The 117,981-nt window shown below is 38.8% G+C and overlaps 2 protein-coding genes and 1 long non-coding RNA gene across 8 annotated transcripts; all 3 read right to left on the bottom strand.

Annotated features, from left to right (window-relative positions):
* Positions 1-4,911: 4,911 nt before the first annotated feature.
* LOC148870503 (uncharacterized) lies at positions 4,912-5,707 on the bottom strand. The gene is made up of 2 exons (XR_016106864.1): positions 5,312-5,707; positions 4,912-5,232 (listed from the first exon to the last, which is right to left on the bottom strand). It is a non-coding gene; the product is annotated as an uncharacterized LOC148870503 (long non-coding RNA).
* A 16,712-nt stretch (positions 5,708-22,419) lies between these two features.
* Positions 22,420-50,646, bottom strand: LOC148870502 (alpha-soluble NSF attachment protein-like). Its single transcript, XM_088967653.1, has 9 exons — positions 50,100-50,646; positions 48,967-49,016; positions 48,814-48,886; positions 46,768-46,847; positions 32,305-32,456; positions 28,280-28,439; positions 28,155-28,202; positions 24,605-24,685; positions 22,420-22,753 (listed from the first exon to the last, which is right to left on the bottom strand). Exons 1-9 carry the CDS (start codon positions 50,242-50,244, stop codon positions 22,673-22,675), a joined length of 870 nt encoding a protein of 289 aa, XP_088823779.1. The 5' UTR covers positions 50,245-50,646; the 3' UTR covers positions 22,420-22,672.
* A 5,578-nt stretch (positions 50,647-56,224) lies between these two features.
* LOC148870501 (uncharacterized) lies at positions 56,225-106,394 on the bottom strand. Of its 6 annotated transcripts, XR_016107222.1 has the most exons (9): positions 105,996-106,394; positions 90,287-90,423; positions 86,376-86,436; positions 86,095-86,260; positions 84,838-85,055; positions 73,964-74,052; positions 67,935-68,091; positions 66,571-66,784; positions 56,225-56,613 (listed from the first exon to the last, which is right to left on the bottom strand). XR_016107222.1 is itself a non-coding variant. In XM_088969708.1 (7 exons), the coding sequence occupies exons 1-6, from the start codon at positions 106,045-106,047 to the stop codon at positions 67,976-67,978; spliced, it is 621 nt and encodes a 206-aa protein (XP_088825834.1). In that variant the 5' UTR covers positions 106,048-106,394; the 3' UTR covers positions 56,225-56,613; positions 67,935-67,975. The 6 variants fall into 6 exon arrangements, 3 of the variants coding, with proteins under 3 accessions (XP_088825834.1, XP_088825835.1, XP_088825836.1); XR_016107221.1 differs by lacking the exon at positions 66,571-66,784; XR_016107220.1 differs by lacking the exon at positions 84,838-85,055.
* Positions 106,395-117,981: the final 11,587 nt, after the last annotated feature.

Raw genomic sequence — 117,981 nt, 5'->3', positions numbered from 1 at the left:
TTTTGTTTAAACTTTTCATTTTTTATAGGTGAATCTGGTCTTTTTCTATTAGATGTTGACCTTAGGCCTTGAGGATGTTGGCCCTATATTTTGGCTTATTGGTATATTTCAACCCTTAAATATGTTGCTATAAGCAGGAAGCTGTTGTTTGGGGGTGTTAGGTTTATTTTGTCCATTATATAGGATTGATAGCAGAGCTTTAGAGGGGAGGCAGGGATTGGAATTGTCCTTGTGGACAGAGGGAGAGGTGTTTGTAGTTTGTGATAATTGAGGAGACTCCACATCGGATTTTATGATTAAAGATTCCCTTTTACAGATCTTGCACCGTATACAACGATAATCCCTTTGTTGCACAGGTAATTCCTATAATTTCATAACTTGTGCTTCTTTTGCATTCGCCTTGGCTTGTTTATTGATTGCTCGTCTACGTTTCTTGATTCTTGATATATAGCGTCCATGGTTCAGCAATAACCATCCCCCTAATAGATGGCCAATCACTAATGTGGAGCTCAAATCTCAATTTGTTTACAGCTCTCACAAGTCACAACCACCGGTGCAACAAACCAACATGATTTTAATGAACTAAAATCAACTTGTGCAATGTTGGTGTGCAAGAAAACAAAGAACAAAATTACTAAGTATACCTATATAATCAAGATGATGTAGACTAGCTAGTTCACAAAGTGTAGGCCTTTTTTTTTCTGCTTGACTTGTGATTAGAAGACCCATACCTCTTTACATATTTAGTTTTTCATGTTCCCTAACCTATTCAAATAAAAGTGGTTTTATCTTTTCTGTTTCTATTATAATAGAAAGGAGACATGGGAAGCAATTGGTCCTCTCACCTCAGCGTTTGCATGAACTAAAATCTTTCTTCCCCCTTCCGACATGTGGTTCATTTCTTTTTTAATTTAAAAAATATGAAATATTCCACAGTAAAATCCCCTCTCTCTCTTTCTTCCAAACCCCAATAATTTATGGTTAGAAAAGTTCCCTTTCTTATATTATTATCCTAGTCTCTTCTTAACTCTCTCAGTGCAACTCTAGATTGCACATCATAGTGTAATTATGGAACATACATACATATAACACATATGACATAAAATACACAATGTACATATAGACATGGGGTAAATATATTATGGAAATTTGAGCAAGCTTAAGTTAGGTTGGTAGGCCTAGATTACCTGGGGTTTCAATCCATGTTTAACCCAAGTTTAGGTCTAGTCTTAAGTATTCAAGCCCAGGCCCAACTCAGGGCTTGAAAGTATAAGCTCAACCAATGCAAAATTTTGTTTTGGGTTGGGCTGGACCCAAGTTGGTCTTGCCCAAGTTTTAGCCCTACATATTTCTTTCTTAATCCCACCTCCTTAACTCCTTAAGTGTATATCATTACAAACCTCTTACACACAACACAATGGTTGAAAAGCTCTTCTCCCAAATGTCCTTGCAATTTTCTCTTTAATATCCCTTGATTAACTTATAGTAGTCATCTACAGTATATCAAGTGAAATCTCTCTTTTCTTTCATTATTTTTAATGGGAAATCAGATATCAAAGCGAGTAGCATTAATTACACAAAACTCGTAGTAGGATTCTTAGCACATTTTTGGATTATGATCTGTCATAAAAAGAAGGCTTCTATTACAATTATGGATCTAAGGTAAAAGTATAGGTAAGGAAGTGCTTTTCCATCTTTAACATTACAATACAATGATCTATATGACATTTTAATTTATAACTTTTTCCTTAAAATCATCTTTTATAGTCTTCCACATTTTTGTTAGTTGCTATACTCTTGAAAATCTCTTTCTATAGCTTCTTACCGGATTTCTGTTAAAACTCAATGCATTCACAGGTTATTACATTAGTTCCTTCAAATGGTGCAATTTCTATCCATTAGAATGTCTGGGAGTTTTTTTAAAACCAAAACAAAACCATTCATGTGATCAGACCACATAAGGATAGAACTCTTATAAACTTTACTGATGGGTGATACAAAACCACTTAAGCATACAAAACTCACTGAAATGATGTCTCAAAATCAATAATTTTTTTTTATACGCAAATCAAAATGTATATATTAACTAAAAGCATAGAAGTTCAAGTTATTTACAACAAGTTCTCGGTGGAGGCCTGATTTAAGTATTAAGCCTTGATAACCTACCGTTTCTCTTTCAACTATTAAAATGATACACACATATCTTGTTTTTGTAAATTAAGTAAATAACTAAACACCCCTTCAATTTTTTAAATTAATTAATGGATGTTTAATGCATTCTTTGGCTTGTTCCATAGAGAGGCTTTGCCTGGGGATGTTTTTATTTTCTTGGGTTACCACTATGTTGGGACTTGGGAGCAATATCTTGATCAAATTCCAAGTCAAATTGAAGAGAAAGACATCAGCCATCCATGGAAGATTTCTCAATGGGTTTTCCTGATTATGAATTTAGGGTTTTGCATAGGTTTGTATATTCTATTTGAAATTCTTAACATTTTTATGTAAGGATTCTTGTGTAAGCAGAAAAATGTTAAAAGGGCCTTTCTCTTAGAAAGAACAGGGCTATGGCCTACGGGGAGGCAGAACTGTTTTTTCAAAAAAGAATATCTATTCAGTTTGACTCTGTTTTATTTTATTTTGTTTTTTGGAATTATACTGTAATCTCTTTAATATATATATATATATATATATATATATATATATATATATATATATATATATATATATATATATATATATATATATATTTTTTTTTTTCAAAGCCGAAGTCTGCAACCTCTTTAATGTATTAGGGGATACTTTGTTTGTCTTTACTTTTAAACGAGTCACATAAAACTTTTTTTGTGTTTTGCATCCATCCTTGGCTATGTTTGGTTTGAAAGAAAATGCAGGGAATGGAAGGAAAAAGGTAGAGAAACGTTTATAAACCTTGTATAGGTTTTCTTGTCTTTTCCTACCTTTTCTTTCAAACCAAACATAGCCTTATAGTTATTTTTTTTCCATTTTATATTAATGGTTTCATAGGATCTGTGATCTTGCTTCCACATAACACAGTAAGCTCTATATTGTGTAAATTATTTGGTCCAATACATGCATCTTCCTTTTTGCTAAGAAAATGAAACGTCCTCATCGGTTGTGTAGGTGCTAGATGCCTGCCCATTGAAGCCTATAGCTACTATAAGTCTATGATTGCCCGAAGTGACTCAATCCAATGCTTCCCACATAGGGTTGGAATTGGATGTAGGTCCTTGTAAAGAAAATAAAAAAATATAGTCTCCTTTCCGGCCGGCCGGCCGGTTACTGTCATGTACATGTAATCACACAAACAGATGATGTAGTTGGATTTTGCCGTTTTTCTGATCTCCGTGACCGTGAGTTTCGCCTCTATCACCACGTCCTTGGAGCATATTGCACTAAACAGTATAGAACGATGCTAGTAGCCAGCCTTGGCCACAAGTCCCTAAAAAGGCTTCCATCACCAATCTACTCACAGTACTGGTCTTTGCGTGGGTGATAATGATATAGTCCTTTTCGGTTCACTATATGTTTTGATGCAGTCCGCATATCTCCTAGGCTTTTGTGCTTAGTCGTACACTAACCAATGATAGATAATTCATCAAAAAAATCAAAAAATCTATTTGGGAATACGTAGAAAGCCGTATGGTGTTGGACTTTGATTCGGGACTCCAGGATGGCATTCCCCGAGTGCGGCAATGAAGCTCGATTGCTACAATTAATATTTGTTGGACCACCAACACCAATCCACCATGGCTCGACCATTTGGCCGGGGTCGCATGGTCGAACACGATTACGACCCCGGCCTCCCTGGACGACACGGGATGATGGCCGATGGGAAAGTAGTGTATATGTCGATAGTATTTTGATAAATACACAAAGGGATAACGGGCTGAACTACAGTCACACATAGTGTATATGTACGCCCATGCTTTTCTCCTATAGGTATAGGCCAAAGCTAGCCCAACTAAATGAGGACAGCCCATAAGATCATTCAATTTTACAAGTAGTCCAAAGAGGAGAAACGAATGTGGCCTTTTTCTTTTCTTTATAGGAGGTAGGAGGTAGGAGGAAGGAAGAAATAATAATTATAATTTTTTTTTTTTAACTTTTCTTTATAGGAGGAAGGAACTGGAAGAAATAAAACATAATTATAATCACTTCATGGGAACTTCTCAGTTCTCCAGATAGATAGCTTCACCTCCTATGACTGTTGATTACGTTGTATTTGATTTGTCTGGTATCATTTACTATGTCCATCTATTTCTGAGGTCATGTCTTCACCTCCTTTTATCTTCTATTGTACAGGTTGAAACTTCAAATTGCTACCAGTGTTTTAGTACAGCTTTATGTTCTGTCCCGATTGAACTTAACCACGAGAGAATTAATGAGGAGGGAGGAGCCCAGGTCCCAGTAGAGTGAGGGAGAGATCTAACTTAGAGTAAGGACTAGAGACTGAGAAGAGATAGATTGTTTCGTCTCTCTTCCCCTCCCCCTCTCCTCTTTCTTTGTCCGAGCACGGATCTGCTGCTGAAGCACGACAAGGGAGTATTTCTGGGGATTTTCAGAGTTTGGAGAGCGAGTTCGGAGGTGCCACCGAACGACCCCGAAACACCGAAAAGCAAAAAATTCGGTGTTTGGAGGTTGATTCAGTGCTACTGCTACCCAACACGACCTAAATTAAACAGCATCAACAAGGGTCGGTGGTCAGCCTGTTTGAAACCCGGACCTTGATAAAAGGCCCTGGCTGCCTATACCTGCAGGTCCCAGTAAGGGAAGTCGCGCATTTAACTCACCCAGCTACTGCGCTGCTTTACCCTGCGCGTGTCGGTGAAGGAGAGAGAGAGCTTCTTATCGTATTATACTATTATTACGTACGATGGCAAACACGTAGGATTATGAGCAAGTGACTGAACGGTATTAGTACCAGTGAGTAGGATACCTTCTTATCCTCCTAATTCCTACAATATAATGTGGTCCAACCCATCGAACCAGCCTGGATGTTCATTCGTGTATGATTCTACACTGCAATATATGCAAAAATAAAGCATGCTTATTCCTAAAATTCCTGACGACTGTTCCCCACAAACTTCTGGTGCGAAAGATTTTTGATGAGCGGCACAATCACAGATAAGCGAGAGTGAGCATGCATACGGTGGAGGAATCTGGCGCTGCTGACCGGGCTGACGTTCACGGAGTCATTACTTGAAAACATTTCTGCAATTTGGGAAACAGTGGCAAAGGATAAAAGAGGGGAAAAAAGGGAAGAAATTCTAAATGAAGAGTTCAGCTTTACCTCCAACCAGAAATACACACCGATCCAAGGTCGAGCGCACAATCCCCCAGAAACAATCAATGAAACCAGTCTTGGGTCGTAATTAAGGCAGAGTGGGCATGATGGAAAAGAGGGGCACATGAAGAACTAAGCTAAACTAACCTGCAGAGAAGGTAAGACGTAAAGAGATTGTAGTGCTTCGTTAGTAATGCACGTGCCCTGCTTCTCCATCTTGCACTTCATACACCCTGACTCTGAGCGTCCATTGCCATACATACATTTGCAATTTGCAACCATGAAACACCACTTCCAGAGGACAAACAGGCTCTTGAGCTCCGCCTACTTATAAAGAGCAAATTTGGAACACCCGTCTCAGTTTTCACCTACCCTTTCTCCATCCTTCTTTTTAATTAACATGAATGGAAAAAAGAGCGTCTTAGATTGGGAGACATGAAAAGCTGTCAGGTGGGTATATATGGGACCCCACTAGTTTAGTATTTGCAACCAAACAGCTTTTCACAACTAGCGGCCGGCATAGGATCATTTCATTACAGAATTACTTAAGTACCCACTGAGAGGTGTTCATTTCTAACATACAGATCTTAGAGTAGAGACATTGGAGTACTTGTAATATATATGATCATAACTAGCTAATGGGTGTTGCAGATGCAGGGTCTGAGATTGAATGGGACATTGCATGCATCAGGAGGCTGGAGCTGGACTTTGGCATGGGGGACTTTTGACTGTGTTAATGTACCATTGCCACACAAGTAGGTCTCAACTGGGGATGTAAACAAGCCAATCTTAGCTAGCGGATCTAAGCCTTGTCCAACTCAAATTGAAACTAAAAATTAAACTGGTACTGGTTGTTGTCCTGTCCTTAGGCTCGAGATCGGCTGAGGCTGGAAAGAGGCCAAGGTGCCAGTTCAGACTTAACTTCCTCCATCTACATCGTTACCAGCAGGCCAATAGCAATCTGCCACTCCATTCTGTCCTTTTGGGAGTGCTTATTTGAAAAAAAAATTAAGTATTTATTCTAATAAACTGATAAAAATCACTTATTTCAAATATAAGTAATATAAGCATTTTTAAAATGAAGTAGGGGCCAAAAAGGAAATATACACTTATTAAATAATAAGCATTAATTTTAAAAAAATTAAACCCAAATTTTAGACATGAATAAACATTTATTTGTCAAATAAACACTTATCGGCCTGGTGTGATCCCTGCCTAAAGTAAGTATTTATTAGAACAATTAAGCACTCCTAAACTTACCCTTAAAATTAGTCATTTTTTCTCTATGCATGCATGATTTGACGGATAGTTATTGGTTGGTGCAGAAATCTGGCACACACCATCTAAAAAAAAGCTCTGGCTTTTAATTTTGAAATGGGGAAGGACAACCTGGCGTGCATGGCAGATTGCGCTATTGGTCAATGAGGATGTGAATTAATTCAGTGTGTACCGACTACCGAGCTCAGTCTCGTCTTGCTTGCTTGGCTCTCACATTTAATTACAAGGTTCAATTCAAACTTCATCTGAGCCCACCTAAAAATTTTTCCCATCAAGTATCAACACTCAACAGTCAACACAAAGATTGAGGGGCCCACGTCTGAACAGCATGCATCCAACAGGAACAGGACGCGTCATCAGATATGTTGCAAGTTTACTTTCAGGAATAATACTCCACCACCTTTACCTTTACGCACGCCCTGAAGCTTTGCGTTAAGGTCTTGGGGGTAATGGTGCAAATTAGATGGGATCGGATCAGAGAATTCAACCTGGTTTTAGAAAGCGATCACTCCATATATACGAGTATACGCTCTTAATAATGCATGCGCAGTTTAGACCGATGGAGGCTCTGGTTCGGATAACAAGCTTGAAAATTAAGTAAAGGTTCAGCTCATGCAATGCAAGACAGGCTGGTGCACGACACCAACTGCTTTTACTCACTTATTAAAAGCCCTAGCCACGAGCCCACGATGCACGCAACGCAACCAACAGCCCAAATCGAATCATAAGGTGGTTCCCACCATGCTGATTCCATCCCGACAGATACCACAATGGTCCCTTTTTGAACTTGTAAAGAAACTTTATGACCAGTGAATTAATGCTATTTAGTACCAAGCAGGCAAGCACTATGATCCGATTAATTGAGAATCCAAGAATGATCATTAAAGGACGAAGTTTATTTATTTATTTGTTTTCAGCCTCTTTTATTTCCATCATATATATATATATATATTCATGAATTGCATAATTATCCAAAGAATCTCCAACATTAATATTAATTCATGCACGTTACAGTTAACACGCAAACACAACTCAAAAGCTTGTTATTTAGCTAGCCTCGGCTTTGATTCTCGTTAGTTGTAAGTGGGGCTAGCTTTCTCCTTACTCTAAACAATAACATAGAGTAATATTGTACATATAAAATTTGTTTGTTGAGTTAATGGGATTTTCCGTCGAGGTACGTAGGCAATCATTTTCATGGGGTGAACATTAATTATTACTGAGCAGTAGGTAAGGGGGCCTTTCTTTCCTTTTCCCAATATAACTGTCGTATAAGTAAGTGATGAATCAGTTGGATTTGGATGATCGGTCCCAATTGCATGTTCATTGTTCCCGAATATGTACGTAATAGAATTGATCAAATGGTTTAAGCTAGGTCCAATCACTTCTGCTATCTATTATGCTAAAATCAATTTTTCTAAATTGATGTCATTGAATTGTGGGGGTGTTTCTGTTGCAAGAAAAAGAGCACATATATAAAGATTTTGGAATAAGATTTTGCACCTCCAGAAAGGACGGGTGTTTTTTTTTTTTTATATTAATAGTAAGTAGAAACTGATTACAATACGTAATAGGAAAAAGAAAGATAAGATAGAAGACTCACCAACCAATGGTTAACAATAAGGCTTGAGAGAATTGTGGGTTGCATGGGCTTTAGTAGGATAAACCCAACCTCCACTACTACATGATGTGCTGAGACTGAGTACATGTTCATGATGCCATTGGACGTGGTGTCCATGTCTCTAACACCTCCCTCAAGGTGAATTTAGGGGCTACAACATTCAACTTTTCATGTAACCACCCAACATGGATAGAGGATAATGGCTTAGCCATGCATCTAGTCAGCAGCTTGATCAGATCATATCTGGAAGAAAGGAAAAGAAATGCAAGCTGTCCCGTACATACAAATTCTATACAAAATGAATGTCAATTTCTATGTGTTTTTTGCTGCCAGCAATCTACTTGAACTCGGTTGTTGTTTTTTGTGGGTGTAAGGGGAGAGTTCTTCAACTGCTCCACGGGCATCCAATTTCCCAAGGCTTGGGTGGTAGATTTGAAGGTTCTTATTCTTGGCTTGGGGAAATCCTACCAATATTTGGGTTAAGTCAGTCTTTAACAAGCGACTTCAAGATAGGACATTAGAAGTTTGGGTTTATTTATTGGTAAGTTGAGGCAACATTTGGGGTAGAGTGAGATTTTGGATTGTGGGGGTGTTGGTTCCCATAGTGTGTTTCCCAAGGTTGGCCCCTCACATGGCTACTATGATGATTAGGTCGAGGGCTCGAGGTATTGAAGGGAAGGGGTTCCTAAAGAGGCCAGTCCTTGTTCATGGGTTGGGTCGGGCTGGGCTTTGCTTTTATATGAATAAAACATCTTTGAGCTTGAGCCCATGGACCAAGAAGTTGGGAAAGAAGATTTTTTTTTTTATATTTATTAAATAATAAAATTGACTTTATTCTTAATGTAGGTGTACTTGGTAGGCCTAAGATCGCGTGGCATCGGCTAGATGGAGTTTTGGCTGCACATCTCTAACTACGTCCAAGGTAAGGACACTTACTCTCTTGCATTCAGAATTCTAAGAGAACTCTCCTTAGCTATTAAGGACTAAGCTCTGAGCCCTCATCTCAAGCCTGGTCGGACTCATTTTTTGGCATTTGGCTAATTTGATCGTTGGAGTATTTGCCCTTGGGATAATACCTGGGGCCTCTGATGTGTACTATTCTCTTGCTTATAGGTCGGATCTATTGGCCTTGGACACTAGCGAAATTTCCTTGTTGTCTGCAACCCCATCTTTGGCAGCAACAATTCTATTAAATGGTCTCAAAACCCCAAAATACTAAAAAATCTCACTATTACTTGAAAAAAAAGAGAAGAAGAACAAAGAAAAAACATATAATATGTTTTTTATTATATAAATTTTATTAAGTCGGGCTTAGACATAAATCAGGTTTTTTTGAAAAAGCTTGAGTCTGCCACAAAAAAATAAATGGGCTTAGTATTTTAGACCCGAGCCCACGGGCCTAAAATCTTGTCCATGCTCGACCACTGAATTGGCCAGGTAGGGCCAACCCATATAGCTACCCGGCCCATGAACAGGTATACATATCTTTTCATTTATGTGTTTACTATGTTTCATTAATAAAATATATATATATATACATTTTTATGTACTATACTAGAGCAAAGCACAAAATGGGTAATCATTAATTGGAAGTCTGCCGTTTTGCCCATTCAATTCAGTTGTTTTTGGTTATTGATTTTCCTTCTTTTATTAAAAAGTACATTAAATATCATATTATTTACTCGTACAGAAGTTGATTACTCCCATAAATTTGTTCGACAATTTTGCTGTCTGAGTAAATAGCACATTAAATGCTATTATTTATACTTACTTTCAATCTTTTGTCCTATGATCAGATTCTGCAACTCCAGCTCTTGTTTCATATGTTGTTGTATAGATGTATTATATTAGAAGGGGACAACTTTTTTATTGGTTCTTCCCATTCCCGTAATAAGGTTTGCAAAGGGGTGAGGAGTGACAAGATCTTTGTTTGGCCCCACTCTCATTAGGGGTGGATTTGAGCCGAGCCAAATTGAATAGTATAAGGTTTGAGCTCGGTTCGAATTAGAATTTTGAGTTCAAGTTTGGCTTGAGTAAAAAATTCGTAAGCTTGAATTTGATTTTGAAAAAAAAAATTATAAAAATAAAAAATTATATATAAAAATATTTTTTATTGATATTTAGAAAATTAAGAATTATAATATCTTTATTACGACTCATTTCTTAGTTGAACCTATGAGCAAATTCGGCTGAAACCGAGTCGAGCCAAACTTTTCACGAATCGATCTCGAATAGCTTGTTGCCACCCATAACTCTGATCTAGGGACTAAAATTTGTTAGCAGAATTGTCCACACAGGGATATCTGAGTATTTTGTGTTTTATCTATCTATAGACATGTAGGTTTCTCTAATGGGTTAAATTAGTATTGTGTAGCTCTTCTATTCTTAAGAAATTAAGAAAGAAAGATAAGTTTGCAATTTTTTGTTGAGAATATAGTGAATTGAGAGGTGATGATCAGTTCGAACATTAATCCAGGCTGAGTAACTAGATCGAATTCACATGCACTGCGCATTTTCATTACTATTTCTTAGGAGTACATCTTTGGACGTGATGAAATTGTCAAACCATGTTAAAATTTATATTTTTATCGTTTTGTTACTCTGGTTGTTGGTTTTACATCTTTTCTATGAAAACTATATATGATTTAATGTTTAAATTTCGAAAAAAAAAAACAAAAACAAAAATATTAGGATGAAGACGCTTATTATTCATGCTGTACCATTGCTTATCATAAAATATGAACTATCATATGTCATAATCATAGATGTTTTTCTCAGAAATGACAAATTTGCCTTGAAAACAGAGCCACCAAACCAGACATGTTGTTAGCCCTTGGTTTCCTAGGGTCTTCAAAAGCTAATGCCTTTATCAAATTATGGGTCCTGTCTTCTCAAACATAGCTAGCTGTAATTAAGAAGCTTTACAATTAAGTCAAGAGAAATTAATTAATTAAGCTGGCGAAAGGACCAAAAGACAGCTTCGTTAAGATTATCAAATACTTCAAAGGTCCAAGTGAAGTTAATCCGGATTGAAAAAAAAAAAAAGAAAAAAGAAAAGAAATTAAATAGGTGTTTTGCAAAATGTTTTTGTTTTCATGTATTTTTGAAAGGTAAAATGAATGCCATGGGATGGAAAGAAATGATACAAAGCTTTGACCAATAAAAAAGTCAAAATGAGTTAGATAACGATGGGTATTTAAACAACTACAGTCAATTGATTAACTTGTGAGAAATGAAAGATCCGGTCTTAGTAGTTCTGTGGGGTCAATCCGGTCCAAGGTTTTTTCATATAAACAGCCTTGTATCTTACCCTAGAAATAATTTTATATCTTGTATTTTGTTTTTAAAGGCCAATAAGGGAATGTATGAGAAAGAGGGGAGTTAGAATAATGGGTGAATTAATTTAGGGGTTAGGGTTTTGATGAGAGTCTGTAACTAAGAGTGTCAATGGATCGGTTTTGAATTAGATCCAGTCCAAACCAAAATCAATTTGGATAGATTGGACAGATCAACAAGACATATTGAATTGTACCAATCCAGATTTAATGGCCCAAAGTATTTATTGGATTGGATTGGACCTGATCCATCTATAATGAATTTATATTGAATTGGATTGGATTGAGTCAATATCCGGTCTACTGATATAAAATAGTAATATAGGTGTCAATAAACTGGGTTTGGGTTGAAACCAATCTAAATTAAAACGATTTTGAACAGTCGTTTAGACATTAAATTGGACCGATTCAAAATATTCATTGAAATAGATTGGACCTGATCCATCTATAGTAATTTCACATTATACGGGATCAGATTGAATCAAATCTGGTCCAATTGAGACCCCTAGCTATAATAGTAAATCTCCACTACTCTTGAATAGTGGATTTCTTATACTCTAATGCCCATAGAGGTAAATCGTAAGCCAGACGATGTAAATGTTAGCGTGATATTTGTTAGAACTTAGAAGCATAACATTATATCCTAGGACGTGGATGAAAGAGAAAGGGAATGCACAGTAGACAGTATGCATGCATTCTAATTTTATATTCTGAGGAGAGCAAAATTTTGCTTGATTGCCATAATGACTTTATGCCGCATGAATGGTAAGCATGAGGCTGGCCATAAAAGCAGTAAAGCAGAGTATAAGTAGATCTGTTGTGGGTGTGGACTGTGGAGCACGCACGCTTGCTTTGGAGCTTCATGCGTTAATTCCTCTTCTTAATTAATTGCTTTCCTTTAATTTCTTTTTCTTGTAATCTTGTTATATTGTTGATGGTGCATGTAGGGATTGAGGAGAAGCTCATCATTGTTGTGGCTTGTGAGTTGTGAGTTGTGAAGGTCGTTAATTATATTCTTTCCTTATATACCTACTAGGATCTACTTTCGTTTTTCAAGTCCACTTCTCATGATTCTTCGATCTCTCATTGTCTTGACTCTTGAGACATATATAAACTACTGCATCTCAAATGTCCTAGCTAGAATGTCTGTCTCGCTAAACATACAGAATAATAATCAAAATGATTATTAATCCTGTGAAACGTTGCACACGTTAAGTCATAAGTGGCCTGTGACTGTGATGTGAATCCATTCAAATCGCAGTTTAATTCTGAAAGCAGAACTGGGTATCCTTTCAGCCCCAGCCCCAGGTTGCATTATTTTTTTGTTCTTTTTCTTGTGTCCAGATCGAATCGAACCTTATATCTAGTGCCTTGGTAGTGGATCATCCATCTCTAATTTCTACAAGGTGGTGAGATACTGATTATTCATTAGGATCCCCCGTCCTAATTCTGTCTGTGCTTGCGTGTGAGAGATACTGTTGTGATGGAGATCTCACCTCAAAATGAGTGGATATCCAGCTCCACCACGGTTGTGGAAATCTTACCTGCCGATCGAAGCATAAAGGATATGCAGACAATGTAATACCTTCTTTTGTCTTTTGTTAGATAGAAAGATAACAAGCAGTTCGTTGCATTCAAAATTCAAATTAGTTGTTTCTTTCTTTTCTTGCATTTCCTTTTTTTTTTTTTTTTTATGAGACAAATTCAACACAAGTCCAAATGTTCAATCTATCACTTCGGTCGAACCCATATTTCCAACTCACTTTTCCTATCCGCCCTGAATTGCAGCCATACATCTCACACTTTATAATAGAAATGTGTGACTACAATTCATGGCAGGTAGAGTGTGGGTAGAGAATAGTGGGCAGGAAACCCCTTTTGTCTGACATAACCATCCAGAGTAGTTGATTCGTCAATTAATCAAACAGAAGAAAGAAAAACGAATGAATTACTTTTGGGATTTAGAGAAAGGAAAATAGAAAAAGAAAAAGAAAAAAAAAATCTAAGAGATGTTTTACAAATGTGAATGTTTTTGTTTAAAAATTTATTAGCATGGAGCCCATGAGTTGCAGGGGCTAATGAGAAGATAAAGAAGTCTTTACATAAACAATTTTATTTAGCTAGGGGTTTGAAAATCATCTTCTTATTTTGCAAAAAGAAATATATATAAAAGAATAACCATACTATTGGTTACTTAAGTTATTTATTTAATAGATTTTGTTAGAAAAAGAAAAAAAAATTATCTTTATTAAAATAAAAAATATTGAAAATTTAAAAAAAATAAAGCCCATACAACCCCTCTCTTTCTCTTTTCTAACATGAGGCCATACCAGGTCCCACATAACCCCCTCTATCCCCCCTCTCTTTCTCTCCCCTCAATTATGACACCAGGTCCCACATAACCCCCCCCCCTCTCTCTCTCTCTTCATTTTGATTAAAAATAACATAAAAATCATAAAAACGAAGTTAAAAATACCTTAAGGAATGTTGTTAGTATATTATTAAAAGTACATAAAATAATGAAAAAGTATAAAACCAAAATATAAATTAATTTATTAATCTGATTTCACTTGAGTATATAAAACCAAAATATAAGTTAAAAATCTGATTTCACTTGAGTATAAAACCAAAATATAATCTGATTTCATAAAAATTTCAAACTACGCCATAATTAGATATGAGATCGATTCTTCTGGGGTATAGAATTGCACTGAAACACTGGAATCTACATACTTTTCCAGTTTTCCACGCCCTTTCAACATTGACTTTGGCCTCCAATCTGATTTAGACTTAGCGCAATGTTCCATTTTATTCGGTGAGGGAAGTACCGAATGGTGGCTCGATTGGCACGTAACTGGATAAGCCCCAGACGAGATGTGGTTTCAGCCTCGCTTCTAACGGGTCAAATCTACTTTGAAAAAAAGTGTAATGTTGATAGATAAAATAGTGCGGTATTATACGTGAAAATTGAAAATTTTCAGCCTTGCATATGGGGACAAATGCAAGTAATCAATTCAAAATTTCCATTGACTGTATTTGGATGCAATGTAAATCAAGAATTAATGTAAAATTTATGTTAATTTGCTTTTGTATATATTTGATAAACAAGTATAATCATTATTGATGTAAAACTACAATTCAGTTTTGTATGCGTTTGGATGAAATGTAGTTTTATGTCGATGATATATATAAAACCTCATCACATTTAAAGTTTTACATCGACAATCGATATAAAACTGCATCAATTTTATCGATATAAAACTTAAATCACTTTTTATATTGATTTCAAAATACAACGGTTAAGTATATTTAAGGTTCAGTGTAAAACGTGATCAGTATATTTTTATACGGATAACGTTTTACACCTCTTCCAAACGCAGCCATCGGAACAAGCATGTAGACCCACCTAAAATCTAATCAATAGTCCAAACCGAAAATAAACAATAACAAATAAATAAGAGGGTCGATACTCAAACTCTCGTCTTTGTTACGCTTCCTCTTTATCAGTTTTCAGATTTTATGTCAAATGCCACGCTACGAACCTTGAATTTTAACCTGTAAAATATTTAAGAACTTTATTTTATTTTGCCCATTGCTAAAATAACTACGCAAGGTGGTGATTGTGGCCCATTGACTTACTAATGTCATTTATTTTGAATAAATAATGTTTTCGTTCATTACAAATTTACATTAAAGTGTCTAAGAAAAAGTACCATGCATGAATGTTTTAAAAAAGAAAAAGAAAAAACTCTTATCATCATCAATTCATCATCAGTAGAGGTCCAGAATCCAGAAAAAAGAATAGCAATTAAGGGTCGTGTTGTTGATAGCTTTAGAGCTTTAGTGGTCAGTGAGCTGGTAATCCACAGAGACACAATAGAAAAAGGAGAGACAAGTACAACCACGGGTGTGTAGGAAAAGATGCCATTGGCTTCCTCTCAGTAAAGTATAAACGCTTTTGCTCAAAACACGATCTCTTAAAATGATGAGGAAGATTATGCTTAGTGACATTTAATTAAGGATTTGTAATATCGTGGATCAACTTGTCAACCTGAAGAAATCACTATTGTTTTCTTTTCTTTTTTCCTTGTCATGGACTCTACAATCAGGATTAGACTCTTATCTTTTAATTCTTAAGAGGAATATTTTAATTTTTATCTTTTAAGATGAATATTTTAACTTTAAAAGAAAATTGATTCTTCATTTTCTCTTATCTCTTAAAGGATAATCATACAACTTTTTATTTTCTAATGATCTCTCTAAAAAGACAAATAAAAAATCTCATATGTGGAGTTAAAGTAGATATTTGGTTATTTTCAAAATTCAAAATTTAGAATTTAGAACAATATTCTCTACATTCAAAATTTAGAGGAAAAAAAAAAATCACTAATCCTAATATACCTCTTAATGTAATTATTGCACTTCCAAATATCAGACTTCAAAGCAAATGATAAAGCCCTCAGGTTCAATGCATTCTTGGCCTATCATGGCTTGACCCACAATTATTCTACGTTTATTATTGTTTTGGGGAAAATAATGAAATGGGTATTATTTCTTTTTTGATATTTTATTGATTCTCTATTTCATAAATTTTTATTGATTTATAAGGATTGAAACGGTGAGAGATGGAAAAAGCTATTAAAATACAATGAGGGATTATATCATAGGTGAAGGTTTAAAGTTTAAACCATAAATTTTCCCTTCCAATTTGTTGCTAATACTACAAAATACACTTCTACCATAAAATTTGCATTTATATTGTACCAACATACCACTCAGGATGAGAGATGATGATCCTTCTGTTCTGAATATAGGTTTTACATGGATGTATTCAGGTTAATAGTTTTCCAACTCCCCAACCAATCTTAATTATCCATTCAATTGCCATCTGCGAGACCGAATGCACTTGATGTATTTCAAATATGGTGAAGAGTTATAGGTCCTTATCAAGTTATGGTGACAGGTCTCATCACATATTCCTTTGATGTGAAACCATATTAGTGTGAGAGATTGAATTGACATAAATGAAATAGCTAGTGAATATTTTCCTTGTGGTTGCCAGATGGTTTTCATCAATCGTCTCACTGGCGTTAACATTTGAAAATCCAGGAAAACAACAACAAAAAAACTAAATCCTAATATTTTTTTTAAGTACTCTGGGCAAGTCATTGAACTTCGAATTAATTTAGTGGTCTAAACTATTGCTTTCGTGGGCATAGGAGATCGATCTCCAATCGACCAGAACTCATGGATATGGCATAAAGCACCACTGAAGTGATCAGTGACAACTGACAAACTAGACTGCTTGATATCTTACCTAATAAAAAAAGGACAGAAGTTACTGCACAATGGTATCTTCTCCTTTTCAGCTCAAATGGAGTCTACAGATAAAAGCTACCTGGCTGGGACTACTGGGTTGTCACCATAAGGAGACATAACAGTCCTATTTGTCCCGTCATGTCGAAAATACAAACTGGAATTGTATTAGCTTAAGAATAAAAAATAAAAAATAAAAAAAAAACCAGAATTGTGTTGTCTGATTGTTAAGTCTGCATTTAGAAATTAGAAATGAATGAATTGATTTCGTGGTAACAAGAAGACAATACAACGCCAGTAAATTTGTTCAATTATCTGTGCACGGATGACACAAATTGGGAAATACAAAGTCACTAGCAAATCCATGAATGCTAGAACATTGTTTCTCAACAAAACAAGGAAAATAAAAAGACGAAAACATACACCAAATATCTCAGCATGAAAAGATTTATTCCTTCCGTTTCACATTGAAATAAACAGAAATAATCTAAAATAAAATCTCTATTTTTTTCTCAATTATTTTATCTCCCTAGAACATGCGATTCAGCGAGGATTATGTAATCCATGAGCTCACCATCATAACAAGTACCGCAAATTAAAGCAATTCTGTAAAGTTCATCAAATCAGAAAAACAACACGGACTGTTCACACAAGTGGGCTTGTGGTTTCAGAGGCGTTTTGGTTGGGGACTTACGTAAAGCTGCGTTTAGTTCGACAAACATTAGTACTGGAGAAAAATAGTAAACACTGTGTGACCAAACTTTGGATTACTTTGAGTGTCTCATAAAGTAAAGAAATGACAGACTATGGCCCTCTTCCGTAGGATTTGATTCTGAAGTTGAAGTGTTATATCTCAAATAGAGCCATTACTAAGTAAATGTAAATGTACGTGTCTAGTTCCAACTTCCAACTGAACTTGATCGCAGGTATCAAGAGGACCACTCACCGACATTCCTTGATGACAAAAGGTTGCAGAAGTCCTTCCTTGCGGTTTCAGAATAATTTATAATTGGATAGTGATGCCCAATTGTTCATGTAAGGGAAAGCTTCACAGCTAAAAGCCATAGAAGATGGAAATTAAGAAGCCATTCTTATAATTAACCAAATATCCAGACCCATTAATCAATTGATTCAGTTCGTACTATTCTTAGTCAGGGCTCGGGACACAACAGATGTTGGTTCAGTTTTCGGGTGTTAACGGATCAAATTTGAATCCGATCAGGCAATATTTAAATTCGAATCTGATTAAAAAAAATTCAACATCCGAATTCAATTCGATATTCAATGGATATTGAAAATTAATATTTGAATTTGAATTTGATTAAATATTTGAATATTCGATTTGAATTTGATTAATTATATATTATATATAAGAATTAAATAATCAATCAAATTCGGATATTTATCGAATCGAATCAGGTCATATTCAAATTTAAATCCGATTAATTATTCGATATGAATAGAATATCTTAATTCGACCGATTAGACATTCAAATTATTTGAATTTGATTCGATTATATCGAATATCAAATTCAAAATCAGATTTTCAAATACCATTGACACCCCCAATCCAATTGCCTTTCACAATCTATTCCAAAGCCTATATGGATGTGGTATTGCCGGTCTCCACTTCTTCTCTTCTAACCCTTTCGAAGTTACCTTGTCAATGAGGCCTACTCTTGGGGCCCCCTTGATTTTGTACGTGGGAAGTGATGCAAATGATACGTGACTGCCTGCCTGGTTCAGTCTAGGTCCATTAATGTATAACGTTCCAAATGGGGAAATGAACACTCAAATCACTGGTCTTTCCTTCTGGGTGGGTAATGCCTTCTGATTCTGAAATATGGAATCAAACAAACCACAAGCAACTATCTATAATATTTCATGGGCATGCAGCTATGGCCGACCCAATCTGAGAAGCCAGACTAGGCAAAATCTAATCAGACCAATACGGAGGCTGGCACGAGTTCAGTATCTTTACCTGTCCAAGAAATAGAACAAAGACAAGGAAAAGGATCACTTTTTGGTCTGCTCAGTGCCTCAGTGGCACTTCAACCAGATTTGGCGATTATTTTGTGATTCAACGATCTCGTCCGACTGCTCCCTTTAACTGGAACCAGTTTGTCTTGAAAAATTTCCTTATCCATTACTTTAGAAACCTTGAATCGTTCACTTTTCTGTTTGTATTCTTCCAATCATATTTCTTCTCCATTCAGAATGATTCCGCTTTGCTAAAAAATGATTTTTTAGATGAATGTTCAATAAAAAATTAGAAATGATCATTATAACGAGTATTTATAAATATCAATGAGATGAATGATCTATCAAATCCATTATTCCATGTTTATATAAAAAATGATTTTTGATTTTTGGTTTTACAGAAATAAAATATCTAAAAACATTAATTATTCTAGTAATGAAAATGTATGAATTTGCATTTAATATGTATCTTAGAAATTGTAATAAATTTAATATTTTTAAGCCAATACTATATATATATATATATATTATTAATTAATATTTTCTTTGTAATAAATTACAACAGATTTATTATTTACAGAAATAAAAAATATTTTAGAATTTAGGATTTAATTGACTTATTCTCATGAATCTGATATACTTTTCAGATTAACTATATATTTTTATAATTATTAATTAATAATTTAATTTTAATAAATAATAAATATTAATGGTTCTATACATGTAATAATTTGTGTGAAAATCTATATAGTAGGTGTCTTTTTTGGTAAGAATATAGTATGTGTGATGTGTCTTGGACACTTGGTTGATGCAATATAAGTAAATTGTACAAAATCTATGTATCTTGCTATAGATTGTAACATTTTTTTTATTTAAATTATGAAAGTATGCTTTTAGGGGGTGTTCTTTATTCTGATTTTGAGGGGGGAAAGTTGGTCAATGGGATTTTGGTTCTCATTGACTAAGAATCCCATGCTTTTTTTTCAGATTTATGTGGATACCAGGAAAAGTTTATTTTCCTGTGTATCATTTACCCGGGTAAGTGATACCCATCTCTTAGGTGGGTAAATAAATTTCCCACCTAGGGGGAAGTTGTCAACACTTGAATGGGGCAAAAATGTCATTTTTTAATAATGGATTTTTATGGCTAAAATGGTCATTACCTTATTTACATGAGAAATAAAAGAACATAGATAAATGCACTTGCCCGGGCAAGTGTTTCCTGAGAAACATTTATCCAAATAACTACATTTACCTGAATAAGTAACTTATCGAAAAGCGAACATGGCTTTAGTATATTAATATCTTATTTATGGTTATTTCAATTTGTGGGAATTTCCTTTTTGTTGGTAAGAATTTCCCTAATGTATATAAATGTATCCATATCTTTTCACTATATCTATGCACATCCAAAACCTATCACAAATTGCAATATGCATCTACTTCCAAGTTACTGATATAATACATTGATGATACCATTATTTGAAACCTTGGAAGTCTTTATTGGCACAGCCATACAAGATTACTCCACATGGCTAAAATAGCTCATATAGGTAAGCTCTTTTTGGACAGGTTAGCTGAGTGGTTTATTGGTTAATTGATTTAAGAACAGAGGCTGGCTGGATTGGGAAACCTGAAATCCACTTTGATCTATTCCTATTGAGTTGGGTTTAGGTCAGCTTTAACGGTGGGTTTTGGGCTATGTTGTAATCTTTCTACTTCTTTGAGGGAGAGTTAAGAGAATTTACCTCTCCCCGCTTATGTATTTATTCTTTTTTTTAATGAAATGATTATGTTATTGATAAAAAATGGTGTGTTGGGTCAGGTTAGATCTAGTTGGGATCTGCTTGGGAGGGGGCAAGCTTTGATTGAGCTGCTTTGGAAAAGCCACTAAAAGAAGCTTCAGCTTGGCTGAAAGACAGTTATGGGATGTTCAAGTGGGGCCTACCTCATAAAGCCAGATGCTACTACCTCAAAGAATTGGGATCTGCTCCTCATAGAGTGCACCTCACAGCCACATCTCACCCTGTACCAGGAACATCTCCCCATGAATAATAAGTATGTGAGATGTTCCCGATGTACAGCCAGAACATGATGTGAGGTTGGTGTGAGGCTTGCTGTGAGGATCAGATCTGGACTCTACCTCAAAGCCCCCCAAATGAGCACTAAGGGCCTGTTTCTGAGGCTTGAATAGCTTTGGAGAAGCCATTGAAAGAAGCTTCAGCAGAAAGCCTTGTTTTTTGGCTTTCTGACAGCCATTTGGGACTCTCCCGGTTTTCACCAAAAAATGGCTTGTAGGCTCTCAGGGTGGGGTCCACTTTAAAAAGCTGGATGCTGTATGAAGGCCTTCCCAAACAAGCACTAAAAGAAGCTTAAGCAGAAAGCCATATTCCTAGGAGTGAGATAGCTATTTTGTGCTTGCTGGTCCTCGTAAAGCCAGAAACAACTGCACTAAAGGCCTCCCAAACTGGCACTTTACCTAACTTGCAAAGGGTTCAGATAATGCCGAACCTAACCTATTGACATCACTGCATAGTTTCTGTTTTTTTTTCCACATTGTTCCAGCTATTATGATGTTGCCGGCCTAGTTATTAAGAGTTACGATGTGTTATGTGAGTTTCTCTCTATTGTTAGAACAGAAAACACATTTTTTATTGTTCAAATAAAAGCTGAACTGAAACTTTGTTGTGAACCTTCATAAATCTTTAAACAAAAAAATTTTCCTAAATACGCAAGCGACGGATTTTCAATGAAATATTCACAAAATTTTAGGTGACATAATGACGTTGAGACATTTTTTCTAAATTCATTACCTTCAAGTAAGAGAATGGATACTATTCAGTATTCGTGGGTTGATAGGTTCAATACTTGAATTAATTCATTTGGTTGGGGTTGAGGTAAAATCCAAATGGAACCTAACATGTTGGCATCATCCCTGCACATAGGTATCAATACGCACTCCACGATAGAATCCATGTTGTCTGACCGGAGTACCTGGTCTATATTCTGGGTTCCACCACGCACCAACTTATGCAGTGCAGATTTGGGTTTTGATTTTTTAACAATCAGTGGTAATGTAGCTTGTTGACATGGGGAAGAAGAAAATTAAGACCAAATAAAATAAGAAAGAACAGAGAAATTCAAATTCATTAAATAATAACTTCAGTCCCCCAGAAAGAGGATCCAGTTGAAATAAAGGAAATGGTCATAATCAAACTCAAGAAGCATCTGGTGTGACACTATGACTCTTGTTTTTAAGTATTTTGCCACTTCGCTGAGTTTGCTCTCCTGGAGAAAGTGAGAAACCAATACCATCCACAATGAAAAAATAACTTGAAGAACGAGGTCAAACCGGCTTCAGTAACATAATGATCCACTGGGAATAAAGACCCCAATTCACAATTCAAGCCAGTCAAATTTTATTCTCTCAAAGATATAGCATTAACATTTAACAAAAGAGACAACTAAATGACCATCATGGGGGAAGAGAAAAATACTAGTTTATGCACACAACTCCCACGCAATCAGTCTTCACTTAAAATTCAAAACCAACAAATAGTACAAATCGGGACTAAAGACCCCAATTCACAATTCAAGCCAGTCAAATTTTATTATCTCAAAGATATAGCATTAACAAAACGGACAACTAAATAGCCATCTTGAGGGAAGAGAAAAATACTAGTTTATGCACACAACTCCCACGCAAACAGTTTCCACTTAAAATTCAAAACCAACAAATAGTACAAATCAGTACTGTTTAGGCCGCAATAAAATCTGCCTAACCATTAACCAATTAAGGGATACAAACCCAAAACTAGAGAGTAGGTAAGATGGAATTCAAGTGAGGTCATCCTCTTCTAGCTCCTTTGCCTTCAGTGATTGCTTCACTCTCAACAGAATCGTGGTTTTCCAAGCATCCTAATTAGCAATATGCAGAAATGGAAAGTTCAGAACAGGATGCAGTGGTTGAAAGTCCACACCAAAAAAAAAAAACACTGACAAGGTATCCACACTGATATGAGCAGAGCAGAATGGTAGAACAGGATTAATGTAGACAACCACATACAATTGGGACTTGGGACTAAGGCTTAGTTGGGTTGAATTGTTTGGTAGTACTAGTTGAGTTGAATTGAGCTTTAGTGAACTACATAGGGGTCCAATTAAATGAAGAGAGAAAGGCTGTTTAAAAATAGGGATATATCAAAAAGAATAAAAGAAATACATGGCAATATTTCAGCAACTTGTAGTGTTTCAAGCAATTTGAATACCACGAAAGCCTAAATCTGTTTACAAAGTTCTAGCCCCGGAAAAAAAGGGACGTGCTAACCTCAATCTCTTGCAGCTGAGGACAAACAGATGGGTAATCTATAGGCTCATAACTTTCAAATTTATTGAAATGGTTTAAAATTTTATGCATACTCTGGATTGAGATACAGACAATGAACCTGCTGCAGACAATGGACTACCGCAAGGAATGGGCATTGACTGGCTTAGTCCATTGTCTGCAGCAGATTCATTGCTGGAACTGCTGTTGTTTAAACTTATGTCAACAGACATTGAACACCTGCCAGCCTCCATTAAAAATCAATGCTGGCGGTTTGAAGACCTAGGCCAGCGTTTTTGGACCACCAGCACAGAGCTTCTTTGAAGAATGAAAATGAGCAACATAGGGCACAATTATATGATGTTTTATTATATTATATTTATTGAATATACTATTATCAATTTGATGAAATTATTAGACATTTTGAACTTCTTCATGTTATTAATTTTATTTTTAATTTACAATCATTAAAATTCCATTTCTATTTAGAAGTTCTCAGCTCTTTTCTTCATTTGCACAACTGCCTACTCAATTCAGCAATTAGTTTTAAATAGTTGCTAATTACTTCCTTTAAATTTTCTTTTTATATTTTCTCTACGCAACCAAATGCAAAAGCTTTTCTAGTTTCTATTGTTATTTTTTCTTTTTCAAATTTGTGTTATTGATATGGGGCCCACATGGTTCATTTGTGTTTTGTTGGTGTCGTCTTACATATTTGCACTATATAATGAGTATTGTATGTATACCTATATTATTATTTTCGTTGATGAAAAAATAATAGAATTGAAATTTGTAACCAAGCAGGTTAAAATTTTATTCTCATTCTTGCCAAAAAAAGAATTCCTTTTTTTTTTGGAAAAAAGCATTTCATTTGTATCAAAATTTTCTCATTTTGCGCATTTCTACCCATTTTTGTCCATTTTAGAATTTTATTATTGGAATGAATGAGCAAGAATGAGAGTTGAACCAAACATGGCCTAAGTTTTTATTATTATTATTATTATTTTGATAATTAACATGGCTTAAGCTGTTTCCTTTGGGTAATTGCTCATCTGGCTCCCTCTCCAATAATCGAGAATAGTTTCCAAGAAGAATGCCCCTAGCAACTTATTGCATTAGAAATCCTTTCTTTTGCTACTTGCATTAAAGATCCTAGAAACATAATATGGAATAAGGTCCACAGAACAAAAGAACTACACAATTTGATAATAGAACATCTCCTCCCAATTTCTAATTTTTATCAAGGTCATGATGAATATAACATGCTGGGTATAAATCCATTTTTAATGCAATAAAGTTCTGTTGTTACTAATAAAAAAAATAAATGAATATGACATGCTGGAATAACTTGGACCAATAGAGACAAATGCAAAGATATGCTATTACCCAGAGTGCATTCAACTATCTTCTACCAGAAACTCGAAATAGTCACTAAAGAAATATACCAGTTTGGTCATGCTATCAAATTCCTTGACAACATCAGTGAATTTCTCAACATCTTCCTCATCGATGGCGGCAGCCAGGTCCTGCCATAATCATGAAAAATCACCAAATCCAACATGACTTTTATTAGTCTCAAAGCTAGAATTTACTCAATTTAGACAAGATCAACAGGTAACCATGTAACAGTTTCTAATTCACCATTTCTCTCTAGAGGAAACTGGAAAGAAACAAAATTAAATTAAAAAAGATAAAGCAAGAAGACTAAGAACAGAAAATCAACATACAGTACGAAAAATAAGAATGCAACATAGACCGGAGAAGGCTAAAAAATAAGACAAGGTCACAGAATAAGTATATAACGATAGATCAGCACCAAAATACAACTGATCACTAATAACCATACTCTCGCCTAGTGAATGTGAAGAGTTGGCCACCTGAATATTCAGGAAAACAAGGTGCTCAAAGGCTAAGACATGAATATGGATAAGCATTGGCTCAGGCTGAGAAAGTCCAGTACAGACCAAATATATACATAGGAACTGCTACCAAAACTAAAGTAGCATCATCCAAGCAATCAGGGCATGCAAGGAAAAAAGACAAAAAACAAGCCCTTTTATTTATCAAAGTGTCCCTGGTGCATTGTCCTTTTCTGCAGATGCATTGACAAAAAGTCCACAGTAGTGATATATATGAAGTAACCCTGTATGCAAAAGGACATCTGTATATAGCCACATATACAACCTATACTATACATTCTTTACTGAGATATAATTTATAGAAAAAGGTTCACTAGTTGGGTCAAGTAGGGAGCTTCCCTACATGAACCCACTTATTTCTTCCATGTCGAAGGGTCTTTTGGCCAATCAAGACCTCAGACTTGAGACCCACTGCACTGGGCATATGTTCAATCCCATAGTTCATCAGTCATATGCCCCAACTTGTATTGGAGGTTCTCACAATAAAGTCTACCTATAAATGTGGTCTCATTTTGCACATGTGGAAAAGTGTTTTGGGCTGATTTTTTTCCCCACAAATAGAGGGTAACTCTCAGAAACTCATTTTTAAGCTCCAAATTAATTTGCCACATGTAAGATTGCTTGATTGTTTAAGGAAGTTCACTATATGATCTGACTAACAGACTCACTCCCATGTTTTATAAAAATAAAATGTTTGTATCTGTATATGGGTATACATGTGCGTATTGAAAAGTAAAATATCCATTGTATTGATTTGAGGGAGAGGACTCCTTCAAAATATATCTATACAAAAAGAGAGCTAAGTACTAAGCCCAGGTATAGGTAATATGCACATCTAGCTTAATGAAGCGAAAAAATCTTTATCTGCCATAATCTGATGCCATTGGTTACAGAAATGAGAAAATCTAAAGTTATGAAACTGTGGACCTTGGACCAAAACTTGTCTCATCATAATATGTAGCATGTAAATATACAAGCATATGAGAATTTGAAGTATGTCTTAAGGCTCTCAAAAATTGAGCTTAAAGAAAAAAAAAATCTCAAAATACACACTTGTCTTACAAGTTTGGGTAGGCAGCCCAAACCTGAAGTGCAAGTCTGAATCAACCCCATCATTCTGCCCCAGTGCCCATTCCTAGGCCACTAGACATAAACCTCAGAAAGCAGGAATACCTGTTGAGTCCATTCAAGTGAATTTTCAGTCACTTTAATCTCCACTGGGTTGACTATCAAAAAAACCTCTACAAGGTTTAACTCAAGGGAATTACTTAAGTTGTGTATAGCTATGCCTTATTATCCATTGGTTCCAGACAGATTTGCTCCTCAAAGAATGCCCATCATATGCAGCTTGATATAATTGATTTATGATGGATCCAAGGCCAATTACCAGGAAACTGGGCCTAAATTCTAAAACTCATATAATAATTGTTACAGGTTTGGAATAAAAACATAAGGCCCTACAACAATTTGAGTTACATACAAAGTACATGAAATTATAAATTTAGGTCAAGAGACAAGGACACATCCTCTTAACAATATAAATCAAATGATTAAATACAGAAAATTATCAACTTTAACACCCTTACTGATAAAGAAGTAGAGATGTAGATCCATCTTTTTGGTGTTAGATACAATTAAATGATTAAATATTTGAATCTGATTAATATAATTATCACAATCTAAAGGTATCTAAATGCACCCCATGTCGGGCATCCAGTATTATTGGGACAGGACCACAACCAAGGGTTGTAACCACGGACTTGGAGGTCCAGACCTGAGTAGACATGGAGCTGATCTATTACCACCCCTAGCTACCAGCGGCCCATAAAACCACCAAAGATCAATCTCTTGAGGGGAAAAAACCAGAATGCTGTTAAATCATCTTTGACAATCTCTTCTTCCCAGGTTCTGTAGAATCATGGTTTAATGGTTCATTGATTCATCCTATACAGCCATTTCAACTCAGTCATCTCCTTCTGACATCAAGTACCTTTTAACTTATTCTATTTCTATTTCCTCAACCTTCAGTGAAATAAATGCATTTTTATAGATATTGTTTTTTATCGATAAATAAATACCATTTCTGTTTGTCAGAAAACCAAATTCACCAGCCTTCCCAGTCAACAATTCTTACTAAGTTTTGGCCAGATTTATCCCTCCCAACCATCATCCTGAGTTTCCTGCCCCTCTCCCCCCACCTTTTTCCCTATGGTGCCTCCACTTAAGGTTTCCTGTTTCAGCTGCTTTAAATTTAATATGGCATCTACATGATTCCTATTGACAGCTTGAACAGTTCTACCTCTTTGGTGTAACAAAGATAAACATTGGGATTCACCCTCCAAGGTTTTATGTAACAAGGATCAATGTTTTAAAATGTGGAGGCATGACACAAGGCATTCCACTACCTAGAGGCATGAGGCGTAAGCCTCCCGAGGACAAGGAGGCATAAGCCTCCTTAAGAGGAGGGCGATGAGGGGGGGAGGAAGAATAAGAGGAAGAAGAATCTCATTTTTCTTTATTTTTAATAAAAATCTTTTATATTAAGAAGAATGAAGATGCACAGTACTAGTTGAAAGAAGGATCTCATTTTTCTTTCCCCTTATCTTTTCTTCTCTTCCATTTCCTTTTTTTCTTTCTTTTTCTCTTTTTTTTTTTCTCTTTCATTCTTTTTCTTTCCTTCCCTTTCTTTTCCTTTCCTTTCCTTTCCTTTTTTTTTTTCTTTTTCCCTTTTCTTTCTGTCTTTTTATATGAGGTGTGCATGAGGCACATGAGGAGTATGCCTCTAGCACGCCTCATGAAAAAACGTGTATGAGGCACATGCCTCTTGCACCTGAGGCATACACCTCAGAGCGTTTTGGGGGCACCTCCAGGCGTACGCCTCCCATGCCTTTTAAAACACTGACAAGGATAAACATCCTTCCAAAGAAATGACTTGAATCCAACTGCCATGTTAGTTGTTGCCTTGTTGATTGCTTTATTCTTTTCGTCATTTTGAACGAAGACAAAATTACACTAGTATTAAGAAAAATAAGAGGATGAAAAAGAAGCAGTGCTAGATCAGAGAGCCATGACTTACAGCTAAAAACTTGTATTCACGTGTTCCAGAAAAAGTTGGGTCCATTTCCTGCACAAGCAACTGTATTATTGAGTCCACACAACTCTACTTTAACTTCAAGATGTTGAAATTTAGAAAACATAGACCTCGTATCGCTCCAATGAGTTGTTTATTGCAACAACATCGCCCTTACAAAGTTGGCAAAGCCCAGCATTCAGGAGATAACCCTTAACGCTGTATTTCAGAAGATTATTGTTCATTGACTGTCGTGCTATTTCTTCATAAATAGCAATGGCTTTGTTATAACTGGAGGAGTGCAAACATAATGTAAGATTCCAAAGTAATAATATGACTTAGCGTCACAGAAAATTAAGTCAATACATTTCATATAAACATCAGAAGTCAATACAACATAACTTCAGGTAAAAGAGGTACTAGTGTAAATCCATATTGATGCATAGCAACAGAAGAGCATACATCATAAGTCAATACATTTCATATAAACAGCAGACAAGTTTCTACGGGTTTTTAAGAAGTTCTCAGTGGATGATATAATTAAGGGCTGGGATTCAGTAGCAAACCCTTCAAGATCCAGTTCAGCAATTCAGGAGAGTTGGACAGTTTCTACACAACAAAGTATAAAGATGAACTTCAATGGCAGCTAACTTGGCAACCCGGAGCCTTCGGGTGTGGGAGTCGTCTTTAGAGATAGGGAAGGAAAAATCTTGGCTCTTTTTTCGGGGACTATAGGACTGTGTGATTCGTTAAGAGCTGAGATGCTAGCTTTGCTGCAAGGATTAAGACTTGCTATACAGATGGGGCTACACCAGATTGAAGTGGAAAGGGATTCAAGGTTAGTAATAGATTGGATGAAAGCTGGAAATTTGGGAATCTGGAATCACAGGCAAGCTATGAGAAAAATTTGGTGTCTTACAAAGGAAATTGAAGCAGATTTTAAATGGGTTAGAAGAACAGTCAATGGCCTGGCTGATGCTTTAGCCAAACAGGGATCAAACAAGAGTAAACTTTTCTGGGCCGTATTGTAACCGTGAATCTGTTTTTGGGATCAGAATTCCAGCTATGGAATCGTAATTTTACGATTTAATGAATGAAAGTTACTATTTCCCATCAATAAATAAATAAATAAAAACATCAGACAAGTTGTTTTCCAGGGGAACTCCAGATCGAGAATGTAAACAAAATTTCTTTCTACAACCAATTTTTAGTTTGAAATAAGCATATGCATAGAGGCTACAAAAGATAATAAAGCTCAAAATGAAATATCATACATGCACCTTCATCAACAAATCATTGTCAGTTTTTTTTTTATCAGTAACAACAAGATTTATATTAAGGATTTAAAATGTAAGTACATGAGGTACAAAATGTACAAACAAATCATTGTCAGTTGATGCCTTGATGGAAATCCAATGCCTGAAATGTATAGCATTCATTGATAATGGCATGCATTTGAATGCCAATTGTAAGCCGTAGAGAGAGGAAACAAAGGGAAGGGGAGATGAAACAGCGGAAGGCTAGGCACATCTTTGGGGGGGGGGGGGGGTGTTTGTCCTTGGCTATCCAGGCATCACTGCCTGATGAAATGGTAAAGTTACCAGCATATTTCTATATCTCATCTCAGGTACAAAGTGGGAAAAAGAGATAGGATTAAGTTCTGGACAGGTGTTTGGTGGGGTGACTCTACCTTGGCCACTTCCTTCCCTCGCCTTTTCAGCCTTACCCTTAACCAAGAAGCTCACATCTCCCATGTTCAAACCTTAGATGACCTTTGAGAGACTTAGAACTCAATGAAGTTAATAGATTTCTGCACACTCAGAGAAGTGTACCTATCCCCAAAATACCCCTGATCTTCAAGTCTGGACCCTTCACCCAACTGGTAAGTTTTCAACCAAGTCTTGCTTCAGGGCTCTAATTGAGGAAGAACAAACAACTGAGCAGTTCAACTTCAAGAGAACTTGGTGCTCTCATATTCCTTCGAGAGTTTGCTTTTTTGTGTGGGAAGCTAGTCTGAAGAGGATCAGTACTTATGACCTTCTCCAGAAAAAGAACCATGGAGATTATTATTTATCCCCACATGTTTGCTTCTTTTGTTTAAAAGCTGGGGAATCATCCAACCACATACTGCTACACTGTGAGGAAACAAAGAAATTTTGGAATTTCTTCCTCACCCTTTTTAATTACAGTTGGACCTTCCCAGAGCATGTGGTAGATTGTCTCAGACAATGGACAGGAAGAGGCTTAAGTAAAAGAGGGAAGACATTGTGGCAACCAGTAGCTCATGCTGTCCTTTGGAGCATATGGGAAGAGAGAAATAATCGTCTTTTCAACAACAGAATAAAAAACCATGAGGAACCCATGTCCATCATTTCTCATGGATGCTTCCTCTGGACTTCCAGTGCAGAGTACTTTAAAGGAGTCTCCATCTCTGATCTTCAAAGGAATGCCACAAACTTCCTAAGTTCTAAGCATTTGTATTTCATCCCCCCCCCCCCCCCCCCGTATCTGCAGATCTGTTGATGAAGGGGAGATAACCTTGTATTTTGATGGAAGCGCCTTCCAGGTGCAGCAGGAATTGGAGGTATTTTTAGAAGAAGAGATGGTACAATCAATTGGGCCTTTAGTGGCCGATTGGGATAGCCTCTTCAACAAAGGCTGAAGTCATGGCAGCCTTAACTGGAATCAGGATTGCAAGAGATCTGGGTTATTTGAATATCACCATCAAAGGAGATTCTGCAAATACTATCAAGTGGTTAGCTGATCCTAACGGAGATTCCTGGGCTTCAGCTCACTTCTTGGATGAAGCAAGAGTCATCCTTTCCAACTTGGACCACAGTTGGGTTGGGTCCCTAGGGAGCTAAACTCTGCTGCTGATGGTCTTGCAAAGGCTGGTTGTTCACAGGGATTAAATGTTTGGTGATAGTTTTCTCCCTGTACAACTCTTTGGGTTTGTAGTTTCTGTGTACATCTCCTCATGTACTCCTCTCCCTTTGAATAAAGTTACTATCTTTTCAAAAAATATATATATTTCAAAGTCTCTCCATTGAATAAATACATTTGGGATCAACAATTACATACAGTGTTTTTTTTTTTGAAAGTGGTAAATTCTATTTCTGGCTATAGAGGCACCTGGCAGAGTATGAAGTTAAAAGCTCAGGCTCTAGGTTTTCCTGGTTGGGGCTTCACAATTAAATGGAAGTACAAGAGTTTGGTGATAGAGGGGCCTTGACTCTGTTTATTCCAGGGTGGTTAAAGTAGTCTCGAGGGGCTTTGAGGCAGCTTTCACTCTCTGTTTGAACCTTGAACAGAAACAAGAGTTTGGTGGTTGAGGTCAGAATGCAAGATAATAAAACAAAGGATTGACCGTGCTATGAGTTCACTCGTTTCTCTTAAACGGAAGTACCAGTTGGGACAAGTTTTTTTTTTGGAAGGGTGAAGAAGTTGGGACAAGTTATAGAATGACATATTTGGATGAAGTAATTCAAACAAAATATGAATCCATTATTGGCAGGAAGAGAAGATATTAGCAATTATCTCCAGGAGATACAATTTTTTTTATCAGTAAATGGTAATGATTTTATTCATAATAAAACCAATATGTAGGGTATGTTACTTATCAGGTATATTACTGTAGTATATTTCTATCTATCCGTTCTTTACATTAGAGCTAGTAAGTGCTGGCTCTATCCTTCTTTTGTTTATATCCAAGGCATTAAGTTGCAGGTCTTCTCTCTAGTCATTGTAATGGTTTTCAGTTTTTATATTATTAATGAAATTTTACTTTTTCCTATTTAAAAATATCATAATCCATGGATCTATACAGATGATGATAATATAATATTCTAAAGTATGCATCATGAAAATAATAGCCCCATCAAGCATTTTTTGATCGCATGATACGGTTTGTATAACTAAAGGGGTTGAAGCCCAATCTGCCTTGATAGGCAGGATGGTAGGACCCTTCCCCAGATGTATACTCATTGTACACAGGCTTGTACTTGCTTATCACAATTTTTGAATGAAATACAAAAAGTTTTTCTTATGCATCAAGGAAATGTAGTTACTTTTATTGTGGTCTAAACAAATCAAAAGAGTACTGATACTATCTAACTCTATGTATAAAAAAATAATATTTAGCAGATGGTGGCTTTACTCTTCTAGCTGAGCAGAAAATTGTGCAACTTTTAGTCTGCATTGATTTGCAGCAGATGACGACTCTTCACTTTGGAAAAATTCAGCAGAGCGGTCAAAGAAAATAATAGCTTGCTCAAAGTTTTGTTCAAGTTCATATAGCTCTGCAATTTCCTACACATGCAAATGTAAACCTAGACCATTAGCTACCTGGCAAATATAAGTGCATCATATACAAGAATATGACAGAATGCATGAGATTTGGGGAAAGAAAAGAAAATAGGAGATACAATTTTAGAATTTGCAATAGTTTATGATATGGCAATAATAAACACATACTTTAAAAAGAAAGATGACATTTGCAATAGTTTATGATATGGCAATAATAAACGCATACTTTAAAAAGAAAGATGAACATCCAATAACATTAATTCAAGTTAAATAGACTTTTCCTTGTTACCAGAACAGAATGCATGATGTGCAAAGACTACAAAGTTATTCTAGGAAAAAGCTTAACCACACAACATAGACTAACAATAGTAGAAATGCACATTAAAAGATGAAAAAGAGAAGAAAATGGGTTTCCGATAATTAGGTGGGTAAATCTAAAAGTCGAAAAACATGCACAAAAAAGTAATAAAAGAGGTTTAGCAGAATAAGGAAAATCATAAAGAAATGAAGAAACTTGGTGGTGGAATAAAGAGATTCACAATATATCAAAGCAAGACGGACATGTTATAAAAATTAACAAAAGACCAAAAGTATAGAAAGGTTGGAAAAATATATAAACACAAAAAAAAAGAAGTTAAAAAAAGTGAGTAAAGCCAAATTTAAGGCTTATAACAATTTCTATCATAAACTAAGTATTAAAGAAGGAGAAAATGGAATAGGTAAACTTGCAAATATAAGAGAAGGAAAAAAGTAGAGATCAAAATCGTGTTAGATACATTGAAGAGGGTTATCAAGGTGTCTTGATAAACAATGAAGAAATCAAGTAAAGATAGAAAAGTTATTTTAAAAAATTACTAAATGAAGAACATATAGAGGGTGCTAGTGGGGGAGGGGTTAATAAATAACAACTATAGCGCGTAGAAAAAGTCATGAGGGATTTCTTGCGGGAGTCGGGGGAAGGGAGGAAGGATCATGTGGTTAGGTGGGAAATAGTGTAGGAGGAAGGAGCAGGGGGGTTTGGCATTAGGCAATCTAACGAAGAAAAATACAGCATTATTAGGCAAATGGATGTGGAGGTGGCCTCTAGAAAGGGAGAGACTTTGGCATAAAGTTGTAAGGAGTGTGCATGGTGTTGCAAACAATGGCTGGGATGCTGGTGTATCTCGGCGGGCAACGTTGAAATCTCCATGGAAGGCTATTCATAGTATTCTTCCCGTTTTCCTGAACCTGATCAGGTATGATGCTTGTACTGGAGATAGGGTTTTGTTTTGGGAGGATGTTTGGATTGGTGACTTTGCCCTCAAGGACCTCTTTCCCTCCTTGTATTCCATCTTGTGTTTTAAAAATGAGCCAATTCAAAGGTTTGTATCCTCCTCTTTTTCTTCTGGTATAAACTGGAATCTGGGTTTTAGAAGAGATTTGAGAGATTCTGAGCTTGACCAGGTTGCTTTGCTCCTTATCCTTAAAACTATTGATCCTGTTTGCTTGGACCCTCCTTCTGTAGATTCCCGTATTTGGAAGCCTTTGCCCTCGGGATCCTTTTCTTGTGCTCCTCTCCGTTGCCTCAACCTTTTCATAGCAAGGAAGTTTGGTCCAAACCTGTCCCTCCTAAAGTGGGAGCCCTTTGATGGGAAGTCTCCCTTGGGAAAATCAACACTCAGCATGTTTTGCAAAAAAGAAGACCTAGTCTTTGTATCTCTCCTAACTGGTGCACCCTATGAAGAAAGTTTCTACCATATGCTAATCACTTGCCCTTTTGTTGTAGGACTTTGGGAAAAGCTATTTGATTTTTTTGGGTGCAGGTGGACAGAACTGGAGCAGATTTGCAATTTTTTTGATCCTACAACTTTCAGGTGGCCAAAGAGAAGAGGAAGAGTTTTGTGGAGGTGTGCTAGAGTTGCTTTGGTGTGAACTGTGTGAGAGGAACGAAATGCTAGAATCTTTAATGACAAGGAGAGGGATCAGACATGTGTGTTAGAATAGAAAGTATCTTATGTATAGCCATAAGCTGGGTAAAATCCTTGACCTGTTCTCATCCTACACTTTTGATGATATAAGGAGGAATTGGGAACAACTAGCTAAAAGTTCTGCAGTCAGAAGCAAGCCGGTGGTGGATTGGAAGCCTCCTGATGCAGGCTTCATTAAATTAAATTTTGATGGCAGTAGTTTGGGCAACCCGGGCCACCTGGAATAGGGGGAGTCTTTAGAAATGATGAGGGTCAGATTGTAGCTCTATTTTCCGGTCCTATAGGGTTGGGAGATTCAGTAGATGCAGAACTCCAAGCTGTGACACAAGGAGCAGAAATTGCAAAAGAGTTGGCAGTGGAGCATTTAATGATTGAAGGTGACTCCAAATTGGTTGTTGGATGGCTAAAAGAACCAGAGATGGCAGCCTGGCTGTACAGGGGGGCTTTGAGAAGATTTAAGTGGCTAACATCAAATATTTCAGTCACAGTTCAATGGGAAAGAAGATCGGCAAATGGGCTGGCAGACTTCCTAGCTAAACAAGGAATACATAGGAATAAGCTCTTTTGGGCTCAATTGTAAGCTTTATGATGTAGTTTGGAAGCTGCACCCCGCGCCTCTTTGTGGGGAATTGTATGATGCATACTTAGTTCTTTAATTAATAAAATTATCATTATCTATCAAAAAAAGATACGAAAAAGTACAGATAGGCCCAATGCAGATTTCTGAATTCCACTGCAGAACTATAAACATTCAAAATGTCAAAAACCCACACTATACACCAATGCCCACCCGTGAATTGGCATCAATTCCGAGCTGGCACCCACCCCAACTGTACTTTGGGCCTAAAAATTCTGACCCTGAGCTGAACCGTCATTCTCCCAAAAAAATAATAACTATACCATTATAAAGTTAATAGATACTGTAGAGAAGATGGGCCTAATGGCCCATAGACTGTATATCCTTTTTTATCTTTTATGTTCTTTGCTATAATGGGCCTTAATCTGGGTTTTATTCTTTCTTATGTTATGTCTTTAATTTTCTGCCCAACTAGGGCCTTCTCTGTAAATTACCAAAGTTTAACTTAATGAAATAGAATTAAGGGAGTAAGAGAAGAGATTATGTTTGAAAATCTCTCTCTTCGAACCCAAATTGCCGCCACCTTCTTCTTCTTCTTCTCTCCTCTTGAACTCTGATTTCTGCTACTTTCTTTTGAATTTTTGCAACTTTCTAAACAGTCATTTCTTCTCAAAAGGCTGTTTTTCTTCTTGGTATCAGAGCAGGCTCGTTTTTCCCTTTTTTTCACCTTTTTTCCAATACCTAGTGTGTATGGAGAACTGAATCGTATGAATAGTTAAAGAAACCTATTTCAGGCCAGTTGTTAGTGGTTTCTGGAGAGAAGGGGACTGGTTTTGCCGTCCTCTTGACAGATTCAAGTGTGTTGCCTGAAACCCTAATTTTCTAGAGAAATCTAATTGCAGGCCCCACAGGGAGTTTGACCTAGGCGCTCAGTGACTGAAGGCTTTCTCATTCTCCTTCTTGTAGATCAAATCAAGTGGATTGGTGTTCTGTGAAGTCTACAAGGAGCGGCTGAGTTTTCTCTGTTTCTCCCAACTTCCGGGTGTGATGTAGGTTACTAGTACGGCTACATAGAGGTTGGCTCACAACACAGTTTTTGTTCTATCTTCATTTGTTGTTATTCAAAGTTGTTTGAAGTCATTTTTGAAGTATTTAAGAAGATGAATTCCTTAGACTTTGAAAACAAGCATGTTACTGGTACAGGTGCATAGAGGTTGGCTCACAACATAGTTTTTGTTCTATCTTCATTTGTTGTTATTAGAAGTTGTTTGAAGTCATTTTTGAAGTATTTAAGAAGATGAACTCCGCAGACTTTGAAAACAAGCATGTTGCTGAATCTGGACAGGTTCCGAGAGCCTCTGTAGACTCTCTACTGGCTGTGACCACAGTCAAGCTGGATGGAACTAATTATTTGGCTTGGCCACAATCAGTAAAGATTCATATTTGTAGTAGAGGCAAGTGGGGTTTTATCTCCGGGAGCAAAAAGGCTCATCCGGAAGATGATCCATCATGCAAAAAGTGGATGCAAGAAAATTATACTGTTATTGGATTGGCTTGTTAACTCAATGCAACCACAGATTAGCCAATACCATTTGTGGATGAATTCAGCAAAGGAAATTTGGGATAGTGTTGCTGAAACCTATTTCCAAAAATTAAATGTGGTAAGGGTTTACAAGTTGAGAAGTGATGTGAAGAATTTGAGACAGGGGGAGAAACCATTAATTGTATACTTCTCAACACTGAAGTCTTTATGGCAGGAAATAGATTTGATGGAAGTTGTAGCCTGGGACACCACTAACGATGCTGAGACCTACAGAAAACTGGTTGAGAGAAACAAGGTGTTTGAGTTCTTGGCAGGGCTAAATCCAGAGTACGACATTACAAAGCAAAATATTTTATCCAAGGATAGTGTCTCACTGTCTCAAGCATATGCCTTGGTAAGTGGTGAAGAAAGCAGAAGACTTGTCTAGGTCCAAGGGGCTGATCTAAATGATCAATTTGCTAATATGAGAGTGAAACCCAAGGGGTTTGCAGGGACTCCAAGTAGCTCAGAGAAGAAAGAGATTATCTGTGAGTACTATAAAAAGCCAAAACATACTAAAGACAAGTGCTGGAAATTGCATCCTGAGCTCCTACCACTTCAGTTTCAGAAGAAGTCTGATAATATAAAGGCAGGGAGTGTTAATGTTGCTACTGGTCCAGATAGTGACAGATACCAAACTGAAGAGATGACGGCTAGTGAGCAGTTAGCATCTATGAAGGCAAAATATGAGAAGTTTGGGAGGATGATCAGTCACCTAGAGGGTGTGACCTCTTCTTCCAACCCTCCAAGAAATTCAACCTCTTCTGCATTTGCTCATTCAGGTATACGGGCTTCTGCCAATCATGCAACCATTTCAGGTAATCGTAGGATCCCTTGGATTATTGATTCTGGTGCTTCTGGTCATATGACCAGCCTTTCTACTTTGTTTGTTTTATATGATTTACTTCCTAGACGTGGCAAAATCACCCTAGCCGATGGCTCTCTTGCCCCTATCTCCGGCAAGGGAACCATCAAGGCTACAGACTCCTTGGTTCTTCCTTCTGCTCTTCATGTACCCAGGCTAAATACAAACTTGTTATCTGTAAGTAGCCAAACGAAGTCATTAAACTGCTATGTAACCTTCTTCCCTTCCTACTGTGTTTTTCAGGATTTGGTGTCTCAGAATGTGATTGGGAGTGGCCGTGAGGCGAATGGAATATATCTGTTGGATACTCCTGAACAGTGCCATGAACAACCTGGTCCATCAGTCGAGTCATGTTATGTCATTTTCGTTTGGGTCATCTTTCTTTTTATGCATTGTCATTTATTTCCAGAACTGTTTAAGGGAATTAGTTTGTCCAGTCTTCATTGTGAGTCTTGTGAACTGTCAAAACATTGTAGAAACAATTATCCTCTGATTAATAGAAGATCTTCTTCTCCTTTTAATATTGTGCACTCTGATGTGTGGGGCCTTACCACTTACCTTCTATGGATGGTTACAAATATTTTATTTTGTTCATTGATGGCTTTTCTCGGTTCACTTGGATATTTTTGATGAAGTTCCCAGACTTGTGAGGCAATTCCACGAATTTGTCCTAACCCAGTTTGATACCAGAATTAAAATTTTCAGATCTGACAATGCAAAATAATATTTTGAGAAAAACCTGACCTGCTATCTCACTGATTTAGGGGTTATTTATCAAAACTCCTGTGTTAGAACCCCAGAACAGAATGGAGTTGCTGAAAGAAAAAATAGACATATTCTTGAAGTTGCAAGAAGTATTCTATTTGCCTCACATGTCCCTACAAAATTTTGGGGTGATGTTAGTTCTCACTGCTACCTACCTTATAAATCGTATGCTATCCAGGGTTTTAGGGTTTAAGTCTCCCTTCAGTCTTCTTCATCCGGACAAAGATCTTTTTCCTATTCCTCTTCATGTCTTTGGCTGCACTTGTTATGTACATATCCCAAGTGTTTAGAGTCATAAGTTTGAACCAAAAGCCCACAAGTGTGTCTTCCTTGGTTATTCCCCCACACAGAAGGGTTACTGTTGTTTTGATCCGAAGACTGGCACTCGGTATGTCTCAATGGATGTCACATTTGATGAGCTTTCTTCCTTTTATGGTTCTTCTCTGGAGAGACATTGTCCAAAGGGGGAGGATTTGTCACAGGTGTTTGTCCTTCCTCTTCCTATCCTAGTTGAATCTTTTGCTGAGTCTCTTCCTCCTTCAAATGAGTCAAGGGAGGATCAGTCACTTCACTGTCATTCCAGTGTTCCTATTCCTCCTCCTTTACCTCCTCGCCCTCTTTTTAATCCCAGGTTGTGTCAATGCAAAGAACCAGAAATGAGTTGATTGTTTCCCCTACAACACATGAGCATCGTGCACTTCTAGTTACAGATGAGACAACAGGTATTGTTACAGCCCCTTTGGAGCCATCATTCCCAGACCTTGATATCCCCATTGCTATTAGGAAAGGAAAAAGGAAGTACTGCACATTGCATTTCCAAACACATTTCTTATAGTTTTGCTCTCTCCTTCATATTTTGCCTACCTTTCTTCTGTTGCTTCTAACCCAATTCCCGAGTCTGTGTCAAAAGATCTTAATATTCCAGAATTGAGGGATGCTATGAGAATAGAAATTGATGCCCTACACAAGAATGACACTTGGGAAGTGATTGATTTGACTGAAGAGAATGACCCAGTAGGTTGTAAGTGGGTTTTTACTATCAAATATCATGTTGATGGCACCATTGAAAGGTACAAGGCTAGGTTGGTTGCAAAAGGCTACACACAGACATATGGGATTGATTATCTGGAGACCTTTGCCCCTGTTGCCAATATGACTTCTGTGAGGGTTCTGCTATATTTGGCTCCACACTCAAACTGGCCACTTTATCAACTGGATGTAAAGAATGCATTTCTGAATGGAGAATTACATGAGGAGGTCTATATGTCTCTTCCTCCAGGGATGTATGAAACAGATATGAAAGGAAAGGTCTACAGGCTGAAGAAATCTCTTTATGGACTCAAACAGTCCCCTAGAGCATGGTTTGAAAGGTTTAAGGCTGCCCTTGTTAGCTTTGGCTATGTACAGACACAGTCTGATCATACCCTCTTTGTGAAGAGGAGAGGATCCTTGGTCATTTACCTGATTGTGTATGTTGATGATATTGTTGTGACTAGTAATGATGTCTCAAGGATTAATGATCTCAAATCTTTCCTTCATACAGAGTTTGAGATCAAAGATCTGGGGGAATTGAGATACTTTCTTGGCATAGAAGTTGCTAGATCCAAAGATGGAATCCTTATCTCTCAAAGAAAGTATGTTCATGATTTGCTCTCTAAAATAGGGAAGATAGGCACTAGACCAGTTGTTACTCCTATCGATATGAGCCATAAACTCTCTGCTTCAGATGGAATATTGTTAGAAGACAAGGGAGTCTTTCAGAAACTACTTGGAAAACTTCTCTATCTATGCATGACTCGGCCAGACATTGCACATGCTGTCAGTTGCATCAGTCAATTCATGCATGCTCCCAAGGATACTCACATGGTAGCAGTAGAGCGGATTCTGTGTTATTTGAAGGGCTCCCTGGAAAGGGAATTCTATTTGCTAAGCATGGCTATATGAAACTTGAAGCCTACACAGATGCTGACTGGGCCGGAAACATTGATGACAGAAGATCTACCTCTGGGTACTATAGTTTGGTGGCAAGTAATATTGTCTCTTGGAGAAGCAAGAGACAATCAGTTGTTGCTCGATCTTCAGCCGAAGCAGAATACAGAGCCATAGCTCATGGAGTTTCTGAACTATTGTGGCTTAGATCCTTGATGGAGGAACTAGGTATTGAGCATGATAAGCCAATGATGTTATACTGTGATAATCAGGCCGCCATCAACATTGCTCACAACCCAGTGTAACATGATAGAACTAAGCATATTGAAGTTGACAGACACTTCATTCAAGAAAGAGTGGCTTATGGAGAAGTGTGTCTACCTTTCATCACCTCTGAAGGATAGTTAGATGATTTCCTCACCAAGGGCATTTCCAAGGCTAAACTTCAGCATGATACTGGCAAGCTTGGCATGATTGACATCTATGCTCAGCTTGAGGGAGAGATTATGTTTGAAAATCTCTCTCTTTGAACCCAAGTTGTCGCCACCTTCTTCTTCTTCTTCTTCTCTCCTCTTGGACTCTGGTTTCTGCTACTTTCTTTTGAATTTTTGCAACTTTCTAGCTGTCCTTTCTTTTCAAAAGGTTGTTTTTCTTCTGATACCTTCTTAAAAAAAAATTGATTAACAAGGTAAAAATATCCATTCAACACCAAATTGCACACAAAGTACACAGCAAAAGAAGTGTACGACATTGGGCCTCCCAAGAGAGGCCCCACCACAATTAACAACAGAAACAAAAACAAATGAAAGCAACTGATTACATGTTACAAATTAGCAGTCAGTCCTAGGCAGCCCCAATTTAAACAAACTTTTCCAACCCCGGCCTTGACCAGAGAATCAGCCATCATGTTGGCTAAATTAGAATTTCCAACCCCAACCTTCTTAAAATTAGAATTCCCAAAGTGAAAGAAGCTTTAAATAAGATAAAGAAAGAAAAGGCATTAGGAGCTAATGGTATCTAAATAGAAGTTTGAAAAGGTATGGAAGAGGAAGGCCTATCATGGCTAACTGTTCAATAAGATAACAAAAACAAAGAAGATGCCAAGTGAATGGACAAAGAGCACAATAGTTCCTATATTTAAAAACAATGGCTATATCAATGTTGTAATATTTATCGTCAGATTAAATTTATAAGCCACTCCATGAAACTTTTGGAGAGAGTAATTGAGCAGAAGCTACAATATGAAACTATGTAAATTAAAAAATCAAATTGGTTTTTAACTAGCTTGGAGAGGTTGCATCTCGTGCCTCTCCTTGGGGACATTGTACTATTTATCATTGTTGATTAATAAATTTCTTTCAATTATCAAAAAAAAAATCAATTTGGCTTTTTCCATGGAGATAAACCATGAAAGCTATATTTTTTATTGGGATAATTGTTAGACAAATTCAAATAGAAGAGAAATCTTATATGGTATCACTGATTTAGAGAAAACATATGAAAGAATCACTAGAGAGATAATATGGTGGGTTTTGGAAAAGAGAGTACCAAAAAGGTAAAAATAACTTAATTAAGGATATGTATAGGGTAAAACAACCAGTGTTAAAACACCTGTGAGGGAAACACCAAAATTTCCAATCACAATAGGATTTCACCAAGCTCAGCACTTAGCCCTTATTTATTAGCACTAATCATGGAAGTTTTTTTTTTTTTTTGATAGATGAATGGAATTTTCATTAATAAAGAGGAAGAAAGAGTACAACCAGCCTAAGAAGAGGCACAAGATGCTACCTCCCCTTTAAGGATGCTTACAATTTTCAACTCTAACCAGATTACAGTTTACAAAGTAGGCCAATACAAAGAAACCCGAGAAACCCCTTGTTTAGCTAAATAATCATCCAAGGCATTTTCCAATATGCTAAACCAATGAAAGCTGACTGACATATTCCTTGTAAGCCGTTTAACTTTTGAAGATCCCTATAACCCCAAATAACAGTTCCAGACCCGACAACCACCCCACCTTAGAGTCTCCATCAATTATCAAATTCTCCACTCCAAGTTGGTTAGCAATCTGTATTCCTTGTACAACAGCTAGCATCTCAGCCCTTGTAGAGTCTTCATCTCCCATCAGACCAGAAAATATGGAGAGAAAGCTGCTGTCCTTATCATCTCTCTAAGATCCCTCCTATACCCGAAGGTCCTAGATTACCTTGACCACTCCCATCAAAGTTCAGCTTTATAATGCCCTCCAGAGGTAGTATCCAACTTTCTTGAATTCTATTATTCTTGGAAGATGTGAAGGCCATTGCTGCCCAACTCCTCTGAAAATCATCATTGGAATAATTCTCCAAAAGAACTGAGGTTTTCAACCAAAGAATTGCCCTTGTCATAATACACTCCTTTACTTCAGAAAGACTTATTTCCTTTTTCTTGGAATATTCTAGCATTCCTTTCCTCCCAGATAGTCCATAAAAGAGCTGCTCTAATACATTTACACATTAGTTTCTCTCTCTTCATAGGCCACCCAAAAGTAGACGAATCAAAAAGCAAATTTACTTCATATGGCTAGTTTCACTTACATCCAAACAATATAAAAATCCAATTCGAAATAGTTGCAACAAAGGACCAAGATATTAGTAAGTGATAACAATCCTCATTTTGCAATCTGCACCTTGCATAGAGTTACCAATTTGGGGACAAACACTAAAAAGGTCTCTTCTTTTGTAGGTTATCCAAAGTATTAATCTTACCATAGTACACTTCCCAGCAAAAAAAACATCTATATTAAGGGGAAGGCCTAGACTAAATTTCTTTAACTGGGAGTCTGGGAACACCCAAGGAGAGGAGTTAGAACAAAGGGGCTTGAAGGAGGCATAAGTAAAAGAGCCACTCAGAGTCAATGTCCAAATTCTTCTGTTAGGTTTTAAGTGGGTCTAGACAAACAAAATCCAATAAAAGCAAAAGCTCAGAGACAAAAGAGAATTCCGCATCCCTCAACCCTCTACAAAAGCCAAAATCCCAATTTAAAGACAACAGAAGAACTAGGGAAGAAAGGAAACTAGAGATACCCTTTAATAGAGGGAAATAGAATAAAGGGAGGGAAAGTGGTCATTAAGAGGTTGAGTGCCCACCCAAACATCTTCCCAGAAGAGAACAAAACTACCAAAGAAAACATCATACTTTACAAACTTAAGGAATTTAGGGAGAATGTTGTGTATTGCCTTCCAAGGTTTTTGGAAAGTGTAGCCTGTTGAGATACCCTAGCATCCCAACCATTTTCAGAACAGCCATGGATACTTGCTCCCACCTCATGCCACAAGCTCTCTCTTTCCAAAGGCCACCTCCACAACTATTTGCCTAGTAGAGCTTCATTCTTACGTGTTAGATTCCCTAACCCTAATCCCCTTTCTTCCTTACTTTGACGAACCACCTCCCACCTAATCAAGTAATCCTTTTTCTCTTCCCCTAGTTCCCACAAGAAACCCCTCGTCAATTTTTCTATCTTCTTATCTTCCCTAGAAGGAATCTTAAAAACAAACAAAAAATAAATCGGTAGGTTGGCAAGCTGATCCTAGTTAAAGTAACTTCGGCAGTTTGGACCCCAAAGAAATATAATTCTATTTTCAAGTTGCTAACCTTCTTTCAAACTTTTCCATTATTGGGTTCGAAAACCAACTCCCCTTTGGATTAGCACCTAGGAGTCCTAAATAGGTCAAGGGCCATTCCGAGATGGTGCACTCTAAAGCAAGCAACAACAAACTCCAATTTCCCAACTCCCCAAGTTCAACTCCACCCAGTGTTTTAAAAGCACAAGGTGCAAAAACGAAAATATGCAAGGGGCAATTTGTGCCCGAGGCGCAAGGTGAGATGCGTGCGTTTTTGAAGCAAGGTGTAAAAATACAAAAAATGCCAAAAACAATGTTTTAAAAGCCGACCTAGAAGTCGAACCATTTCTGCCTCCGGGTCGTGGGTCACCAGTTCGACCAGTTGGGTCAAGCTGTTTAGACCGTGCCATGTCAACATATATATATGTGTATGTGTGTAAATATATATTTTATCAATAAATAATGCATAAACATGTTTTAGATATGTTATATGCATTTTTATATTTAATTTATATATTTTTAACTCATTTTTAATTTTTTTATTTATAAAAAATGTTAAAAATTGCAATTTGAGGCCAAAAAAGGCTTTTTTGCAAAAATAGCGGGGCCAGGTGCCTACAGCCCCTTGGGACACATAGATCTCAAAAATTTACCCAAAATCAAAAAAAAAAAAAAAAAATCACCCCAATCGGACATCAAAGTGTAAAGTTATGGCCTCTGAAAGTTTGCATACATTGAATGTGCAACCTGCGACCCAGTGACCAAGTTGAATAGGTCAACGGTAGAACCGGATGGGTCAAATGGTTCTTGACCAATTTAACGGTTTTTTTCCCGTCTGACGGGTCTTGACTGAATCGGACCAAAAATCTTGACTGGGTGACAGTTCAAACGGTTCGACCGGCTGGGTCAACGGTGGGTTGAAAACACTACAAAAAAAAAAAAAGTCAAAAAATTAAAAAAAAATGCAAAAAAAATATATCAAACATAATATTAATAAAAAATATAAACTTAAATTTTAAAATAAATGTTTTAAAAAACCTATTATCTAAAATTAAAATACATAAACAAAACATGTAAAGCGTATTCAAATGAAAAATTAAAAAAATATATCAAACATATAAAACATTTTCAAGTATGTAAAACCCACTATCTCTTTTTTTCCTCAATTGCATTACTTCAAGTAGCTAATGTGATGTAAAACATATTGCATTCTTGATTCTATGAACTGCCTTTGTACCATGCCCTTCGAGGCAAGCCCAAACAAGTCTATGTTAGGGTCTTAAATTCTTAATTTTCACACAAAAAATAGTAATTTTATAATTTTAATTGCCTTTTAACAAGATATTTTATTAGGATGAATGAATGAACAACATTAGCAAATAGGGGATTCTCGAGGGGCGTGGTCGGAGGTCTGGGGGCAAAGCCCTTGCCCCAACCGCTAGGTTGAAAAAAAAAAACAAAAGGCATAAAAATTTAAAAATTTGAGGCACAAGGGACATCAGGCACATGCCTAGGCACGCTAGGCGTGTGCCTTTTGAAAATGTTGTGCCTAGGACCTAGGCAAGGTGCATACCCTAAAATGTGTCTGCCTGTGCGCCTAGGTGCACCTTTTAAATCACTAACCCCACAACACAACGCTTGCCAAAATTAATTTTCAAATTAGATGCACTCTCAAAGAGAATTATTAGATTCTTTAGTTTTCTCCTCTTCATCAAATCACACCCTTTACAAAAAATTATAATTCCATCTGCAAACTGAAGGTGAGTCACCGGAGCTCTATCAGAGTTTTTTGCCAAAGGAAGTCCCATGGTGCATTTGTTCACTAATGTTAAAGGATGATTAAATGAAAAATAAGATTTCATGGACAAAGATCTTACAAACAAGAGGTTCTAAAATAGATAGGACTAAAATAAAATGCATGCAATGTAAATTTATTAATAATAAAAGTGGAAACCGGAGCACACCTAGGATTGGAGACCAAGAGATGATGTGGCCCCTTCCATTACCTTCATTGGTTAATCCATAAAGAAGGAAAGATTAAGGAGAATGTTGCCCACAGAATAAGAGTAGGATGGACAAATTGGAGGGATGCACCAGAATCTTATTTGATAGAACAATACCACTTAGACTAGAAAGAAAGTTTTACAAAACAGTTATAAGGCCAATGACATTGTATGAAGGAAAAGAGGGAAAACTAAGTGTGGTAGATATGTGAGTGTTGAGATAGATAAGAGGGAAAACTAAAAAAGGATAGGATCTGAAATAAGCTTATTCAAAGGAATGTAAGAGTAGTTCCAAACTTCCAATAGGTGATAAGACAAGGGAAAGTAGACTATGATGGTTTGAGTATAGGTGAAAAATGCCATCCATAGCGCCAATAAGTAGTCATCCATAAGTTAATAGGGCTAGAAGAGCAAAGGGCAAGTCAATGTATCTTGGGTGACAAGGGCAGCCAATAGATTGGCAGAAACTTAAGCTAAGAGTGAGGTCAACAGGCCTGCAATATTTTGGGCACAGTTATAAAATGTCATATCAAATGTAGGGGTAAAGAAGCAAGTCTGACCTGAGAACAGGGCTGCTAGACAGTTTTGTAATATTATTATTCATTTTAAGAGCTAAGGGCAGGTCAAAAAGGACACGAGTTGAAGTAGGGGGAAATGATTTAAGGGCCCACAGTTTAGCAATGGATATGGTAATGAACAGGATAGAACGACTAACAGCATATAGTTGGAACAAGGCTTATATGATGCTGATAATATTGATGAAGATATACACGGATATAATGTAAGTATTACATGCACACATACATCCCAAAGGAGAAGTTACAGATCCACAAGATGTACCTCCATCAGATGACAGCAGAGAGAAGTCGAAATAAATAAATTAAGGTAGGTAAAGAGTGATTCTAAGGTGCTACACTCCCATCCCAAAGGTAAAAAACTTGCTAAATAGCTGATTGGTGAATCACTATATCATATCTAGATGAGGTACAATTGCCAAGAAAAATATTGGTTTCAGGCATACCTTAAAATATCTTGCACACATGTTAAACCTGCCAATTTCCGTAAAAATATTGGCTGCCTGATTTAAACATGAAATAGCCTCTGCAGAGAGCATCTAATATTAGTGAGCTGTCAGATGATATTAACCGTTACAAAGTAGGACAAAATAACAGAGATTGAAAATGTGAACAGAAATTTCTCATTTTGTAATTACAAAAGATGACATCCCTTGCTCAGGACTTGGCAAACCATGGCATTCAGCTTCCAGATTCATGTCCTTAGGTTACACCTATCTGTGTTATAACTTTATATAATGCTGGGCTGGAAAAGGAAGCAGAAATTCATCCACAGATAATTCTGCGGGTAATGTCTTCATTCTCTCATTCATTGTGGATTATTGAACCAAGGAAGCACAAATTGTCACTTTTGAGGCATGTACCCTCATTTATACTTTTTTGTTAAAATTACAGTATTATATTCCGCCTAGATCCTAATTCTCTTAAAAATTATTTCTACAACTTTAATGTATTATTACCAATAAAAAGATACTGAACAATTATTGGGCCTACTCTCAACAGAGAGGACCAGGTCCATGAAACCTCTTCAACAGTTATAACTCTGCATTTAACCACACTAATTTTTCTATTATATATTCTTCCAAATTCTATGAGCAAGCATTCAACTCCTGAAATTGGGTTCCCAAGAGAGCAGCCACTGAAATTGAGCTTAATCACTTTCCCTGCCCATGCCGCCTGGCTGCAGGAGGGTTGTTATGACTTGACTGATAACATGCTGTCATTGTAAAAAATGTACTCACCATGGTCTGCAACCCTCTCATCAGAATCCAAATATATTCATGTAAGCTCCTATTTGTGCAACCTATCCATGTTTTTAGGAACCAAAAAAAAACACACTCCAAAAATATTTGTTGTACCAAAAAAGAGTCTAACCATAAGAATTGGCAGATGCCCATTAGGAGCATGCAGCCTTGTTATATATTCTATCAATAAACTATTGTTGATAATTAAAAGATCGGGGAAGTTAATGAGGTATTTTCTTTGGGATACCAAAAGAAACATCTCGTCAATGGGGAACAACATGTAAAAGGAAACATCATGGGGGCTTAGGTCTAGGAAGGATAAAATCTAGGAACCTATCCTTGTTCAGAGAGTGGTTAGGACGTTCTTGTTGGGTTCAGATAAACTCTAGCACTTTTTGATATGTAGGCTTAGCAACAATGGTGTTGATTCCAATAGGTGGGATGCAGATCTGGAAAGAAAAGCAGCATTGTCTTCGCCATTGAAACATGTCATCCATCCTGTCTTAGTTTCACAAGATGGGATCATTTGAGAGGTAAGTTCATAAATAGAAGTAATCTAGCCACCCAAACTAGAAGCATTTGCTTGGCTGATATCTTCATATAGTGTTTTGTCTATTCACCACTTAAAAAAAGTTGAGGGTTTTATCTGGCCAGCCTTTGTGTTGTTTGTAGGCATTTTGAGGAGAACGTGATTCATCTATTCATTTTTTGTGACATGGTGGTGCATGTATGAAGTTATTTCTTTGTGTTAGTCAAAAGACCTAGATACCAACCTCCTTTTCTGGTGAAGGTCTTCTTGTCGCCATCCCTTGGTAGATTTGAAGGGCCAAGATCTTTTAGAGGACTATACCTTTCCTAGATTTTTGAGAGGCTTTGGTGAGAAAGGAAAAGATGGATTTTTTAAGGGATGGCTAGGGACAAGAGGTGTATCTGTGCTGATATTGGTCCCCTTCTTTTCAATTGGATGATGGACCATGCAGGGTTGGATGATGTATTCAAAGCCTCATTTGGAGATCAATTTTGGACTGCACTGGACTTAGCTGATGTCTATGTATGGACATGTGAATTCTATCTAGTCTTTATGAGAGACACTTCTGTTTTATACTTTCCCTTTGTAATAAAGTATCCTCTCAATATTCTTTCCTCTCGCATTTCCCCTTCTTCATAGTTAGAGATGTATTTTCGATGAACATATAATAGATTGATGCATGACATATCAAGTTATATATGAGCTGGTAATATGATAACCTTGAGGAGAAACCTTTTTGTAACAGTTTGCAGCATTCGCATAGGATGAAGCAGCTTCATGCTTGCTTTCTGCCTGTAAATAGAAAATAAAAGCATTAGAAAGGTTCATAAAGAAATATTTGAGTTTGGCAATGCATTACACAAAGCACTTACCTTCAAATAGCAGTTAGCCATTTTGACATATACAGATCCAGCTTTATCCCCTGAAAACAATTGAAGGGTTAGCAAGCTAATAAATTTTGGGTCTACCTCTACCAAAATTCACTGAACTAGATTAAGAAGGAAAAAATGAACTTTGGATCTGCCATTTAACCACGTTGAATTTCCTATGAGTGATCAAAGCCATAGTTCTTCAAACATCCGAACTAATCAGGTTAAACTGCATGAATCCTTTCGTTCCCTCCCTCCCTCATTAGCTAAGAATAGAGTTGCTTGGTCTGGACTGTACCCTAAGCCTCAGATTTTGCTCTAATTCCTCTCCTTCCCATTTTGTTCCACATGATCTTTTCTTCTTCTTGAAAAGTATCACCTCTCTTCTTATTGAAAAATAAATGAATAAAAAGAAAGTCAAACTTATAAAGACTGTTAGATTAGTTTTCATTGACACGCTTTGCTTTTCTAAAATAAACATAAGAATGCATCTAAATTTGAGCTCCACAGTTCTAAATGGTAATTACCAAAAAAAAAGGAGAGAGAGAATCATCTCTATGAAAAGAAACAAACTTCCATCCATCGGTTGCCATACTATGAAGGATGAAGTTGGGCCAGAGCTCTCAATCAACTACAAGTGCCTCACTTTCATCTCTAAGCTGGAAGCTTGGTCCCAGTGGATACTACACAAATAAAAGTTTAATGGAGATCTAACAACGATAATTCGATGCCAAGCAATCAGCTAATATGAAAGGTTCTTTATTGATACTACAGGGACCCCAATTGTAACTTGTAGCAGGAATCCTACGGACCCATCAAGCGCGGGTTGAGCTGAGCAATTATATTTAAATTGTCATGTCAAGGTTCAGATATTTAATTGCATAGTGAAAAGCGTCCATTTGCATCATTAAGAGACTGATCAAACAAACGCAATTCGATAACCGAGCATCAAACCTCCTCCCCCACCTACAATGGATCTAAACGAAACCTGAATCAACAATAACTACTTAAAAAAACCAGGAAAACAAAAGGATGTTGCCATGAGATAACAAGGAAAGCTTCACTTTAATCGCATCTAAACCTTAACTATAACACAAATAATCAAAAGATAATCAATTGAGGGATGGAATGATTACAGGCTTTGGCGAGTTTGTAGCTAGTCGCAGCTTTTTCGAATAAATCTGCAGCATCTTCATATTTATTACCAAACAAACCCCAACCACTGATCTTCTTATCTGCTTTCTTCTCAAAGTCCTCTCCTTTGCCAATTTGATCCGCCATTTTCTGCACTTCCGATCTCCCTTGCGTCGTAAATGTGAGAGACAGAGGGAAGACGGTAGACGGAATAAAGGTGGAGATTCCGAAGGATGTCCGATTTTATTTTATTTATAAGAAGAGGAAAACGCGACAAAGAAAAGTAAAAGGCTGTGATGGAGTCCTTCCTTGGGAGAACGAAAAACAGGTTTTCCTTCGCTGTTAAGCTGGAATGTTCATTCAGTGGAGCCAACATACGACAAAGCCTCTATGGCTATGCCCCCCCTGCTCAGCAGCGGTCCTAATTATTGATCTTAACACATCCTATCGAAACCATAAATAAGGTTCCAATCCAACGGTTTCAGTAAAAAAGAACAGAGCATCCTCTCCAAAGGTATTCCACCGTGGTCAAAAGTTGCAAACGCGCACTGATTCTTCAAGCAGGGAAACAGTATTAGTAGGGGATTGTTCAAGTTTGGGCCGGGCTCAACAACCGAGCCCAACCCACATCGATGACCCTGGTTAAGATTTGGCAGCATTTAATTTCTAATCCTCCTCTTCTCTTCTACTCGCCTACTCGGGCTTGGGCTAGAAATAGAATACAACCACCCGACCAACCGAATTAAGATCACGTAACGTAACTCGACATGTTTGACGTTTCCCATATCTTAACCCAAAGATCCATATACATATACACCTGATAGATTTTTCCGAGATCCATTTACACCTCATAGGCTGATACAGGTTCCACCAAAGACATTTCCCCACGGTAACGAAAAAGAAAATCCACATGATTGGAATCCTATGAGCCGTTTGATAACGGTTGAAGTGGCTGAAATGAAAACTTATTATTTATTCATTTATTTATTTTTGCTGAATAAGTTATTTAAGTAGATTGAGAATGGCTGAATAGCATGTCGGACTGATTATTATACCCCTATATATAATTTAATATTTTGCCATCTTATCTACTAAAAAGCAAAGTAAAAATTAATTATTTCTTAATAAAAAGTTTTAAAAATTTATCAATTTCAATATAACTCTGAAAATAATTATTATAGTTTTAGAGGTATTTATATGTCAGATTTCAATGCAAACAAATAAAGCCTCCATTCTCAAAGGCCTCAATCAATGCTAGTTTGAAAACTAGGGAGATTTCGGACAATTTTGCTAAAGCTTCTGGTCAGCTCCCTAATTACCTTAAGTTGGTCATATCTTTTTCTAAAAACATTCTTAATCACTTTTTAAAAATCATAGCCAAAATCCTTAAGATTCCCATTGAAAGTAAAAAATAAAACATATCTTGGAGCTCTCATCATTGATGGTAGAGCTTCTTAGGAAACTTTTAAATATAATATTAGAGAAAAAATGGCCAATAAACTAGCTGGTTGGAAAAAATTCCCTCTCTTTAGTTGGAAAATTGACTCTAATTAATTCCGTTGTGTCTAGTTCCTTAGTTTTCCATGCAAGCCTTTAAAATTCCAATCAATGTAATTCAGGACATTGAAAGGGATTTTTCATACTCAAATGCGAGAAGTTAGAAACCCATCCATTTAGTTAATTAGAGTAGAGTTTGCACTGTTGGAAAGTTATTAATTGTCAAGATAATTTATGGGATAGAGTGGTTTCAAGTAAATATGTCAAGAAAAACAGCTTTTGGGAGGTCAGCCCAAAAAAGGAGTATCCTGGGCCTGGAAGGGGATTCTGGGCTCTAGAGATATGATTAAAAGGGGATCCACTTGGAGAATAGGAAATGGTAATAAGGTTTCTTTCTAGAAGGATACATGGGCTGGAAATGGCTCTGTTGGATCTCAATAACTAGATTGATGTGAACAACATGGATTTCTAGAAAGTAGGGTGATTGACCATGTAAAAAGGGTTTGGGAGGATATAATTAAAACGATTGCTTCCCCTCAAATTTGGCAATGCATCAAACCAATCTTGATTCCTCGTGATGATATGGAGGATAAGATGGTATGGAAATTAACATTGGATGGAAATTTTTCAGTTAAATCGGCTTATTTTGAGGAATGTCGTTTTAATGGAGGGTCATGCTTGTCAAATAATTATATAAATAATTTTTGGAATCTATTGATTCCCCCGAAAATTAAAACCTTCCTTTTGCTTAAATGAAAAACTTCCCACTAAAAATAAACTTATCACAATGGGTTGTAGAATAGAGCAAACATGTGTTCATTGTGGAGAAGAGGAGAATATTGATCACCTATTTGTTAAATGTGAATCATTGAAACAAATTTGGAATAGGATGGTTGAAGTGTTATTAGTGCCGAGATCCTATCATGTAACCTTAAAGTAATGGTAGTCTAGTTTAGAACTTTAGGTAACCGGAATTGTTGTTTTAAGGATAAATTCATAAAAGAGAATCAAGGGAAATTGGTTAGCCCGAAGGGCTCTAAGTTGTCAAAAATAGTACTAGAGATTTTAGGTTCTGTAATCTTAATTTTATTTGTGATACTGATTTGAGGGGAAGAGCAATCCCCGACTTGTGTAGCTCATCATTTTCCATAAAAAAAAAAATAAAGCCTAAAAAGATTTAAAAAAAAAAAAAACTACAGAATAGCTGAAGATCCAATTTTGCCTACTTTTACAAATGGCCCCTTGGCTCAAAAAACATCTGTTCATGTCAAAAAGTGCTAAACATACAAATTTGTTTTGTGAAAATTGCTGATATGATTACCTTTTACTCTTAGCATTTCACTGCCAACTGCCGAATGAGGTGACCCAAACATTTTGATTAAAAATTTGCGCCTATAAAATCCCAAAGGGTCAACGATTATAGTCTAGGTGGTTAGTTATTATCTTCTCATTGGAGAGGCACGGTTCAAACCCATGGAAAGGAAGACTTTTGGCATTGTGACTTGTGAATGCCAATTTGCCAATGCCCTCTATGTGCATCTTTTCCCTCAATTTTCCATTGAACTAAAACTAATCAATAGCCTTGGGTTTGTTCACCAATATGCATGATTTTGTCCTTTACAACAAAAATAAGTGCCACATCAATTTTTTTTATGACAGTTAATTTTGTTTTAATAAACAAAATCATGAATATTGGCAAACCCCAAACTTGTTACAAACGTATGGCTTAAGATGATTTACAAGGCAAGAAAAAAAATTAAAAAAAAAAAAGAAGAATTGTATACTTTGGTTGTTCTTTTCTTTGATACCTCTCATATCTGCCAAGAGTGCTGATAAATACAAGTTTACACAGCGTATAGCCCATAAAAAACCATGTCCTACTTTGTATTATGGAGTCTTTTCATGGTGGAAGAAAGCTTCCAACTTCCAAGAGTTGTATAAACTGATTTACTTATTTCCTTGCATCTTCTATTTTTGTATTTATCCCGTTATGTTTTCTAAATCTACTGCATTCATACCGTATAGGATAAAAGCATTTACCGGCAATACCTTTTTCCTATATCATAGTCCAACTCTAATAATAATAATAATAGCATCAGCGATTATGTTGTATGTATTTGGTTTTGTTTACATTTTTTCATTCCACATTTGTACTTTATTTGCTGAGAAAACTGAGAAAGATAATAATTACAACCATTTATGACAATTAGGCACCACATCAGCGTAACAGTGAAAAAACACCTAACCGTTTGAGGAAATTTTAAAAAATAACTTTCTCAAACGATAAGCGTGCACAAAAACCGAAATCACCTTTTGTTGTTCTCGATGTATACAGAAGAGCATGAGAGGATAACTGTTGAAATAGCGCTTATGTGATAGTGTTTATTGAATAAACCCCCACAGAACCAAACGCCTAGGTTATTTAACTGTTGACAGATATCTCTAGTCATTTTGCCAGTATCTGTCAAGGACTTCTTACATGCCTAAAGGGCATGTACCATGTAGCCCTCGAGAATCAGTAAATCACAATACATCCTAGATGAGACGGAACCCTTCTGTTACTCTATGACACGAACCAAGACAGCTGTCACACATGAGTGCTACATGCATGTACGATTTGCATTACTCCTATTTGTTTTATTTCACTTACCCAGGAAAGTGATACCCATCTCCTAGGTGGGTAAATAACTTTCCCACATAGGGAGAAAGTTGCCAACAGTTGAATGTGACAAAAATGCCCTTTTTAATAATAGATTTCTATGGCTAAAATGGTCATTGCCTTGTTTACCTAATAAATAAAAGAACATAGGTAAAGGCACTTACTTGGGTAAGTATTTCCCAAGAAAAAGTTACTCAGGTAATTGCATTTACTCGGATAAATAATTTACCGAAAAGCGAACAGGGCCTTAGAATTTAAACCTCCACATTGAAACTTGGGTTGGATTGGCTCGAGCTAAAGTAAAGTTTACCAAGTGTTAAAATGTCAATCCGAACCCTAATTCAACCTAATCTTCAACACGGTTACTTCAGGTTAAGCCCTCTAATGTGGTGATATTACAACGATTTTTTTAGTTGACTGGTAGTAGTTGGCCAAAGCTTTGTAACACTCGGCAAGTGCTACTGTTAAAGCAACAACTGTAACAACGCCAGTTAAAATTTGCAAATAATGTCTATTTACGGTTACAATAGCTGTTGTTGAAACCACGAATTTTCTAACTTAGTAGTGGTTTCATATGAAAAAAACATGTTTTTTCTTTATTCTTTTATCGACAAGAACAACGGTCTGGTTAGATGATTGAAACTGAATGTGGGAATTAAGAGTACGTTTGATTCACAATCAGAACAATTAAAACCTATCAAAATCGGAATTGGAATGGTCTAATTTGGTTGGTTCAAACAGAAACTGGAATAGGAATTGTAATAAGCTAGAATGGGTCTTCATTCCCAAGGAGGGGAAGTGAATGGCCATTCCCTCAAATGAAGGAATGTCAATTCTGGTGGAATGGGAGTGGGATTTCAATTCCATCCAACTAAACAGTTGGAATGGGAGTGAACCATTCTCAGACCCCTATTCCTACAAACCAAACGGGCCTTAAGTTCAATTCAACCAAACTTGAGGGGTGAAACCAAGGTTCAAAGTACTGATACTGGCCAATACACCAGTAGGGCATATCAGCCAGTATCGGCCCCTTTTTTTTTAACTTTCACTTTTTTTTTTCAATTTTGGTTCAGAGGGGCCGGTTTAAGTCCCGGCTACCCTCTGAATCAGGCCCTGACCCGATAAAACCCCTGTAGGGGCGTATTGGGAAGGGCCCAATACGATACGATATGTATCGGCTTTTGAACCTTGGGTAAAATGTGGGCAAAGTAAGAGCCCACCCTGAGGATATATTCTAACATAAAGGCCGAAACAGTACATACCTGGGCTGACTCCGGATCTCCTGCCTACAAGAACTCTGCGTATATCTACCCACAACACACTACCTCCGTGCATTGGAAACATCTCCCTATGCATAATACTATGTAGGAGGATGAGATGTTCCCCATGTGTGGCTGCGATGTTATGTGGGTAGACATGGGCAGGAGATCCGGACTCACCTGGACCACACTTTAGTACCGGTCTTTATCTGGAGAATGTGTAAATCCAAGACCCAACTGATTGTTGGTGCTTGGTAGTGGGTCTCCCTCACATGACTAGGTGCCTCAGGCATCGAAAGACAAGCTTTCAAGCTTTACCAAATAGTCGTATCTGTTGGTAAACTGTGGTATAACAATGTGGTTGATGCCGAGTCCTTGTGATTGTGGAATTGAACTATGGCACTTAATGAAGGGGTTGATCTATCCATCCAGGCTAAATTACAACCTATTTCATAGCGCTAGGCACGAAATTAACCAGTGTAGCAATGGTGCAAGGATCAAGGGCCAGGCCCACCAATCAACCGGGATATAATCGGAATGGATCAGCCAATACAAATTACAAAACTTGGCTTGGAATAGGAACTTGTTCCCCCCGAGATTTGGGTAAAAGTCAGTTGTCAGAGGAGTGCAATTCATAATTATCAAACACAGACACAAACTCTATGGGCAAATTCATCAAACAATTTCTGGTTATCAGGAAGACATCAATAGATGGGATAAATTCATCATATCATTCTTTCATTCTCTTTGAGGATTGCAGTAAATGAAAAATTACAAGTGTTAGATGAAGTCAATTGTTGGTGCAACCACTCACACGTGCAGTGTGTACCGCGATATATGGTTTCGTATGGTTAGAAAAACACCCAAGTATTTTCATCAGTACAGAGAGTTTGATTTCTTTTGCTTTTTGTTCTCTTCATAGACACCATGATACTTCCACAAAGAGGACACTGGTGTATAATGAATGTTTCCGCATTTAAATAATTTGAATTCCTGTTGAGAAATGAAAAGGATACCTAGTCCTTTCACAAATTCATGTAATGATGAGACTAAGAGATACTTCAAGATAGATTTTCTGATGGTGGAAACGTCTCTGACAATCTGACAGTAAAACAGAGAACTTTTAATCACTTGCCCATCTAAAGCAATGGCAGCATGAAGACAATGCTAAATTGATGATGGCAAGATCATGTGTTGATAAAAACAAACTAGAACAAATGTGTTGAAGAGATTACTTCCCCTTGCTCAAAGAAACACAAATAAGATTAACCATTAACAGAAGTAGATATTTTTTTTTCTGTTTTTCTTGCAACTTGTTTAGAAACTCTAATTACTCCGTGCAATAAGCAGCAAGAGACAATTAGTTGCTTCCCGATTTCTCAAGGACAATTTTACCCGTTCAGTTTAGTAGTATAATCACTGATTCTCCTAAATGTCTTTATCCTTTAGGCTCAGTTTGGAAGCAGTACAAATGCAAATATGTACAGCGTAAATACATACTAAATATAAGGTTTTGCACTCTACATATTTGCATTTGTACTCCTTCCAAACTCAGCCTTAAGGAAAAATAAAGCATTAAATACTACCTTATTTATTATGCTCCTTATAAGTTGGATTAGAAGTTTTACTTCAAAGCAAATATAATAATGCTACTGTTTATAACATTTTCTCATCTCTCTTCTATTTTGAACTCCACCCATTGGTTATAACGTTTATGGGATGGCTATGATTTAGTGTATAATTAAAAAAAAAATTATGAAGCCCTCCATGTGCTTAATGGGAAGAGTTGTATGGTATACGAGGTCAATGGGATGGTCCTTGGTGTCTGAGGGGTGGGGGATTTCAATGTAATTAGGTTTTGTAATGAATCTAACAACCCCCAAGAATAGTTACAATCAGCATGAGAAAGTTCAATGAATTGATTAACACTTTGTGGCCTATGGATTTACCCCTTTTACAATCCAATTTTACATGGTCTAATTTCCAAGAAAACGCCCTATGCTCGAAACTAGATAGATTCCTCTTTAATGAAGAGTGGGAGAACCATTGGAGGAATTTGATGGCTAGAGCTTTACCCAGAGTCATTTCTGATCACTGCCCTATCCAGTTACGTCCTGAAATTCTAGGCTCTGGTCCACAACATTTTAGATTTGAGAATATGTAGTTAATTCACCCGGACTTTGTGCACATGGTTGGGGAATTATGGAGAGAAGATTTGAGAGGGGTGAAGTGAAAGGGAGTGAGATTCCACAAAAAGCTGAAAAGATTGAGATCCAAAACCAAGGAGTGGAATAGGGAACACTTTGGAAGGATAGAGGAGCAAACAATTAACTTGGTGTCCAGGATTGAGGAACTAGGTTCCAAAGAAGCCCAAAGGATTATGAGTGAGCAAGAAAGGGTTTTGAGAAGAAATCTAAAGAGGGAATTGGAATAAGTTCTTAGAGAGGAAATTTCTTGGAGGCAAAAGTCAAGACAAAAATGGATTAAGGAAGGGGATGGAAATACAAAATTCTTCCATGCAATAGCTAATGGGAGGAGAAGAAAAAATTCTGTGGTTAAGTTAGAGGTGAATGGAGAGGAAGTCGAAAAACCAAGATGAGATAGCCAAATTGTTTGTGGATCATATCAAATCAATCTATAGGAAACCATTGAACAATAGGTCAAGATTGGAAGGAACGGATTGAACTAGGCTATCAGAAGAACAAATTAACTGGTTAGAACGGGATTTTAGTGAAGAGGAGATCAGACAGGTGGTGTTTTCAATGGATAGATCCAAAGCACCTGGTCCAGATGGCTTCACCCTAACTTTCTATCAAGACTGTTGGGATGTGGTTAGAGAAGACCTTGTTGGGGTGTTTTAGGAATTTGCAGACAAGACTAAGGTAAGTCCTAGAGTTAATGTTACCTTCTTAGCCTTAATCCCAAAGAAGATAGATGCAAAGGACCCAAAGGATTTTAGGCCGATTAGCCTAGTGACAAGCATCTATAAAATCCTGGCTAAAGTGCTATCTATGAGAATTCAAGTAGTGCTGCCCTCCATCATTAGTCAAGCACAAGGTGCTTTCATGCAAGGAAGGTAAATCGGATCAGATCTTAATAGCAAATGAGTGTGTGGAGGACTTGAGAAAGTCGGGAAATCAAGGTTTTGTTTGTAAGTTGGATTTAGAAAAGGTCTATGACCTTGTGGATTGGAGCTTTTTACTAGAGGTCCTTGGGTGTTGTGGATTTGGAGATAGATGTGCAATTGGGTAAAGGGTTGTATTAGCTCCTGCCATTACTTAGTCTTGGTAAATGGGGTGGTAAAAGATTTTTTCCCAGCATGTAGAGGCCTTCGACAAGGCAAACCCCTCTCCCTTTTTCTTTTCACCTTAGTTGCAGATGTCTTCAGTGGATTAATTTCTATGGCAGATAGGGAAGAACAGGGTTTCAAATGTCACGAAATTTCACTAATGTCGTCCGACATATGTCGATGTCGAGGCTCACCGACATGAAAATGGATGGTAATATAAAAATTACATTATTTTGGTCAACATTTCCTATGTTTCGGAAATGTCGACCAAACCGGTCCAAATAACCAAAAAAAAGGCAGTTTTTCCTATTATGTCGACAAGATGTCGACTAATGTACATTAATAATATAATATATTAGTATATTATAATAATATAACACAATATATTAATATAAATTATTCCATTAATAATTTCTATTTAATATTTCAAATAAAATATTTACAAAAAAGAATTAACAAAAAATAAAAGCAAAAGAATAAATTAATTACTTTATAATATAAAACATAAAATATTTTTCAAGTAAAATATTAACTAGTTAGTATTTTTAAAATATTTATTAAAATCAGAAAATGTTTATTAAATTTTATAATAAATCATATTCTAAATTTAATATAAAAAATGAGAACAAATTTATTAAATTTTATACTAAATCATAATTTATTATTAAAAATCATAATAAATTCATTAAATTTAGATGTGATTCAAACTAATAAAATCAATAGAATATTTCAGAATAAAGCAAAAAGAAAAAAAATCAGAGAAGGAGACAACAAGGTGGAAGATTGGAAAAGAAAGGAGAAAGAAAGGAGGAGTTCGAATATCTCCTCTTTCCCCTACTCTAATCTTTTATAAAACTTACTTAAGTTACATAAATTACAAGGAGGCCCTTAAGTAGGTGTCCACATCAGCACTAAACTTAGAAAAACATAAAAAGAGCTAAAGGCCCATAAAGAAAAGGCCCAATAAGAAAACATAACATGAAAGAACTAATAAGAAAGACACTAATGGGCTAGGGCCCATTCGGCCCAATCTCTCTACACTCCCCCTCAAGCTGAGCATAGAGATCCATCATGCCCAGCTTGCTTATATAATGAACCAACTTTCCTTTAGAAACACCTTTTGTCAAAACATCAGCCAACTGTTCTTCAGAAGCAACAAATGGTAGACAGACTTCTCCTGAGGCAACTCTCTCTCTCGTATAAAATGCTTGTCAACCTCAATGTGTTTAGTTCTGTCATGTCGAACAAGATTGTGTGCAATGTTGATAGCGGCCTGGTTGTCACAATATAACATCATTGGCCTCTCATAGTCTATATCCAATTCATCTGAAAGTGATCTCAACTACAAAAGTTCAGAAGCTCCATGTGCCATTGCCCTGTATTCCGCTTCAACTGAAGATCTTGCCACTACAGACAGCTTCTTACTCCTCCATGATACAATGTTCCCTGCTACCATAGCAAAGAAACCTGAAGTAGACCTCCTATTATCAATACATCTGGCCTAGTCAGTGTCAGTGTATGCTTCCATCTTCATGTGTCCATGCTTAGCAAACAAGATACCTTTCCCTAGAATCCCTTTTAGATAGCACAGAACTCTCTCAGTAGCTGCTAAATGTGTATCTCTGGGAGAATGCATAAACTGGATGATTACACTAACTGCATAGGAAATATCTAGCCGAGTCATGCAAAGGTAACGTAACTTCCCAACCAGTCTCTGGAACACCCCCTTATCAGGCAACAGTTCACCTTCAATAGTTGACAACTTATGATTTAGGTCAATAGGAGTAGAAGCAGGTCGAGCCCCCAGTTTCCCAGTCTCTACAAGGAGATCAAGAACATACTTCCGTTGAGAAATGAAGATACCATCCTTAGATCTGGCAACTTCAATTCCCAAGAAATATTTGAGTTCTCCCAAGTCTTTAATTTCAAACTCAGTGTTAAGAAAACTCTTGATATGAACAACTTCCTGAGTATCATTTCCTATAACCACAATATCATCAACATAGACAATCAGGAGGGCCACTAAGGAATCTCTCCTCTTAACAAACAAAGTATGATCCGACTGAGTCTGTGTGTACCCAAAAGCAACAAGAGCAGCCCGAAATCTGTCAAACAAGGCTCTAGGAGACTGCTTAAGGCCATAAAGAGACTCCTTCAGTTTACAGACATTTCCTTGCATCTCCTTCCCATACACCCCTAGAGGTAAAGACATATAGACCTCTTCATTTAGGTCCCCATTCAAAAAGGCATTCTTTACATCAAATTGATGAAGAGATCAGTCAAAAACAATAGCTAAAGATAGCAAAACTCGAACTGAAATTATCTTCGCTACTAGGACAAAAGTTTCTAAGTAGTCAATACCATACATCTGAGGTATTGTTCTTATGCAAAGCATCTAGTTTAGTCATCATAGCATCTCCCATTCTGGTTTGGACAAGGCATCTGGAATAGACCGGGGAGTTACATGTGTGGAAATAGAAGCAAGGAATGGATAGTAGGAAGGGGAAAGGAAGTTGTAGGACAGGTGTTTGGAAATACAATGAGTTGTGCATTTCCGTTTGCCTTTGCGAAGGGAAATAGGGAGATCAAAGTCAGGGAAGGTATCCGAAGTGGTAGAAGAGGGCTGACCTGTTATCTCAGTAGTGATGGAAGGAGAAAGAGGCACATCTGAAGGCATGGAAACAACTTGCATGTCTTTGAGTCTTTGTCTCTGGTACCACCTTTGGATAATAGGATGGGAAAGAAAAGAAGCGGGATGAGTAGGAGGAGGAGGGGGAGCAGGGATAGATGACTCAACTGGAGTAAACTCTATGGAAGATTCAATGGGAATTGGCAAAGGAACAGATGGTGGCAATGCAAACAACTCGTCTAAATGCTCCCCCTCAAGAGAAGTACCAAAGAAAGGGATTGACTCTACAAATGTGACATCTCTAGAAACAAAGCGAATGCCACGAACTGGATCAAAACAACAGTACCCCTTCTGTGTGGAGGCATGCATATCCCAGAAAGACACACTTGTGTGCTTTAGGCTCAAACTTATGTCTTTGATGACTGTGAACATGGACATAGCAAGTGCACCCAAACACCCTGAGAGGAAGAGAAAATAGATCCTCATTTGGAAAAAGCAAGCCAAAGGAAGTTTTAAACCCCAGAACCCGAGAAAGCATTCGGTTTATCAAGTATGTAGCTGTAAAAATAGCATCATCCCAAAATTTAACAGGAACATGGGAAGCAAAAAGAAGGCTCCTCACAACCTCAACCACATGTCTGTTTTTCCTCTCCGCCACTCCATTTTGTTGAGGAGTGTAGGAATAGGAAGTCTGATGAACAACTCCAAAGGTATCAAAGTAGAAGGAGAGACTCTTCTCAAAATATTCCTTTGCATTATCAAATCGGAATATTTTGATCTGAGTGTTAAATTGGGTAAGTTCATGAAACTTTTGTACAATATTTGGTACTTCATCCGGGATTTCAAAAGGTAAATCCATGTGTAATGAAAGAAATCATCAATGAAAATAATGAAATATTTGTAGCCCCCATAGCAGGTAAATGATATGGCCCCCACACATCAGAGTGCACAATATGGAAAGGAGAAACAGATATTTTATTACTTGCTGAAAAGATTGTCTACAATGTTTAGCAAGTTCACATGACTCACAATGAAGACTCGATAGAAATATTCCCTTAAACATTTTTGGAAACAAATGACTCAAAGCTGAAAAAGGCAAATGACCAAATCTGAAATGACTTATCATGACTCTATTAACTGACTCTGATCAAATAGACTCCAAAGCAACTCTACTAGGTAATCCAGGACTTTGATAAGAGACATCCAACAAGTATATCCCATTCGCCTCATGGCCACTCCCAATCGTCCTCTGAGACTTCAGGTCTTGAAAAACACAATAAGTAGGAAAGAAGGTTATGTTGCAGTTCATTGATTTGGTTAAACTACTAATAGATAAAAGGTTAGTGCTAAGTTTGGGAACATAAAAGACAAAGGATAATACAAGTGAATCAGAGGCTTTAATATTCCCCTTGCTAGAGATGGGAGCAAGAGACCCATCGGCAAGAGAAATCTTCTCTCTACCCGAGAGGAGCTGGTATGAACAAAAAAGGTTGGGTAGGCTAGTCATATGGTCTGATGCACCAGAATCTATAATCCAAGGAATTCTACGATTACCTAAGACTGTAGCATGATTTGCGGAAGCACGAATACCTGAATGGGCAAAAGCGGATGTAGAGGGGGTGCCTGAGGAGGAAGATGCAACAGTAGACTCCAAGTGATTTATCAACTTCCCATATCTCTCAAATTCTGCCTTCACTGCTACCAACTGTTCCACAACAGATTTTTCTTCACATTCAGGCACTGTGGCAACATTTGCATTTTTGGGTTTTCCAGACTAGCCACCCTTCTTAGAATTGTTGTTCTGAAACCTCTCAGGAAGAAGATCTGGATGAAGCTTCCAACAAGAATCCTTAGTAAGTTTCGGCTTCTTGCAGTATTCACATATCACTTCCTTTTTCTCATTCAGCCCCTTTGGTTTTATTCCAACATGTGCAAAATGTTCTGGAGGAGGTGGGGTCTGTAGTTGTACCTGTCGCCTGCTCTCTTCACTGCTCACCATAGAGTATTCCTGTGCAAGTGACACATCACCCTTGGCCAAGATGTTCTGCCTTGTAATATCAAATTCAGGATTGAGTCCTGTAAGGAACTCAAATACCCTGTTTCTTTCCACAAATTTCCTGAAAGTTTCGGCATCTTTGGTGCTTTCCCATACAAATGCTTCCATAACATCCAACTCCTGCCATAGTGACTTTAACATCGAAAAATAGACAGCCACACTCTTCTCCCCGTGTCTTAAATTCTTCACATCACTCTTTAGTTTGTAGGTTCTTGCAACATTTAACTTCTGAGAGTATGTCTCTGTCACACTATCCCAAATCTCCTTGGCTGAAGTCATCCACAGATAGTGTTGACTTATATGGGGCTGCATAGAATTTAGTAACCACCAAATAACTGTGTAGTTATCCCATATCCATTTCTCATATGTAGGGACAGACTCATCCGGCATCGCCTTACTACCCGTTAGAAACCCTAGTTTACTTCTACTACAGACATGGATCTTAATAGATTGTGCCTACGCAAGGTAATTTGTTCCATCAAGTTTAATTGTAGTCACTCTTATCAAAAAGGAATTTACCGGACCAACCCCCGACACCGGAATATGCTTCACCTCACTTCCAGATTGCTCCATCAATCAAACGAAAATAAAAAAACAATGTTTTTAACCTTTATAGACCTAACTAAGGTCAGTCAAGCACTCAAAAGCCCCAAAACTAGGGTTTCACCGTACCTGGCCTCCGGGGAGAAAGAGAGAAGAGGTAGCCGCTCAAACCAGAGCTATCCAAACCACTTCCAATTGTGGCCGCCCACTTTTGGAGATAAAAAGAAGCCCTCCAAGCCTTGAGCGCCACACCCAAACAACCTCTTCAGCCCGTAACCGGAAATTCTCTAGTTGGCTAGGGTTTTGGAAAAAAAAATGCAGTCCCACTTTCTTGGCAATCTTCGACCAGATTCTAACTCTCCAAACCCTCTATCAACTAGGCAAACAAGATCTCTGAATAATCAGCAATTTATCTCTCCCTACACCTTTTGATTAAAAAAAAAAAAAGGTGTATGGGAAAAAAAGAAAAAAAGGAAAACGAAAGAGAGACCTGTTTTGATACCAAGATGTGATGCAAACTAATAAAATCAGTAGAATATTTCAAAATAAAGCAAAAGAAATCAAAGAAGGAGACAACAAGAAGGAGGAAGATTGGAGAAGAAATGAGAAAGAAAGGAGGAGTTCGAATATCTCCTCTTTCCCCTACTCTAATCTTTTATAAAACTTACTTAAGTTACATAAATTACAAGGAGGCCCTTAAGTAGGCATCCACATCAGCACTAAACTTAGAAAAATATAAAAAGAGCTAAAGGCCCAAAAAGAAAACATAACATGAAAGAACTAATAAGAAATACACTAATGGGCTAGGGCCCATTCGACCCAGTCTCTCTCCAAGTTTTATAAGAAATCAGAATTTATCATAATCTTAATACTACAAAAAGGAGAATCAGTTTATTAAATTTATAATAAAACATAATGTATTATAACTTTAATATTTAAAAAAATCAGAATAAATGTATTTCTATTTATTAATAGTGTGAAATAAATATATTAGAATTTATAATAAATCAGAATTAAAAATAAGAAAAGAAAATATCGAATAACCTTGTAAAAACATCAAAATGCATAATAAATCAGTAAATCGTCATTTACTAATTTGTTATTGATCTTAGTTTCTTAGCTTTATATAATGGTTGGGAATAAGATAATAGTCTAGAAATATGTATTAATGCTTCTTTTATCATTTTACAAAATATCATTGCATATTTCCACAATGTCTCTAATTTTTACAATATTTCCCCTCGACATTCCCGACATATGTCCTATATTTTGGTAAGCGACATTTCCATCGACATCGATATTTTAAACCTTGGGGAAGAGGAAGTGAGAGGTTGGAGGGTAGGAAAGAACAATGCCCGGGTGATCCACTTACAGTTTGTTGATGACATCATAATCTTCTGTGAAGGGGGTGACAGGTGAGAAGTGAGGAATCTTAGAGCCTTGCTACAACACTTTGAGAATGTCTCCGATTTGAAGATAAACCTGGACAAGAGTTGTGTGGTAGGTGTTAATATGAATGAGAGGGTTCTTGAGTCTGTGGCGAATTGTTTAGGTTGTCTCATTTCTTCTTGGCCCTTGCAGTACTTAGGTCTCCCTCTAGGGGCTAACCCAAAGGAGAGTAGTTTTTGGACCCCAATTTTGGAAAAGCTTGAGAAAAGATTAGCTTCTTGGAAAAAGAACCACATCTCTTTGGGGGTAGAGTGACCTTATTGAGAACCACCCTAGCAAACTTGCCAGTCTTTTTTTCTCTATCTCCGGGATTCCTGTTAGGGAGGCTAAGAAGTAAGAGAGATTAATGAGAAATTTTCTTTGGGAGCCAGGGGAGGAAAAGAAAAATCACTTAATTAACTAGGAAATAGTTTGTAGGAGTAAAGAGGAGGGTGAACTGGAACTAGGAAGGCTAGTTCTCAAGAATCAAGCTCTCTTAGGAAAATGGTTGTGGAGGTAGCCCATAGAAAGGGAGAGGTTGTGGCATGAAATGATAGCTAGTATACATGGCATTTGGAAAATGGATGGGATGCTGGTGTGTCGCATCAAGTTTCGTTGGAAACTCTGTAGAAAACAATCCAGAGTATCCTCCCTCAATTTCTCAATTATGTCAGGTATAATTTCAACTCTAGTAACTCTGTTTTATTTTGGGAAGACATTTGGGCGGGTACCTTTGCCCTTAAGGACCGGTTCCCGTTTCTCTATTATCTTTCCCTCTACAAGGAAAAAGCTATCTCTCATTTTCTCCCAACACCTGCCTCACCCTCCTCCTTAAGTTGGGACTTTGGTTTATGTAGAGGCTTGAGGGATGATGAACTTTTTAATGTTTCAGACCTGTTCTCTTCTTGGTAGTGTTTTTTTGGACCCTCTTAGTTTGGATGAGAGATTATGGTCCCCTCATCCAAAAGGTTACTTCAGTTGTGCTTCCTTTTTTAAGGCCCTTTGCTCTTCCCTGGGACAGTTGGGTTTTCTGACCAAGGAAATATGGTCTAGACCTGTTCCACCGAAAATTACCATTTTCTGCTAGGAGGTGTTTTATAGAAAGATCAATACCTTGGACTGCTTGCAGAAGAAAAGGCCTTTCATGTGTTTGTCCCCTAACTGGTGTGTGTACTTTGCAGGGCTAGTGGTGAGGATTGCTCCCACTTACTTTTATCTTGTTCCTTTTCTGTTGCTATCTGGAGTTGGATTTTTGCTTTATTTAGGTGCAAGTGGAATCTGACCATAGACTTAAGTCAGCTGTTTGATCCTTCCTTTTTTGTGTGGCCTACAAAAAAAGGAAGAATTATGTGGAGATGTATTAGAGCAGCTGCCTTGTGGGCAATCTAGGAAGAAAGAAATGCAAAGTTATTCAAAGAAAATGAAAGAAGCATTCAGGCTATAGAGGATTGTATCTTGACTAGGTCCAATCATTGGTTGAGAACTATGGACTCTTTTCATACATTTTCTTTTGAGATAATATTTGGAGAAATTGGATAGCGGTGGCTAATAGTCATACGAGGAAGGATAGGATATCTGCAGTGTGGGTGCCTCCGCCTGAAGGTTGGGTAAAGCTGAATTTTGATGGTAGCAGCCAAGGAAACCCAGGCCCATCGGGGATAGAAGGGGTGCTGAGAGATAAGGACAGCAACATCTTAGCCTTGCTTTCAGGCCCCGTGGGAATAGGAGACTCAAATAGAGCTGAGATTTTAGTGGCTGTACAAGGTATTCAGATTGCAAAACAATTAGGAGTTCAGAATTTGGTAATTGAAGGAGACTCCAAAATTATTGTGGGATGGCTGACAGATCCAGGCTCAGCTATATGGTGATACAAAGACTTATTGAGGAAAGTTAATTGGCTCACAAGGAGCACGACGGTTACCTCTCTTTGGGTGGGAAGATCAAAAAATACCTTCGCGAACGGGTTGGCTAAGCAAGGGTCTTCAAGGGAACATTTATTTTGGGCTGCATTGTAATTTTTATTTCTGTTTTCTCCTGTTTTAATTTGATGTAATACTTTGTTAGGAGAGGTAACAGCTCGTGCCTCTCCATGGGTTTCCTGTAATGCCTTAATTCTCTGGTTTAACAAAATTATCTTCATTCATCAAAAAAACATGATATATTCTACATTTGACCTGATAATGGGTCTAATTTAATATATTAAAATAATCCTAGATGTTGTAATGGTCCCAAAATTATGGAATAACAGCAGGAATAACATGGGTGATGGCTAATAAATGATAAATAGCTTCTAGCTTTAGAAAGCAATAATTTCATTTATAACATAATAAACTATCACTGAACTTTGGCAGTGCTGTTAGTAATTTTTATAACAAATTGATATCCAATACTAAATCATGCTACTTCATTTCCTTCAGCAAGAACAATATTTCAACAAAAATTTAGAAGATTTAAACAAGGAGGTCAAATATCGGCACCTCTAGGAGTTCCCAATCAGTGGAATTGCATTATGCAAGTGCTATGAACAGCATTTCAGTTCTTCCCTTTCAGGCTCGTCATCTATAATGAGCATTCCTTTCCTTTGTGGAGTTGGCAAGAGGCCTTCAGAACTACTTTTCCTTTTCTGCAATGCTCCTACAAGAGACAACTATTAAAATCAATATTGTGAATAAACCCTAGTTGTTTCTAGGTCAATGTAGAGAAGAAGAAAGAAGAAAGAAAAGAGAAAGAAGAAGAAGAAGAAGAAGAAGAAGAAGAAGAAGAGGAGAAGAGTGTTCGGCCAGACTAGAAGAGAGGATGTTCAAAAGTCACTCTCCTAGCCGACCCACTTGACTTTTATTCACGAAAAACTTGAGTTACAAGAAAGACAATTTTGTCCCTCATAGAAGATGGGACACAACTTAAACTCAGATACAATAGACATTTCACTTTCAATAAGATACACCGGAATGACCAAAATACCACTGACTCGAGCATTCTAACACTCCCCCTCAAGCTGGAGAGTATATATCATATAGTCCCAGCTTGTTACAAATGTAATCTATTCTTCCCCGAGACAATCCTTTTGTGAAGATATATGCTCACTGATTTCCTGAGCTCACATGAGATGTAGTTATTACCCCACTTATCACTTTCTCTCTCACAAAGTGACAATCCACCTCAATATGTTTAGTTCTTTCATGGAAGACAGGATTCGATGAGATGTGAACAGCAGCTTGGTTATCACAGTATAGTTTCATGGGTTTGTCAATTGAGAAACCCATCTCCTGTAGTAGTTTCTTCAGCCATACTAGTTCACATGTGGTATGGGCCATAGCCCTGTACTCTGCTTCCGCACTACTTCTTGCCACCACTGTTTGCTTCTTGCTCTTCGAAGTTACAAGATTGCCACCCAGGAAGGTACAATACCCTGTGGTTGACCTTCTGTCTGATATAGAGCCAGCCCAATCAGCATCTATGTACCCTACTATCTCAAGAGGTCCTCCTTTTTGGTATAACAAACCACGACCTGGAGCACCCTTTAGGTACCTAACAATTCTCAGAACAGCTTCCCAGTGAGGAACCCGGGGATGTTGCATAAACTGACTCCACACTCACAGCAAATGATATATTTGGTCGGGTAATGGTCAAGTAGTTCAACTTTCCCACCAACCTTCTGTATCTTCCAGGATCATCAAACTCTTCACCTACATCCACACTTACCTTGGCATTGAGTTCCATAAGAGTCTCTGCTGGTTTAGCACCTAACAACCCTGTTTCTTCAAGTAGATCAAGAACATATTTCCTCTGACATAGGTTGGTCCCCTATTTTGACCTCGCAACTTCTATTCCTAAGAAATACTTTAGCTTCCCCAAATCTTTCGTATTGAAGTGGTCCTGTAAGAATTTTCTCAGCCTGTCAATTCCATTGCTGTCACTTCTAGTTATGACAATATCATCCACATACACGACTAGCAAGATTTTTCCATCTTTTGAGTTATAGCTAAACACGGAATGATCAACCTGACACTGTTTCATCCCAAAGGCCTTCACCACTTCACTGAACCTGCCGAACCATGCACGAGGAGATTGTTTCAGTCCATAGATTGCTTTTTTGAGCCTGCACACCTTACCAGCCTCCCCCTGAGCAACAAACCCTGGTGGTTGCTCCATATACACCTCCTCAACAAGATCACCATGTAGGAAGGCATTTTTTATGTCAAGTTGTAGGAGAGGCCAATCATACATAGTAACCAATGAGATCAACACCCGAAATGAACCAATTTTAGCCACAAGAGAGAATGTCCCCATATAGTCCACACCATATAACTGAGAATAGCCCTTGGCCACTAATCGTGCCTTCAATCGTACCACACTATCATCAGGAAGATGCTTCACTGTATAGACCCATTTACACCCAACAGTGTGCTTACCAGGAGGAAGGGTGGTGAGTTCCCACGTATGATTATGTTGTAGAGCAGAGAGTTCTTCTTCCATGGCTTGCCGCCACCCTGGAGAGGCAAGGGCTTCCTGTACAGTCTTGGGAATGGGAACAGATGAGAGTAATGATATAAACTTGCAATGAGAAGCAGAAAGGTGAGCAATGGAAACATAGTCTGAAATGAGATGAGAAGTACAAGTACGTTTACCTTTCCGCAAAGCAATAGGAGATGAAGATCTGAGGGAGGAGCAGTAGCAGGATCTGTCGGCAGGTGCTGAAGTGGAGGAGGAGTCGAAGCACTTCTACGAGTATACACTTGAGTAATTAGCGGCCTCTCTATAGTAACTGGCATATGATATGCATCTGCAATAGGAGTGGGAGCTACGGGAAGGGGGTCCACAACCGGAATAGGAAGAGAAACCACAGAGGGAGAAGAAGAGACCCCGACATTGGAGAAAAAATGAACTGACTCAAAGAAGGTGACATCAGGGCACACAAACGATTTATGAAACTTAGGGTTATAACACTTGTACCCTTTCTGAGTCCTTGAGTAGCCAAGAAAAATACACTTCGTAGCCCGAGCATCTAGCTTGTCTACTCCAGGCCCAAGTGCTGAACAAAACAAACATAGCCAAAGACTCTTGGGGTGAGAGGAAAGGGAGACAAAGTGGGGAACAACACGGAGAAAGGGAATTGACTTCCAAGGATTGACATGGGCATCCGATTTATTAAAAAACAGGATGTAAGAACAGCATCAGTCCAAAAGTGCTTTGGGACATGCATATTGATCATCAAGGACCGAGCAGTTTCAAGAAGATGTCTATTTTTCCGTTCAACTACACCGTTTTGTTGCGGGGTGTAGGCACAAGAAGTTTGATGAATTATTCCATGATGTTCTAGGTATTGCTGAAATGATGAGGAGATGTATTCTTTGGCATTATCGGAGCGAAGTATTTTCATATGAACACCAAATTGAGTGCGTATTTCAGCATGAAATTTCTGAAAAATAGAGAACAATTCACTACGATCTTTCATAAGATAGATCCATGTCATCCTTGAAAAGTCATCAACAAAGATTACAAAATACTTAAACCTATTGTATGACACCACTTTAACTGGACCCCATACATCAGAATGAACTAAAGCAAAAGGACTTGAGACACGACTATCAGTTCTTGGACTAAATGAGACTCGATGATGTTTTCCCAACTGACATGACTCACAATCTAATGATGAAAGATGACTCAAGGAAGGAACTAGCAGCTTCAAAGCCTTGAGAGAGGGATGATCAAGTCTGCAGTGCCATTTGAGAGGAGTAAGAGACGACTGAAAAGCCACTAGAGGGCCACCACCGGCTTCATGCCCTCCACCAATCTCCGTCCCCGTCTTGAGATCTTAAACACACAAGAAGAAGGATAGAAGGTTACAGAACAATTAAGGGACTTGGTTAGTCTACTAACAGACATAAGGTTAAAAGGGAACTTAGGAACATATAAAACAGATGCTAAAGACAATGAGGAGAGATCAACATCACCAACACCACAAATAGGAGATGTAGAACCATTAGCAAGTGTAACTGTCTGAGATGTGGAGGTGTGAGAAAGGGAAGAAAATACATCAGGAGTCCCAGACATATCGTCTGAGGCGCTAGAATCAATGATCCAGGGTGAGGCTTTGGAAGCTAAACAAGTCATACCTGAATGGGCAAGTGTAGCTGTGTTCTGCTGAGATGTTTGAAGGAACTGCTCATATATTGCCCGTGGTACACTCACCATTTCCTGCTTGGAAGCACAAGTGGGTGTGGAGGAGGTTGGAGCAGTTTGCTGGCTTTCAGTAAATGTGCTACTACTCTTAGATGTAACATGGTTAGCCCAAGTATTGGGTGGACCACGCAAATCATAGCAGAAATTAACTGTGTGCCCCTCTAAGCCACAATGGGTACATTTTCTCTAAGCATTACCCCTTCCTTTTCCACGGCCTCCCCCTGACTCACGACCTCCAGTCCGGCCACTGGCCCGGTTAAACATGTGTCCACCAAAGTTGCTTGGAGGACCACTGTTGCCACTACTACTTCTACTTCCATGACTACTCCCTTTAGTCACTACCAAACCAGATCTATCAGAGAAGGAAGAATGTTCCATTGGCTCAATGGATGTCCTCTTAAGACGGGCAAAAACTTCTTCAAGTGAGGGGAGAGCTGATCCCCCCAATATCTGTGCTCTGATAGGCTCATACTCAGCCTTCAGGCCCACAAGAAACCTACTCACATCAAGCTGTTCACGTTGCTGTTGTTGGATCTAGACATCTGATGTTAGAGGGTGATACACATTTAGCTCATTGCGGATGTTTCTCAAACTTGCATAATACTCTTCTAAGCTTCAAATTGAAGTACTCTTGGTATAACTGATATACCCTAGTTGTGTTGTCTTGTCCAGAGTACAACTTTTTAGCATGACCCCAGATCTCTTTGGTTGTATCTAGGAACATGAAGTTCACACTAACCTTTGGTTCCATGCTGTTCCAAAGTCATATCATTATCTGTGCATCATCTTGTTCCCAATCACTGAACCCAGGAGAATCAGAGAAAGGTTTCTCCTCCCTCACATGTTTTACTTTCCTCTTGGCCTTCAAGAACAGCTCCACAGATTTTGCCCATGGTACATAGTTCTCACCATTCAACTTGATGGATGTCATTTGAACACTTAGATAATCTGAAGAGAGCATGATGCCTGTTTTGTTGTCATTCCCAACTACAGTTGAAGCCATCTCAATTATGTCTCCTCTGAATATACACCACAATCTCACACTTGTCACAAGGCTTATCTCACTTACAATACCACCAACCCACTATCTTCAATTACACACTACACTCTAAAGCTGAAATCATTCAGTCAACACATCAAACACTTGGACTACACACTGTAGGACCATTTACCACCAACACACCACTACTGAAATTACTCAGTCATTTCATCGAACACTTGTTCTACATACTACAGAACTAATTACACACAAAGTCTAGGGGTTCACTTTTAAGTATTTAAAAACATAGATATGTCAGCCACAACAACACAATCAACACCACACCACTGCTGTCGTGGACATCAGCAGTCTACCACTCTTCTTTCAGCACACATGTGAGCAAGAAAACACAAAAAAAACATGATTGATATGTGTATCAGTTTCACCCAACACCACAACAACTAACTTTCGAAGCACACAAAAAAAATCAGCATTCATAATCCATTTCTGAACACACGACAGCAGTGTCCATACCTGTATACGACCAGCCCTCTTCGTACACTGAATAGAGGGTCTACCACTTCAATGACCACCACAGCACCGACCAGAGGCATTCTCACCTCCAGGCCCTCAAAACGACAACTCCTTTTCAGCCTTTTATCGAGTCTTCAATCAGATCAACTGTAGGATGATGAAACCTACTGTGAAGCTGGCGGCGAACCCAGGAAGAAGACAGTAGCAAGAAAATGAACACCAGACCTTAATGCTCTGATACCATGTGAACAAACCCTAGTTGTTTCTAGGTCAAAGTAGAGAAGAAGAAAGAAGAAAGAAAAGAGAAAGAGAAAGAAGAAGAAGAAGAAGAAGAAGAAGAAGAAGGGAGAAGAGTGTTCGGCCATACTAGAAGAGAGGATGTTCAAAAGTCACTCTCCTAGCCGACCCACTTGACTTTTATTCATGAAAAACTTGAGTTACAAGAAAGACAATTTTGTCCCTCATTGAAGATGGGACACAACTTAAACTCAGATAAAATAGATATTTCACTTTCAATAAGATACACCAGAATCACCAAAATACCCCTGACTCGAGCATTCTAACAAGTACCAACAATAAATTACATGTTTAGATGTTTCTTAACAGTAATGTTTCCCTTCAACTCCAATTGGTGAAGAATTCAAAACATAGCCTTAAATTATGCATTTGCCTCCTATCAAGTATGGTTGCAAGGCAAAATATACATAGGTTAATAGTAATAGGCTAACCCATTCATCATCACTACTTCAGATATGAAATATGGCTATAGCATCAAAACCAAATTGCACAGAGACCACATATATGACTTACGGGTTGCAATATCAAGGAAAACTTCATTTATCCCAGTACCAAGTTTTGCAGAAGTAACAAAAAGCTTTGCTCCAATTAATGTTGCATAGCTGCAACAGAAAATATCTTTAATTAAACAAACAGAAACATTACCCCAAAAAATAAAATAAAACAGACTAGCAGAACCAAAAGAAAGTTCAAACTATTGTAGAATGTAGCTTTTTTCTAAATACTTAGGCATTTAAGTTAAAACTAAAACACACATTGTAATACAATGCCCTCATACTGCAATCTTTTTTTTTTATGAGTAAAGAGATAAGATTCATTAATAGAGAATTAGGCATCACAAGCTTCCCATGGGGAGGCACGAGCTGCGTCCTCTCCTAATAGCAGGAAGAAAGACAAAGGAGAATAGATTACAGAAAACAGAAAACAGAAAACAGATTCAATCTACAATTGAGCCCAATATAAGCTTTCCCTGTTTACCACTTGCTTTGCAAGACCATCAGCCAAATTGTTTGCAGATCTCCCCACCCATTGTATGCTCACTGCCTAGCTCCTTGTCAGACAGTTGAATTTTTTAATTTCATTCTTAAAACACCTACAGAATCCGGGTTTTGTAGCCATCCCACTACCACCTTGGAGTCCCCATCTATTATTAGATGTTCCACACCTATCTGCACAGCTAGCTGTATTCCTTGGATAGCAGCTGCAAGTTCCGCCCTAGTGGAGTTTCCAGCTCCTATGGACCCCGAGTAGATAAGAACCACATTCCCAGCCTCATTCCTCAGTACCCCTCCCACCCCTGATGGACCTGGATTACCAAGATCACTTCCATTGAAGTTCAGCTTCAAAAAATTTTCAGGAGGGGGCTCCCAAGTTAAACTCACTTTAGTCTTTCTAGATAAACAATTAGCCACTGCTAACCAATTCCTCCAAATATCACTATATGAGAACTGATGGAATAAGTCCAGTGATTTTAGCCATGAGATCACCCTATTTAGAATGCAGTCCTTCATCTCTTCTAAATTTCTCTCCTTCTCTTGAAAGGTTCTGGTACTCCTTTCTTCCCACACAAACCAAAGCAACGCTGCTCTTGCACACCTCCACATAATTCTTCCTCTTTTGTGCTGCCAAGGGAGGAAAGCAGGGTCAAAAATCAAACTTGCATCCGCTGGCCTAACCAACCTGCACCCAAACAATGAGAAAAGCCACTCCCATAACTCTGCAGTAAATGAACAGGAAATTAGTAGATGGTTACAGTCCTCACCATGTGACTTGCAAAGGATACACCAAGAAGGTGAAAGACAAAGATAAGGTCTTCTCTTTTGTAGAATGTCTAAGGTGTTTATTTTCCCATAATGCACTTCCCAACAAAAAGCCATAACCTTAGGGGGAACAGGCCTACACCAGATTTCCTTAAACGGAAAAGGCCGAGTGGGGTTAGATTGAGCAATGGATTTAAAGAAAGAAGCACAAGAGAAAGATCCATTTGGTCTGGGTGTCCAGATCCGTTTGTCGGGTTCAGAAGGATCTAAACACACTATATCAAATACGTTTAGCAAATTTGTTAGGGACACAATTTCCTCTTCCCTTAGACCTCTATGAAACCCAAAATCCCAATTTGGTGTTAATGAATTATTCATTAAGGAGCAAAACTTTGAGATAGACTCCTTTTTTGTACCTTGAAACAGAGAACAAAGAAGAGTAGAGGTCCTTCAATGGAGCCTTTCCAACCCAGGTATCCTCCCAAAAAAGAACAGAATTACCATTACAAACATCATTCCTGACAAAATTGAGAAAATGAGGAAGGATGCCATGAATAGCTTTCCAAGGAGTTGCCAAGGTTGCCTGTCATGATACTCTAGCATCCCACCCATTATCAGAGCGACCATGGATACTACCCACCACCTCATGCCAGAGCCTCTCTCTCTCCACTGGCAAAGAAGAGTAGAGGTCCTTCAATGGAGCCTTTCCAACCCAGGTATCCTCCCAAAAAAGAACAGAATTACCATTACAAACATCATTCCTGACAAAATTGAGAAAATGAGGAAGGATGCCATGAATAGCTTTCCAAGGAGTTGCCAAGGTTGCCTGTCATGATACTCTAGCATCCCACCCATTATCAGAGCGACCATGGATACTACCCACCACCTCATGCCAGAGCCTCTCTCTCTCCACTGGCCACCTCCACAGCCACTTCCCCAACAGTGCTTTATTTTTTTTAATCAAATTCCCTACCCAATCCTCCCTCCTCTTTATTCTGGCATACAATCTCCCATTTTATGAAGTGATCCTTTTTACCTTCTCCCAGCTCCCAGAGAAAATCTCTCATCACTTTCTCTAGCTTCCTAGCTTCCCTAAGTGGTATCCTAAACACGAGTAGGAAATAGGTTGGTAGGTTAGCTAATGTGGCTCTATCAACGTGATTCTTCCCCCCAAAGAAATATAGTTTCTCCTCCAAGAAGTCAATTTCTTTTGAAACCTCTCCACCACTGAACACCAAAAACTACTTTCCCTAGGGTTTGCCCCTAACGGAAGCCCCAACTAGGTCATAGGCCATGATGAAATGGAACACCCTAAGCTTCTTGCTATAGCCTCCACCTAACTGTCCTCCAAGTTAACCCCAACCACACAACCCTTCCCAAAGTTGACACTCAAATTTGACACCCTCTCAAAATTCCTAACCAAATCCTTGAGATTTCTCACTTTCTCAATATCGTCCCCTTCACAAAAAATCAAAATATCATCTGCAAATTGGAGATGAGTGACCGGAATACCATCCCTACCCATCCTCCACCCTTTAATCACTTCTTCTCTGTCAACCTTTGAGATCATTCTACTAAGCACCTCTGCTATTAGAGTGAAGAGGAAGGGTGATAGAGGGTCCCCTTGCCTGATACCTCTATAAGCTGGGAAAAAGTCCTTCACCACTCCATTAACCAAGACAAAGTAATGGCATGAACTCACACATCCGAAGATCCAAATGCACCACTTATTCCCGAAGCCACAATTTCTCATTACCTGTACCAAGAAGTGTCAGTCCACCAAATCATAGGCCTTCTCCAGATCCAACTTACAAACAAAGCCTCTTCTTTTCAATCTCCTCATATCCTCCACACACTCACTAGCAACTAGGATTTGATCTATTATTTGTCTTCCTTGAACAAAAGCCCCTTAGGCTTGGCTTATTAGAGATAGGAGAACTACTTTCAGCCTCAAAGGAAACACCTTAACCAATATTTTGTAAATGCTAGTTACCAAACTAATTGGCCTGTAATCCTTAGGGTGGGTAGCATCTGGTTTCTTGGGGACTAAGGCCAAAAAAGTGGCATTGACTCCCGGGCTTACTATATGATTCTTGACAAATTCCTTAATAGCGTCACATAAATCCTCTTTCAAAATGTCCCAACAATCTTGGTAGAAAGCCATAGTAAAACCATCCGAACTTGGCGCCTTATATCCATCATGAACAATGCCCTCCTGATCTCCTCTTCTTCAATGTTCCTTTCCAACCACCTTGCTTTTTCTCCATCTAACCTCGGCCATTCCAATCCTTCTATAGGCACCCTCTCATTCAATGTCCTTCTAAAGATAGCTTTAAAATGGTCTACAAAGGTTCCAGCTATCTCCTCCTGATTAGTAATTACCTGCCCTTCTACCTCTAATCTATCCACTAAGTTCTTCCTCCTTCTACCATTTGCCAACTCATGAAAGAATCTAGTATTCCCATCTCCCTCCTTAATCCACTTATGCCTTGACTTCTGCCTCCAATGGATCTCTTCTCTAAGTAGAACCTCTTCTAGATCCTTTTTTAATTGCCTTCTTGATTCTCTATCCTGCCCACTCAACAATCCTTGGGCTTCCCTCTCATCCAGCTCTTCAATTGTGTGAATAAGATTGGCTTTTGTTCCTCTACCCTACCAAAGTGATCTTTATTCCACTCCTTCAACATGACTTAGTCTCTAGCTTTTGATGGAATTTGATTCCTTTCCACTTTATTCCCCTTAACTCCTCATACTGCAATATTTTAAAGCCTTGTATATAGATTTACCAAGAGAACAGTTGCTATTTCACCATTACCTTCATGTCAAAATTTCATTTTTCATTATTTGTCTTCTTTTTTCCAAAAAAATACTTATTTCCTTTTTTATTTTTAAAATTTTAAGATACCATCTATTCATTCATTACTAGAGAATGACCACCCCATACTAAGTGCGGGGCCAATATTCATATAATTTTGTTTGACACCCATTATCTATGTTGTAAATTTAGGTTATTTTTTATTTGACATTTTTTATATGTAGACTTGTTATTTAATTTAAGAGATTAAATCAGGTTTTATATTTCTAAACGATAATCCACTTTATGGATCTTACGTCATTTGAAATGAGTTTTTTTTCTATCTTTAGTGGAGGTAACTACCATTTGAAACTCATACTTCTTCATCTTCTTTTTTTTTTTTTTTGGAGAATGGGTGGACACACGTCTTAGGCAAATTGCCGATGATATGTATCGCACTTACAGCTTCAGAACATGAATATCTATAACCGGTGTACTATATCATGATTAAGATATTCCATTCAATCATGTCAGAGAAGTATTTTGACAATAAATTTATCTATCTATAAAAAAAAAAAAAAAAAGAGAAAATCCATAATAATTTTGTAGGATCCCCCAAAAAAATGAAATGAAGACCTTGACGGAGCTATGATTGCAAAATGGCTCTACAATCACATAAGATGAATGATCAATGTAAAAGAATGAAAATCAGACAGCATACCGAACTAATAGAATAGAGCAGTTAATTGAATGGCATTAATAATAATAATATCACTTATATCCTATGATGTCTCTAAAGGTTTGCCTTAAAGTTTCCGTCTCTAAAAATACCCTAAAAATGGATACTCTGGAAAACTCCCTCCTATCTACCTAAAACCACCCATTGAAACTCTGCACTCTTTTCCTTGCTAGATCTTCTTTCCCACTCAAGGTGATCAAACTCTTTATCTCAATGACAATTGGGCCCCTTTTTCCTTTTTCCGTTTTCCTTTTCTGTTCCTTTTGAATCAACAACAGGAAATACAGAAGAAATGGGGACTACTTGCTCCTGATTTGTAATAGTAGTCGATCTAGACTACAATCAGTCTTGAATTTAAAAGAAAAAAGGATGAAAAAATTGAAGAGAAGAAGAAGAGAAGAAGTACACGAAGAGAGTTTCAGAAAAAGAGAGGGAAGGTTATGATTTCTGCCAACCCACTCTTAGTATTTATATAACTGCAAAAGGGCTGAATTGCCCTTATTGCTTACATGGCAAATAGAATAAGAAATAACTAATAATAAAGCTGAAATAACTAACTGAAATAACTACCAACTAACACTGTCATATCTAACAGAGATATTGCTGCCATACGAACACTATGGGGACCACATCAGTGGGGGCCCACATCAGTGTTCTCTACACTCCCCCTCAAGTTGGGAATAGATATTTGTCATTCCCAAATTGCATAGATCTGCCTCTAACTTCTTCCTTGGAATCGCCTTGGTGAGAAGATCTACAAGCTGCATGCTGGAAGTGATATATGGAAGACACTTCTTGAGATGAAACCCTTTCTCTAACAAAATGTTGGTCTACTTCAATATGCTTAATTCTGTCATGTTGTACTGGATTATGAGATATATTAATAGCAGCCTGATTATCACAATACAGCACTAAGGGCTTCTCATAAGCAACACCCAACTCCTCAAATAGTGATTTCAACCATAGGATTTCAGCCACACCATTAGCCATAGACCTGTATTCAGCTTCTACACTAGAACGAGAAACAACACTCTGCTTCTTACTCCTCCAGGAGACCAGGTTACCTCCTACAAAAGCACAATATCTAGAGGTAGACCTTCTATCATCAACACTCCCAGCCCAATCGACATCTATATAAACCTCCATCTTCATGTGATTATTATTCTTGAATAGTATACATCTACCTAGGCACCTCTTCAAATATGCTAATATCCTCTCAACTGCAAGTAAGTGAGTAGTCCTAGGAGAGTGCATATACTGACCGACAATGCTGACCGCATAACTGATGTCCGGTCGTGTGAGACAAAGATAGAGGAGTTTTCCAACTAACCAATGGAACATAGCTTTATCTTCAAGTGGCTCTCCACCCTCTGCACTGATCTTGTGATTCTGTTCAATAGGTGTATCTGCAGACTTAACACCTAACTTTCCAGTTTCTTCCAACAAATCTAGAACATACTTTCTTTGAGAAACAAAAATCCCGTGTATAGATCTAGCTACCTCAATACCCAAGAAGTATCGTAGCTCTCCCAGATCTTTCACCTCAAATTCTTGATGAAGGAGTTGTTTGAGAGACTCAATCTCACTGTTATCATTCCTTGTCACTACAATATCATCCACATATACAGCAAGCAAGGTCAAAGAAGAGTCCACTTTCTTAATGAACAATGTATGGTCTAACTGGGCATGTACATAGCCGAATCTGTAAAGGGCTTGTCTGAGCCTATCAAACCAAGCTTTTGGGGACTGTTTGAGTCCATACAAGACTTTATTCAACCGGCAAACCTTCTTTCCTATTTCTGCATTATAAAATCCAAGAGGCAACTGCATGTAGACTTCCTCGTACAAGTCTCCATTAAGGAAGGCATTTTTAACATCCATCTGGAACAAGGGCCACAAGTAACTGGCTACAAGGGACAATAAAACCCTAATAGTGGTCATCTTTGCTACTGGAGCAAAAGTCTCCAAGTTCTATACCATAAGTCTGAGTAAATCCCTTTGCAACTAACTGAGCCTTATACCTTTCAATGGAACCATCAGCATTATGTTTTACAGTAAATACCCATCTAAATCCAACCGGTTTCTTCCCTTTAGGCTGGTCAACTAGCTCCCAAGTATTATTCCTCAGAAGAGCATCCATTTCAACCTTCATTGCATCTTTCCACTCGGGAACTGACAAGGCCTCCTGCACTGTTTTGGGGATAGGAATATCAGCAATAGATGTGAGGAAGGACCTGTAAGAGGGGAACAGGTGATCATAGGACAAGAACTAGGAAATGCAATGGGTTGTGGATGTGCTGCAACGTCATTTGCCTTTACGAACTGCAATGGGAAGGTCAATGTCATCCAAAGGAGGTAAAGGCTCAACAGTGGAAGGTATCTCAGTGGAACCTGGATCTGACAAAGGAACTGCAGTACCTGGATCTGGATCCGTAGAAGGAACTGGGGCTGGCCTGGACTGCTGATGACCGAAATCAACCTGCCTCCACCGCCTGTAATAGACTCTCAAATCCCAGCACCTCTGACACCCCTCCCCATTACATCCCTCATCACTCAATGGAACAAGTAAAGGAACTTCTGATGAGTTAACCCCACACTCACTACTCTCCCCCTGAGGAGAAACCCTAGGATAATAGGGTACATCCTCGAAGAAAGTGACATCCATATAGACAAATCTTCTCCCAGAAGTGGGTTCATAGCAGCAATATCCCTTTTGAGTTTGTGCATAACCGAGAAAAATACATTTGGAGGCCTTAGGGTCAAATTTGGAATGATGAGGTCCAATAATCTAAACCAAGCAAGTACAACCAAAGGTTTTGAGGGGAATAGTAAACAAGTATTTATCAGGGTATAGGAGGGTAAATGGAGGCTTCATGTCAAAAACTCGTGAAGGAACTCGGTTAATGAGATACACTGCTGTAAGAATAGCATCTCCCCATAAACGAATAGGCACATTGGAGTTAAACATGATGCTTCTGGCCACTTCCAATATGTGCATATTCTTCCTCTCAGCAACCCCATTCTGTTGTGGTGTATGAAGACAAGTACTTTGATGGATAATCCCATGGTCAAGCAAATAAGAGGTTGATTGGTTGGCAAAGTATTCTTTCGCATTATCGGATCTGAAGATTTTGATTTTGATCCCAAATTGGGTTAAAATCATCTGATGAAAGATCCGGGTCAAAACAGGAACCTCATCTCGAGAACGCATTAGGTAAACCAAAGAAAAACGGGTATAGTCATCAACAAATAACAAGAAATATCAGTACCCCACCCCCCCATAGCAATGATGTGGTAAGGACCCCAAACATTGGTATGCACAATATCAAAAGCACTATTACTTCTTTTATTACTCAATGAATACGATGTTCTATAATGCTTTGCAAGCTCACGACTCTCACATCTCAAACTGGACATCTGAACAGACTCAAATAAATCAAGAAACAAACTCTTCAAAGACCGAAAAAATAAATGACCCAACCGATTATGCCAAAGCATAACCTGACTAACAGACTGGGAAACAAAAGACTTCCTATCTTCACTATCTTCCCAATGTGAACTCTCTCCAAGCAGATTGATTTTATTCGTCTCATAACCAGTTCCAACCACCTTCCTTGTCTCCAAGTCCTAAAAAACACATCGGTCAAGAAAAAAGGTTACTGAACAATTCTGATGTTTTGTAATGCTACTGACTGAAAGTAAGTTAGTATTAAGCTTAGGAACATGCAGAACTGAAGATAAGGAGATGGTATTAGACAACTTGATGTCTCCCTTGCCAGAAATTGGAACAAGGGAACCATCAGCAATGGACACTTTATCTTTTCCAGAAGATAAGTGATAGGTAGTGAACAGTGATGACAAGCTAGTCACATGGCCAGATGCACCTGAGTCTATTACCCAACAATGTTTAGTGTTACCTAGAGCTGAAGCATGATAAGCTAAGGCCCGAGTACCTGAATGAGCAAAAGCTGATGTGGGAGATGATGGCGGCTAAGATGATTGAGCTGAATTGCCAACTTCCTTTTCCAACTGAATCAGGGCAGCCCGGACAGTAGCTAGGGTGTCTAGAGGTGTGCCTTTTGTGCCCGATGAGGAGATACAATCAGTATTAACAGCCATATTAGCATTACCCATTTTGTTCCTGAGTTTTGCTGGGACTAAATGAGGGTGCAGCTTCCAACAGGTGTCCTTAGTATGCTTGGGTTTCTTGCAATATTCACATACTAGATCCCGTTTATCTTCCTTCTTTATATCCATCTCCGTATCACCCCAAACTTAGGTTTGACTGCTGCCAAGGCTGGTGGGAAGGGCTGATGCTGCATCATAACCTTTCTCCTAGTCTCTTCACTATGCACTAAGGAGTAGGCTTGTAATAGGGTCACACTGTCTCTTGTCAGTAGTTGTTGTCTCACAATATCATACTCAGGATTCAAACTAGCTAGGAACTCAAAAACCCTATTATTCTCAACCTGCTTTCTATGAGTTTGTGCATCCTTCTGGCTTTCCCACTCAAGTGTTTCTTGGTGGTCAATTTCATGCCACAAAGATTTCAGTGTAGAGAAGTAAACCGAAACCGGTTTCTCTCCTTGCTTAAGGTTGTTAACCTCACATTTCAGTTCATAAGCCCTAGCAACATTAAGAGGTTGGGAGTAGGTCTCTTTCACGACATCCCAAATTTCCTTAGTTGTTTTCGCCCACAAATAGTTCCGGCTGATATGTGGCTGCATAGAGTTGCACAACCATGTCATAACCAAATAGTTCTCCTGAACCCATTTGGTATAGGTTTGGTCCTCCTTAGTTGGTTCTTTCACATCTCCCAACAAGTAGCTCAGTTTTCCCCTACCCCCAATGGCCATCATTGCCGATTGAGCCCATTCTAGGTAGTTTGATCCATCAAACTTAACTGCTGCAATCTGAAAGGTATTCTCAGACATGTTACCAGAATTGCTAGCCCCAAAAACACCTTCCCCTTGATTCTTGAACTCCATTCTTGATCAAGAATTAATAACAAACCCTTTTTTAATTACTGTAATAGGAGAAACAGCACCCAAACAACTGATAACAACCGGCCTAGGTCTTCCAAAGAACACAGAAAACAGAATTCTGAATGACACCAGTTAAAATTCTGATTTAAAACAAATAACAGTTCTGAATTTTAGGGTTTTCTCTCAAAACCCTAAAGAAAACACAAAGATTTTCCACCCGCACCTCTCAGACTAAACCAAGATGATCTTTTCTAAAGTCAATCACAAGAAAAAAGCCTACTTTATGAAAAAATCTCTAGCCGCCACCTTCTGGTTGATGCAAAACCCTAATCTTGAGGATCCGAAGCTTCTTCTGATTCTTCATGACTACTGGAACTCTCCCAGACTTCTACGATCTCTTTAGTAGCAGCCGCACACACCTCGAAGAATCAGCCGATCCTCCTTCATTGTTGAAAAACTTCCAAACCTAGGAGGTTCTCATGCAGTCGGCTTAATCAGACTAGCATAAGAGCTCCTAGATCGGCTCTGATACCAAGTAGTCGATCTAGACTGCAATCAGTCTTGAATTTAAAAGAAAAAAGGATGAAAAATTTGAAGAGAAGAAGTACACGAAGAGAGTTTCAGAAAAAGAGAGGGAAGGTTATGATTTCTACCGACCCACTCTTAGTATTTATATAACTATAAAAGGGCTGAATTGCCCTTATTGCTTACATGGCAAATAGAATAAGAAATAACTAATAATAAAGCTGAAATAACTAACTGAAATAACAACCAACTAACACTGTCATATCTAACAGAAATATTGCTGCCATACGAACACTATGGGGACCACATCAGTGTTCTCTACGGTAATGACAATCTTTCCTTCAATATTTTTTTTGGAGTTCTACAGGTGGCACTATTTGATCTATGGATCATTATGCTATTTTCTGGAGTACTTGAAGAGCCAGCAACCATGGAACTTTCTATGGAAAGAGAGCCTGTTTCAACCATATGCAGATACTTGTAGTTTTCTCATGGGCTGGACCTTCTCTCGAAGATTTTCACACTTCTACTTGAAGAGATTTTGTAGTAAATTGGAATATTGTGTTAGGTGTAGAGTATGGTACACTGCAAAGCATTGGGTGGCCTTTTGCTTTTTCCTGAACAAACTCCCTGAGAACCTCCATGGTACCACCCTCATGTAGTCAAAATGGAGTCCTTGCCAAGCTTAACACATCACTGTAAACCAATGGAATTCTTGTCCCAATTTAACCCAATGTAATCCAGAGACACTAGCAACATTCTCAGCAGATTAGTTTCTGTAGCAGCTTTTTGGTATGGATGCCTGAAATGAGATTGAAAATTTTATGCATCTGCTTAATCAAAGTAAAAACTTTTTGAATTAACCATAATATCAAGCTATGTGTCATTAGCAACAAGCTCAGAATACTATAATGCATATCATATCTGAAATTTGTCAATTTGGATAAAAAAATTGGTACTTTACTTGATGTGCAGCTTAGCAATGGTTAAGATGTAGGCAATTCATGCCAACTTTTTTGGTCAGCATCAAGTCTTAACCATCTTATGATACATGATATTCTTGGAATAAAATATATAATTTTGTCAACACATTTATATAATGGAAAGTTGCCATCTAGATTTGCTTAACAAATCTAACTTCATATATAAATGTAAATGTTTTAAGGCATAATGTGACTGTTATATGATAAATTGGCTTTCAGTGGGCCAATTAGGAGAGCTGATGCTACCAAGGCAGAGATCTTAGCTGCTCTTACAGGTCTCCGATGTCAAAATGTTAGGCTCCCCACTTTCCATCAAAGGTGACTGCTAATACGATAAATTGGCTAAGGCAGAAGAGTGGAGGTCCTTGGAGGCTTGCCCATCTGCTGGCTGAAGCTAGAGAGATTTTGGCCTCTCTGAGTGTGAAGTTAGTTTGGATTCCCAGGGAACTAAACACTGTAGCTAACAGCTTAGCCAAATCAGGAGCCTATAGAGTTTCTAGGTTTTCTGATTCTTCTTTGCCTTCCTAGTTATGTTTCTGCCTTCTAAGGCTCTTGTACTCTGTTAACTTTTCTCAGTAAACCTTTCTCAAAAAAAAAAAAGTGACTTATATGGTAATGCTCCTGACAAGAATTTTTTTCTTTAATGTTTGCTATCATTTTCATTTGCAACTTGCTTATCTAGGTTATACAACATAATTACAAAAAGATTGTATCATCCCCATGCACTCATCTCTAGGACTTTGAGAACAGATGGGCCATATAAATATAGAGTTCACTAAATTCCAAACAATGTTTTCCTAAACTTTCATGCCATTATTATCTTCCATACTGGAGAAAAGGAGGGGAAAACTCAAGTACCTTTCAGCCTCTTGAAGATCAAATTTCTTTGCTCTAACCAAGTCACTTTTATTGGCAGCAATTGCCATAATTATGTTTTTGGATGCCATTTGTTGGAGTTCTTTAACCCAATTTCTCACCCGAATGAAGCTGTCAGTGTCCATGATATCATATACCAAAAGTGCAGCTGCAGACAATGATTTGACAGAAAAACTATGAGGTATAGATATTGGTTTTGAGATATTACAAGCTCATTAAAGTCAAATGTTGGAGGAGACAACATCTTGAAGTTATATACACACCATCTGCATCACGATAGTATATTGGGCCCAAAGCATGAAATCGTTCCTGTCCTGCTGTGTCCTGTCATCGAAGAGCAAATCGTCCAATATCAATAACAATTCATGCAGCACATAAAGGACAAAATGCTGACAGACAGTTCCCTCCTAACCACTGAAGGAGACTCTACAACACTATAAAATGGTTAGGAGAGAAGGACAGTGGCCCTTGGCATCTAATATACTATCTGGATGAAACAAGAGATATTATGACTCGGATGACTGTAAGAATTAGATGGATCCCTACGGAACTAAATTCTGTGGCTGATGGTCTAGCAAAATCAGGGGTTCATAGGGATTCTTTGTTTAGTGACCACATGTTACCCTTGTAACTTCATTGGAGAGTCATTGCTTGCAGCTGTACATCTCCTCATATACCGTGTTCTATCTTTAATGAAATTGTTACTTTCTTCAGGAAAAAAAAAAGATTGGTCTAGGCCTATCTTCACCACCTCAATTCAATTATAAGTAATGTTTCTCTTATCAGAACTCAATCCTATAAAGTTGGATGACACATATAATATGAATTCAGTGAAATCACAAAACTGTCAATGTCTTAAAAGCACAAAGCGAGGTGCACACCTTTTCAAAACAAGGCACAAAAATGCAAGAAAAAACCAAAAAAGTTAAAAATATATATACAAAAGTTAAAATTTTAAAATATTAAACATAATATTAATTAAACAAATAAATTTAAATTTTAAAATACATGTTAAAAAACTATTATCTCAAATTAAAATACATAAACATAACATGTAAAACATATTCAAAATGAAAATTAAAAAAAATATATCAAGCATAACATATAAAACATATTCAAGCATGTAAACTCTCATTATTTTTTGTCCCAACTACATTATTTCAAATAGCTAATGTGGTGTCAAACATTTTGCATTCCTGATTCTACAAGCCCCTTTTGTACCAAGCCCCTTGAGGCAAGCCCAAACAATTCTATATTGGGGCCTTAAGTTCTTAGTCCCTACAAAATATATATATATATGTTTTGTAATTTTAGTTGTATTTTAAAAAATATCTTTTATTATGATGAATGAATGAACAGAGGACCCCCTATTTGCTAATGTTGTTCATTCATTCGTCCTAATAAAATATATTTTTAAAAGATAATTAAAATTACAAAATCATTTTTTAGTAGCGATTAAGAATTTTTTATAAGACCCTGATATGGAACCGTTTGGGATTGCGTCAAGGAGCTCGGTTAGGAGTTTGAGGGCAGAGCCCTGGCCCAACTGTTGGGCATAAAAAGAAGCAAAATGTGTGTGTGTGTGTGTGTGTGTGTGTTTGAAGAGGTAAGGTAATTTTATTCAAAAACTGAGAACATACAACAGAGCTCAGGCCAAGATAAGCAGCTTGAGAAAAACACAAGTTACAATCTCCAACAAGACTGAGACTGAAATAAAAGAGGCAAATTCAGGTGTCTGAACTCCTCAGTAACAGACACCCAATAAATCAGCTTGCCCACTGCTCTCTGTACTAGCTCATCAAGACTTTTAACTCTATTACAGAAAATTCCGTTGTTCCTTTCAATCCCAATGGACCACAAGACTGCTGCAGAGATGGTCCTCCACACTAATTTTCCTTTCTTACTTAGGCCTTTTACCTTCCAACAGCACAGCAGCTCCTTAACTGACCTAGGCATAAGCCAGCTGATGTCCATGGAATTCAGGAAATGCTCCCACACCTAAGAGGAGACTGAGCAATGAAGACAGAGATGATCTGTAGATTCTGGGAGAGAATGACAAAGACCACAAGAAGGATCTAAAATTTGAATGCCACGCCTCTCAAGATTAGATCTGGATAGGCATTTGTCTAGGGCCATTGTCCACACCAAAAAGTTGGATCTAGATGGGCTTGTTGGATTCCAGATCCGATCATCTGAGTAGCAGGGAAGTCTGTGGGGCCTGAGCTGCACATTTTGGAAGCTAGAGACTTGACAGAAAAACAACCATCAGGGTTCCATTTCCAGCACCATTCATCTTCCAAGGATAGGTCTATCTTCTACTTCTGTAGAAGCTCCATCAGCTCCATAATCTCTTCACCAGCTCCCAGTCAAATAAGTTCCTCCTAAAGGGGGGGGGGGGGGGGGGGGGGGTCCAAATAATAGAGTCTCCAGAAGAACAATAACTCTCAGCCACTGAGAAATCTTGGTTAGAAGCACACTAGAAAAGGAGAGGAAAAGTATCAGCCAATGGGCCTTCCAAACACCAAGGGTCCTTCCAAAATTTAGTTCTATCCCCTTTGCCTATCTTGACTGAAACTCCTTCCAAGAAAATAGAGAAATTCTTCATGATGCCTTTCCAAAGGGAGTTACCCCAAATTAGAGGAGGATCCCTAGATCTCCAATTGCCCTACTCCACCTCATATTTTCCAGCTATAAGGGTTCTCCACCAAGCATTCCTTTCAGAAGAAAACCTCCAAATCCACTTACTGAGAAGGGCTGAATTAAAATTCTTCAGTTTCCTTATTCCCAATCCACCTTCTGCCTTAGAAAGGCACACTTGGTCCCACTTAACTAGGTGAATTTTGTTTTCATCTTCCCAACTCCTCCAAAGAAAATTTCTCTGAAGCTGCTCCAATCTTTTTGCTACTTTGTTTGGGATAGGGAATAGAGACAAGAAATAAGTGGGCAGATTAGAAAGGGTACTTTTTACCAGAGTTACCCCGCCCCCAAAAGAGAGGTATTTTCCCTTCCAGGAAGCTAATTTTTTCTCCAATCTTTCAATGACTGGGTCCCAAACCGAGGAAGAAGACCAATTTGTCCCCAAGGGCAGACCCAAATACTTCACAAGGAGGAATTTGAAAAGGTGCATGCCTGGGCTGAAGCGCAAGGCGACCAGGCACACGCCTTTTGAAAGTGTTGCGCCTGGGACATAGGCAAGGTATATTCCTTAAAATGCACCTCACTTGTGCACCTAGGCACACTTTTAAATCACTGAAAACTATTTGATAGTTTGGCAAGACAAGGAGTGACTAGAAATCAACTTTATTGGGTGGTTGTTTCCCAAGGTGGGAGCATGTAATATTTAAGTAAAAAGCGATAAACAGAGGGGCAGGTAGCAAGATCTAGTCCAATTATGGGATGCTTGGCATAACTCTAGTTGTACACATTTTAAACCCAAAAAGTAATAAAGCTTTGATTTGTTATAGATAAGGTAAAAGTTAAGTAAATTATCATATGAAATGCCAAAAAAAAAAATTATCATATGAAACATAATATCAACTATATTGATCCTTACAACAGATACCAATCTGGGTAACAGGGCCCACCTAATTTGCCAAGTCCATGAAGATGATGATGGATGATTACAAGAACATCCAATTTTTTCGGAGCTTCATGAAATTTGAGTTAGTTTGTTCAACTTTATTTTATGAACAACCTCCTGTACATGAGTACAATCCTTCGGTGCTTTCATCTATTTGGAAATCTGGAACTTTTCCCATAATTTATCCACCCAGTGCACCCACCAGTCTAATTTCAATAGATCCTACACCCGTGCACTATCACTAAGTTTGAACCATAACATTTTCGAACTCTACCTAGTATCATGAATAATTATGGACATATAATTACATAAAATGCTAATAAGAAAATATATTATTTCCATAGTTTGTCAATTGCTACTTCAAGCTAGATCATTGCTGAAAAGCTCAATAATCATTGATAAGTAAAAAATATTCAATGATTAGTGAGGCTTCTAGAGTAAAGAGGCAAGCCGCTAATGCATGAACCATAGAAAATATCATCATTGAAAAAATTCGGGAATCATATGTTTTCCAAATACCCACATTGATAGAAAACAATCTCATTTAGACAATGTAACTCAAACATCCAGAAAGAAAAGAAAAAGAAAACGCACCCAAATAGCTAGAGTAATGGGGACACCTTCAACGACAAGGCGCTTTGTCAAATAGGAAGCTTGCACAGTTGCTTCTTGCTTCTCAGAGAAGACATTATTAACATACCGCAGCACAAGTGAGGTTTTCCCAACTCTACCTGCATAAAACACCATAAGACCTCAAAAGATTAAAAAGAAAAACTGAACAAAGGGGGAAAGGTTCTATACAATAAGGTAGTGAAAAGCCTTTTTGGATAGGCATAGCAAACTTGAAACTATTAGAATAAACACAATTTCCTTAATCAAATTGCCCCTGATTTACTTCAGGATATGTAGTGGAACTTAGCATAGGCTTTTGGATTCTTAATTATAACTGATCATTTCGCAATCTAATTGGAGTAAACCACAAACAAGGTCCTCATACCTGTGGTATGTAAAGACTTCTCAAGTAAGCCACATCTCCCCTCAACATACAAGGAAAAGAAACCTTAAAATATGGGTTGCATGGATGCACTTTGATGTAGGATTTTTTTTTTTTTAATCATCCATGCACTTGGATGTAGGGTTAATAGCTCAAATACCAATTTGATGTAGAACTAGAACAAAACAAGGAAGAGTCTAAGGAATTAACTAGCTGCAGTAGGGTCTAATGATGATTTCAGGATTAAAGGTAAAGATTGGTTAGGTTAGGAAGAATCTCAAGGCTTAACTGCAACAATTGCAAATTCACACCAAAACCATGAAAAGTTTTGAATTTGGAAAAACATTGAAATTGGAACCTTTCAATGAAATTTTGTATGTATATCTGTCTTAGATAGATATAAGTGTGACCAAGTTTGGTAAGGTTTGGAGTATGTTTTGCAAAAAGGATGAAAGTTTTGGGGTTGGAAACAGAACTCAAAAACCATGTAACCTAGGGTTCTAGGTGGAATTTTGAGATAATATTTGGAGGATGAATGATATTGAGGATCTAAGAGAGGCATCCAATTATGGGAACAATTGGAGAAGCAAAACAAACTTGATTTTATTTATTTAAGAAGAAACAGTTGTACAAGTAAAAAAAGGCCATTCAACTTTGATCCCAGCTATCTAGGGTGTTGGGACAGAAACAACATGCAGCTGAGCTGCCCTTCCTCCTTTTCTAATACTATTTTTATTACAGTCATTTCATGGTCCTGGCTCACCCTGAACTAAGTTTTCTCCTGAAACTTCTGCTCTGGTTAAACTGCCAAGATATTTGCTGAGCTGATCTGGCAACCATCTGACTGAGTAATTCAAACTGATAGCCAGCTCTCTAACATGTATAACATGAGAATGCAAGGAGAAAACTTAAACATTCCATACTATAAGATGATCTGGGAACCATCTGACCAGCTTTTATGGGGGGCACCAGGTCCAGGTTTTGATGTAAATCCATTCCATACTATCTGCAAGGCTCCGTTTGGTTTGTGGGATGGGGATGAGAAAAAGAGAATATTCCAAAAATATTCCTTTTTCTCTTATTTGTTTTGAGGGAAATAGAGGGATGGGGTGAGAAAAATGTGGGATAAGAGATCCCAAAATCATGGAATCGGTGTCGTACCAAAACAATGCAACCCCGGTGGAAAAACTTGAGAAACCACTGTTCATTGCCTTCCAGCGACGACGATGAACAGTGCGACCCGATCCATTCAACACTGTTTTCTTCACCAGATACTGGCAAGGAACCACTATTCATTGCCTTCCCCATTCGAACAGAGGAGGCAGCAGTGGCAAGAGGAGAACCAATGTGAGGGGCAGCGGCGATCTACTACCATCGAACAAAAGAAGCGGCGGTGGCAAGAGAACCAGTGCGAGGGGTAGCGGCGATCTGCTACAATCGAACAAAAGAGGCGGCAGTGGCAAGAGAACCAGTGCGAGGGGCAGCGGTGATCTACTACCTTCCCTGTTCTCTATCTCTCCCTCCATCTTCCTCTTCTCTCTTTTCCCTCACCTTCTTTTTCTTCCTATTCTTCCTGTCTTCCTCCCTCACCTTCTTCTTCTTCTTCTTCATCTTACATGAATCCGGCGAAGAACCATGTCGTGACAATGCTTTTCCTATTATTTTCCCATATATAAAACCAAACACTGGAAAGTTAAATTTTTACACTTTCCCATCCCATCCCACCCAAATCTTCCCACAAACCAAACGGTGCCTAAGGAAAATTAAAGATACCAGTAGGGGTGGCAACGAGCCGAGCTTTTCACGAGCTACTTGAGCCAAATTCACTGGCTCGATTATTAAACCAGCCAAGCTCGAGCCTACTAGAGCTCCGCTTGTGAGGCTCACGAGTCGGCTCAAATATATATATATATATATATATATATGATATTTAATATATATAATAGTAGATGTTCAAGACTGCTATCAGCCTTGAACCCTAATAGATTTCAGGTTCGAAAAAAAGGAGAAAAAGGTATAGAGGAGAGAAGAGAAAGAGTAGAGAGAGAGCAGTAGAACACAAGAATTGAAAAGGAAGGACAGAATCTGAAATATTCTGCCGCCGCCACTTCTATTTAGTATGTATAGGTTATGCTAGTTACATGAAAGGACAAATCTGCCCTTGGTATTTACATTACACATAAAACAATATAAAACTGAAATATAAATAACAACTGGAATAACAGATTGACCATCAGCTAACCCTAGGATGACTAGGGCACATTCCACCCTACGGACAGAGTGGGACCACATATGTGGGACCCACATCAGTGTTCTCTACACTCCTCCTCAAGTTGGGAATAAATGTTTATCATTCCCAACTTGGATAGATCCGCCTCTAGCTTCTTTCTTGATACGGCTTTAGTGAGGATATCTACTAGTTGCATGATGGATGTGATGTAAGGGAGGCATACTTCTTGAGATGAGACCCTCTCTCGTACAAAATGTCAGTCAACTTCAATGTGTTTGGTTCTGTCATGCTGCACTGGATTATGTGATATATTAATAGCTGCTTGATTATCACAATACAGCATCAAGGGCTTCTCATACTCAATACCCAACTCCTCAAGTAGAGATCTCAGCCATAGGATTTCAGCCACTCTGTTAGCCATTGACCTGTATTCTGCTTCAGCACTAGATTGGGAGACAACACTTTGTTTCTTACTTCTCCAAGAGACAAGATTACCTCCCACAAGAGCACAATATCCTGAGGTAGACCTTCTGTCATCAACACTCCCAGCCCAATCGGCATCCATATAGTCCTCCACCTTCATGTGGTTAATGTTCTTGAACAGTATACCCCTACTCGGGCATCTCTTCAAGTATGCTAATATTCTTTCTGCCGCAAGAAGATGTGTGGTTCTAGGAGAATGCATGTACTGGCTGACAACACTAGCAACATAAGTAATATCTGGCCGAGTGAGGCAGAGATATAGGAGCTTTCCTACCGATCGCTGGAACATAACCTTGTCTTCAAGAGGCTCCCCACTCTCTGCACTAATCCTGTGGTTCTGTTCAATGGATGTATCTGCAGGCTTAACACCTAACTTTCCAGTTTCTGCCAGCAGATCTAAGACATATTTCCTCTGAGAGATAAAGATCCCCTGTTTGGATCTAGCAACCTCAATACCCAAAAAATACTGAAGCACACCAAGGTCTTTCACCTCAAATTCTTGATGAATGAGCTGTTTAAGGGACTCAACCTCATGGCTATCATTCCCTGTCACCACAATATCATCAACATATACTGCAAGTAGTGTCAAGGAGGACTCTACCCTCTTGATGAATAGAGTATGATCTGACTGGGCCTGTACGTAACCAAACTTCACAAGGGCTAGTCTGAATCTATCGAACCAAGCCCTAGGTGACTGCTTTAAACCATACAAGGCCTTGTTGAGCCGGCAGACCTTCTTACCTGTTTCTGCATCATAGAATCCAGGAGGCAAACGCATGTAAACCTCTTCCTGCAGGTCTCCATTCAAAAAAGCATTTTTCACGTCCATTTGGTATAAAGGCCAAGTGTGACTTGCTGCAAGGGATAATAGAACTCGAATGGTGGTCATCTTGGTTAAAGGTCTCCAAATAATCTATACCATAAGTCTGGGTGAACCCTTTTGCAACTAACCGAGCTTTATACCTCTCAATGGATCCATCTGCATTGTGCTTCACGGTAAATACCCATCTACAGCCAATTGGTTTCTTTCCTTTGGGCAGATCAACTAGCTCCCAGGTGTTATTTTTCAACAGGGCATCCATCTCAACCTGCATTGCATCTTTCCATTCCGGGACGGATAGGGCTTCTTGCACTGTTCTTGGAATAGGGACATTGGCAACAAAACTAAGGTAGGACCTGTAGGTAAAGAGATAGGCGACCATAGGATAAAAACTGGGAAATATAGTGGATTGTAGATGTGGTACAATGTCGTTTCCCTTTATGGACGGCAATCGGAAGGTCAAGGTCATCTGTAGGAGGTGAAATGGCAACAATAGAGGAAGTCTCTGTGGGCCCTGGGACTGTAATACCTAGACTTGGAGTTGCATATGAGATTGGAGCTGCCCTGGACGGCTGATGACCAGAATCAACCTGCCTGCATCGCCTGTGATAGACCCTCAACTCCTGATCCCTCTGACCACCCTCACCATTGCAGCTCTCATCGCCCAATGGAGTAGGTAAAGGAACTGCTCCACTCTCACTACTCTCCCCCTGAGGAGAAACCCGAGGATAATAGGGTGTCTCCTCGAAGAAAGTGACATCCATGGAGACAAACTTCCTCCCCGAGACAGGATCATAGCAGCAATAACCCTTTTGAGCTTGTGCATAACCAAGGAAAATGCATTTGGAGGCCTTGGGTTCGAACTTGGAGTGATGGGGTCCGAGAAGCTGAACAAAACAGGTACAGCCGAATGTTTTAAGGGGAATAGAAAACAACTCCTCACTTGGGTATAGAAGGGAAAAAGGATATCTCATATCAAGGACCCGGGAAGGAACCCGATTAATAAGATATACCGCCGTGAGGATAGCATCACCCCAGAAGCGAATGGGGACATTGAAGGAAAACATAAGACTTCTAGCCACCTCCAAGATGTGCCTATTCTTCCTTTCTGCAACTCCATTCTGCTGAAGTGTATGAGGGCAAGAGCTCTGGTGTATAATCCCATGATTAAGAAGGTAAGATGCCAATGGTTTAGCAAAGTATTCCTTTGCGTTATCGGATCTAAGAACTTTGATCTTGGCATCAAATTGGGTTAGGATCATTTGGTGAAAGTTTTGGGTCAGGGTAGGAACCTCATCTCGTGAACACATGAGATAAACCTAAGAAAAACGGGTATGGTCATCAACAAATAACAAAAACATCTGTACCCACCCATGGAAGGGATGTGATAGGGCCCCCAAACATCAGTATGCACAATATCAAAAGAATTATTACTCATTTTATTACTCAATAAATAAGACTTTCTACAATGTTTAGCAAACTCACAACTTTCACACTGCAACTGAGACAACTCAATAGACTCAAATAAAGTAGGAAACAGACTCTTTAGAAACCGAAAGGACAAATGACCCAATCGGTTATGCTTTGGCATAACCGGACTCACACTCTGAGAAACAAATGACACCTTCTCTACTGACTCTTCCTAACGAGACCTCTCCCCGAGCAGATAGATCCCATTCGTCTCACGGCCAGTCCCAATCACCTTCTTCGTCTCCAAGTCCTGAAAAACGCATTGATCAGGGAAGAAGGTTACTGAGCAATTCATATGCTTGGTAATACTACTAACTGAAAGAAGATTAGTATCAAGCTTAGGAACGTGCAAAACAGATGATAGGGAGATAGTATCTGATAACTTGATGTCACCCTTCCCAGAAATAGGGACTAGGGAGCCATCAGCAATAGATACTTTATCCCTACCAGAAGACAAATGGTAAGTGGTAAATAGTAAAGGCAAGCTAATCATGTGGTCGGATGCACCTGAATCTATTACCCAACAATGAGAGAAGAAGAGGAAGAAGAAGAAGAACAGAAATGAAATGGGCGGCAGTATGTGTTCGGCCAGCCCTAATCTATTATATATAAGGACATTACATAATGTTACATAAATGGACAAGAATGCCCCTGATTAGTGATGGGACACCTAGTCAAAATAAACACTAAATAAGATTAGGCCCAGTAACTAAGGCCCAATAACTAATGACTTAAGACCCAACAAAGATAAACATACAAACTAAGACAGTCGAACCAGCACTCCCCCTCAAGCTAAGCATGGATGTCAATCATGTTTAGCTTGCCAAGTAAGTCCACAAATTTCACTGTAGCTAGCCCTTTAGTCAGAACATCTGCAATCCGCATCTCCTGAGACAATTCTTTCTCTAACAAAGTGACGGTCTATCTCAATATGTTTTGTTCTATCATGTTGCACTGGGTTATTTGCAATGTTGATGGCTGCCTTGTTGTCACAATACAACCTGAGAGGGCACTCAATCTTTATTCCAAGTTCACCAAGCAGGATCTTCAGCCATAAGAGTTCAGCAACACTGTGAGCCATAGCTCAGTACTCAGCCTCTGCACTAGATCTTGCAACCACATTCTGTTTTTTACTCCTCCATGTAACTAAATTTCCTCCAACAAAGGTACAGTATCCGGAAGTAGACTTCCTGTCCCCAACTATCCTTCAACTTCAATTTTACTGTTTTTCCTTAACAGAATCCCTTTCCCCGGACAAGACTTCAAATATCTGAGGATCCTTTCCACAGCTCTCATGTGAGGGATCTTAGGAGTGTGCATGAACTGACTGACAACATGTACAGCATAAGCAATGTCAGGGCGAGTAAGGGACAGGTAAGTCAACTTCCCCACCAGCTTTTGGTATCTTTCCTTATCAAGGTAGTCATCTCCTACTGACACCTGTAGACCATGATTCTGTTCTATTGGAGTATCGGCTGGCCTACACCCCGTCATGCCTGTCTCTTGAAGAAGATCAAGGATGTATTCCCGCTTACATATATAGATGCCCTCTTTGGATCTTGCAACTTCAATCCCAAGAAAGTATCTCAGTTGGCCCAGATCTTTGATCTCAAATTCAGCAATCAAAAACTCCTTTAGTCTTTTAATCTCTTCCTGATCACCCCCTGTAATTACCATATCATCCACATAGACAATAAGTGTCGTAAGTTTGCCATTTCTCTTCCTTATGAATAGGGTATGATCTGCTCCACTTTGAGTGTAACCCCCTTTCTTCATGACTCCACATAGCTTCTCAAACCAAGCTCGAGGGGACTGCTTAAGGCCGTATAGGGCCTTTCTCAGTCTACATACCTTCTTGCCAAAAACATAACCTGGTGGAGGATTCATGAACACCTCTTCATGCAGGTCGCCATTCAAGAAAGCATTCTTCACGTCCAACTGATGTAGCTCCCATGAGAAATTTGCAGCTAATGATAATAGAACTCGGATTGTGTTGAGTTTTGCCACTGGAGCAAAAATTTCTTTGTAGTCAATCTCTTCTTTTTGAGTAAACCCTTTTGCTACCAGTCTAGCCTTGTACCTCTCAATGGACCCGTCCTCCCTGTGCTTCACAGTGAACACCCACTTGCATCCAACAGTGCCTTTCCCTTCTGGTAAATCCACTAATTCCCAAGTCCTTGCTTTCATTAAGGCTTTCATTTCTTCATCCATAGCCTCTTTCCATTTTGGGTCAGATACTGCCTCAGTATACCTGGTAGGAACATGCACAGAAGATAGAGCAGACACAAAAGAACAATAACGATGAGACAACTGTGAGTGAGACACAAAATCAGCAATGGGGTATTTGATAGTACAAGAACGAATAGACTTACGAAGGGCAATAGGAAGATCTAAGTCAGAGGAACTGATAGGATTACCTTGAGTTTATGAGACAGGTTGATCCGAGTCCAATTGGTCGCTGTCATGAGTTAGAGGACCCTTCTTCCTTCTGTTGTAGGTGATTCTGATATCTCTTTGCAGCCTGTTGGAGTCTTCAGTAATATTTGCAACATCACTGGTAGTAGCTGGTACAATGGGAGCCTCACTAGATTCACCCGGGATACCACAACTAGGTGGATTAGGAGGAGAAAATGGAAGACCTGAGGTCGAGAGAGGTACAAAGAATGGGGGAACAGAAAAATCCTCTTCCATCCCACTAGTCTCCCCCTGAAGAGGATTCTGAGAAGAGTGAAAATAGGATTGAGACTCAAAGAATACCACATCCTTTGTGACATATTTTTTCTTGGTGACTGGATCATAACACTTGTATCCCTTCTGAGTAGGGGAGTACCCCAAAAAGATTCCCTTTGTAGCCCTAGGATCCAATTTGGTTTTCTTTGGATCCTTGACATGTATAAAGCATAAACAACCAAAGACTCTCGGTGGAAGAAAAAAGTCAGGAAGATGAGGGCAAAGAACAGAGAAAGGAGTTTTCTTCCCCAATACCTTGGATGGCATTCGATTTATCAGATATGGTGCAGTAAGGATTGCTTGAGACCAATAGCTTTTTGGAACTTTGTGCTGAAATAGTAAGGCTCGAGCAGTCTCCAATAGGTGCCTATTCTTGCGCTCAGCAACCCCATTCTGTTGGGGGGTACTAGCACAAGATGACTGATGAATCATTCCAACATCCTCCATAAACAGATTCAAGGACCTTTTAAAGTATTCTGCAGCATTATCTGACCTGAATTGTTTGACCTTCGTACCAAATTGTGTTTTAATCATTTTGCAAAATGTCATGGTTACCCGCGGCACTTCTTCTCGTGCTTTTAATAAGTAGATCCATGTGCATCGAGAATAGTAATCAATAAAACTGATAAAGTATCGAAAGCCATCAACAGAAATAATGGGAGAAGGACCCCAAACATCAGAGTGGACCAAGTCAAAAGAAGCTCGAATTTCATTACTTGAAGTTGAATAAACAGTTCTACATTGCTTTGATAGTTGACAGACTTCACAAACTAACTCTTGACTTGAAACACCTTTGAATAATTCTGGAAACAACACTTCCAATGATGAAAAAGGTAAATGACCTAGTCTAGCATGCCATAGACGTAACCTAACTATTGACTCCACATTGGACTGACTACAAGTAGCAGATGTTTGCAAGGCCGAACTGATGTCTGTATCAAGGTAGTAGAGACCTCCACACTCATGACCGCTCCCAATCGTTCTCTTCATCAATCTGTCCTGAAAGACACAATGAGTAGGAAAAAAGGTTATGCTACAATTCAAATTTTTGGTAAGCTTTGAAACAGATAAGAGATTTGAACAAAGATTGGGAACATGCAAGACAGATTTTAGTGAGAGGCCCCTGCTTAGGTCAATCACTCCCTTCCTAGAGATGGTAGAGAGATAACCATCAGCAGCCCTCATTTTATCTTGGCCAGACATTAAATGATAGGAAGAAAATAGAGAAGACATGTGTGTCATGTGGTCAGTTGCACCAAAATCAATAATCCAAGAGGCAAGATCAATAGAACTAGTTGCACAAAAGGCAGAGACAATACCTGATCTGGCAAGGGAGGAGGATGGAAGAGAATTGGTCCTTAGACGGGCTAGGGCCCGACTAAGTACCTCTACCTCATCGGCAGTAAAACCCAAGGACCCGGTTCGAGGGGAATTAGAAGTCTGTCCCATGGAAGAGGAAGTAACTGTAGATGTGTGTTTTGAACCATCATCACTTTGACCCATAGCCAAATTCACACTTGCAGATTGACCCTTTTGATGCTTCTTATCTTTCCTTACTGCAGCTGGCTTCAGATGCGGATGGAGAACCCAACAGGTCTCTTTCACATGCCTTTCCCCTCCACAGTGGGTGCACTTCAGATGTCTTTTGTCAGAGTACTTGTTTCCCCTTTGATTTGTTGAGATTAGGGCCGAATGCTCCACAGACTGTTCAGCTAGTTTTGTTTGAGTATCAACCTGCATCTCTTTTCTTCTCACCTCTTCATTCCTCACAAGGTTTTAAACATGATGTAAGTCTGGCATTTCATCCCTTCCCAGAATTTGGGATCTTATGCTCTCATATATAGGATCTAGGCCAGCCAGAAACTTAAATGCTCTACCCTCTTCAATTTGTTTGTCATGCTTTTCTTTGTCTTCGGCACTCTCCCAATCAATGATAAGGTAGTGATCTAACTCTTCCCATAGTCCTTCTAGTGTAGCAAAATATGTTGCAACACTCATATCTCCTTGCCTCAAGGCAGCAATATCTTGATTCAGTCTGTAAACTCTAGCATTATTCTTTTTCTGCCCATAGGTTTTAGAAACATTTTCCCATATCTTGGCAGCCGTGGAAAAATGTTGAACAGTCCTGGCTACTCTTGGAGTCATTGAGGTAAGTAGCCAGGACATAACTGTAGCATTCTCTTTGCGCCAAGTTCCATATTCAGCAATATCATGATTCAGTCTGTAAACCTAGCATTATTCTTTTTCTGCCCATAGGTTTTAGAAACCTTTTCCCATATCTTGGCAGCCGTGGAAAAATGTTGAATAGTCCTGGCTACTCTTGGAGTCATTGAGGCAAGTAGCCAGGACATAACTGTAGCATTCTCTTTGCGCCAAGTTCCATATTCAGCACTTCCCACTTCTGGTTCATTCTTCTGCCCGTCTAAGTAACCAGTGAGTTCACGGGATGTGATGAAAAGCATGGATCAGACAGACCATTCCCTGAAGTTGTACTCATCCAACGACACACTTGTGATCTGTAGGCTGTGCAGATTTGGATTCTCCAGATTAGGAGACCTCCCACAAGCTCTAACATCTCTAGAAAACACTTCCCCGGATATCGAAGACATCTTCACTTACTTGTAAGTGTCAAGACTATAACCGCAATGTATAGAGAACTGTTTCACACTTACGGAACTTGTTGCATTGTAAACTCAGTCCTGAGAACCAGACACAGAGCTGAAACACTGCACACTGTGCCCAAATTACTGTTGTCACCGAGTACTACACTGCAACTTGCTATGTTGGCTTCTACTGTGTGCTAAGCACTGCTATCGCAGGTTATAACCTCACCCACAAACAGTTCTAGGACTGCTGAGATCAATCCTTCTGCCTAGATATGTTCTACACAGATCTATCTTAGCCGAATGGCTACAGTCTGTTGTACTGTGTTTATTAGGGCATCAGCCTCTGGGTCTAACTCCCCTTGGGCCCTACAACCAAGGGAAACCCTAGATGTAGGTCTAGCTGTGTTCTATGACCAACCCTAGGGTTTCTTTGCAGCAACCAACAAGAAGGATGGGAGAGTTACCTACGAGTAGAAGAAGATGCGGCTGTTGTAACCAGTCGAAATATCAGTGCTCTGATACCATGTTTGCTGAAATAGGGCTGTCGAATGAGAGAAGAAGAGGAAGAAGAAGAAGAACAGAAATGAAATGGGCGGCAGTAATGTGTTCGGCCAGCCCTAATCTATTATATATAAGGACATTACATAATGTTACATAAATGGACAAGAATGCCCCTGATTAGTGATGGGACACCTAGTCAAAATAAACACTAAATAAGATTAGGCCCAGTAACTAAGGCCCAATAACTAATGACTTAAGACCCAACAAAGATAAACATACAAACTAAGACAATCGAACCAACAATCCCTACCAGAAGGCAAATGGTAAGTGGTAAACAGTAAAGGCAAACTAGTCATGTGGTCGGATGCACCTGAATCTATTACCCAACAAGGTTCAGTAGTACCTGGAGCTGAGGCATGGTAGGCTGAAGCTCAAGTACCTGAATGTGCGAAGGCAGATGCGACAGGAGCTGAACTTCCAACTTCCTTTTCTAACTGTATTAGGGCAGCCCGAACTACAGCTAAGGTCTCTAAAGGTGTTCCTCTTGTGCCAAATGAGGATGTTGAATCAGTGTTCACGGCCACATGAGCATTGCCCTTCTTGCTTCTCAACTTTGCCGGAACCAAGTGAGGATGCAGTTTCCAACATGTTTCTTTTGTATGTTTGGGTTTCTTACAATGTTCACATACCACATCCTTTTTGTCTTCCTTCCTCCTGTCCTTTGAATCACCCCCTAATTTGGGTTCGACAGCTACAAAGGTTGGTGTGAGAGGCTGAGGTTGCATCATAACTTTCCTTCTGGTCTCTTCACTATGTACTAAGGAGTATGCCTGAGAGAGAATCACACTCTCTAGTCAAAATCTGTTGCCGCACAATATCATACTCTGAATTTAGGCCGCCAGAAACTCAAACACCCGGTTTGTCTCGACCTGCTTTCTATATATCTGTGCATCTTTGGGACTCTCCCACTCAAGAATCTCTAAGTGATCAATCTCACGCCACAGAGACTACAAGGTAGAGAAGTATACTGAAATCGGTTTCTCTCCCTGTTTAAGGTTTTTCACTTCACATTTCAATTCATATGCTCTGGCAACATTAAGGGGTTGGGAATAAGTTTCTTTCATGACATCCCATATCTCCTTAGCTGTCTTTGCCCACAAGTAATTTCGGCTAATATGAGGCTGCATAGAATTACACAGCCATGTCATAACCAAGTAGTTTTCTTGGATCCACTTGGTATACTTAGGGTCTCCCTTGGGGGGTTCTTTCACATCTCCCAAGAGGTACCCTAATTTACCTCTTCCCCCAATAGCCATCACGGCTGATTGGGCCCATTCCAAATAGTTTGATCCATCAAACTTTACGGTTGTAATCTGACCACCTGTCTCAGAAACACTACCATAATTGTTGGTCCCAAAAATGCCTTCTGCCTGATTTTTAAACTCCATCTCGGTCAAGTCTCAAAAAACAACACTTGGACTACCAATCACAATCAAAACAGTGTAGGACCAATCTGTATTCACAGTGTATGTGCACAAAACAGGTATAAATCTAATCTGAAACCAACTAGCAAACACAACAGCAGCAGTCCGTACAGTTATCACCCCTTAAGAAAGTTCGAAAACCCCAAAAGGATCTGAAAAATCAGCTAAGAAGCAGGTCTGATATGCTTGGCAGAATTAGGGTTTTAATCAGTCCTTAAAAAAACATTTCAGTTGCACATTCCAATAAGTACCGTACAGATAGAATTGTAGTAGGGTTAATATGAAACCCTAAAAGTTGATCAATGCTAACAAAACTTGAGGACATCTCCAGGTAAATCGCAAGGTTCAGTCTAACATTAGGGCTTGCCGCAAGCTTATTAGGGTTTGCCGCAATATCACTTTCAAACCCTAGAGTAGGAGAAAAGAACCCTAAGGCAGTTCGGCCCAACAATAGGGTTTGCTGTAAAACCCTAGAGAATAGAAGAGAGAAAACTCTAGAATGGTTCGTCCACCCTTTTCAGATAGGTCCAACCTATCCTCTCTGATAATACTTCTCTTAGAAAATAAATAACTTACAAGAAAAAAACTGTTCGCTGCCTTCTAAGGCTACCCGAACCCTAGTCTTCTCTGATTCTTCCTGATCACCAACACTCTGCAACCGTGACAAGTCTTCAACAGTTGCTAAACCCTCTGGCGATCTCCAAGAATCAGTCCACGAACTCCACTTTCTCAGCTTCCAGCCCTAGGGGATTCTCATGTAGTCGGCTGGACTAGACTCACATGAGAAACCCTAACCTTGCTCTGATACCAAGTAGATGTTCAAGACTGCTATCAGCCTTGAACCCTAATAGATTTCATGTTCGAAAAAAAGGAGAAAAAGGTATAGAGGAGAGAGGAGAAAGAGTAGAGAGAGAGCAGTAGAACACAAGAATTGAAAAGGAAGGACAGAATCTGAAATATTCTGCCGCCGCCACTTCTATTTAGTATGTATAGGTTATGCTAGTTACATAAAAGGACAAATCTGCCCTTGGTATTTACATAACACATAAAACAATATAAAACTGAAATATAAATAACAATTGGAATAACAGATTGACCATCAGCTAACCCTAGGATGACTAGGGCACATTCTACCCTACGGACAGAGTGGGACCACGGCTGTGGGGCCCACATCAGTGTTCTCTCCAATAATATATATAATATATATTAATATATAATATATAATAAAATTATAGAAAATAATATATATAATATATTAATTATTATAATTCTTAATTTTTTAAATATCAAATATATTATATATTATTCGGCTCGGCTCGGCTCGAGCCTGGTACTATTCGGCTCGGCTCGGCTCGAATCCACCCCTAGATACCAGTCAGCTTCATCTGTTTGTTTTTCCTCTCTACTTTTGTTTTGGACAAGAGATGAGATATTTCTCTTTTATCTTACAATAAACAGAATTCACTATTACCAATAAATAGAATAATCTAAGAACCCTTTAGCTGAGGGAGATTCCTGGCATCATAGATCTTCCTAGGTTCCATATCACGAGAAACTACTAATCAACGAGCACAACAAATTTGGGAAGGATTTTGCCAATGCTTCCAATGACAGAAAAAGAGTTGCCGTAGAAGTAAGGCTTACATCCCACCCTCAGAATGTGTGGCACATTTGCTCTTCATAGCTGAATTCCAAAATGAAATCTTCAAAGCCACCTCTCTAGCAACATAGTATTTCTTTTCCTAACTCTCCCAATTCCCATTCCAATTTTGCTCTTTGCAATTGCAAACCATCTTCCAATTGATATGATGATATTTTCTATTTCTTTGTTCATACAAGGTCCTCATAATCATCTCTGTCCTCTTGACAACCTTACCTAAGATCTAAAAACAGAGAAAAGGAAGACTAGCATTCTGAATGTGGATTTTGATGAGAATAATCCAACTCCAAAAAAAAAAAAAAGATGTAAACTGTTTTTGGTTGTATAAAAATGAAGGAAAACAAATGATTTCCTTGAAAAATGATATTCAATAGGAAAATGAATCATATTCCTAATTTTCCTGGTAGCTCACTTAACTTGGAAAACAAAACCTGAATGGTTGAGAAATATACAAGTAGTGAAAAGCATGAACCAAGGGGGCCAACCTCTGTAATTTACAGAATATTAGAAGGAATGCCATTTTCCTCTGTTTAGTATTCACCTTTTGGAAAATGTTCGTTTTCTACAGCCATTTTACAAGTAACCAAACACAGTAAAATAGCAACCTTCAGGAAACTGTTCGTTCTCCTTCATTTTATGTGCAACCACATGGAGCCATGGTTACTTTTCGAAGATATCCAACTTCTTTCCACCACTTTGCTCCAAGGTTCACTGGATATAGGCCTGAATATCCTCGATTATCTATTTTTTCTCCCTTTTCTTAGTTCGAAATTTCATATTTGCATTTCATACCTAGAAATAAAACAGATATAAACATAGCATTCCAGTGAAAGAAGTTGCTGAAGCTAGTTCCATTATGTTTCAGAATAACACACTCCGACATTCAACTGTCCCACCACTTGGCGGAATCCTCCAAGTTGTTTCCCTTGGGATTGAATTTGAGAATGTATTCAAATATTTAAGTTTTACATAGAAATCACAAAACAATTATCGCCCTAATGGCTGCGAATTTATATGTAGAGCATTAAACGGTATCTTGGCCTTAGGCCCAATCTGATATCTTCCATGACGCTGATATTACGAATTTTTGTCAGTATGACCTGTGGCATATAATCCATCTTCTTATTTCCGAATTTCACAGTAAAACGAACTTCATGCATTTAAGTTACAGCTCTGAACAGATGAAACGAAAAAGCAAACCCTACCCAACATAGCAATTCAAGATGCTTAACAAAACAAAATATGATCATACAAAAACAGATAGTTTCTAATCAAAATAAATGTTAAAGGAGATCCAACTGAAGCATCGGGGCTTCGAGTTTTACCATCGCCAAGAAGAACGAGCTTAAAGGTGAGAGCCTGAGGCTTTGAATTCATTATATGATTTATCGGTAATCAAGCTCATCAGATGTCACCGACGAAGAATGATCAAGAGAGAGTGAAATTTCTTCAAATATGATTTCGAATCAACGTCTTTGGTTCTGAGAGTCTATTGTCGTTCTTGCGAAGAAACGCGGACAAGTCTGGAACGCGTGTTTAACTCAAATGCAGACCAAAATCTCCAACGACAATGCGGACCTCGCACGCATTCCGCATTGTCTGGTCACGAAATGGTCCGCATTCCAATTTCCATTACGAAAGCAATCCATCAGTCTGGTCACGAAATGGTCCAAACAGTTGATTCTGTTTTAAGCGCTATTATCTAAAACTCCCCATCAATTTTCTACGTTTCTCTTAAATATACCCTGAATTTTCTTATTTAAAACTTACCTTCCGTCAGGTCACCGTTAGTGACCATTAATATAAATTGTCTACCTGAGCAGATCTATTTATAACTTTTAATGACCAAACTAACCCTAAACTGTCAGTCATGCTTTGGAATTTGGACGTCCTCTGGTTCCCATATATTTGCTTCTGACAATCCTCGTCCCAAACTTATTCGTACTGTATTTCCTCTGCACCCATGTGAGCTTCCCAGATCCTGCTATCTAATGGAAAGTTACCATCGATATGGAACATTGGAACATTCCAGGAGCTGGTTGATCTTCTGTATAGTTGGTATTCAACTCATTGAGCATTGTATATCGCAGCTGCAACTAACAGAGATGGCGTGGGAAATTGAGCAATATTTCATACTCAACCAGTGAACCAGGTAAAGCTCGATCACGAAGAATGAGAGAGAAAGCTCAAGCTTCTTGTCAGATTGAGCTGCTTTGAAGAACCTCTTCATGAATACACATGGGGTAGGAACAGACATATTGAACTGTATTGTGCTAACCATTAGCCTCCCCTCTCTCCATCTCTAGTACCTCATTGCTTGTGTAATCCTTATTAAACAACAAGAAACACAGACAACCACTACCTAAGCTACTAACCCCAAGGAGGAACACAATTTCTCATCAGATTGTTTTCACTACCAAAATGATCAGTAGCTGTATGGGTTGCCCTGTTCTCACGAGAGAGTAATCCAAATCTTGAGAAAGCCTTAAAATATCATTGATCATGATGTAAGGGTATTTGGCCGACCTACGAACCTTGACATGTTGCATTGGTCGGATCCATCCGGCGGATCTTGACACTTGGCATCGATCGGATGTGCCCTGACCATCCATCACCAACCACTGCCAACCGCCACCACTTGTTCCCAACCACTCCTCCTCTCAAGCAATTTTGACTATAAAAACGAGCTCCCACATTGAGGTAAACACATTGGAACTCAAGTTCTAAGTCTCCTCTCTTTCTTGGTCCGACCCCTAAACCCTCTGCTAACTTGACTGTCAAAGCCTTCGCCCATGGGATAATTCATGGGACCTCTTATATCTTCTTTCTTTCTCTCAGCAGGTTGAACTTGTCGGCCTTGGATGCTAGAAATTACATTGTTGCCCTCAACTCCATATTTGGCAACAACATTTGGTGTTGTCTGTGGGATCATTTTCAAAACTTTCCATTAAGAAAAAAGAAACATAATTTAATCAACTAGTGTCCTAAAATGGCTAACAAGCAAAACCCTGTCCTTGATGTTTGAAACTTAGTCATGATTGACCAGTTCGAGCTGGTCCTGAACAAATTGGACAACTAGGCCTAGTGATTGGACAACATAGGGCGTCTGGCAAGAAGCCACCCATAGGATAGCCACCCCATCGGAAACCATGAACAACACAATAGGCAATCCACTCATACCCCACTAAGCCAACGCTTGGGCGGCCTGAAGAGAGCCAATCCCTCAGAGTTAGAGACTAGTAGTCGATGGGCTGGCAAACCCCATTCCAAGATCCCTCGGTCGTCAACACCATCGCGTGATGACCAATCGAGATGATGGCAGGCGCTCGGGCCACTGTAGTCCCCCTCCAAGGGCAGGAGGCCGGCGCCACGCCTCTCTCCCACCAGTTTTTTACCTTCACAACCTTCTCAATGATCATCGTGCTAGTGTCTGACCACTCCGAGAATGGGGCCGGCCTGTCCCATGTGAGAGATACCCATGACTATGCCAAAGCGACGATGTCATACGTCAACCAACGCCTCATAGATATTCAGCTTAGATTGGTGCCCTTCAAGATCATCTTTCGCAAGTGAAGGAGGGCCGAGGTAACGCCTCCACTAGTTGCCCGACCTCTTCCAGTCGAATGGAGGTGTTCGTAGATTCCACCCTCTTCGAGCCCCTCTTGCCAAATTTCAAGGCCTTGGTGTTGGAGACCTACGATGGGAGTATAGACCTTGAGAACCACCCGGAAAGCTTCTGGGACCTCATGCTCCTACACGGATGCTCTTACACCCTTATGTACCAAGCTTTCTAAGCCACATTCAAGGGAGCAACACGTCAATGGTTCTCCACACTGCCTTTACACTCCATCACCTCTTGGGAACAATTCGTGGACCTCTTCCTAGATTACTTTTTGAGTAGCCGACGGTGTTAGAAAACCAACATCTCCCTAATATCCATCAAGCAGAAGCGCGGGGAGAGCCTTCGGGCATACATGAAGAGGTTCAACCAAGAAGAACTCGAGTTTAGGGACCTTGACCTCTCATCTCCATGCACGCAGCCATCAGTTGCCTCTAGCCTAGACTCCTCAGCTGGCCCATTTCCACGATTTCGCCCAAGACAAAAGCAAAGTTCTTGAAGAAGGTTTAGAAGTACATAGCCGCCGAGGAGGCCAAAGCCAACAAATGCCTCTAAGAACCGTAAGTCGAGGCCAACTGAGGCCTAGTGACATGAAGAGGAAGGACAAGGATGGCCGCGACAACAGTCCCACCAACAAAAGAGGAGAAAAGAAGCCGTTGGCCCCTTCCTTCAATAGGTAAATGCCACTAAACTCCTCTCAAACACACATACTAATGTAAGTAGGGAATGAGGAATTCATGAAGTGGCCGGCCAAGTTGAAGAGGAATCCGAGAAGGAGGAACTCCAAGAAGTACTGCAAATACCACCACGACATCGGCCATGACACCAATGATTGTTACGAGTTTAAGAATGAGATCGAGTCCCTCATCCACTGTGGGAACTTGGAGGATTTTGTCGAGTGCGATGCCCCAGCATCATCCTCATAGTAGCCTCAAGCCAAGCCACGTAATCATTGCCCCTAGCTGAAGTCATTGAAGTCATAATTGGAGGCTCAGCATCAGGGGAAGCATCCACCTCGTATCGAAAAGTGCACGCTTGATAGCACAACATCCAAAGCTAAGCACCAAAGAGTCCAAGGTCGAAAGACTTCATTTCCTTCTCGAACAATTACCTACGAGGGGGTATCTATGCCCCACAATGATGCGTTAGTGGTGTCAATGACCATCGCCAACTACTTGGTGAAAAGGATCCTCGTAGACTATGGCTCTTCAGCCAACATCCTATTCTATGAGACGCTTGAGAAGATGCAGTTTACGTCGGACCAGCTATAGGTCTATAGCCCATTGACATGCCACTCGTTGGCTTCTCCAGGGCAGTTGTCACACCCAAAAGAAAGAATTAACCCTACCAATCACCGTAGGGATTGAACGTTGGCACATCACTCGGATAACTGAGTTCTTGGTCATGAAGATAGGCTCACCTTATAATGTCATCATAGGGAGGTCGACCCTTTACACACTCAAGGCGGTTGTCTCATCTTACCACCTCGCCATGAAGTTCCCCACAAAGCATGGGGGGGGGGGGGTTATAAGAAATCAGCAGACTACCAGACAGTGCTATGTTGCGGTGCTAAAAGGCAAGAACAAGGAAGCCTACCATTGGAGGGGCTCGACCTCAGGGATGAACCATCAGGCCGAGGACCTCATCTCGGTTCCCCTAGATAAGGCCAAGCCTAAGAAAATGGTATGAGTCAGGTCTTACCTCCCTCAAGACACACTTTCTGAACTAGTAAGCTTTCTCCGAGCCAATACTGGATTGTTTGCTTGGTCCACTACTAATATGCCAAGAATTGACCCCTTGGTCATTACTCACAGGCTGAGGGTGGACCCGAGTTGTAAACCAGTTCAGCAAAAGAATAGGAACTTTGCACTAGAACGTTGAAAATCCATCGGAGAGAAGGTGGACAAACTATTCGGTGCCAGCTTTGTACAAGAGCTACACTACCCTAAATGGCTATCTAACGTGGTCATGGCTAAGAAAGGTAATGGGAAATGACACATCTGCATTGACTTCACAGATCTCACCAAGGCTTGCCTTAAAGACAACTTTCCTTTGTCAATGATTGATCACCTCGTTAATGTCACCATAGGGTACGAGGTACTAAGTTTCATGGATGCTTTTTCTGGCTACAACCAGATAAAGATGCATCCGACTGATGAGAAAAAGACATCGTTCATCACCGAACACGTCACCTACTACTACAAGGTGATGCCTTTTGGATTAAATAATGCTGGGGCCACTTACCAAAGACTGGCGAAAAAGATCTTTAAAGAGAAGATGGGGAGAAATGTTGAAGCCTATGTCAACAACATGGTTATGAAGAGTCTTAGGGATAGCCAGCACACCCCGGACATCGACGAGACATTCGGGGTATTGAGAAAATACAACATGAAGTCAAACCCCCACCAAATGTGCCCTTGGAGGCACCTCGGGAAAATTCTTGGGTTTTGTAGTTACCCAACATGGCATAAAGGCCAATCCCAAGAAGATACGCCCCCTCGGTCAATCAAAGAAACCTAGAGGCTCACCGGTTGAGTCGCGGCCCTTGGCCGATTCATGTCCAAGCCGGTCGGCCGTCGGCCGTGCATACCCTTCTTCTGAGCCATCAAGAAGTTTAAGGATTTCCAATAGACAGAAGATTGCAGAAAGCCTTCAAAGAATTAAAGTCCTACCTCGCGTAACCACCATTGCTTACAAAGGCCCTTCTTGGGAGAAATTTTATTAATGTACCAATTGGCGGGGGACGAAGTAGTCAGCTCAGTGTTGGTTTGGAAAGACAAGGGAGTTAAGGGGCCAGTATATTACATCAACAAGGTGCTCCACGAGGCTGAGACCATATACCCAAAAGTAGAGAAAATAGTCTTTGCGCTAATAATTTCGACCATAAAGCTGAGACCTTACTTTCAAGCCCACAACATCTCAGTGTTAACAAACCAGCCCCTCAAGTCGATGCTCTCGAAGATGAAGACCTCAGCTCAGCTAACCAAATGAGTTGTCGAGCTGTCAGAGTTTGACTTACACTATCAGCCGAGACCTCCAATAAGGGTGCAAGCATTGGCAAACTTCTTGGTTGAATGCACCTTCAGCCACGACCACAATAAAGCCCCTGAGAATAAGGAAGAGAAATTGTTGATAAGAATAAAAATTATCATATTTTTATCCCTAAATATCCAGTCTTTTATACTTAATTAGTACTTAAATGGACTCTTTATTCTTGTATTTTGATTCAGGGCATGAAAGAAGGCATCAGGAGAAAAACAAGGCTAATCGGGTAATTTTGCATTGTTTCGGCACCGCATAGTAATTTAGGCATAACTCTCCCATCCAAACTTTGATTGAGATAATTCAAGATGCATTGGAAATATAAGGAAAACCTATACAAATTTCATGTTTTGAGTTTTGATAGATATAGATTGCATCAAAGTCAAAATCGGGCCCAAAGTCTAAGAAAATTCACAAAGAAGCCCAGTTCGCAGCAGAAGCCCAATTCATTAAGGAAGCCCAAAACGAATACAAGAATAAGAAACTGCAAAGAGTCCTATTAGATTTAATTTTCTAATGTAATTCTAGAAAGATAAAAGAGATTAAGATTACCAAATAAGAGATGGGATAGGATTATATCTAAACTAATCATTAGGAATTAGGACTTTCTATTTTTTGAGAAAGAACTCCAAAAAGGAGTTAGAAACAACCCCTCCTCCTAAAGCTATATAAGAGGGGGGGGGGGGGGGACTAGCACCAGGCATCAATCAATCAATCAAGGGAGCAAGGAGAAATCCTCCAAGAGAGCTTCAGCCTCCAAGGAAGCAGTCAGCAACCCAGGAGGAGAAGAAAGGCGGCAAAGAGGAGAATTGAAGATTCAAGGGCGAGGAGTTCCCCTCAATCAACTTCTATCAAGAGTTTTTTTTTCTTCAAACTTTACTCTCTGTTAATATTTCACTTATGTTTAATCTAAATTTTATCGTTGGAATGATTCTTTTCATAAATAATATGAGTAGCTAAATTTCTTGATTTTGGATTTGGATGTAGTCTTTTGATTTGCCTATGATAGATTTTGTTTAATTGATTGGGTCGTTGATGGTTGGGATTTATCTTTTATCTTAGGGCTTAATGCTAGTAATTAATTGGCCATTAATTACATGAATTAAGGTATTGTGTGAAGTAGCGAGAGTGGAAGCATAATACTAGTTCATTGAGATAATTGACCTAGGGTATGTGTTGCTTAGAGATAAGAACACTTCTTTGTGATTGTTAAACTGATTTCCATTGATCTTAATGGGTTTGTGTTCATTGCCCGTGATCACGAGAGTATACATGCAATTAGCATAAACACATGTGTTATATCTTGAGAGAGAACTTCATATAATTTGGGGAAATATGATCATAAATTCCAACAACAATAAACCAATCTAAGAAAACATAAGTATGTCATAGGTAATCATTTGATGAAACCTGAATCCTAGGCTTTTTATAATATTCTGAATTAAACCTATTTACTTGCATTATCATCTCTTTAATTTGGCTTGAGAATTGAATTTCTAATTTCTAAAAAGTAGAGAAATCTTAAAATTTGGTACTTGACAACACCTTCCCTGTGGGATCGACACTCTATTCACACACTATTACTTGCCCACGATTTGTATACTTGTAGAAATCGTACCACAATTGTCAACCTGGACCTTGTTCGTAGATAGATCCTCTAATGCCAAGGGAAGTAAATCTGGCCTCATACTTTTCACCCCGGATGATAATGAGTTGGAATATGCACTATGGTTTGATTTCCCTACACCCAACAATGAACCTGAGTATGTGGCCCTACTAGCTGGCCTTCAGCTTGCAAAAGACCTCGAAGGAAAGAGCATTAAGGTCTTCAGCAACTCACAATTGGTTATGAACCAGGTGAATGGAGAGCCAAATATGGATAAATACTTGAACGAAGTCTGAGAGTTAACTGGCCACTTCGCTCTGCACCAAGTCCCATGGGTCGAATACTTACAAGCCAACACCCCTATCAAAATTTGCAAGTTATTTAGGGTCGGCCCTTAGCCGCACTATGCACATTGAGAGATTAACACATCTCAACATAAAAAAGAGGCAAGTGTGCCCCATCCAAGCTGAGCCTTGTTGGATGGATCCCCTTCTCGCCTACTTGTAACATGAGCAACTGCCATCCAACAAGAATGAGGCAAATAGAGCCCGACGGCAATCAGCACGGTACACCACATTCGAGGGCAGGTTGTACAGAAGATCTTTCACCCTACTCTATCTTAAATGCCTCCACCGATAGGAGGGCGAATATGTGCTAAAAGAAATCCACAAAGGCATCTGCAACAATCATCTAGGAGGAAGGGCCCGGGCACAAAAAGCACTCAGGCAGGGATACTTTTGGCTGACCATCCAAAAGGACGTTGTTAAGTTGGTACAGAAGTGTGACCGATGGCAAAGGCACTCCAACATCTTCTATCAACCTACAAAAACCCTCTAGGCCCTCGGTAGCCCTTGGCCCTTTGCACAATGGGGTATGGACCTCCTTAGACCTTTCCCCCCAGCCACGAGGAATGGGAGATACCTTGTTGTAGTAGACTACTTCACTAAGTGGGTCGGAGCCGAGGCCTTGGCAACCATTATGGGTAAGACGATTCAGAGCTTCTTCTAGAGAATATCATCAATCAGTTTGGCATCCTTTACGTGCTCATCACTGTAGGGATAGGATATCCATCACATGGACGCCCAAAGATTGCGGAATAAGGGGGCGAATTTCAAAAATTTTTCTCTCCCTTCAACTGGGATAAAAATTCCCTATTATCATTCTTGAACCATAAACTGAACCAGATCTTAACCAAAAGGAGTAGAAAGGGATTATACCTGATACGGAGAAAAAGTATCTCCCAATGGAGGTGATCACACCCAAGGAAGGATCCAAAATCTGCTCCCACTGAATATGGCGCAGTGCATGATGGAGTAGAATCAACAGTGTTCTTCCAAAAGAACTTGACCCTTCACAAGAATCAACTAGATGGCTTGTAAATACGACTCCAACCAATCTTTTCTCCAAAAGATTGGTATCAGGATCGAATCTTGATTACTCCTGTAGAGAGGAGGATATCGAACTACTGGAGGCGGTGGCTGCAGGAAGGAAGCAACAAGAGAGTATTCGCAGGGTGCAGAATTCTTTTTTCTTGTGATCTCAGCTCTGAAGACAAGAGTGTGTTGGTTGCATGTCTAAAGGCTGCCGCCCCTCCTCCTTTTATAATCTCAAAGGGATCAGATCCTAATCCCATTAGGAGTTGGAGATCCAAATCATATTTGGATTAGAAGTCTCTTTAAGTGATAAGGGATAACTCTTATATTATCTACAGATCATATTAGCCATCTCCTAATCTAATTAGGAGGCTTCTAGATCCAAATCTTATTTAGATCTTAGAGTCTCTAAGTAGATAGGGTCTGGCCCAATCCTATCAGCTGATCCATCTCAGAATTCACCCCTTTAAATGACTAATCAAATTAGCCTAGTTCGAAATGGGCTTAAGGCCCATTTAAGGTTATATATTCACTTAGCCTTCCAAACTGCTGCCCAGTTGGGCTTCCTTGTATGGCGTGGGACCCAAACATTGATCTACACATCAGCCACATGGGTTCAGCCCAGCCTTTGTTACAAGGCCTGGCCGAATACACTGTTATGGACAGTGCACCCCTTGAAAACCATCTCATGGTCTCTATGAGCCCAACACTTACCCTAAGTGGTCCCTGGGCCAAGCCACCTTATAACACCCAGGGACTGTGGGCAGATGCAAGATTAGCCCATCAGGTATTATCCTCAATGATCTTACACTTAACCTCTCAGCCCATAATGATCATACACTGCCTGACAAGAGAAGACCTCTCCCTCGGCTGCAAGGAACAGTGTTGCACTCTCTGCTTATATGGATCCCGGAAATTAAAACATTTTACAAATTATTTCGAAACCATAATATATATACTTTTATATCTCATATAAAATATATTTTGCAAAACAAAATCTCAACGATTGAAATTGGCTACTGCAAGTCTTGGTTTCCATCAGGGAGAGTGCATCCCCGATCATTACCTTTGTCCGACAAAGGGGCTGATCCTGTCACTATGATCACCCACTCAGATGAATTCTTAGACTGTCCCAACATACCCAGGTTTTGACCCCCGCTAAGGATCTCACTGATTGGTATATCAAAGATAGCCCAATCCAACCCAATGCAGTATCATAATCGAATGTAGGGGTCGGGTGTAACTTTCCAGTTTTGCCCATCAATCTCCAAGGTCTAGGGCAATACTGAAAATCTAGTCCAATTCATAGATTCAATTAATCCTACACTTTATGTGCCTAGGGTCTCACCCTAGCAGCTGAGACAAGTCACCCCAACCGACTTGGTGGTACCACAGTGTCAGCCTTGTTAGGATAGGTCTCCCCAGACCAACCCATTGGCTGTGAACATTCTAAACTTACACGAGTCTCATTAAGTGTCCAGTTTAAGGTATTACACAGAAACAAACAAGGGAACATGAATCAAATATGCACTTTTATTCATTTACAATAAACTCATAAAGTACATCATCTTGATTGAAGCTAAGGGCATACAAAACTGTCTAACAGTCACCGTCAATGACCAACAGTTTGACGACACCAAATTCCGAGAATGGTGTGGAAGCATATAGGAATAACGTAGCAGTTCACCTTGGTTGGCTACCCTCAAACTAATGGGCTGGCCAATGTCACCAATAGGACAATCCTAGATTGAATGGAGTCAAAATTAGATAGAGCAAAAGGGCTTTGTGTAGATGAACTGTACAACAGTTTCTAGGCATGCCGAACGACACCTCAGACTGCCACGGGTGAAACCCCCTTCAACTTGACATATGGGACAGAAGTTGTCATCCTAGCAGAGATCGGCCAACCAACACTTTGGACTGAGGCATATATGGAAGCTGAGAACAATGAAGAGTCAAGAAACAATCTTGATATATTGGAAGGTGTCCGAGAGCAAGCCTAAATCAGGGCTGCGACATATCAACAAAGAGTTGCAAGATATTACAGTTCTCGAGTCAAAGAGCATCACTTCAAGAAGGCGACCTTGTCCTCGAAAAAGTCATGGTTCTTGAGGACAGCGTCGGAAAGTTTAGCCCAAATTGGGAAGGGCCTTATAGAATCTAGCAAGTAGTAAGACCCAACACCTTCCGGCTGGAGTATATGGGTGGAAGATTGGTGCCTCGCATTTGGAACTCTAAGAATCTCAAAATGTACTATCAATAGAGTTGTAAATACCTTAATGGAAAATTCTAAATGAAAAGTGCAAGTTCCTTTCATCTCAAATCTTTCTTTGTGTAAACATTCTTGTCCCCTCGGCTGACTGACCACATCATATACTCAAACCAGACGTCAGCCCCAAGGCATATAACACTTGGAGAGTCATACGCCTAACTGCCATTTGACCTTTTGTGAATAAGGGCAAGAACTTCTGGGACCTCAGCAACTGTTGATAAGCTAGGCCACGACCCTGACCTCAGCCTCAAAGACCCTTAAAGAAGTGAGACTTTACAGGCCAAAGAGTTGACGCCGGCCAATTACTTAATAAAAAACACAACGAATGACATGCTAAGTAAACAACACTTCCCCACTAAGGCAACCACTTGTGACCTCAGCCACAAAGCCTCTACACAATGACGCACTAAGCATGGTGTTGGCCTCGGCCATAATCAACTTCCCTCTTTTTTGCAAAGGCAAAGAGTTTTAAGACTTCAATAACTACTATTGAATGGCTCGTGGTGTCGGCATTAACCTAAAGGACACTAATACATAACTTCCTCACGAAAGACTAAGTAAAGAACACTTTGGAAATAAAGAATTACTTTATTAAAGGATAACAAATTTCTTTATAAAGATGCCTCTTCGGGGGAGGCATCGGCCCCTTACACAAAACAAGGAAGAAGATAAAGAGGAGAAAATAAGAAAGGGAGAACATCTTTTGACAAGAAACTTAAGTTGCATTTACTCAAGTGTCTTTACAAAAAAAGGCTTCTTATGGGGGAGACATCGACCCTTACAAAAAAGAAGAATATATATACAAGTTTTAGAGGCACGTGGGCCCAAACAAAAGAAAACAAGAAAAAAGTTATTGGCCCCCTCGGGCAGTGGCATCAGCGGTTGGGTTCTCGTCCATCCCTAGTATGTCCACTATCTCTTGAGCTTCAGTAGCGAACGAATCCAGTTAGCTGACGTTGAAGCTAAGAAGGAACATCGTCACTTGCGCCTTTCGGTCATTGAAGCCCTCTAAGTAAGCCTGGAAGGCAAAGGTGGTCGGATTCATCTCGTGCTCCTCCAAAGTCTTATATTTTTTTACCGCCTTTGCGGTTGACTCCTCTAGTTGCTACTCCATTGACACCAATGAGGACTTTAGCTCCTTCACGAGCTCCTAGTTATTTGCCACCTCAGTCTCAACTTTCTTGTGACGCTTGTGCTACTTGCGTGCCCGACCCTCGGCCGCTTCTTGACCTGACAGTGCCTCGACTTCTTGCTACTTTATGCACTTAATCTTTTCTTGCACTCGTCGAAGCTATTGGATTAGCACCTTGACCATATCGCAAAGGCTAACCGAGTAAGAGACCATCTGCACCTGAAAATTGTTGGTCTAATACCACCAAGAAGACCTCAACAACACAAT

This window comes from Nelumbo lutea, chromosome 2 (genome assembly GCF_056320005.1).
Source record: "Nelumbo lutea isolate HS-2025 chromosome 2, American lotus-T2T, whole genome shotgun sequence".
NCBI lineage: Eukaryota > Viridiplantae > Streptophyta > Magnoliopsida > Proteales > Nelumbonaceae > Nelumbo > Nelumbo lutea.
This window is presented reverse-complemented; position numbering and strand designations above follow the sequence as displayed.

Coding starts and splice junctions, on each gene's coding strand:
- LOC148870502 (XM_088967653.1), bottom strand. CDS start 50,244: ATGGCGGATCAAATTGGCAAAGGAGAGGACTTTGAGAAGAAAGCAGAT. Junction 46,848..48,813: donor CAAAAAGGTTTCTCCTCAAG/GTTATCATATTA, acceptor TGCTCTCTGCAG/AGGCTATTTCATGTTTAAAT. Junction 28,203..28,279: donor ACTCATTGGAGCGATACGAG/GTCTATGTTTTC, acceptor TTGCTTGTGCAG/GAAATGGACCCAACTTTTTC.
- LOC148870501 (XM_088969708.1), bottom strand. CDS start 106,047: ATGAATTCAAAGCCTCAGGCTCTCACCTTTAAGCTCGTTCTTCTTGGC. Junction 74,053..86,094: donor GATCTTCAAGAGGCTGAAAG/GTACTTGAGTTT, acceptor TTTCTGTTGCAG/CTATGCAACATTAATTGGAG. Junction 68,092..73,963: donor TTTCCTTGATATTGCAACCC/GTAAGTCATATA, acceptor TGTCTCTTGTAG/GAGCATTGCAGAAAAGGAAA.